General features: G+C 44.4%; 1 protein-coding gene and 1 pseudogene across 2 annotated transcripts; both read right to left on the bottom strand.

The window, feature by feature from the left end:
• Positions 1 to 5,797: 5,797 nt before the first annotated feature.
• LOC311138973 (RING1 and YY1-binding protein B-like) lies at positions 5,798 to 32,120 on the bottom strand. Its single transcript, XM_084173788.1, has 5 exons — positions 31,999 to 32,120; positions 31,230 to 31,355; positions 9,661 to 10,506; positions 9,450 to 9,545; positions 5,798 to 9,132 (listed from the first exon to the last, which is right to left on the bottom strand). The coding sequence occupies exons 1-5, from the start codon at positions 32,022 to 32,024 to the stop codon at positions 8,883 to 8,885; spliced, it is 1,344 nt and encodes a 447-aa protein (XP_084029914.1). The 5' UTR covers positions 32,025 to 32,120; the 3' UTR covers positions 5,798 to 8,882.
• A 22,400-nt stretch (positions 32,121 to 54,520) lies between these two features.
• On the bottom strand, positions 54,521 to 110,292 carry LOC311138344 (protein SHQ1 homolog; annotated as a pseudogene). Its single transcript has 12 exons — positions 110,150 to 110,292; positions 109,832 to 109,937; positions 96,391 to 96,487; positions 95,838 to 96,001; positions 90,634 to 90,744; positions 90,413 to 90,510; positions 79,999 to 80,156; positions 79,386 to 79,439; positions 71,212 to 71,362; positions 64,217 to 64,331; positions 54,912 to 55,030; positions 54,521 to 54,879 (listed from the first exon to the last, which is right to left on the bottom strand). The product of its transcript is annotated as a protein SHQ1 homolog (transcript).
• Positions 110,293 to 136,513: the final 26,221 nt, after the last annotated feature.

Genomic DNA, 136,513 nt, shown 5'->3' with positions numbered 1-136,513 from the left:
CAGTGATTAAGGCCTAAGACTAAATGGATGGTGCATCCACTGCAATTAAGTCCTATTAATGATTAAGTCGGCGATGTTGAGTATTATGCAGGTCACATATAAGTGGAGTTCATTGAGTAGGTCAACAATGATTATACACTGCATCAAACAGGCGGTGAGCAGCCATTTGTTCAGTAGTAATTAGCCCCAATGATAGAGCATTGCACTACATTAAGCGAGAGAGGATAGGACATGTTCAACCACTTTAACACTGGGAAATTAAGATGATATAATAGACAATAATGGTCAGACAATTTGTATGAAGACAACACAATCTCTTTCACCCTCTGATCACGGTAAGACATAAGCAGTTGTAAGAGAATTGCACTGGGTAATCATTAGTCCAGATTTGTGTTCGTAACTAATTCATTTCAGCATGACATCAATCAAAAAAGGATTCTGTAAAAAGAGACAGCGGTATAGTAAAGCCTTTAGGTGTAAGACTGCTTAGACAGAGACAGAGCCAGGTATCAGGTTGTCAGGCCGTGTAAACGCTCCCAGAGAGCAGGTTAGGCTGAAGCCATGATAGATGGAGACGTGACAACTATCAGAGGCTGGGTTTCTGACCTCCAGGTACGTCTGCTTTACAAGCCTCTCAAGGCGCCAGAGTTCATCAATAATTTACCGCACGGCCGCTCGTGTTAACACTATCCTTAAGCGCAGTCATTATGTATAAGAAACACACACAGACGCACACACGAGCATGGACGGACACGCGCGCACACACACACAGAGATAATGTGAATGTTATGAAACGATCCTCATTTTCTCATGTCATCATGAGAAGTCCAGGTTCCTAGAAAGTATGGATTGTCTGAAATAAACTATGTACTCCATTTCAGTTCAGTTCCTTGCACAAATATGAAGAAAACTTGTGGCAGCTGTAAAAACAAACGTGTCCTCTCATAGACATGGTGGAAAAAATAAGTCATAAGTCATGTTCTTTACAGTCCCAGTTTTGCTCAATACATTCTTTATCATTGGACTTTTAATGGATGATTTGATCTCAGCAGACAGATGGGAGACAGCGTTAAAATCGTTCTGACTTAACCAATCCATGTAGACGGGCACTATAAGACAATAGCAATAACTGCAATATAGTTAGTAGTTACGCATCTATCACAAATCATATCCGCTCTTAACGTGCTATTTGTGTTTTTGTCAACTCATGAGGAACGGGTTTCAATCCGTTTTTCTCACCAGTTCAGCTGTTGCTGCTGGCAAAATAAGGGAAAACTGTTGAAAAGATAATTGGCAACAGTTATTAGCATCGTTCATCATCATCAACATTCATAAGCCTAATATAAGCTGCAGAGATTTTCTGGCTGGAAATAAAGAGCACAGAAACAAACCACCATCTCTGCCAGTCATGATTAGGCTTAGTCATGAGAGGGGATTCCTGTCCTCAGACTGGAGATCAATGTCATATTGACTCTAACCCATCAAACTAAATGTCTATCCCCACTGATTGCGGTAGATGAGCGAGATGTGTGTGTGGTGTGTGTGACTTGTATTCATAATAAGAAATGCAAAGATTTTCAGCTGAATATCTCAGCAACTACATCAGGGCCAGCAGAATGTATCATGTTTGCTGGAGTTTCTTGTTGGAGTGAGAAAACCTAATAATGTTCAAGGAAGCAGTGGATCAAAATGTACTTTCTAAGCATGCGCTCAGTTCAATTGTCTTAAGTGAATTGTCTGTGCACCAAACAACAGCAGGTATCAAATGGACCATGTAATCTCTTCTGTCAGCTGTTATTGTTAGAGTTCGAAGGGCATGTCCCACTGGTTGAATCAACATTGTTTCCATGTCATTTCAACCAAAACATTCAATGTGACAACGTTGAATCAATGTGGAAAACTGATTGGATTAGAAAAAAAGTCATCAACGTCAGGGAATGTTGTCTTTTTTTCACCCAACTTTTAACCAAAATCCAATGACATGGTGACATGTTTTGTTGATTTCACATTGAATTCACGTTAGTTGATAACCCAACCAAATGTAAATCCAAACTAGACGTTGAACTGACATCTGTGCCCAGTGGGGTGGGGCTTGTAGAGCTTGGCAGAGTCCAGCAACAACCTCTAATGCACTCCAAGCCACTGCAGTTATGAAGGTGTTAACACTCAGCAGTAATGATTCTCCACCAGGAACTGAAAGAAATGCAGTAGAGATTGCACTCAAGAGATTCCAAGGCATGAAGAAACTGTTTATCTCAGTGGTGGCGCTTAGCAAGAAGAGTGCTTTGGTTTCAGCTCCTGGCTGGTATATGGAGAGGCTCTAAGAGGGGTCTGACTTGTGAGGAGGGAGGGAGTGTGTTGAGTGGGTTGAGAGCTGCAGCTCAATACAGGGCCTGGCTGTCTGAGGAGATGCAGGTGGCTGTCAGCCATACCCCCAGTCCCCCAGGTGGCCCCCTCTCCTGCTACATTACCTGCTTAATACACACTGGTAACCATACTTCCAACCTGCCATACATATAAATAGATAACACATGCATTCTGCTAAATGGTAACATCTAGTGGATGAGAATGCTAGAATCATGGGGCAATCTGGGAAACAAACATGAAGAAAAAAAAGAAGAAAAAAAGTATGCACTCACTAACTGTAAGTCGCTCTGGATAAGAGCGTCTGCTAAATGACTAAAATGTAAATGTAAAATTGCTTCACATTTTCGCTGAACTAATTGCTAGGAGACAAATGCAAACTTGAAGTAAGGTCTGCATAGAGAGTGACAAAGAGGATGGCCATGCTCAGGGGCAGACTGGGACAAAAATTCAGCCCTGGCATTTCAGCCGCACCAGCCCACATCACCGCGACTTACACACACAGGCAGTAATGCTACTGACAATGCCTTATAAATGGTTTATTATGGACCTTTAAAATAAAGTGTTACCCTGTTTTCTTCTATTGAATGATATGTAGCCTAATATTTAAACACGTATTTAAAGTGGGCAGGGGGGAACACTTGAATGCATTATTTGAAATATGTAGTTAGGCTGTTATAAGGTATTATATACAGTAAGCCAATGGTCATCTATAAGGCATTTATTCAGTGATTTTCTTCTTTGTCTAATATATGTTTATTCATTCAACACAGCTACATTAAGGAACTGGCAGTCTCTCTCTCTCTCTCTCTCTCTCTCTGTTTTCTTCTATTGAATTCAATATACAACATTCTATGTTGGTAAAAAAAACTGCGTTGTGCTTCATTTGACAGTGCCGCGCACATATGCATATCTTTCTGCCAAGAAGTGACAGGCTTTCAGTGAATGAAATAAGCGGGAGATAGGCGGGACTTTCCAGCCTTCAGTGTAACACCAGAGTCACTTGTTACTACAGCTCATAAGCTCACTTTTTGGGCTGAAGAGACTGAGATTCAGAAGCGAATAAACATTGATAAAACAATGAAAATACACTGTCCCCGAATTGACCTTTATTGTAATCAGTGGTGAGACAAGTACCCAATTGTCATACTTGAGCAAAAGTAAAGATACCTTAATAGAAAATGACTCAAGTAAAAATGAAAGTCACCCAGTAAAATACTACTTGAGTAAAAGTCTAAAAGTATTTGGTTTTAAATATACTTAAGTATCAAAAGTAAATGTAATTGCTCAAATATACTTAAGTATCAAAGGTTAAAGTATAAATCATTTCACATTCCTTATATTATGGAATTATTTTCTTGTCCTACTAAGCATTTGAAATGTAACAAGTACTTTTGGGTGTCAGGGAAAATTTATGGAGTAAAAAGTACATTCTTTTCTTTAGGAATGTAGTGGAGTAAAAGTAAAAGTAGTCAAAAATTGTAATAGTAAAGTAAAGTACAGATACTTAAGTAGTTCTTTAAAGTATTTGTACTTAAGTACTTTACATCACTGATTGTAATACATGATGACTTGAGTTTAGTAAAAAGCACTGTATAAATGTCTAGTAGATGGCTGTTGCCTTTCCTATGTGTTAGAAAAGCCAATCTAAGGACGTGTTAGACTATATTGCAATGTTCCCCCGAATGCCACTTCCCTAATTAGCATATACAGCCAAAATATTAGGACTAACTGGCAGTAGTACGCTACATGATCTGGGTCAGTGTGCGTGAGTGTGTCTTTCTCTGTTTTCTTCCTACCTTGACTGCACCCCAGTAGATTATCTATCATTTCTCACAGACAAAGCACTCGGACCAGCAAAACCAGAACTTCTAGCAAATAAGTTGGTTAACTTCACACATTTAGCAGCTTCGGCCTCAAGAGCCCATTTTTTTGGTAACTCTAAAACAGTCAATTTTTCTGTTTTGACTGACCGCCTGACAGTCATAGCAATTTGAAGATATTCATGCAGACTACAATTTTCGTCTTGAGAATCATTAAAAGCCAATATATTTTCTGCCTAATTTCTACATGATCAATTAGCCACTACTGTACCGTCAAAACATTTGGGATTGGAGAAATATCAGGCACATTTTCCTTCTGTTAAACAAATTGTTCAGCATTAGGTCTCTTGATTTCGTCTGCACATAAAAGCTGCCCTCTTATCTGCAGATGTTCTCCCCTTCCTCACCATATGGATTCATTCACAGTGCAGTGTAGGCCGGTGAAGTCATGGCTGGAGGAGAGGAGGGGGTCTCCAGAGGAAGAGAGCCATCTGTTGGGACCTGAGTGTAGCAGAAGCTATTCTGAAGAGTATCTCTCTCTAGGGGAGAGTCTGGAAGACAGGCAGAGTGGAGAAAGCAGCAGGGAAGGCCAAACCCTGTCACTGGAAAGCTCAAAGACATTGCAAGGACTGTACTGAACCCCAATAACTACTGTACAATCTGAGACTAGAGCCACAACAACAGGTGGAATAGGAGAAAGGGTAGCAAGGTTTTATGATTTATGTGTAAAATTCTACTTAGTTGGTCTTTACACTTATTTGAAAAGCCTGGTCTCATAGAGTAGACATAACATAGTAAACGTAAATCTGGGACACTCAAATTAGTATGATATGTTATGTTTGGTTAAATAAGACAGATGGTTCCTAAAGGCAAAAATGAAAGTCGCGTGGAGGGTTGGGTGTTTACCAAGAATGTCTAGCAACCCAAAAGGTTGTGAGTTCGAATCTCATCATTAGCAACTTTCAACTACTTACTACTTTTGAGCTACTTTGCAACTACTTAGCATGTAAGCTAAACCTAATCCTTCCCCTAACCTTAACCCTTTTAGCTAACCCTTCCCCTAACCCTTTAACCTAACTCCAAAACATAACCCTAACCACTAGCCTAGCTAACGTTAGCCAGCTAGCTAACTTTAGCCATCCAGCTAGAATTCGTAACACATCATATGTTTTGCAAATTCGTAACATATTGTCATCCAGGTTGTGACAGACAGCAGAGGGCTGCTGCTTCTGCTCTGAGCTCAACCTCATCCCACTGTCTGAAAGAGCTCTACTGGCCTTCAAAACATCCTCTAGGGAGAAAGGATCTCCCCAGCAGAGATGACTGGGGGGCGTCTAAGTGTAAGGATCCCCCGTCTCGTGTCACTGCACTGTCCCCCTCAAACACCCCCACTCTCACCTCCCTCCCTCCCTCCTCATACACTTAGACATCTCAATCAGTGACAGCGCAGGACATGGTCAAGCCGGCTGATCTGTGAATGCAGCCAGAGATGACTGATAAGACATGGAAGCCACAGCTCCGGTCACATTGCTCAATCTGAGGAAACATTTTATAAAAACACCCAAGGAATAGATAACTTTAATAATTTTATTTGTGAAAAACTACACTTAAAATGCATAAATAGACATTTCTATTTGAAGCAGAGGAAATTATAAGGTAGCCTATAAGCGTAAAGTCGTGCACATGCCAGGAAACATGTATTATTCAACATTTTATAAGCTAGTAGACAAGAAGCGGTGATCCTTTGAAATACGCTCCATACATTTCCACACTAGGGAAGTAATGGCACCATCTCACAGGGTGACCAATGACACATCAGCTAGTAGTAAGAAAGGAAACAGAAAGGAAATAAATGGATTAATATACTGACCCTACATACCTTTACTGAGCATTAACTTCAAAATCATTGTACATACATTGTAATAGAGGGAAATTAAAAGAGCTTGTATAATACATTTAAATTGGAAAATCACAAGATTCATGTTATATGGTCAGTAAACAAGCATTCTATATTTGGGTCTCTGACAAACAAAGCTAAAAAATGTAACCATCTTTACACAGTAAATTAAGGTTACTGGTCGCACACAAGAACATAACTGCTTGCGCGTAAAGAAACAAAGAAGAAAAAAAAACTGTTCAGCTCCAAGGACATTATTCTCATAATGTTGGCTCTTGCACAATTTTAAATTATACATACAAGCAAAGTTTGCAAATGCCAATTTTTCAATAATTTAACATACAATTAATCAATTATATAATGTCATAGAAGTCAGTCAAGTGAATATGGTTGCGGGTAAAGCATGTGAAAAGATAGCTTTTTAGGCCAATTTCTTCTAGATTGCATTACAAAGCAAAGAGTTAATATTCTCAGTAAAAATGATTGATAACATACTTTTCTTTATATCTCAGCAACTCATCATTAATTCTGTTCACATTGCATTTTGCATATCCCTCATTCAATGTACTCCTCTAGAGACTCCATATCGTTGCACAAAATGTAGTTTAAATATTATTACATATCATAATCATATGGCTGAACAGCAAAACGAAACTCATGGAGGAGTCAGCAGAAGTTACAACATATGCTTATTGGACAACAAACATTGCTTATTCACACGACACACATATGATTATAGTCTCTACAACTGAAAATAGACAGTAAAGCCTTCACTACAACACCTGCCCTGTAGATTCATGGTCATAGTAAATTAGAAGGGCATGCCCAACCTGCTTTAGAGGTCTGTAGGGAGAGATTAAACTGGCCTGCTCAGGCCAACTGGTTCTCTGCAGGGGCAGATACTATACTGAGGACAGTGGAGCGGAGCAGAGGCTCAGATCACAGAGCTTCTGGAAAGACTGCAGAGTTCAATACAGCTCACTGCTTATTGACTGGTTCTCATTGCCTCTAGTCTAGTGTTCACTGAGCGGAGCGACTGGCTTGTGTTCTCCAAGTAGACACTTCTGATTGAAAATGTTTACGTGTCCAATATAGCTCAGAAAATGTTTGTTCTGCTGATTTATGTAAAAAGGCGAGTTATTAATAAAGTGAAAAAGAACTACACCATTAAAATTGATTATATTAGTCTTTATTTAAAATGTATTTCATTTCACACATTTTATAATTGCATCTCAAATTGTTATTCATTTGTCTATGTATCATGTCATTATGAAATTCCTTTGGTCCTTCAATAAATAAAACTAAGATATCATATACACATTTATTCTTTATACAATTTAATACAGTTAAGAGGAAATTATGTTTGTCTATATTTGTCTAAGGAGAATGAGAATTAGAACCATTTAATTGGTTATTTAGGTAAGCTTTAACTGGTTTGAAAATGCAAAACAAAATGCAATAATATTCTATTATATCATCTACTTGCAATGTTTCTGCCTTCAATTAGCCTACATATTGGAGTCTTAAATATATCTTATTCTGATAAGTCACTCAAATCAATTCTCAATCTGTCCAGGCATTTGCACTAAATTAACCGGAAAATTACAACTTTGTAAACAGCATTCGAAAAGAAGATTAGTAGGAAAAAAACATTAGCTAGGAACTTTTAGAACCTGAAGTCCCTTAGCATCAGTTGGATATTATAAACAGTATAGGGAATCACTATATTACAGTTCAAACTCTGGTCTTAACAGGTGGATCTGAACTTTACCTTTCCTTCAGTCATTACAGAAATAAACCTGTCTCGAAGCGGAGGGTACCACTCCATCCCTCAACTGGCTAACCAATATTGAAGCGACGGAATGCAAAAAACATCAACAACTTTAGTGTTTTTCACAATAGCCTACACTATACAGTTAAGGACAGGAGACACTGACTGTATAAGATAAATTCTATATCAGACTAAATCATAGACAAAGAAAGCTAGAAGCAAAGGTTTGGGTGTGTGTTGAGTTGACATTGTAGGACCTTGAAATCAAACCAAGCAGGTGACCTTTTTATGCTCCACATTGACCTCTACATATCAACCTGAAAGACCAGCCTACACGGAGGTCCAAACCACACAGAGGTCCACACTCTCACTGTAGGAGAGTGAGAGTGTGAGAAAGAGAGAGAGGACGAGAGAAAAAGAGCGAGAGAATTTCTGGGTTATTTGCACTTTGTTGTATTGTGTGAACGACAGTCCCACGTTGGAAATTGTTTCACAGTGTGTCTCTATCTAGCACCATTGTGTGGGTGTCTCAAGCCTTGTCCTATCCTATCAGTACAACCATCAAAACTAGTGTCAAAGGGAGCGATAGGTAGAACTACAAAGCAAAGCCTCAACAAAATAAGTCTAAAAGTATACAGGTGCAACAAGTAATAAATAAGGGTAATAATATTTCAGAGTTGTTAAAATGGTGGAGGTTATTGTGCAGATAATTTCTTTATACAAAACCAAAATGTTGTTGAATCAGCCGCACGTCCACATACAAATATAAAACAATACATTATTCCTGTCAGCCCCTCTCCCCCGCACGGGCCATGCACAACGTGTGCCCATGATTAGACATGAACCATCAGGCGCACACCGGGGCGGCTCCAATCAGACTGCTCCAATCAGATAGCTCTCTCAGCATCCAGGGATGGTGATGGAATGGAGGTGGATGCAGGGGGCGGGGCAGCAGTAGGAAGGTGAAATATCTCCCCCTAAGGGATCCCATCCACAGAGTCCTCGCAGAGCACCTGGACTGGAGGGCTCAGAAGGACTCGTCGTGCCCCACAGAGAGCTCTCCTTTGGGGGTGGAGGTGCGAGTTGAGCTCTTGTCCATGCTCTCGGAGCCGGAGCTCTGATGCTGCTGCTCAGAGCCTGCGCTGGACGTCACGGTGGACGAGGATGTGGAGGAGGAGCGGGTCTTCTCCTTAAAGTCCGTTATGATGACCGTCACGTTCCCCACCGTTATGGCTAGCTGCTGGGCAGTGCTCCGGTCAATGTTCTTCAGTTTGGGCCTGGTCAGCAGGGGGAAACACAGGGTTAGGATTACATTGATAAAACTGCCTTACTAAGATACAACCCCAGAGGTGGCCAGCACAGTGTGGGTGATTAGACCCAACTGATAATGTATACACAATATCAACCACAAGTCAGAGGGAGAAAGTGAGAGTAGGTGTAGAACATAAAAATATCATTTATGAATCACTTGATTTTTCCCACAGAATTGGCCTTTAAGAATACCGTGTTCGAGTTTGAAATGCCATGACAGGTTTTCACAACGTCCATCTGCAAGATACTGTCAGTACTAGTAGTAGAGAGAAGAATGGCCCACCTGGAGATGTGAGAGTTGTTGGTCTTGGTTGTAGACTTCCCAGATTGTATGCTGTGTTTATCACTAGGTGGACTCTGGTGAATGTCTGTCTTGGGTCTGCACAGGCAAACACAGAGGAGTTATATTAGTAAAGACCATGTCTGGAGAGAGAAGATGCTTAAGCAAACACTGACTCTGTACAGACATGTTATTTCTTTAAAAACACACTGACCTGATCTTTTTGATGCTTGGTTTCTTGGTGATGGGCCTGGCTAGGCTGATCTCTTTTAGGCTGGGTTTCTTGGTGATGGGCCTGGCTAGGCTGATCTCTTTTAGGCTGGGTTTCTTGGTGATGGGCCTGGCTAGGCTGATCTCTTTTAGGCTGGGTTTCTTGGTGATGGGCCTGGCTAGGCTGGTCTCTTTGAGGCTGTGTTTCTTGATGACGGGCCTGGTTGGGCTGATCTCCTTGAGGCTGGGTTTCTTGGTGACGGGCCTGGTTGGGCTGATCTCCTTGAGGCTGAGATTCTTGGTGATGGGCCTGGTTGGGCTGATCTCCTTGAGGCTGAGATTCTTGGTGATGGGCCTGGTTGGGCTGATCTCCTTGAGGCTGAGATTCTTGGTGATGGGCCTGGTTGGGCTGACCTCCTTGAGGCTGAGATCCTTGGTGATGGGCCTGGTTGGGCTGATCTCCTTGAGGCTGAGATTCTTGGTGATGGGCCTGGTTGGGCTGCTCTCCTTGAGGCTGAGATTCTTGGTGATGGGCCTGGTTGGGCTGCTCTCTTCCTCCTCCTCCTCTTTTTCCTTCTCATTCTTCTCCTCTTTCTCCTTCTTCTCTGCTTTGTCATTGTCCAGTGTCTCCTTCCCGCTCTTATCCAGGGGAGGTTCTCCTTCGTCTTCTTCTGGCCTCACTCTCTCCGGACGCTCTCCCTCATGGTGCTCCCCCTCCCCATCCACCAGCTCCCCGTCTGTGTCGTGCTCCCTCTCAGGCCTCTCCTTCCTCTCCTTCTTGGGTGGGGGAGGCGTGGCGTACTGCTGAGCCACCTGCTGGGCCACCAGCTGGGAGTTGATCCTGGGTTTCCTGTAGAGGCCAGGGAACAAACAGGGATTAGCAGGCAGCAGCGTCTCTAGGCTTGGCATAGCTCACTCAGGGCCAGGGCTGACATGATGACCATGAACAGCCCCTGACTGACCACATAGCAACACACACACTCTCTGCATCATCTTATAAGCAGTTGGCTGGATTGAGCCACGGTGCTTCTGTGGAGTGAAAGGGTTAATGTACACACACGGCTGGCTGGGTGTAAATGACAGCTCTTGGTCGGCTGGTCTGTTTGAAGTGTAATCTCATTAGCTCAGTGCAGTAATAAAATGAATGTGGAGGATCACAAGGTGGGACATTTGCAGCCCGTCATTTACGTCCTCTAATCTGATTACTGCAGCGTTGGCCCCATTTGTCAGAGACTGAGATCCACAGGGACGTGCAGCCGCTCACTCACAAGCTGGCTAGCCCACCAGAGCAAGCAGAATGAAATCACTGTTGCTCTCTGTGGTCTCGCTCTCTCACACACACACCTAGCCTATTCTCTTTGAGCCCAACCATTCACATTCAGCAGGCAAATGCGTCGTAAATCAGAGAAGGAGACAAATTAGTGTCTCTGTGGATGAATACAAAGCTCTAGGATGAAAGGCTCAGTGGGAGCTCATCACTCTTCCACCTGAGAGGTTACAATGGGTGTTTCATGAAAAACAATGTATTCTCCTAAAACACTTGAGTCAACTGTAAGGACAGCATATTTTAAGTCCCTACTTAAAATCAGAGCAGGGTCTCAGGGGGCAGAGACAGAAGACCAGAGAGTGACAGACACAGGCTCAGCAAAGACCTGGCTCTCGCCAGGCCAGTGAATCACAGCTCAGTGACAAATACCAGAGTAAACGACACGTACACACACACAACCCAGAATGGTGCATGGTTTGCCAGCTACTCGGGTGGCACTTCAGCAGGCACAATCCACCCATGGCAAAGATGGCATTGCCTCCCCATCTCATCTAGTGCATTGGCAGGAGGTCCTCTTTATTGTCTAGCTGTTCAGAGTGTCATGATTAAAGGAACTCTCTGCAGGTCTGAGGGCAGATGGGGACTTCCATCATTTCTGATGCTCCTCTCTAAGCCTCAGACTGAACTGATAAACAAGCTCTGTCTGGCTCATAGAAAATGTAGCCTACCTGTTGACTGCAATACAGATGCGGTACTGACTGAGGATCTCTCTCAGTGAGTCTTATCTTTAAGTGGGTCAGAACATGAGCAGAAACTTGATAACTGAGTGGGGATGTTACAGCTGGCGCTGCCCAAGACATATTTTAGACAACATGGCCCTCATGTTTGAGATATGGTTCATTTTAATTTTCTGTCTAATTACATTGGTAATGATGCATGGCTGAAGAGGTCTGTCTGTGGAGAGGAGAGTGGTTTTTACAAGGCTGCTGGAGTGGTTTACCTCAGACAGAGAGCCCGCACATCCCAGATATCATCTCACTCACCTCTCTCTCCACCTCTAATTCCCTGTGCTCCCGTCATATCCCCACCAACTGTCTCCCTTTCTCTATCCCCGTTCTGCAGCAGAAAGAGAATCCACCCTCTATCCCTCAGGGGGGACCAGCCGATAAAAAGGCAATCAAATCGCTTATGGCGTCATGTCGTAGCGCTCGCAACACGCTCCAATCAACATGCAGACGGCTATGAATGCTGTTGAGCAGGGCCCAGTGGCTCCACCCACCACAGCTGCAATGGCTCTGGAACTACAACATGCTGCTAGCCTACTCACTCCCCCTGCAGAATCTATGCATGTCACACTCCAGAGAAGAGGAGCGGGATCCACATGCTCACGTTCAGCAGCATCTGGATGATGAGACACTCAAAGCAACCTAGTGACTTGATAAGGTTAGAGCAACTTCATATCAATTTAAATTCTCAATCCTTCCGAGGAGCCTCGCTTGTACTGTCAGACTAGCACAGGTCACTTTGCAACATGCACTTTGCAACCCAAACACACAAAACAATGTCTCTCTAACTGCAGTTCTAACCCCATGAAGTGTCACTGATCCATCACAGGATTTGGCAGGTTGCACGCAGCCCAAACACTTGTAAACAGGTTCTCAGGTTCCCAAGTCAGACGGGCTCAGAAATCATTCCTGTGGCAGGCTAAGCTGTTAGCAGAGAGCTGGAGTTAGAAAGTGAGTGTGATTGATAAGTTCACGCCTCCTCGGCCCGTCACCCCAGTCCCAGACCCAGAGATTTGTGTCAGAGGCAGCAGCAGCAGAGCTCAGCCCATAGAGAGAGAGAGCGAGGCAGTAGCAACAGCCCCAATAGTTAAGCTATGATTGAGTACCAACTGTAACTCAGCCATGGAGTTGTTGCTGGCATGATAGGAGCGTTGCTCTCGGTTGGCCTGCCCCCCTGCTGCTACTGTACAGTATATTATTTATTTACCAGCTACGTCACCGCTGCTCTGAACACCACCACTCTGTGACCCATTAACACGGCTTGCTGGCTCCAGACCATGGACCAGCCACACTCACCTTGCCAACAGATTTAAATACGCACTTCAGCTATTTTTGAAATATTCCTGTTGAAAAACAATATACAACGTATAAATAAATGTACACACACTTAAGGGTAAAAAAAATATGCATGCGCAAAATAGTGTTTTTTAAACAAGTTGAAACTTCATGGAGTAGGCCATTCAAGGATTTGGTCTGATGTTGCACTCTGATGTCATCGGCATCCCCCCTTGCATGCGGGAACAATAGAGGAGCAATAGAGCACAAAAGAGGATACCTTGACCACCTATTAAGATGTGCCTATGTTAAGTAAAACAGGTGATACATGAGGTGAAAAGGAGACTGGAGTGTGAATAATACATGTAAATATGCAGGACATCATAGCCAAGGCGTCTATACCAAGCCACTTCTCACTGAGAAACACCAGATAAGCCTAGGTTGAAAACCTTCCTCCTTTTCACACCTCCATATATAATGATTGACATAGTCTCCTCTCTGACCGCCACTTAAATTCTTCTTGATACAGGGGTGTGGATTCTGGGGTAGTCTAACTCAGCAAGAGCCTATGAAATGACTGTCATCAGCACCAAACACTCTAAATCCAGCCAGCCACACCCACTATATTGTCCCAATCATAAGAGTTCTGGACTTCCCAGGAACTAGTCCTGCATGTCAATATTAGCCTCCTGCCTAAAGAGCATGGAGAGAGTGGAGACAGAGAGATACAAATAATACATGGTTGAACAGTTTGTGACAGATTGACAGAAACACAGACGATCACAGGAAAGCCCTCATTAACGCAGCTCTTTATTTCGAGTGCTGTGTGGAGGACAGGCAATAACTATCAGCCAGGCACAGACCCGGAGCATGCAGCAGTGGCAGCTCAAAGAGGGAGGAGACACACAAAAAGGTTTCCTCTACCAAGGACAGCCAACTGCAGTAAGACATCAGCATCGAAAACGACTTGTTTTCTTTTTTTCTTTTTTAAGTCAGGCTGTGTAATAGCCTTTTTCTTAGTCAAGAGTGCTCCATCTGTGAGGTGAATTCTCTTTGTATAAAAAGTCGCATTTCCTTCCTCGTGTAGGTCTAATCATGACTGGATTTTCTACTGTCACAGCCATACAGTGTGTGCGGACTTCAGATTCAACATGGTGTGATCCATTGGGCTTCTGTTTGATCAGAACACTTCCCTACGCCATGGTAACAGAGCATCAACATCTTGTTCCGCACCAATGTTTACAAGCTGCTGCAGTCATCGGTGTCAAAAATGTGTAGCATGCCTTGATCACTATGAATAAACAAACCCCTCAGCACAGAGAGGGAACAGTGGAGTGGAGCGGAGAGGCAAAGCTGGCTGTTCTGTAATATGTTAAACAAGCTGAGGGACCCAGCTCCCATAAGCCAGTCTGCTAACTGCTTAGTGGGGTGGAGCCTATTGGTACAGTACTATACCGTGTACGAGCCTGCAGAGAGCACCTGGAGTGGAGAGAAGCTCCCGACTGCAACACTGCCTGCCTCACTGCTGGCTAGAGCCAAGGGCATTATTAAACATTTATCCATCCCCTCCAGACACAGGACCCTGCTCCCCCCAAGGGGGATGCCTCTGCGTGTCCCCCAGGTACTCAGTGAACAAAGTGGGCCACAGAAGACCCCCCCCCCTCCTCCTCCACCACAGCCCTCAGTCATGTTCCCTCACAGAGAAGAGTACAACAACACAAGGCAGCTGAGCGTGACATTTTAGTTCCCACGGTGATGTGGGAAGACAACACTATTCGGGACAGTTGATAAGAGGAAAAAAAATCCATGAAAATCATTATTTATTAATTTTTAAGAAGAAAAAAATAATCTGCCATTTTTCGATGAAGAACGCGTGCCTAACCTCCCACACTACAATCAGGGTGATTGACAGCCAGTTGTTTTGAAAGCACTAAGCATGTATGAGCTCCCATCAGAGGCTCCATGACGCATTCCTGTTTATCAAATCAAATCTAAATTTTATTGGCCACATGCGCCGAATACAACAGGTGCAGACATTACAGTGAAATGCTTACTTACAGCCCTTAACCAACAGTGCATTTATTTTTAATAAAAAAGTAGAATAAAACAACAAAAAAGTGTTGAGAAAAAAAGAGCAGAAGTTAAATAAAATAACAGTAGGGAGGCTATATATACAGGGGGATACCGGTGCAGAGTCAATGTGCGGGGGCACCGGCTAGTTGAGGTAGTTGAAGTAATATGTACATGTGGGTAGAGTTATAGTGACTATGCATAAATAATTAACAGAGTAGCAGCAGCGTAAAAAGATGGGGTGGGGGGGCAGTGCAAATAGTCCGGGTAGCCATGATTAGCTGTTCAGGAGTCTTATGGCTTGGGGGTAGAAGCTGTTGAGAAGTATTTTTTACCTAGACTTGGCACTCCGGTACCGATTGCCGTGCGGTAGCAGAGAGAACAGTCTATGACTAGGGTGGCTGGAGTCTTTTGACAATTTTGAGGGCCTTTCTCTGACACCGCCTGGTATAGAGGTCCTGGATGGCAGGACGCTTGGCCCCAGTGATGTACTGGGCCGTACGCACTACCCTCTGTAGTGCCTTGCGGTCGGAGGCCAAGCAGTTGCCATACCAGGCGGTGATGCAACCAGTCAGGATGCGCTCGATGGTGCAGCTGTAGAATTTTTCGAGGATCTGAGGACCCATGCCTAATCTTTTCAGTCTCCTGAAGGGGAATAGGCTTGTCGTGCCCTCTTCACGACTGTCTTGGTGTGTTTGGACCATGATAGTTTGTTGGTGATGTGGACACCAAGGAACTTGAAGCTCACAACCTGTTCCACTACAGCCCAGTCGATGAGAATGGGGGCGTGCTCAGTCCTCTTTTTTTTCCCTGTAGTCCACAATCATCTCCTTTGTCTTGGTCATGTTGAGGGAGAGGTTGTTATCCTGGCACCACACGGCCAGGTCTCTGACCTCCTCCCTATAGGCTGTCTCATCGTTGTCGGTGATCAGGCGTACTACCAATGTTGTGTCGTCGGCAAACTAAATGATGGTGTTGGAGTCATGCCTGGCCATTCAGTCATGGGTGAACAGGGAGTACAGGAGGGAACTGAGCACGCACCCCTGAGGGGCCCCCGTGTTGAGGATCAGTGTGGCAGATGTGTTGTTACCTACCCTTACCACCTGGGGGCGGCCCGTCAGGAAGTCCAGGATCCAGTTGCAGAGGGAGGTGTTTAGTCCCAGGATCCTTAGCTTAGTGATGAGCTTTGAGGGCACAATGGTGTTGAATGCTGAGCTGTAGTCAATGAATAGCATTCTCACGTAGACCGCGACCGGGAGACTCATGGGCGGCGCACAATTGGCCCAGCGTCGTCCAGGGTAGGGGAGGGAATGGCCGGCAGGGATGTAGCTCAGTTGATAGAGCATGGCGTTTGCAACGCCATGGTTGTGGGTTTGATTCCCACGGGTGGCCAGTATAAAAAAATATGTATTCACTAACTGTAAGTCGCTCTGGATAAGAGCGTCTGCTAAATGACTAAAATGTCAATGTAAATGTGTTCCTCTTGTCCAGGTGGGAAAGGGCAGTGTGGAGTGCAATAGAGATTGCATCATCTGTGGATCTGTTGGGGCGGTACGCAAATTGGAGTGGGTCTAGGGTTTCTGGGATAATGGTGTTGATGTGAGCCATGACCAGCCTTTCAAAGCACTTCATGGCTACAGACGTCAGTGCTACGGGTCGGTAGTCATTTAGGCAGGTTATCTTAGAGTCCTTGGGCACGGGGACTATGGTGGTCTGCTTGAAACATGTTGGTATTACAGACTCAGTCAGGGACATGGTGAAAATGTCAGTGAAGACACTTGGTCAGCACATGCTCGGAGTACACGTCCTGGTAATCCGTCTGGCCCTGCGGCTGACCTGCTTAAAAGTCTTACTCACATCGGCTACGGAGAGCGTGATCACATAGTCATCCGGAACAGCTGGTGCTCTCATGCATGCTTCAGTGTTGCTTGCCTCGAAGCGAGCATAGAGGTGGTTTAGCTTGTCTGGAAGTCTTGTGTCACTGGGCTGCTCGCGGCTGTGCTTCCCTTTGTAGTCTGTAATAGTTTTCAAGCCCTGCCACATCCGACGAGCGTCAGAGCCGGTGTAGTACGATTCAATCTTAGTCCTGTATTGACTCTTTGCCTGTTTGATGGTTCGTCGGAGGGCATAGCGTGATTTCTTATAAGCGTCCGGGTTAGAGTCCCGCTCCTTGAAAGCAGCAGCTCTACCCTTTAGCTCAGTGTGGATGTTTCCTGTAATCCATGGCTTCTGGTTGGGGTATGTACGTACGGTGACTGTGGGGATGACATCATCAATGCACTTATTGATGAAGCCAGTGACTGATGTGGTGTACTCCTCAATGCTATCTGAAGAATCCCGGAACATGTTCCAGTCTGTGCTAGCAAAACAGTCCTGTAGCTTAGCATCTGCGTCATCTGACCACTTTTTTTTTAACCAAGTCACTGGTGCTTCCTGCTTTAGTTTTTGCTTATAAGCAGGAATCAGGAGGATAGAGTTATGGTCAGATTTGCCAAATGGAGGGCGAGGGAGAGCTTTGTATGCATCTCTGTGTGTGGAGTAAAGGTGGTCTAGAGTTTTTTTTCCTCTGGTTGCACATTTAACATGCTGGTAGAAATTAGGTCGAACGGATTTAAGTTTCCCTGCATTAAAGTCCCCGGCCACTAGGAGCGCTGCCTCTGGATGAGCGTTTTCCTGTTGACTTATGGCCTTATACAGCTCATTCAGTGCAATCTTAATGCCAGCATTGGTTTGTGGTGGTAAATAGACAGCTATGAAAAATATAGATGAAAACTCTCTTGGTAAATAGTGTGGTCTACAGCTTATCATAAGATACTCTACCTCAGGCGAGCAAAACCTCGAGACTTCCTTAGTATTTGATTTTGTGCACCAGCTGTTGTTTACAAATATACACAGACCGCCACCCCTTGTCTTACCGGAGTCAGCCGTTCTATCCTGCAGATGTAGCGTATAGCCCGCTAGCTGTATGTTGTCCATGTCGTCGTTCAGCCACTCGGTGAAACATAAGATACAGTTTTTAATGTCCGGTTGGTAGGATAACCGTAATCTTAGGTCATCCAATTTATTCTCAAATGATTGAAGATTGGCTAATAGGATTGATGGGAGTGGCAGTTTACTCGCTCGCCGTTGGATCCTTACAAGGCACCCCGACCTACGTCCACGATATCTCCGTCTCTTCCTCATGCGAATGACGGGGATTTGGGCCTTGTCGGGTGTCTGTAGGATATCCTTCGAAAAAAATCTTCGTCCAATACGAGGTGAGTAATCGCTGTCCTGATATCCAGAAGCTCTTTTTGGTTATAAGAGACGATGGCAGAAACATTATGTACAAAATAAATTACAAATCACCCTCTCTCCCTCTGTGGTATCATTCACTCTCCTTCTCTTTACCTCTATTGTATCACCCACTTTCTCTTCAATCCCTTTTTTTCCGTATGTATCCATTTCTTCCCTGCTATACCTTTCTGTGCTGTCAGTCACTCAGTGCGTTTCACTCTTCCCTCCCTTGTTATTTCTCCTTCTGCTGCTCTCACCTCAAGCTCCTCTCTCTCCCTGCAGTATCTCTCCTCTGTGTTTGTCTCTGTCTGCCAGATTCTGCTGGACCCAGTAACCCTGCTGCTGCTGTCCTGGGTTGCCCAGTTTCAAATTAGTTCAACAAGTTATCAAGGAACACTGCTCAGGAAGCATGTTGTATCTTCTAGTGTTTCATGTCGTAGACTAAACGGGACCAAAACAAAAACAATGCATACAATAACAGAAACCTCCTGACAGTGCTTTATGCTAGTCAAACACAACATGATGAACTGCAATAGCTGTGCGACATCACAAATTTGCTTTCATAGAAATAACACCGCTCTAGTCTCCAAGTGACTAATTATTCTACACAGACTGACATGTGACATATTCAATAGCAATCTTACCTGAATAAACACAATCCAATATATTTCCTAGATGACACTACACCTGAGCTGTTCCTCTCCCTGTCTCGTGTTAAGTGACTGACGCACAGAGTTGTGATCCAGAGGAGGGAAAGTTCTGGTGGCAAGAAGTGTGTGTGAGGGCCAGCCCACTGCTTCCCTTCCCGGGTAATGTGCTCCATTCTGTCATCCCCCAGGAGACTCTTGGCTGAGTGAACACATCTCCCCACCCCGCCGCAGTCCATCACACCCAGCAGGCCTCACCCCCCCCCTCCTCACAGCACAGCCCGGACACACACACACTCACTCTCTTATGTATATAGCCAAGTTATCATTACTCATTGTGTATTTATTCCTTTTATGTCATGTCTTTTTTGTTCTATTCATTTCTTTATTTTCTCTCTGCATTGTTGAGAAGGGCCTGTAAGCATTTCACTGTTAGTCTACACCTGCTGCTTCCAAATTAAAGTTGATTTATCCCCTCTCTGCTCTCTGTTTCTCCCTCTGTACCATTTCCCCTGTCCTTCTCCCTGATACTTTGCCTTCCCTCTCAGTCACTCCAGAAATCTAATTATCTTAAATCGCTCTCCCTCACTGTTTCTTTGTCTCTCTCCAACAGCTCTTTCTCTCAAAGCTTCTCAATTTTTCTGATTGCCAAATGCGCCATTGTATTTATTAACTCACATTCTCTCAAATCCCATGAAGTAATTAATTACTTCTAAATCTGCCAATTAACACATTAAGACTAGGGCCTACCCACGCATTCTTAAGGTTTAGTGCAGTTGCCGATAATGCTGGATAAGCAAAAGCATTTCCTCTGAGCGAGTGGGGCTGGTGGTGTAGGGGGGATTGCTGATACAAATGGAGTCAGTGCCAGCATGTCCCACTCATGTAATTCCATTATCCCTGACAATTTGTGTTAATGTGACAGTGGTCCAGAGATTATGACATTATCCCATCATTTTAACATACAGGCAGGCAGACACATATGTACACACATCTACACTGAGTGTACAAAACATGAAGAACACCTTCCTAATATTGAGTTGCATACCCCTTACGCCCTTAGAACAGCCTCAATTCGTCAGGGAATGTTGGAAGCGTTCCACAGGGATGCTGGCCCATGTTGACTCCAATGCTTCCCACAGTTGTGTCAAGTTGGCTGGATGTCCTTTGGGTGGTGGACCATTCTTGATACACACAACTGTTGAGCGTGAAAAACCCAGCAGCTTTGCAGTTCTTGACACAAACCTGTGCGCCTGGCACCTACTACCATACCCTGTTCAAAGGCACTTAAATATTTTGTCTTGCCCATTCACCCTCTGAATGGCACACATACACAATCCATGTCTCAATTGTCTCAAGGCTTAAAAATCCTTCTTTAACCGGTCTCCTCCCCTTCATCGACACTGATTGAAGTGGATTTAACAGGTAACATCAATAAGGGATCATAGGATTCACCTGGTCAGTCGGTCATGGAAAGAGCAGGTGTTCTTAATGTTTATTGCTTTCAGGGTGACCCTATCAAAATGGTCAAAGAGGAAAAGGATATAAATATTGAAGTAGGCCTAACAGTCCTGTATTGAAATTAACATCAATTCCCTCTCCATTGTGCAGCTACACTATTGAGTAACACATGCATCCCATTCCCTCCACTTAGGTGAAGCCTAATCTTGCAGCGCATTTGTGAATGTGTAAGTTCAGTCTCAGTGCTACTGCAAACCTCACATTAACACCATCACACTAAACTGCCAAAGACTCACGTAAACATATGAACATCACAACGTCAAAGTGACGCATCAACAGATTGCACTCTGTACATATCTAACAGGCGAGTTAACACAATACCAATCATTTGGTTTGCAATACAAGAATCACCAGCTTGATGCACAGCAGTGAGACAAAATTCCTCCTCCTAAACATGTCTGGAACAAAGTGGCAAGCAACAATCCACAGGGAACGTCATATCCCCAAAACCACAGACTGAGGGATCACAACAGCCAAACAGCACGGGCCCCTGACACCAACAATTAATCAAATTAAAAAGGCCCTGATTGATTCTCCCTGGAGCAGCTCGATCTGCAGTATACCAACACACAGCACAGTCATCAGGAAAACTGATCCAGCAGCAAGGTGTCACATTCTAGCAGCAGAGTGATGGGTTTCAGGTGCGGTGCTGGCTACATTTGAATATGACAGCAGCAGAATAATAATACATTATTTAGTCTTTGCTTATATTTTTCCTATTTCACATGTATTAATACACACTTGTATATGTGTGAAATAGGAAAAATATAAGCAACCACCAAATTATTATACTGCAGTCATATTCAAATGTAGCCAACACTAATGTTTTCCTATTTCACACATATAGAAGTTAATTGGAAATGTGTATTGTCGCATATCCCAACTCCCCCTGAGACACCCTCGAAGAGTGGGGTCATGGCCAGGGTCTGCCATTATCAACAGCAACCCTGGAGCAATTAGGGTTAAGTGCCTTGCTCAAGGGCACCGACAGATTTTTCACCTTGTCGGCTAGGGGATTCGAACTAGCAACATTTCGGTTTCTGGCCCAACGCTCTAACAGCTACGCTACCTGACACCTCACAGCAGTGTTCGCCAACGTAAACCTTTCTCAAATTACACAAGATGTACCTCCTCTGGTATAAGAATGCTTGAAACACTTATTCCATCTTTATTAAAAGGCAGAACTCTGAGGTCAGGTCAAACACAGAGTGTCTTCTTGTTGGAGAATCAAAGTGAGTATGGTGGCAGTGCACAGCTAGATTTAGCCTACTTGGGCATTATGTTACATTACCATGTGGGATTGGGTCCAAAGGTTCAATAGGTTGCTTCCAGCTGTTCGGCTAGTGAGAGTTGGGCCTCTCCGTGCACGCGTTTTGCTGCGCTCGTTAACACACATACTAGTTTCTGTTAGAACACACAGCCACATGACCCAGGGTTACCTCCCTGGCGTCTGGACAAACCAAAGTTGAAAGGGGTCCGGGCTACAGGCTGCTGTAGGGCAATGTGACATGGCCTACATACACACACACACACACACACACACACACACACACACACACACACACACACACACACTGCAGTGCAACTCTTATCAATCACTCCTGACGTGATCAAAGTCTCACTGGGCTTTAACCCATTATCAGCTGCCATCAAATCAATTCACTGACCCTACATAATAGTATAGAGTACATTGAAATACAGATACATGGAATGAAGATCTGTCAATAGAGTGACAAGTAGGTAGGCAATAGTGTTGTGTTCGAGACCACCTAAAGCAAGACCGAGTCAAGACCAAGACCGAGTCAAGACCAGAAGGGGGACAAGGGGTCTGAGACAGAGTCAAGAAAAATGCAAGTCCAATTCAAGACCATGATTGTAATTTTGTCAAATCACCACCATAAGAGTTCAAAATGTCCAGTACTTTTGTGTTCATATTTCAAACATATGGATTCTTTAGACATTCAGAATAGTGATAAAATGCATGCTGAGGGAAAATAGAGCCAATCTACAAATTATTACTAACTGATAGAAGTATTTATGTTTAAAGTAAATGACTAAAGTATTCCACCCCAATACTGTATAACAGTGTAAACTGTGTTAGAGTTATAAGACAATAAACCACTAACAGAGAAGAGGGGTAGAAACTGCTGGAGACAAACATTCCATGGGAAAGGAGACCTAGAAACTGTTAAACATTCTATACTGTGGAAAGTCACAGGCCTCCTAAAGGTGGGCGGAGCAAGTTCCTTTGTGTGAACGCATATAAAAAGGCTGTATGTGTTTTTAGCTGGAGAGCTCTCATGAATAAAGAAACTGATTCATTGCAGAAATGAGAGTTTGTTTAATTCATTATTAACTAGAGTCTTACAACCTCTGGGAATTATTCAAAGCTTGAGTAACAGTTGAGTTTAACTATTAGAGATTGAAATTATCTTGACACTAACCCAAACACAGTGGAGAACAATAGGCCTTCTATGCCTTCAGAAATAATATTATTTTCAAAAGATGTTCTGATTTCATCTCTTCACTTTTTGTTGGAAAGGAAAGTGTTAACACTGAAGAGAAAAAAATATCCAATCAGGATTTTCTTTTGCCTTCTCTGGGGAGATAAATCTAGCTAGCCAAGACAGCCATTGGCTAGGCCATCAGAAGCTAGATAAAAGGCATCTGCCATTCAACTATATTAGGGCACAATTTTGGAGTGACAGTAGAATCAACCAATCACATTTTGACTTAATGGGTGAGACCGTTTTTACAAAAGCGTATGGAAACTTCTGCCTTCTTGAAGGCCAACAGGTCACTGCACAATAGCGAGCAGTAGTTTTCCTACGGTTTAGCTAGCTAGCTTTTGTTGTCGGCTAGTTTGCAGCGGCTGCAGCAGGTGTTATCAAGGAGGATGTTATTGCTAATTTGTTAGTGTCTCCCTTTTCAATAATTGCACGATGACAACGAACACCATGGCCCGGTCCTAAATGACTTTGTAGAGTGGTGTGATGAATCACACTTGGTCCTCAATACCAACAAAACCAAAGAGATGTGCATAGACTTCAGGAAGCGAACAACCCCTACCTCTGCAACATCTATCAAAGGTCAGAAGATTGCAGAGGAATACAAATATCTGGGTGTCCTCTTGGACAATAGGCTTCAGTAGAGTAAATGTACAGACCTGATCTATAAAAAGATTCAGCGGAGTGTACATTATCAAAAAGCTGGGATCTTTTATATGTTGACTGTACTATACTGACTGTTTTACAAATCTTTAATTGAGAGCATTTTAACTTTTGTATTGTTTGTTGGTTTGGCAATGCCACTGTCAGCCAGAAAAATATGCTGAGAAGGATTATCACCACAGTAAGTAAGGTAATTGGAGCCAAACAGAACTAGACAATCATTTGTGCCAGGTACAATATCCCTCATAAATAGCTCAGGCTAATATTGCTATCAACCCAGTAAGGCCAGCAGGCTAGTCTCTTTTTACTGGTATGTAACTGTTATGAATTTTGTATTGTCAATTTGTTTTCTACTGTATTTAAAACACCACTTTTAAACGTGTACATGACACTGCAACAAACAAAATGTCCCCATGGGGACAATAAAGTAAGAATAATTTTCAAATGATCATCATCATCAGGTGAGTGGAACTGTTTTTTTATTGCAGCATCCTTGCTGTTAGCCATCTCTTTGAAAATAACTTGTGTGTGAAACATTGTTGTATTTAAAGTGGAACTGACAGAATTTTAGCAACATTAAATCTTATTAAAATCTGTTCATATACACCCCCAGGAAGAATATATTCAGACAAGCAACCACATAGATATGGTCATTTAAAAAATTTCATAAATTCTTAGAATGTTTGGGAATTACGTATACTAAGGCATTTGTGAATATTCTATAGCAATATACAGTGGGAAAGCGGACGTGCGTTTGGACAATTAATAAACACTGCAGTAAATAAAACGGAATAAAAACATCTGTCTTGTCCAGTCCGGAGTCTACACAGACCGGTGCGCTATAGCCAATCAGAGCTACAGTAGGCCTTTATACAAACAAGCCATTTGCCACACGGGCCTACCATCATTCACTTTGAACCTTACTATGTGTTTACAGGCAGTTGCAACAGTGCAACTTTAGATCATTAGAACGCAATCGCCAAAAGCCACAAAATACACCGGAATGGATTTCTGCAAATACCTCTGATCAATAGGACTGTAAAGTTCCCAAATGTAAAACAACCATGAAAAAAAGGTAGACTGTATATCCCTCAGTTATGCACATCAACAACTAATGCTAGCCAGAGCAAGATGAGCTAAAATCTAACAAAGGAACATTAGATAAACCCACCTCACTTTTTCAGCTAGTTGGCCGTCAAAATTGCACTGATAAACGTTGGGGAATTGTAGCCTCCTCGTCCTTCTGCAACTTGCCTGCCAAGCATACTTGTCCCAACCAAGCACCCAAGCTAACTGGCTAAAGTTGGCTAGCTTGCTAGCTACTTCAAGAAACAAATGAGAACACACTGCACTCTGACGCTTTTACTCGCCGTAGCAGAGCTGGTTAGGCTGCGTACATGTTATCTAGAGCATTCTTGACTAACTATTACTTTTTTTGCCTACGTTTACTGACACGGTCATATTAAGCGGGTGTTGCGCGTTCGTAAATTCATCAGTTGTTCTGCGCTCTGGAACACTCAGACGAGAGTGCTCTGAAATCGGAGTAGATAGCCAGAGTGAATTTGCGAACGCAAGAGATATGCTAACTGGATAACAGTCGTTCAAGTTCTTGCTAGCTAACCAAATCACACCTGCATCTCTAGCTGTGTATAGCAACCAAAAAAACGATATGATGGTTAAAAGTCAGTCACTCACCCACTTCTCCAATGGCATGACATCCTCCTAGCAGCTAGCTATCTAACATTACGCTCTGTGGTTTTAGCTTGCTACATAAATAGATACGCTAGCCTATTTAGCCACGTTATTACTGACTTGTGATCATTGTCCTTGCTAGTTTGATTGTATTGACATTCCCAGCCTTAGTTACATTTGTCCGTTTTTGTCCAGAATATTGAGTAATTGAAACAATGCATCCCGAATAGAGGCAGCAAACAATGTACCAGGGCAGCTGTGATTTACAATCTGACAGCAATATTTTTTTGGACTAACAAGAAATGTATTGGTGAATTATATTAATCATGCATTGAACTGCATCCATCTATTCTGACAACAATGGCTTGGTGTAGGCCGTGGAACGTTGAGTCAAATAGAACCTATTTTTAAAACCTCTTATAAAGTTGGTTTTGTAGCATAAACTGGGAATTATATATTTTTGACTGATATGATTGTCTGTTTCATATCTGCAAAGTAGTTAAAACGCTGTCAGTTCCACTTTAAACTTTAGGTAACTGTGTGCTAAACATGAAATGCTTTTTGCAATGGGAAGTAATAGTTGTACATTTCGATTGGGAAATGCTTAATGGTTGTGCTTCTGCATTGTTTGCTGTTTGGGGTTTTAGGCTGGGTTTCTATATAAGCACTGACATCTGCTGATATAAAAAGGGCTTTATAAATAAAATGCATTGATTTTTTTTAATATTCTTATGATTGGGACCTACTGGCTTATTATGTCAGAGTTTATGGACTGCTTATCCTTTAACATCATGCTGTATGTGACTGTTGTCTTTCCATTGGCCCTATGCAGTGGTGTAGTGGTGCCTGAAGAAGTCGGTATACTCTAATTTTGCCCAAAAGCTCCCAAACGGCCCACCCAGTGAAGGAAAGGCACCCTGTGTGAAAAATCATTTTCCTATGGTTTATGAGTTTTCCTATAGATTTTCACTCTCAAATATCACTTGTTTTTATAGAAAAAATACAAATTGATGGTAAGTCCACAACAATGCTTAAACCACATCAATCTGATTGGGTGGGCCTGTCAGGGCCTGGCTCCCCAGTGGGTGGGCCTCTGTCCACCCCATCCATGCCTACGCCCCTGATGCAAACAGTGCATGATGCAATTGCGCATCACAAATAGCTTACTGACCAACACTTCGGACTACATTTTTTCAATACCTGGTTTGCATACCCATTGTTGCCTTTGTTAGCATTTACTGGTAGATATGAGATGAAATGTCTTTCCTACCCTCCTTCCGGCTACCGATGTCATTCTTCTGTGAGCCGCTCCATGCCAAACACCATTTGAGAGCTGCAACTCTTGCTGCTTGCAGATGATATTCCGCTGAAACTAGGCTGTGTGTGCTGCGTGCATGTGAATACATTTCACGTGCTTTGCATTTGTGTAGGCTACCTTGTGCATGATTTTTCTATTGTACTACATAATTGATAAGTCATATACCTCCACTACACTACTTAGATACTCCTTAATCCCTGCTGATGCGTATACGCAATGCCCACTGGAAAATAAAGTGGGTATACGGCTTATACCGGCGTATACCCTCCACTACTGTCCCTTTGTGTTTTACAAAAAGTGCCCTCTCCTACACGAGTGCGCTGGTATTACGTTTGTTGTCCTTTCAGAATCACGAACTTGTCACACACTGAAGGCCTATAGGTTGGCCACTGCGCAAACATGTCTATAATAGATAGAAAAGCTGTTAAGATAATGTTTCAAGAAAGTGGTGTATATATTTGGCCTGGCGAAGCAGTTTTATGGGCTGAGTGAATGGAAGCTGATAATTCTTAGTTTTTTACTGCGCTGCTCTCCAGAAGAAATTACGAGACCTCACTGGCCTAGACAAGACCAAGTACAAGTACAAATGTATCCGACACCGAGACACTCAATATGTGGTCTCGAGTACTACTACATTGGTAGGCAATGTAGATCTAAACCACATGCTGCTTTAGCAGAAGGAGCTGCTATCAGCCTATGAGTTTTCATTCGACCTGGTACCAGATTCATAAAGGCCTATTGTTAATAGTGATGGGGATTTTTTTTTTATATCTATACAGTTACATCGAGATATTATTTCACAATATATCGTATCATTGACAATACCGCAATATTATTTTTGCTAGTTGGCTGTACCTGCACCAACTCCAGTATTTTTCCTTCATAGCTTGTTCTCCATCTTATTAAATAGGGAGACAAGTTGTTTGGAATGTCGCAATACATATAGAATTGTGAGAATTACAATACATAACGTATCGGCACCTAAGTATCGTGATAATATCGTATCGTGAGGTCACTGGCGATTCCCAGTCCTAATTGTTAATGAATCAATGAAGAGAGAATATATTAGGTAAACGGGCTGGATGCAGTCAGTCAGAGGAGTTCTCATTAGAAACTCCATGTCTAGACGTTCAAGTGTCCTTACTGAGCCATCTTTTATTGCGGCTGAAAAAGATTGCTTATACTCCCAGTAACCGACTCTGTAAGAGATGGATGGTTGAAAAACATTTGCATCTCCATTAAAATGCATTCATGAATATCCTTTAGAGCCTCTTCAACTACCTAGAGGCAGCTTCACTTCAACCTCTCTGCTGAGTGTGCCAAGTCTGTATAACAAGATGCAGAAATCAATACACCTTTAAAGCTAGAATCCTAAATTAAAACTATAACAAAGCGTTCTCCCGCCCCCGTTTCAATAAAAAGGCTAAGGGATGGGGCTGGAGAAATGTAACCACTCAAATTCATAGAGCTATGGATTCAAAGACCAACCATCCACGATTTCAAATGTATAGTTTTAACCATGTTTTGAGACTATACATACAGTGCTTGTTTACATTTGTGTTGTTAACCAACACTGGAGTAAAACAAGCTTTCAGAAAGTATTCACACCCCTTGACTTTTTCCACATTTTGTTGTGTTACAGCATGAATTTAAAATAGATTGATTTTTTTTTCCTCCGCTGGCCTAGACACAATACCCCATCAATGTCAAAGTGGAAATATGTTTTTATAAATGTTTACAAAACAATTAAAAATGAAAAGCTGAAATGTCTTAAGTCAATACGTTTTCGACCCCTTTGTTATGGCAAGCCTAAATAAGTTCAGGAGTACAAATTTGCTTAACAGGTCACATAAGTTGCATGGACTGACTGTGTGCAATAATAGTATTTATCATGATTTTTGAATGGCTACCTCATCTCTGTACCCCACACTTACAATTATCTGTAAGGTCCTTCTGTCGAGCAATGAATTTCAACCACAAAGACCAGGGAGGTTTTCCAATAAATCGCAAAGAAGGGCACCGATTGGTAGATATCTATAAAAAAAAAAAAGTTATTAATTACACTTTGGATGGTGTATCAATACACCCAGTCACTACAAAGATACAGGCGTCCTTCCTACCTCAGTTGCCGGAGAGGAAGGAAACCGCTCAGGGATTTCACCATGAGGCCAATGGTGACTTTAAAACAGTTACAGAGTTGAATGGCTGTGATAGGAGAAAACTGAGGATGGATCAACAACATTGTAGTTACTCCACAATACTAACCTAATTGACAGAGTGAAAAGAAGTAAGCCTGTAAAGAATACAAATATTCTAAAAGATGTATCCTGTTTGCAACAAGGCACTAAAGTAATACTGCAAAGAATGTGGCAAAGCAATTCACTTTTTGCCCTGAATACAAAGTGTTTTGAATTTGCCCCAAACATTACAACATATGTACCACTCTCCATATTTTCAAGCATAGTGGTGGCTGCATAATGTTATGGGTATGCTTGACTCGGGGGTGTGAATACTTATATTAGATATTTATGTATCTCATTTTCAATACATTTACAAACATTTCTAAAAACATGTTTTCACTTTGTCATTATGGGGTATTGTGTGTAGATGGGTGAAGAAAAAAAATCATTTAAATCCATTTTGAATTCAGGCTGTAACAAAATGTGGAATAAGTCTAGCGGTATGAATACTTTCTGAAGGCACTGTATTTTGGGTTCTGATGGAATACGACAGTTGAACTATGCTCATAAGGCATTTATAAGTTATATTCTTCAAGAATCAATGGTTATTTATAAGTTAAAAGGACTCTAGCTTTAAAACAAACACAAAATAACTACAATCTGAATGTGTGCGCACCCAAGCAAATAAGTCTGCCTGCTCTCTTTGAACTCTCGACACCAGCAAAGAAATACTGTAATTAGTGAGCAGATTATTACATCATCTTCACACAAAGGCCCCTTCAGGCAGAAGAACTAGCTAGATAAAAGGAGTAAAGACAAACCACCACCACACCCACTCCTAAAGTGTGGATCATTTGGCTGAGAGCATGCTGCTCTCCCCATGCTCCACTGGATTACATCAAACTGAGAGAAAAGATGCCCAATTAGTGCTCATTATAATAAGAGACAGATTTACAAATAGCAAACAATTGCATCAAAGGTGAACAATTCAGATCAAATGGGGATGTGACAAACCACTTCAGTGATGTCATGCGATTCCATTTACCAAATAAGAGGCAATTGGGCTGCTGCCAAAAGCTCTACGGTAAGGGGTTTCGACATGCTTCGCATCATTTCCTGCCATTAACACAAAGCATGCTAACTCCCATTTTGACATACCACCAGTATCAGCTACAGGCAACAACAATAAAAATGAAAGGAGATACAAATCATAAACAAAATGTAATCCAGTACACACAACTTTCGATTAGCCGTAAACCAGTCACTGTTTTACCAGTGGCAGACTTAAGCTGCCAGCAGAGCACTAATTCTAAAAACACAGCTGGAAAGGTAGAGGGACTCTTCTGCAGGCTTACAAATGACTCATCCATCTCTAGATCTCATCAGGCAGCTGATTAGAAGTGACTGAACTCACACTCTGACAGACAACTTATCGGCAGTATCATTCCCCAGAACACAGGTGGGAGTGGTAAACACGAAATCGAAAGGGAATCATGTCAAAAATTCTGAATGCATATCTTGATGATGTCATCTCAGTTTCCCATAACAGAGGCACTTCTGATAGCCATGAAATAGGTTTCTAACTTTGGCTCCTCGGAGGGGCTCTTTTGACCTGTTACTCAAACAGACATAGGTAAACAATCAGAAGGCAAAACAAACAGTTGCATATGGGGGGGAACCTTCAGAGGTTTGTACAGCTGTGCTATGCGTATGACTGATCAGAAGTATGACAACTAAAGCAAAGGAAAGGAGAGGATTTCAAATAAGTAATTAACATGTTGTCAATCGTATACTCATAACACATTACACCAATATCCAGCCAGCAAAATACTAATCAAGACATTTACTGCAATGATGTGGCAGATCTATGATAGGTCTCAAGTAGGCAATGTAGGAGTTAGTAACACTAATTGGTTGGCAAGAGAGATGCATTGATTTCGCAGCTCAATCATTGAGTACCAACAACATAACAGTTATGGCATGATGTTTAATCGCTCTGGTAGGTGATACATTGTAACAGATATTTCAAGCAGCAAGATTCTTGTTTCAATCTGTTGATCCTAATGTCAAATTCAGAGCTTTACTTGGGAGATGCTCTATTGTAGCAGCTCTATAGCTATTATAAAGTAAGGTCCCTCATCTTCCCCCCACCCCCTCTCTGCTACCGAGGCAACCGGCAGCACACCTAGCCGTCTACGTTCACTTACTAGTATCCATACAATAATGAAATGCACGGCCACACTGGAACGTCTACAACAACATCAATCAAAAAGTCCAAACATTAATACTAAAATTGGTAGACGGTTAAAGTAGATTTCAATAAATTACGATGCTTTACAGCAGGAGTAAACAAAATACCATTTCAGACATACCTTGTCGATGTGCCCTTCCTCACATCGCAGATGCTGCATTTAAAAGCCTCTGCACTGTTCTTGAAGGTGCAGACGCTACAGTCCCAATATCCGTCGTCAGCACTTGGTTTAGCTTGTCTTTTCGGCCTTAGAAAGAGACATGTCAAGTGAGTTTATTACATATAATTTATATGATTAGTTATGACTGTTAGTGGTGATGACATGCAGTACCCCCACAATTAAATCAGCAAACTTAAACTAATACATAAAAACATTGGTTAGTTGTCAGATAATCCATTCGAATTCCGAATAATAGTTAACCAGCGCGAGTTTCTCGATTAAATCCCTCACTGGCTAAAATCAAGCGACCTAGATAATTTTGGTTAGCTAGCTAGCTAGCTACAACATTCGGTTGTATGGCTAGTCTGGCTAGCAAGCAGACTAGCTAAATCTTTTAGCTCGGGGCTAAGCATGTTAGCTAGCAAAACGAATGTCAAATCATGTCCATTCGACATTGAGCTTCGAACAAGTTCTGTTGACACTGAATATCATTTCCTAGAATGCCAGGCGTATCCACATCAATTTTCCCTTTGTCTGAGAGTGTCTGGTAGAGAGTAGGGAGCGAGAAGCCGCCATAGTGCCTGTGCACTATTCTAGCTCTGGCATACAAACTGAAAAAGGGAGAAACACTCCTTGAGAAAGCATCCGAATATCAACCCCAAACGCCACGGAATTCTCGCAAAACAAGTCTAAATCGACACAAAACGGACTGGGGTACACGGTTAAATACCTGGTAGGGCTCTTCTTGTCGCCCATGGTGAGAACGGTCTTCCAAAAGAAGAAAAGGTCTTCAGTAATTATCAGTAATTGTTGTAGGTTGTGCGCGGAGGATCCAGATAGAACCGCTGCTAAAGCTGGCAGACAAGATCGCATTCAGCGACTGCTCGAGGTAGGGCAGAGCGACTGAACACCGCGTGACTCCAAGACGCCCAATCACCGCATGCCTCGGTTTAAAAGTCTGGTTGGAAATAAGAGAAGTGTGTAGTTTGCTAGAATATCCCCATAATATCCTATATTGCAATTAGATTATGTGGTTTACATAGTCGAAATGTAGAATAGTGCCAGCCCAGTGCATTCGCAGGATTCATGAGTGTTATACATTGCTGTGCTACAGTATGAGCTGGGTCGTGTGTCATTGTATTTTATGCGGACTCGTACTGAAGATGGTGGTGGAGTTCATATTAGGACACAGTTAGCATAGAACGTTATTCCCCACAATCACCATCCCTTTCAATCTAACTGCTGTCTGTGTACTAACCAAATGCAAAAATAAATGTTGAGTGAAAGCTATCAGGTGTAACATACTGTGTAGTGCAGTCCAGTCAATGTAGGTGTGTAGGGCTGCATGGGACAAATACCTTTTCCTGTGATTAGCCTACTGTCATTGCATTTAGACGGAAATGTTTCAGTTGTTTCATTCTCTGTGATTGTAGTGTGTCCACACTTGACAACATTTGAAAGGACTCAAGGAACTGGTGATTGCCTAATATTTCAAGGAAGGAAGGAAGGAAGGAAGGAAGGATGGAAGGGAGGAAGGATGGAAGGGAGGAATGCTAAGAAATCTCAGATACTCAGTGCTTGACTTGGGCAGGAGCTCACCGGAGCTGAGTACTGGCACCTCAAATGTTCTACTGCTTGAGCTCATGTTCCTCTTATAGAATATTAGCTCAAAAGTATTGTGGAGCTCCTGCACCTAAATATAAACAGTACCGGCACCCAAAATGAGTACCGGAACCTATTTCAGTCCAAGTCAAGCACTGCAGATACTAAACATTGACCTTGAATGAACATTTGTATTCAGATACAAATGTTTGTCTTGCTCTTAATTTCCATCAAAATTCCAGACACCCCCTATATAATCTGCCCGTACTCCTGGCTTTAGTGGGCTACTTCATCACCGAATGTGTGGGGGCAAATGTTGCACCCTTTGGAGGCCTCCCTCCCTGCTGCCCAGGACAAGGCTCTCTCTGTGGGGGAGATGTAGCGTGAGTCATGTAGCCTCATTAGCCTCTCGCTATGGCTCCAGGTCCTATTGTGAACCCCTCCCTTCTTCTGTTCACCAAGAGGAGAGAAGATGAGAGGATATGTACTGCTGCTGCTTCAATGTCATTCCTGTCACACCGGCTTTGCCGTCTACCCAGTGATTGTGTCTGCTTAGCTCATAGCCTGCCGCTGTAATAGAGGGTCATCATGGTACTGATAACCTGAATTCAATCAAAACAGCATTAAGCGTTGCCTGACTGATTCTGTAACTAATTCAAGTGAAAAGTTGGCTTTTTTGACGTTATGGTAACAATAATATTGTGGGGGCTTATATTTGTACTATTTCAAATGTGTTTTTTGCATATCCCAACTCTCCCTGAGAGTAGAGTCACGGCCTGCCATTATCAACGGCGACCCTGAAGCAATTAGGGTTAAGTGCCTTGCTCAAGGGCACATCGACAGATTTTTCACCTTGTGAACTAGCAACCTTTCGGTTACCGACCCAACGCGCTAACCGCTAGGCTACCTGCCACCCCAATAAGGGAGACATTATAAGGAAACAGTAAAAAGAGAATTGGGAAGAGGGGGGGGGGGCGAGGAACCATACCAAACAGAGACGAGAAATAGTACCGTGCATTAGGCAACACAAGAGTGTGACTGAAACAGCTCTACCCACATAAGTGTTCCAATTCCCTTCACTGAATCTGGTTATTGTTCAGAAAAATCATCTGTTATTTGGCATGTTGCTAAACTGTCAACAACCAAAAATGCACCATAGCTCTGACATACATTTCCTCTGACTGAATCTCTTTGGACAAATACACATGGTGGTAAATATACATGGTGCTGAAATTCTGGTTTGATCAGTAAAATGTGTTTAACTCTGAGTGTAGTATGAAAAGAGACTATACGGATATGTAGGGACTACAGAGGGCTCAATTAAATAAAAAGCAGGTGTTCTGCCTTGACCACTCACTTATATATACAATTATACTCATTGAGAGTATAGCACTTCACTAAAACTGTTTATTTTGTTTCTTACATGGTAATTGAGAAAATGATTGGCCTATTGAAAATAAACTTCCCTTCTATGAAATCAGGCTTCACCACGTGGACCGGTCGGTTGTTCCAGAGAGATGGTTATCTAAAGGAAAAAGCCCTGCCACCAGTTTATTTTGGTCTATTCTTGGAAAATATGGAAAAAGACGGCATCTTGAAGCCGAAACGTGTTGCACTTCACACAGCTTCTCGGGTAACAAGTTCCTTCCCTGTGTACTTGTTTTTGGAAAACATTAATTGGACTGAAAAGGATAACTATAGTCACAACTGAATGCATTCAACCAGAATGTGACTTCCACATTTAACCCAACCCCTCTGAATCAGAGAGGTGCAGGAGGCTGCCTTAATTGATGTCATTGGCACCTGGGGAGCAGTTGTTGTTTAACTGCCTAGCTCAAGGGCAGAACAGTTGATTTTTCCACCTTGCCAGCTCAGGGATTTGAACCTGCAATCTTTCAGTTACTAGCCCAACACTCTTATCCACTAGGCTACCTGTGGAGTGGCTGCAATATTTATTTTATTTTATTTTTATTTCACCTTTATTTAACCAGGTAAGCCAGTTGAGAACAAGTTCTCATTTACACTGCGACCTGGCCAAGATAAAGCAAAGCAGTGCGATAAAAACAACAACACAGAGTTACATATGGGGTAAACAAAACATAAAGTCAAAAATACGACAGAAAATATAAATACAGTGTGTGCGAATATAGTAAGTTATGGAGGTAAGGCAATAAATAGGCCATAGTGCAAAATAGTTACAATTTCGTATTAACACTGGAATGATAGGTGTGCAAAAGATTATGTGCAAATAGAGATAATGGGGTGCAAATTAGCAAAATAAATAACAATATGGGAATGAGGTAGTTGGGTGGGATAATTCCAGAATGGCTGTGTACAGGTGCAGTGATCGGTAAGCTGCTCTGACAACTGACGCTTAAAGTTAGTGAGTGAGATAAGAGTCTCCAGCTTCAGAGATTTTTGCAGTTTGTTCCAGTCATTGGCAGCAGAGAACTGGAAGGAATGGCGGCCAAAGGAGGTGTTGGCTTTGGGGATGACCAGTGAGATATACCTGCTGGAGCGCAGACTATGGGTGGGTGTTGCTATGGTGACCAGTGAGCTAAAATAAGACAGAGGTTTGCCTAGCAATGATTTATAGATGACCTGGAGCCAGTGGGTTTGGCGACGAATATGTAGTGAGTGCCAGCCAAAAAGAGCGTACAGGTCACAATGGTGGGTAGTACAGTGGGGAGAACAAGTATTTGATACACTGCCGATTTTGCAGGTTTTCCTACTTACAAAGCATGTAGAGGTCTGTAATTTTTATCATAGGTACACTTCAACTGTGAGAGACTAAAACAAAAATCCAGAAATCACATTGTATGATTTTTAAGTAATTAATTTGCATTTTATTGCATGACATAAGTATTTGATACATCAGAAAAGCAGAACTTAATATTTGGTACAGAAACCTTTGTTTGCAATTACAGAGATCATACGTTTCCTGTAGGTCTTGACCAGGTTTGCACTCACTTCAGCAGGGATTTTGGCCCACTCCTCCATACAGACCTTCTCCAGATCCTTCAGGTTTCGGGGCTGTCGCTGGGCAATAAAGACTTTCAGCTCCCTCCAAAGATTTTCTATTGGGTTCAGGTCTGGAGACTGGCTAGGCCACTCCAGGACCTTGAGATGCTTCTTACGGAGCCACTCCTTAGTTGCCCTGGCTGTGTGTTTCGGGTCGTTGTCATGCTGGAAGACCCAGCCACGACCCATATTCAATGCTCTTACTGAGGGAAGGAGGTTGTTGGCCAAGATCTCGCGATACATGGCCCCATCCATCCTCCCCTCAATACGGTGCAGTCGTCCTGTCCCCTTTGCAGAAAAGCATCCCCAAAGAATGATGTTTCCACCTCCATGCTTCACGGTTGGGATGGTGTTCTTGGGGTTGTACTCATCCTTCTTCTTCCTCCAAACACGGCGAGTGGAGTTTAGACCAAAAAGCTCTATTTTTGTCTCATCAGACCACATGACCTTCTCCCATTCCTCCTCTGGATCATCCAGATGGTCATTGGCAAACTTCAGACGGGCCTGGACATGCGCTGGCTTGAGCAGGGGGACCTTGCGTGCGCTGCAGGATTTTAATCCATGACGGCATAGTGTGTTACTAATGGTTTTCTTTGAGACTGTGGTCCCAGCTCTCTTCAGGTCATTGACCAGGTCCTGCCGTGTAGTTCTGGGCTAATCCCTCACCTTCCTCAGGATCATTGATGCCCCACGAGGTGAGATCTTGCATGGAGCCCCAGACCGAGGGTGAGTGACCGTCATCTTGAACTTCTTCCATTTTCTAATAATTGCGCCAACAGTTGTTGCCTTCTCACCAAGCTGCTTGCCTATTGTCCTGTAGCCCATCCCAGCCTTGTGCAGGTCTACAATTTTATCCCTGATGTCCTTACACAGCTCTCTGGTCTTGGGCATTGTGGAGAGGTTGGAGTCTGTTTGATTGAGTGTGTGGACAGGTGTCTTTTATACAGGTAACAAGTTCAAACAGGTGCAGTTAATACAGGTAATGAGTGGAGAACAGGAAGGCTTCTTAAAGAAAAACTAACAGGTCTGTGAGAGCTGGAATTCTTACTGGTTGGTAGGTGATCAAATACTTATGTCATGCAATAAAATGCAAATTAATTACTTAAAAATCATACAATGTGATTTTCTGGATTTTTGTTTTAGATTCCGTCTCTCACAGTTGAATTGTACCTATGATAAAAATTACAGACCTCTACATGCTTTGTAAGTAGGAAAACCTGCAAAATCGGCAGTGTATCAAATACTTGTTCTCCCCACTGTATATGGGGCTTTGGTGACAAAACGGATGGCACTGTGATAGACTACATCCAATTTGCTGAGTAGAGTGTTGGAGGCTATTTTGTAAATGACATCGCCGAAGTCAAGGATCGGTAGGATAGTCAGTTTTATGAAGGCATGTTTGGCAGCATGAGTGAAGGAGGCTTTGTTGCGAAATAGGAAGCAGATTGTAGATCTAACTTTTGATTGGAGATGCTTAATGTGAGTCTGGAAGGAGAGTTTACAGTCTAACCAGACACCTAGGTATTTGTAGTTGTCCACATACTCTAGGTCAGACCCACCGAGAGTAGTGATTCTAGTCGGGTGGGCGGGTGCAAGCAGCGTTCGGTTGAAGAGCATGCATTTAGTTTTACTAGTGTTTAAGAGCAGTTGGAGGCTACGGAAGGAGTGTTGTATGGCGTTGAAGCTCGTTTGGAGGTTTGTTAACGCAGTGTTCAATGAAGGGCCAGATGTATACAAAATGGTGTCGTCCGCATAGAGGTGGAGCAGAGCGTCACCAGCAGCAAGAGCGACATCATTGACATACACAGAGAATAGAGTCGGCCCGAGAATTGAACCCTGTGGCACCCCCATAGAGACTGCCAGAGGTCCAGACAACAGGCCCTCCGATTTGACACATTGAACTCTATTTGAGAAACCAAGGCTATTTAGTCTGCCAATAAAGAATGCGATGGTTGACAGAGTCGAAAGCCTTGGCCAGGTTGATGAAGACGGCTGCGCAGTACTGTCTTTTATCGATCGCGGTTATAATATCGTTTAGGACCTTGAGCGTGGCTGAGGTGCACCCATGACCAGCTCGGAAACCGGATTGCATAGCGGAGAAGGTACGGTGGGATTCGAAATGGTCGGTGATCTGTTTGTTAACTTGGCTTTCAAATACTTTCGAAAGGCAGGGCAGGATGGATATAGGTCTGTAACAGTTTGGATCTAGAGTGTCACCCCCTTTGAAGAGGGGGATGACCGCGGCAGCTTTCCAATCTCTGGGGATCTCAGACGTTAACAAAGAGAGGTTGAACAGGCTAGTAATAGGGGTTGCGACAATTTCGGTGGCTAATTTTAGAAAGAAAGGGTCCAGATTGTCTAGCCCAGCTGATTTGTAGGGGTCCTGATTTTGCAGCTCTTTCAGAACATCAGCTGTCTGAATTAGTGTGAAGGAGAAGCGGGGGGGGGGGGGGGGGGTGCAGAGCTGGTGGCCGGGGTAGTGGTAGCCAGGTGAAAAGCATGGCCAGCCGTAGCATAATGCTTGTTGAAATTCTCGATTATTTTTTTGAATGGGGCATGGTTATTTAAGATTGAGAGGAAAGCACTTTTAAAGAACAACCAGGCATCCTCTACTGACGGAATGAGGTCAATATCCATCCAGGATACCCGGGCCAGGTCAATTAGAAAGGCCTGCTCGCTAAAGTGTTTTAGGGAGCATTTGACAGTGATGAGGGGTGGTCGTTTGACCGCGGACCCATTACAGACGCAGGCAATAAGGCAGTTTACAGATTTAGGGTTGTACCTGGTAGGTTCGTTGATCATTTGTGTGAGATTGAGGGCATCTAGTTTAGATTGTAGGTTGTCCGGGGTGTTAAGCATATCCCAGTTTAGGTCACCAAGCAGTACGAATTCTGAGGATAGATGGGGGGCAATCAGTTCACATATGGTGTCCAGGGCACAGCTCGGGGCTGAGGGGGGTCTGTAGCAAGCAGCAACAGTGAAAGACTTATTTCTGGAAAGGTGGATTTTTAGAAGTAGAAGCTCAAACTGTTTGGGCACAGACCTGGATAGTATGATAGATTGCAACCCCACCCCCTTTGGCAGTTCTATCGAGACGGAAAATGTTGTAGTTTGGTGGCCTTCTTAAGCCAGGATTCAGACACTGCTAGAACATCAGGGTTGGTGGAGTGTGCTAACGCAGTGAATAACTCAAAAATAGGGAGGAGGCTTCGGATGTTAATGTGCAAGAAACCAAGGCTTTTACGGTTACAGAAGTCAACAAATGATAACGCCTGGGGAGTAGGAGTGATACTGGGGGCTACAGGGCCTGGGTTAACCTCTACATCACCAGAGGAACAGAGGAGAAGTAGAATAAGGTTACGGCTAAAGGCTTTAAGAACTGGTCTTCTAGTGCGTTGTAGAATAGATTCAGGGCATTATGTACAGACAAGGATATTGAAGGATATGAGTACAGTGGAGGTAAACCTAAGCGTTTGGTAACGATGAAAGATATAGCATCACTGGAGGCACCGATTGAGTCGGTCTCCGCATGTATGGGGGGTGGGACAAAGGAGCTATCTAAGGCAGGTTGAGCTGGGCTGGGGGATCTACAGTGAAATAGTACAATAAGAAATAACCGAAACAGCAATAGGCAAGGCATATTGACATGGGAGAGAGGCATAAAGCAATCACAGGTGTTATTCGAGAGAGCTAAGACAACAGCTGGTCTTCGTGGTCGACGTCGTAACGGGAAGCCTGTTGAAACCACATCAGATGATTTTTGTCGGCAGACTAGTCGTGTTGGATCGGCGGGGCTCCGTGTCAACACTAGGAGGTCCCTTCCGGTTGACAGAGAGGTAGATAGCCGGGAGATGGGCCTGGCTCGAGGCTAGCTCAAGGCTAACTGGTGCTTGCCAAGGGGCAATGGTAATTAGCCAACGACAACAGCCATTCGGTTACAGAGAGGAAGGCAGGTTAAGGTTGAGCCAGGGTGAAAAGACGCAGTGGAGCGGATAGAGGAAAATAGGCTGTTAAGAGGCAGGTAGGATAGCAGACGAGGACACATCCTCCTGGAACGGAATCACACAGGAGGGGGAAAAAGCTCATGATTAGTTCCCTGATGACATTCCAGGATAAATAAAAGTCTCACACCAGAAAGAAACTAAACTAAAACAATTCTTTAAAGCTTCCTCTTTGCCACTGCTGCTTGCTTTGAAATACACCAGAGATGCTCTTTAAATGACTCTTGCCTCCAATTAGTCCATCATGTCATTTGTCCCTCATGCTACTGCCTAAATAATTACACAATTATTCATCCTCATCAAAATATCCTCCTCCTCATCATTATCATCTAATTATGAAGGACAAGTCAGGATGCATTTGGTCATAAAATGTAGGTTTCCCATGCAGGCGACCAGACTTGACTGTTCTGCAACTGGTAATGACTGAAAGTGATTTACTCTACTTGACCTTTCATCCTGTGATTACACCCAATGGTGTGTTTACCTCCAGTGTTGTTTACTGTTGGCTTGTCTCACCATGTGTTTGCCTGAGACAGATGTTTTTATCGATCACTGGAAATCTGTGGGCATCTTTGCAGGCAGTGAGAGGACAGGACCCCCCCCCCCCCCCCCCCCCCCCCCCGCCCGCCCGCCCGCCCCTGCCCCCGCCCCACACACACACAGACAAATTCCTTCTTCATTTACATCTCCATGCTTGCAATCAGTGTTGAATGGCAGTGGCCTCAGGCCGGACTGGGTGGGTGTGGGGGGATTGTAGAGTGGTCAGGTCCCTGAGGAGTTGAGGGTTGTGTGCGACGTGTTTAAGTGTCCAGGGAGGAGGTTAGGGGGTGGTGGCTGAGGACAGTTTCCTTCTCCAGCAGAGGAATGTCTCCATGCGTGTTCCTGTTTGGAGAGGCAGCTAACAGCCCAATATGTTGGCAGGAAACCACATGCTGCTCACACTACACCGATAAGGAGCAGGGGGAGGCTTTGCCAAACCTTCAGGAAGGTAGATTATCCCATGAAATGCTGGCAGCGCTTCAGTCTTTGTGCATCAGGGAGTGTGTGTGTGTGAGTGAGAGAGAGAGAGGGAGAGAGAGAGAGAGAGAGAGTATGTGAAAAAAGGCTTCTTCAGCTCACTCAGCAGTAGAGAGTTTCAGTGAATTCAGGGCAGACTCCACAAAAGGCAGCAGTACAAAAGGCCTGCAAGCTGAGAATGTGCAACGCAGAGGCACGGCCCAATCTCACGGTTTGTTAACCCAGAAACGGTGAATAAAGAATAAGATGATGATGCATCACTTGTCAACTACCTCCCTAATGATAAAGAATAAGACGATGATTTCATTTGTGGGTGGTTTGCGTTTCCCAAATTCCCTTATATCAGAGTGATTCAATATTATTTCTACTCCATTATCTCAAATTGACTTAAGTAACATACAATTTAGATGACACATTCAATTGAGGTGTTGACTAATTGTAATGAGGAGTCACGGGCCAGCACATATTGGTAATGTAGTGGTAATAACAGTTATGTGCAGGTTACATCCCCAATCGGATTCCATTAAATCATTTGAGACTAAATCATTATTTAGAAAAAGTAATTTGTCCCACAGAACTGCAATTGACCATCTGTGTAAAATACAAAGATGGAATCAAGTTCCCACTATATCATGCAATTTGCATTTTCACAAATATGTGAGAAATTAGCCTAGAGGGACACATATTTTAGACAGAATAGTCAACCATAGTCAAATGTCAAAACATGAAAATATGACCAATGCATCTGTCACGCCCTGACTCTGAGGACTTGTATTTGTTGAGTCAGGGTGTGTATTTTCCGTGTTGTGTGTTGCTATGTTTGATTTCTATGTTTTAGATCTAGCATGTGCAGATCTATGTTGGCCGGGGTGGTTCCCAATCAGAGGCAGCTGTAGCTCGTTGTCTCTGATTGGGGACCATACTTAGGCAGCCTTTTGACACCTGTTAGTTGTGGGATCTTGTTCCGTGTAAGGTATGTTGTTTGTATGCTACCTTGGACTTCACGTTTCGTTTGTTGTTTTGTCGTGTGTTTAGTCGTTAATAAATATGAATGCATATCACGCTGCGCCTTGGTCCTTCTCGTTCGTAAACGATTGTGACAGAAGATCCCACCAATCCTGGATCAAGCAGTGTGACGAGGAGAGAGGATGGACTTGGGAGGAGATGAGCGAGAGTCTGGCAAGAGGGATGGAGGCCATGATCACGGGGGAGAGACAATCCCCAAAACATTTTATGGGGGGGGCTCACGCCGTGGACGACGAGGCAGCAGGAGGCCGTGATAGAGCGGTTCAGCTGTTTAGCAGAGGAGGCCACCAGATTAGGGGGGTCATTGGTTCAGAGGGAGCAGAAGGAAAGTGTAGAGGCACGGCGAGAGGAGCTGGTTAGGCAGCAGAAGGAGCGGGGGTTAATGAAGGAACCCAGTCCCGCTCCTCGCACCAATCAAGTGGTGCGTGTCGCCAGTCCGGTCCGGCCCGTTCCTGATTCCCGCACTAAGCCAGTGGTGGGTGTTCCCAGTACGGTTCGGCCCGTTCCTGCTCCTCGCATCAAGCCAGTGGTGCGCATCGCCAGCCCGGTCCGGCCTGTTCCTGTCCCTCGCACCAAGTCAGTGGTGCGCGTCGCCAGCCCGGCCCGGCCTGTTCCTGCCCCGCGCACCAAGCCAGTGGTGCGCGTCGCCAGCCCGGTCCGACCTGTTCCTGTCCCTCGCACCAAGCCAGTGGTGCGCGTCGCCAGCCCGGCCCGGCCTGTTCCTGCTCCCCGCACCAGGCCAGTGGTGCGTGTGTCCAGTCCGGCACGGCCCGTGCCTGTTCCACTGTCAGCTGCTCCACTCCGGAGCCAGAGCAATCCGCTCCACCGGGGTCCAGTCCAGCTCCGGTCAGCGGCTCCACTCCGGAGCCAGAGCAGTCCGCTCCACCGGTGCCTGATCTAGCTCCGGTCAGCGGCTCCACCCCGGAGCCAGAGCAGTTCGATCCACCGTCGTCGGGTCCAGCTCCAGTCAGCGGTTCCAGTCCAGACCCAGACGTCAGCCCCTCTCCAGGTTCGGGGTCTCCCACACCAGGGTCCAGACAGGGCTTGGTACTTCGTGGGAGGAAGGAGAGGGGAAGCAGCGCGCCGAGGTCCAGACCAGACCAGGGGCGCAACGGGGAGGTGGAGAGTAAGTGGTGGTCACACCCGGAGCCGGATCCGCCTCCGAGGCGGAATGCCCACCCGGCCCCTACCCTGTTATGTTTATGTGGCGCGGTCGGAGTCCGCACCTTTGGGGGGGGGGGTACTGTCACGCCCTGACTCTGAGGACTTGTATTTGTTGAGTCAGGGTGTGTATTTTCCGTGTTGTGTGTTGCTATGTTTGATTTCTATGTTTTAGATCTAGCATGTGCAGATCTATGTTGGCCGGGGTGGTTCCCAATCAGAGGCAGCTGTAGCTCGTTGTCTCCGATTGGGAACCATACTTAGGCAGCCTTTTGACACCTGTTAGTTGTGGGATCTTGTTGTATGTGCGTCAGCTCGTCCCTGGCTAAGCAATGGGAGAGAGATTGGAAGGGTTTTCTGCAATGTTCTTATATAGTAATTCCCAGAAGTGCACACAATCCACTGGATTATAAATCACTGGCCCTAGGGAGAGGTTTCAGCCAAGTATGGATAGTGTTTAACGTATTTAGACTGGATCCAGCTGTTTGGTTACACACAATGCTGCAGAGATGCAATCAATTTGGCAGATTAGTGCATTGACAGACAGAGCAACATCCAACCAGTAATCAATACACACTTTATCATCCTGTTAAGTGTTTGCTTAAACCCTGATACAGTAACCCAGGAACGATTCCCTCCATGGACTCTCATGTGTTATATCTTTCTTCTACTCAATCCCCCCCCCCCTCTCTCTCTGTCCTTCTGGCTGGCTGTTCTCTGGGAATGGATATCTGGCCGTCCTCTGAAACTAAACACTCTCCCCTTCTCACCAAGTGCTAAGGGATGTGCCTCCCCCAAGTAGGACAGCCAAATCAAGCAATCAGACAAGACATCCATCACTATCTAGCAGGGTGGAGTAAACAACCTTGATGCAGTCTCCACACTCAATTTCAGGTACCCTTTGGCTCCAATATGGAGAGATTTAAGCAGGGGGAGAGTGGCCAGCCTTCACATTAGATTCCTATGATACTGGACACGATGCAGAGAGGCTTGAGAGTAAGAGAAGAGGCTAGGGAAACAGAAAGGGTAAGGAAGGAAGGGTGGTAGGAAAGGAAGATGGAGATGGAAAGTGGTTACGGGGGGAGATAGAGTTAGAGGTTGAGAGCTTGGCAGTAATAGGAGGTGTGTACAGGAGAAGGAATGGGGAGTTGAGAGGATGAGGTTCAGAGGATATACCTCTACCTCTCCATTAATAGGCTCTATGGATAGAGAGTGTGAGGAGATCTTTATTCAGCAAAAAAAGATTTGATGTGTATGGTTGACTTTGCATGTAGCTTTAACGGGTTGTGAGCTCTAATTGAAAATAATCTCAAGAGTGATTCACCACAAAAGCAGCACAGAGGAATTTGTGTTCTCCAGTCAGTGGCATCGAGTGAATGAAAAAGCGTTGTGACTTCTCTTAACTAAAAAAAAATCTGCGCACAGATGACTGTTCTCAAACAATAAGACAACAGCATGCCATAGGGTCAAGAATAATTGTGTAGATTCGGTACTTCTGTATGAATAAAAATGTTGGAAATCTGAAAATTTGAACACTTCACTTCACATGCAACCTGCTAGAAATAGTTTTAATTCAGATATAGCCCATCATGGACAATGTTTTCATTTTGAAAGATAGAATCCATGTTCCTGCGTTTTATTCTGCTTTACACAATGAAAGGTATGAGCCGCTGTAGCGTTGAGGTGTGTTGCAGTGCATTGTGGTCCCCTGGGACTTAATTTGGCAGTCAGTGAAACACCACCTGCAGCTTTGAGTGGCATCATTGACAAAGGTCACATGTGCTCACTGTGAAATTATCCACACATTAATTTCTCATTGACTTGTTAATACACCTGCATTTCCTTGCTTGAGGTGACAGCTTGCTCTTTCCTGTGTGCAAGGAAATGATGCTAGCCACTGTGTGTGTGCCTGATACAATTCCCCAGTTGTTGTTATTACCACTCACTCCTGAGTTTGGAGTCTAGGATTAGACAATGAATACACACTGAAAAAAGTAATTGTCAAATACACCAAACTAATGGTGAAGGATAGTGGATCTACAACAGTATATGGATACTGGACCTACCTATGCAATGTCAACCTTTCTTCTAAGGAAAAGAAAAGCTAGGGACACAATATCATTACAATGTGAACAGAGAATCTCATTTTGAACAGCGCATCATCACCACTTGGACAGGAGCCAGAAAAGCATTTTTTACACAGCCCAGTGGTCAGAGGAGAGGGGAGTCAGGGAGAGTTGTGGCATGTCCAATGGAGTGGGTGTTTTCACAGTAAAACATGTGCCTATAGGGCAGGTCATGTGTAATACATTGATCCATGTACTGTAAGTGCAGTAGGAAAATCGCATGCACTGATACCATGGCTGCTGCCAAGTGCCTAACCAGATTCATCCAATGAAATCTATGAGCATCAATCAGCTACATTGACAGAGCACGTCATTGACTTGATTCATGTTTAATAGATGTTTAATAGATATTCCCACCGCTTGGCAGATGACAACATGCCTCGTCTTCTCTCAATATAGTGATTTAAAAGCAGGTCTGTTTATGATTAGAGGCTGTCACGATGTACTCAGTGTTTCACATTCTTGTTCAGGCTGAACCTAACGCTGCCAAGCTGAGCATCTCCAAGAATGGGGCAGTCAGAGAGCCAGGCCAGCAGCAACGTCTGGCACCAAACTCTCTCACAGAGTATCTATCACAGACAAAGACAATCATCCTCTCATGGCTTGACTCACTGCAGCCTGCCAAGAGCTGGAATTGTATCTGTCAGTTGTATTTCAAATCTTGAACCCTTGACAAAAGTAGACCTACATAATGTCAATGCTCTGAACTAAGATCATCTGTTCAGCAGACACACAACAACTCAGCTACATTGTTGTCTGTGTAACAATCTCACAACAGCATGTGACATTTGAGGACCAGTCGAAATTCTTTATAGCTGTTTTGTATGCTGCACATTTCCACAAGCTCCATAATGTCTGTACTTCATACAGTCGAATTTGTCCCTGCGCTACCCCATGCAGCTGCTCTGGGGGGGAAGGGAAGGTGTGTCCGTGTTCGTTTGTGGTTCTAATAAATCTGGGAGCGCTGCTAACGCTGCACAGATGTGAGGAGGCTGGAGTTTTCCCTGGCTTTAAACTGGGAGACCACAGTCTACCACCACAGGAGATGAATGGTGTGTGAGTAGGCACCTCATTGATTTTGTGCCTTAGAGATTAGTGCACATTAAGGTTACACACTCAGGGATGGGATATATTAGAGTGGAATATACCCCTTTAGCCCCAGTGCAAATTCCTCCCGTTCCCAGCTCAGAGGTTGGTCTGGTCTGGTCCCATGCAGCCAGGACTTGTGTTTGTGTTAGCACTATGTTAAGCTGCAAGAATACAGAGAAGATTCCTCTGCAGAGCTCAAATGCCTGCCACCATCACAACCCTGCCTCTCCTCTCAGCTCTGCCTAGTGCTTACTGCTTAGTCATCACATCTACCTCTGCAATTGGATCTCTAGCACTGTGTACTCCTCTAACAACACAATCACACCACAATCAGCTGTGCTCAGCTGGACAATGCTGACCGGTGAGAACAGAACAGCTTTGACCCATATTTCACCCTGATAAAAACAGCTTAAAACATTCAATAGTCCAAGTGAGGAATGCAATCCTCAGACTACCCCCATAAACAAAAAAGAGAATCACACACAGGCCCATTTAATTATCAACAAGCACTATTGAGTGTCCGATCTAAAGGTCAGTCCCAGCAGGCAATTACCTTATCGCTGGATTATGTAAGAGCCTGTTGGCCAATAGCGCTCCTTCCCCCAGTGGAGCTCTTACAGCAAGCAGAGCAGTTTTATTACCCATTAGTACTCTTTATCTCATCTGACACACTTTCCAGGGCATGACACAATGTAGGCTCAAACACCATTAGCATACTACATGGGTATTCCATTGCTGTGATGTCAGGAACATTCCATGAACTGCCAATCACACCACAGTAGAGGAACAGCGGTCTGTGCTTTACCACCCAGACTACTTAGAGGTGTCGTCCCGATCTTTTTTGTCGTTCCTGTCTTTCTTCTAACATGCTTATTTAAGAGTTTCATTTTGCCTCAGGTCTAATCCTTTGATAAGCATCAGGAGGTCCCAGACAGCCATGTGACACGTTGTAATGACATGCCACGCTGATGGGAATCTGCTGCTCCCTCCCGCATTTCCTCCCACATCTCCTCCTCCCGTCTAAACCTATTCCCCCCCCCCCCCCCCCTCTCTCTCTCTCTCTCTCTCTCTCTCTCTCTCTCTCTCTCTCTCTCTCTCTCTCTCTCTCTCTATCTCTCTCTCTCTCTCCCTGTCTAAAACCTTTCCCCCTCTCCCCCTCTCCGCGGCTGCTGTGTGTCGGCTGGGAGGCTCTCTCTGCATGCCATGCAGATGTAATCTACACCTCTTAGTGCTGTGAGCAGCGATTGAATCGCAGAGGGTGGCCTCCTCGGTGACAGGCAGGCGTAGCGACACGTAAGGAGATCTGCTTTCATACATGGCGACCCAGGGGGCCGCGGCGATGGCGACTCTTGTGATGTGTACAGGGGTGAAACTGAGAGGCAGCAGAACACTGCAGGCATGTGACAGCCAGGCTCATGGCATGGTGCAGACAGACAGAGAGGGAATGAGAGACAGAGGTAGAGACAGAGTGAGATGTCGAGAAATAGTGTGAGAGAGGCCTGGAGACAGGGAATGAGAGAGAGAGAGAGGGAGTGAGAGAAAGTGAGAGACATTGAGAAAGAGCGAGCTTGAGAGAGAGGCAGACAGACAGACAGACAGACAGACAGACAGACAGACAGACAGACAGACAGACAGACAGACAGACAGACAGACAGACAGACAGACAGACAGACAGACAGACAGACAGACAGACAGACAGACAGACAGACAGACAGACAGACAGACAGACAGACAGACAGACAGACAGACTAATAAAAGGTAGAGAGATGGGAGAGAGAGAGACAGCCTGAGCTTAGAGAGTGAGGTACTAGAGACACAGCACTCGGGACCCATGTTATACTGAGTGTGGATTATTATTGGAGTGGAAGCCCATGCAGTTGTTTACTTAAAGCTCATGTCAGGAACAGGAGCCCCCTGGGGGCGGTTACTAAGCTAACATATATAATTGTTTTATGATGGTCATACCAAGGATCATTTAGCTATTTGATTTTGAATTTTAGGACCCCTTTAGGTATAAAATATTTGATGAAACATTGAATTTGGCCTTACTGTTATTAGCCAATAGAAACACATTGAATAACAGATTCACTTATGGAAAAACAGATAGTAAAAAAAAAAGATATCTAAAGGAAGTTTGTTTTGAAGTGTCTGTCCTATATCTGAGAAATATAAGAAAGATCAGGAAATTATTTATATAGTGCTGTCAGGAAGTATTCACACCCTTTCACTTTTTCCACATTTTGTTGTGTTACAGCATCCATTTAAAATGGATTCAATTGAGATTTTGTGTGGACCTGGCCTACACAGAATACCCCATAATGTCAAAGTGGAATCAAAGTGGTATTCAACCCCTTTGTTATGGCAAGCATAAATAAGTTCAAGAGTACAAATTTGCGTAACAAGTCACATAATAATTTGCCTGGACTCAAGCTATGTACAATGATAGTGTTTAACATGATTTTTGAATGACTACCTCATCTCTGTACCCCACACATACAATTATCTGTAAGGTCCCTCAGCCGAGCAGTGAATTTCAAACACAGATTCAACCACAAAGACCAGGGAGGTTTTCCAATGCCTCGCAAAAAAGGGCACCAATTGGTAGATGGGTAAAAATAAAAAAGCAGACATTGAATATCCCTTTGAGCATGGTGAAGTTATTAATTACACTTTGGATCAATACACCCAGTCACTACAAATATATAGGCGTCCTTCCTAACTCAGTTACAGATGCCGGAGAGGAAGGAAACCGCTCAGGGATTTCACCATAAGGCCAATGGTGACTTTAAAACAGTTACAGAGTTTAATGGCTGTGATAGGAGAAAACTGAGGATGGATCAACAACATTGTAGTTACTCCACAATACTAACCTAAATGACAGAGTGAAAAGAAGGTAGCCTGTACAGAATTAAAAATATTCCAAAACATGCATCCTGTTTGCAACAAGGCACCAAAGAAATTAACTTTATGTCCTGAATACAAAGCGCTATGTTTAGAGCAAATCCAACACATCACTGAGTACCACTCTTCATATTTTCAAGCATGGTGGCTGCGTCATGTTATGGGTATGCTTGTCATTGGCAAGGACTAGGGAGTTTTTTTTTGGGATAAAAATAAACGGAATAGAGCTAAGCACAGGCAAAGTCCCAGAGGAAAACCTGGTTCAGTCTGCTTTCCAACAGACACTGGGAGACCAATTCATCTTTCAGCAGGTCAATAACCTAAAACACAAGGCCAAATATACACTGGAGTTGCTTACCAAGACCACATTGAATGTTCCTGAGTGGCCTAGTTACAATATTGATTTAAATCGGCTTGAAAATCTATGGCAAGACTCTAGCAATGATCAACAACCAACTTTACAGAGCTTGAAGAATTTAAAAAAGAATAATGTGCAAATATTGTACAATCCAGGTGTGCAAAGCTCTTAGAGACTTACACAGACATACTCACAGCTGTACTCGCTGCCAAAGGTGATTCTAACATGTATTGACTCAGGGGTGTGAATAATTATGCAAATGAGATATTTATGTATTTCATTTTCAATAAATATGCAAAAATATCTAAAAACATGTTTTCACATTGTCATTATGGGGTATTGTGTGTAGATGGGTGAGAAAAATATAGATTTAATCCATTTTGAATTCAGGCTGTAACACTTTCTGAAGGCACCATCTATATATTTAACCCCTTTTTTAAGGTACTGAACCATATATACTTGCATTCATTGTGTAGGGCTTGTGGTCGTCCTAGAGCAAAACGGAGAACACCATCGTGTTCGTGAGAGTCTTATCAATCCACAGAGGGGTCATATTTTGTTTGGACGCTATAGACGTTCGGATGCTACAGACATTTTTGTGAGAAGACAGATTTTCGGGATGTCTCATGGTCTGACAAACACCTCAGTAGCTCTGCCACCTTCCACCTCAGATCCGGAAGGCCTACATCGGCGGATACGGTGGATTGAGACGCAGCCCATGCAAAAAAAACAGATATCTCTAGCTTGAACAGACTGATTTTTATGGGGATTTTTTATTATGCTAATTTGATTTCCGCGGGGGCGCAGACATTGACTCTAATGTAGAGCTGATTTACAGAGTGTGTGTGTGTAGAATCCTTTATCAATGCCAAAAGCCTGTGTTTAGAGTGTCAAGGGGTCTCGTTTGCAGAGCGCGTAGGGAGGCGTGTGTGCGGAGAGCATTTGTTCCTGGACTGTTAGCTACATGCTTACGTCCGTGAGGCATCATTAGAGTGCAGGCTGGTCTGTGCTGAGCGCAGAGCAGAGGGGAGAACAGACACGGGCACTTCAGAGAGAGGTCAGAGGTCAGTGGTCACACCAGCCACAGAACAAACACAGCCAGCTATGCTGGCTGCCTCTGAAGCTGACATGTGACATAACCGCCCGCTCTTGCTCAGTGCTACAGCGCAGAGCTTTTGCTTTGAGGGAGAAATATGTGTTGAAACATGTAAACACCTTTATGATGATTGTAAATCAGGCACTCGGCTTAAAATTAAGTGATACATCACAAGCTTTTTTTCTTTATATATACAGCGCTAGTTCATTTCAGGACTCAAATAAGAAGCACTCTGTTCAATGAAAAATCAGAGGAGAAGAGAAGACAGAGGGAGGAAGAGAGAGAACATCGGAACAGCTTTGGTTTGTTGTTTCCAACTCCCACAACACTTACTGGCTCCCCCCAGCAGTATATCATGCTAAAATATGACAGCTTTGACAGCTGTTTAAAACTATAAAAACAAATAAAGGATTGTAGTTTATCAGATAATACACACAGACTGTCATCACCATTTATGGACTGGCTAAGATAAGGACTGGGAATATCAAAAACAAGAGGGATATTATATTCAGCGGGGCAACATTCAAAACACTCCAGGTAGAATGTTAACTCAGCTTGCACCTCCACCTCATGTCTGTTTCTCTGGAACAGCCGGGCGAAGCATGGTGTTAAAGGAGACTGACAGTGTTTAACAAGATGAAGGGGTATAATGATGAGAGAGGAGTGAGATGCTGTGCATGTGCACACACACAGACACATACACACACCTGACGCAAGGCAGAGGTAATTTGCTGCATTAAGCAGCCTGATAAATCACTCCCCACTCTCAATAGACAAGTGCTAACGGACATTGCTCACAAAAATTAGGGTGACTCAGTGAGGCAGCGCTGCGGCAGACGAGTGTATGTAGGCCCTGTCAACACACACATATACACACACACACACACACACACACAATGGATGGGGGTATCCTGTTTCGCCTGAAACAGCCTCCAACATTCCATATTAATCAAAAGAAGTGCAATAAACATTGCTTTTAGAAAGCCAACAGTTCAGTGCTATATCATGGCCTATACTGTATATCAACACTGAAGTATAGCATTCTGGTATCACAGTGAAAACTGTGTGAAGAGGCTACAAAATGGCTGAGAGGGTTCACATATGCTCATGTCAGTCATGTCTTGTGGGAATACAAAAGCATGACAGAAGAGGTAGTGGACTGGACACCTGGCTCCTTTCCTGTGCTCTGAAGCTGGAGCTGCTCTTAGTTTCAGTGCCATGCAGCCTGGGGAAACATGATACAATAGGCCAGGGTCACAAAGGAAGAATTGCCTGCCTGCCTGCCCACTCCACATAGCACCACGTGAGCACAAAATAAATTATATTTGCACACCCATTGGAGGAGTCAAGCCCTGGAGACCACCTGATTCATTTCTTCTTGAGGGCTATTAATCTTTTCAAGTACCAGAATCACTTTGCCTCTCTGGAAGGGGAGACAAGATTGAGTTTTCCATTAGTATGAACCAAGAACCGCTGCTCTCTGTGTGTGGGAAAGAAGGACTGACTATACGGTCCTTGCCCCCCTGCCCTCCCATTGAAAACAGGAGAGGAAATGTGCTTTCCGTCAGGATAATACTCATATAAGGTCGATTTCATGTAGGAATTTCCACCTTTGCAGTGTGCTTAGTACAGAGGAGCAACAAGGTCTCAGCAAATAAGCTTTACCAGTGACAGTAAGCTGCTTCATCTGTAAGTATCCACTATTGGCAAAATGTGTCTTCAGAGACATTTGACCCAAGACATCCATGATACTGTAGATCTTCCATCTGTTCAAGCCCTGTTGACCACATACTCACACAAAGCCAACTCAGTGGCCTTGTGGTTAGAGTGTCCGCCCTGAGGTTGGGAGTTCAATCCTCGGCCGAGTCATACCCAAGACAAAAAATTGGACCCGATGCGTCTCTGCTTGGCACTTAGCATTAAGTAAATAGATTGGGGGTAAGGCCCTGTCCAGGGGATGTAGGCTACTTGTACATTAAGCTGCCTAACACTACAGAAACAGGAGATAGGCTCCTGCTCCTATGAGCCGTTCTGGTTCGGCCAAGGCTTGTGCAAGGCTACTTACTTACTAACTCACACAAAGCAGATATCACCAACAACACTCGGGTCTAATCCTATCTATCTTCAGCAGTGATGGATAAGTGGCAGGCAGCTACAGAGGGCAATCTCTGTCATTAGCCCAGAGCAGAGAGTAATTACTGTAGTGTGTTGACCTTTGGGTCAAAGGGCAAGCACACTGCCACAGAAGGGGAAAGGGGATACCTAGTCAGTTGCACAACTAAATGCATTCAACCAAAATGTGCATTTAACCCAACGGCTGGCTGCCTTAATCGATGTCCACGTCATCGGCGCCCGGGGACCAGTTGTTGTTGGGGGTTAACTGCCTTGCTCAAGGGCAGAACAGCAGACCTTGCCGGCTCAGGGATTCGAACCAGAGATCTTTTGGTTACTGAGAAGTGGGCCTAGTAATTAAATCTGTCAAAACACAGCATACACATTCAATTAATTAATGCCTTGTATAATTTATAAGGCACATGACTTAAACTGCCGGTGTAGTCCTTTGAAAAATTCCTGGGTGACCAGTATGAATTGCAGAATAACAAACTGAACTGCTGTGGTCCTCTCATCGAGCTCTGAGAAGGATGCGGTAATGGGGATACGCAAGCCAATTTAAGATGAAAAACAGCTATTGTCACTTAATCAATGTGTCACTTAATCAATGTGAGACCCCAGTGGGGAGAGGCAGCCGCAGCCCGCAGGGCCCCACAGTCCCCAGAATGGAGGAGGCTTTAAATGGGCCACAGTCTCATACCTCACCTCATCTCAGTCACACTGTGTATCGGTATGTATGGAGTGGTGGTTTGTCTCTGCCTGCTCTCTGGCCCTCTGCTTTTCCATCTGTGCACTGGCTCGGGGTGCTCTTTTCTCTCAAAGGAACAGCTCCCGTGCTCCGCTCCACACAGAGCCCTCATCCATCTGCCTGACATGTGCTTCCTTGTTTGTTTTCGCTCCTCGCCCCCGAGACGCTGGCAGCTGATGATATTGAGCTGTGTTGACGGTACTCCTCCATTCATGCCAGATGAATCAATCACTCCTCCTGCACGTTTAGCCACCAATCTCCTCTCCTCCAATCAATATGGAGCTTCTGCAGGGGCTTACTGTACTGCTGTCTCTCAGAGCAAAAATATAAAATCTCTTCCCTGCAAGGAACCCCAGCAGCTAAATGATACACTAGAATGAACAATGACAAGTACTCAGTAAGTGCCTTGAAAAGCAGTTTTCCCTCATATCCCCAAATAAGACCTAACTTTGAGTTGAACCCAAAGGTTGCTTAGTGTTGACAGGGTACTAACTTTGTTTTGGCAGGAAAGCCACTGCATACATGAGAACTCAATGTCTCAAGATACATTTTAAAGCAGCAGCTGACATTTCCTGTTGAGGTCTGTCCAGTTTTTTATCTCCCAACAACCACCCCTTTCTCTTTTCTTGACAGGAAATGGCTGTGCGTGAATTGCATGTGCTAATCTAACAGCCTGCAAACAAAGTGACCGCGTCACATGGAAGAGACTTGAGTGATCCGCATAATTAAACACATCCGTTGTATTATCAAAATGCTTAGCTTGGTATGAAAAGCCTTCATCAAAGAAACACCTGCACAGAGACACAAAGTACGGAAGCTTTTGAAACTCTTCAAGTGAGCTATGACACTTAACTAAAATAGCATGTATCCAATACAAAAAAATCTACATTTCCATGTTTGATGAAATGTATGTATGAAGCTAGAAAATAAAAAAAGCTATCATTCATGTAGAGTATATGGAGTTAATTAATGGCATATTCTCTGTGACGCCCATCTAATAATCATCCTCGTCGATATCGTCCTCATCAAGATCGTCACCAGTATCTGGTTTGACGATCGGCAGAGGGTTTCTGCAAGGACACTGCTCTAGGAATGTCCCTGCGCGGGCAGCGGCAGTAGCTGTGGCAGTAGCAGCAGCGGCAGTGACTGTCGCAGGCCTTGAACAGTCTCTCTCTGCCTCTCCCTGTGTTCTGCTCCTGGAATGCCTGCTGCCCCGAGGCTGTAAAGAGATCCACAGCCCGTCCTCCACTCTCTCTCCCAGCTCCTGGATCAGCTGGCTGGGGCCGTCCTCAGCAGAGGGGAGGGCACTGGGCTTCCTCTCGGCTGACATGAGAGTAGCACAGTCGTGCCCTTCTGTTCTGTCAGACTCCTCTCCGCTGTGTGACTGGGGAGTTCTTCCTCTACCAGCGCCGCAGTTTCCAGAACCTCCAACTCCAGCTCCAGGTCGCTTTTCCTTAGGGACACTTTCTGTAGGGGATCGGCCAGAGCGGTCACCTTCCTGGACCTGACAGAGAGAGAAAGAGAGAGAGAGAGAGAGAGAGAGAGACAGAGAGGACGGGATGAGACAGTCAGGCAAGTACAGCAAAGATGGATCAGTTCGTCTTACTCAACTTGGAAGCAAATATTTACAAATCCTAACTGAAACCATTTGAAGAGCTGCATTTCCAACACTGATGAGAAGTGGGTATTTTGACTATGTTGTTTGACTGCTATGCCTACTAAAAATACAGCAACGAGAACTCAATCTACAAATCTAATATCCATTACCCAAATCCCAGCCTCATCTGAATGCTAAGTAGACAGCAATTCACGGAGGCCTGAGCTCAATGAAATATGGAAATAATGTTTAATAATCATGTAGGAAGATGAGTGTGTCTGATATGCAGGTTCTGCCCCTCAAGTCTCCGACTGAAGCTCTCCCTGAAGGAGGTGATAAGAGAGCGAGGAGGATTACAGAGTTTACAGGACTCCATCTCCTTCCAACACCCCGACACAGACAAAAAGCTGCTGCTGCTGGTACTGCATGGAGCTACTGTCACGTTCGTTGAAGGACGGGTCAGACCAAGGCGCAGCGTGAAAGGCATACATATTTATTTACCGATAAACACACGAACAAAACAACAAACCAACGAAACGTGAAGTCCTAAGGCTAAACACAAAACAAGCCTCTACACGGAACAAGATCCCACAACCCATGATTGCCAAAAGGCTACTTAAGTATGATCCCCAATCAGCGACAACGAGCGACAGCTGCCTCTGATTGGGAATCACACCCGGCCAAACATAGAACTACAACACCTAGAACGTAAACATAGAAAAACTAACATAGAATATCCACACCCTGACTCAACATACAAGAGTCCCATGAGTCAGGGCGTGACAGTACCCCCCCCAAAGGTGCGGACTCCGACCGCACCAACCTGACATGACAGGGAAGGGTCCGGGTGGGCATTCCGCCTGGGAGGCGGATCCGGCTCCGGGTGTGACGACCACATTCTCTCAGCCTCCCCGTTGCGCCCCTGGTCTGGTCTGGACCTCAGCACGCTGCTTCCCCTCTCCTTCCTCCCACAATGTACCAAGCCCTGTCTGGACCCTGGTGTGGGAGACCCCGAACCTGGAGAGGGGCTGACGTCTGGGTCTGTACTGGAGCCGCTGACCGGAGCTGGACTGGGCACCGGTGGAGCGGACTGCTCTGGCTCCGGAGTAGAGCTGCTGACCGGAGCTGGACTGGGCACCGGTCGAGCGGACTGCTCTGGCTCCGGAGTGGAGCAGCTGACGGGCCGTGCCGGACTGAACACACGCACCACTGGTCTGGTGCGAGGAGCAGGCACCGGCCGGACCGGACTAGGAACACGCACCACTGGCTGGTGCGAGGAGAAGGAACGGGCCGGGCCGGACTGGCGACACGCACCACTGGCTTGATGCGGGGAGCAGGCAGGGGCCGTAACGGACTGGGAACACACACCACTGGTCTGGTGCGGGGAGCAGGCACGGGCCGTACCGGACTGGGAACACGCACCACTGGCTTGGTGCGAGGATTAGGTACGGGGCGTACCGGACTGGGAACACGCACCACTGGCTTGGTGCGAGGAGCAGGTAGAGGGCGTACCGGGCTGGCGACACGCACCACTGTCTTGGTGCGAGGAGCAGGCACGGGCCGTACCGGACTGGGAACACGCACCACTGGCTTGGTGCGAGGAACAGGAACGGGCCGGGCCGGACTGGGAACACGCACCACTAGTCTGGTGCGAGGAGCAGGAACGGGCCGGGCCGGACTGGAGACACGCACCACAAGTCTGGTGCGAGGAGCAGGAACGGGCCGTACAGGACTGGTGAGGTGCACTGGAGACCAGGAGCATTGAGCCGGCACAACCCGTCCTGGCTGGCTGCCCACTTTCGCACGACACGTGCGTGCTGCTAGCACAGGACGTACAGGACTGTGTCGGCGCACTGGCGACACAGTGCGTAGCTCCGCATAACACGGAGCCTGCACGGTCACACGCTTCCTAGCGTGAGTATGGGGAGTTGGCTCTGCTCTGAACCCAGGCTTCGCCAACCATCCCGTGAGCCCCCCAAAAAACTTTCTTGGGGCTGCTTCTCGGGCTTTCGTCATGACCGTATCCTCTTGGGTTGCCGTTTCTCCTCTCCTGCCTGGGCTTCCTCCTTCGCCCAGGGTCCGCTGTCGGCTACTCTCTCCTTCTCCAAGTCCATCCCTTTCAGGGCCTCCATCTGCTTGGCCAGATCCTCTCTTATCTCCCCCCAAGTCCATGATCTCTGCTCCACTACCTGTGTCCAGGGTGTCTGCTGCTCCTGGGCACGCTGCTTGGTCCGTGTTTGGTGGGATCTTCTGTCACGTTCGTTGAAGGATGGGTCAGACCAAGGCGCAGCGTGAAATGCGTACATGTTTATTACAACGATAAACACACGAACAAAACAACAAACCAACGAAACGTGAAGTCCTAAGGCTAAACACAAAACAAGCCTCTACACGGAACAAGATCCCACAACCCATGATTGCCAATAGGCTACTTAAGTATGATCCCCAATCAGAGACAACGAGCGACAGCTGCCTCTGATTGGGAATCACACCCGGCCCAACATAGAATTACAACACCTAGAACGTAAACATAGAAAAACTAACATAGAATATCCACACCCTGACTCAACATACAAGAGTCCCATGAGTCAGGGCTTGACAGCTACTGCACTCTAAAGGGACAAGAGTAAGGTATTCTGAAAAATCTCTTAAGACCCATTCTGTATGCCGACAGTGGATTTTACATCTAGACAGGAGCAGAATGTTTCTTTTTCCTGACACCAGAAAAACTGGTTACTGGTGAAGACATCTTGCTCTCATGTTTCAGTAATTCCCATTCTGGTTCATCAAAGAGAAATGTTGAATGTCTCAATGGCCAGCAGGGACTGTTTTTAGTGATGATGTTGGTATTCTGTAAAGAATGCTGCTTGTCATGAGGAGAGACTCCCATTAGCATCTATATTATATACAGGTAACTGCCAAAACAAAGGAAACGCCAACAAAGTGTCTTAATAGGGCGTTGGGCCACCACAAACCATAACAGCTTCAATGCACCATGGCATAGATTTTTCAATTGTCTGGAACTCTATTGGAGGGATGGGACACCATTATTCCACAAGAAATTACATCATTTGTTTTTTTGTTGATGGTGGTGGAAAACGCTGTCTCAGGCGCAACTCCAGAATCTCCCATAAGTGTTCAATTGGGTTGAGATCTGGTGACAGACGGCCATTGCATATGGTTAACATTGTTTTCATGCTCATCAAACCACTTATGCCCTGTGGATGGGGGAATTGTCATCCTATTGGGGCATAGCCATGGTAGCCAAAATAATGCCCTGCCCAGCATTTTGATACATGACCCTAAGCATCATGGGATGTTAATTGCTTAATTAAATCAGGAACCACACTTGTGCGGAAGCACCTGCTTTCAATATACTTTGTATTCCTGTGTTAGAATTATTTTGGCAGTTACCTGTATATTACAGGCAAGCCACTGGAGAGGTACTTCAAATAATAATACAATAAATCATTTATATTCTAAATGTTGTTTGCCATCTATATTTACATTCTGTACCAAATTCAACCTTCAGACTGCAGAAGAAAAAGGAGACCGACAAGCTACACGGTAAGAATAAATTCAAGGGTTGGATAGAGTAAACGTGTCAAGTAACCTTGAGAATGGCCAAATAGACTCCAGGCACACAACGAGAATTTACTGTGTCAATAAATGTTGGGTCAAAAAAGTCCAATTCAGACTCCTTTGAATAGAAAGATGCAAATGTCGAGAGAATGGACTCATCAACTAGTACATTGAAGCACGTTCCTATCATGCATATTCTGTCCCAAGGAGAGCTGCCACATAACATTGGATTTCTATAAAAGAGGAGTAGTTTTATCCCTAATAAAGGTCTCCTCCAACACCCATAATGTAAAGCCACTGGGGAATAGGTGGGGGGCCTTATACATTATTTATGAAGCTAAACCAGTGCAGGATGTTGCCAAAACTCAAGCGGCAGCTATTTTTCCACGGTGCAGCTGTGGTGATTAATAGCTGACCTTCTGCGGGTCAGCCTCCCGCGTGGCTCAGGCCGGGTCCATTCAGGGCGAGATAAAACACATGAGCCTGCAGTCCTCCACAGCCATTCAGCTCCTCACACCCCAGCCACACTGAGGCCCTTGCTGCCCTCCTCGGTCCAATTAACCCATCACTGAGAGCCAAGACGGCTCCTTATAACCGCAAAGCCTTAATGAGCTCCCACTCCGGGGAGGAAACCATTTACACAGCCAACATGGAGGGATGTGTACTCATTTAGGACCTCAGAAGAGACTGTGTTAACAGATCTTATAGCTAGTAGTCGTGCTATATCAAATAAAACATGTCTCCTTTATGCTGATAAAATGTCCATTCAGGAAATGAGAGTAAGAGTATGGGGAAAGAGAGGACAAGGAAAACACAACTGATCCATGACTCAAGCCCTATAAAAAAAACAAGGAATTAAAGGAGAACAATTACTCCGACAGTGAGTAACGGATGGTTAGGCATGCATATGACCCATAATAACACCCCCACCAGTGTGTGTGCAGAGAGTCAGACCCCACATGGAGACTGTAGACGCTGGGTCTATAAAAGCCCTTCCTGGAGTAGAGGAGGCTGGCTGACTGGTTCTGGCTGGAAAGCCTCCTATAGCACTGCCACTTCAAAGCAGCACCCCCCTCTTCCACCCCCCTCCTCCACCCCCTGTCTTCCACCCCCCTCTTTCCCCTGTGGGAAGTCATTATTGAGTTAGCATTGGAGGCTACGCGCTTGTTTTCTCCCCTCCCTCCCCTTCTCTCTGCGCTGCGTTGCGGTGGGAGAAGCCCGGCTTGCGGTGAATACAAAGGCTGCTTTTGGAGGGATGGAATAATGTTGTACAAAGTGCAGTCATTACTACACCACTGTTGTGGGTTGCCCTTATTAATTGAGGAGGGACGGCATTTTAAGGTTGGAAAACTTCTGTCGAGACAAAGACTCTTCCATTTGTCAGACACAAGAGTTCTTGGATGAGGACGGGAACAGGGTGGTGGGGAGAAGGACATCTAGACTGAGGCAATTACAGACTTGCATTTCTTTCATCAGCCTCATGTTCAATGACATCATAAAACATTCAACACATGTCCCTACTCAGTCTTCTTAGGAGGCTTGGATTTCCTGACTTCCTGAGTTTGATGGAGTGTGTGAGGGAGTGTGTGAGGGAGTGTGTGAGGGAGTGTGTCAGGGAGTGTGTCAGGGAGTGTGTCAGGGAGTGTGTGAGGGAGTGTGTGAGTAACACTGAAGAACTGTGACAGAGGCATTATGCTGTATAACGAGGTGTTTGGAGTCATATCATGTGGGTTATACAGTCAGTCACTTCCCTCCAGCCATGTGTTGGTACCCTGCTATGGTGCCCCTTTTACCTCCCCACTGATCTCATAACATCCCTCTCACAGGACCGTTGACAGTCACTGATCTCACAACATCCCTCTCATGGGACCGTTGACAGTCACTGGTCTCACAATATCTCTCTCATGGGACCGTTGACAGTCATCACATCCATAGTAGGGATTGTAATCTTAGGAGGTATGAAAGAGTGCTTCCTTACTGTATAGAGAGACCATTAGTTGATGTGCAACATGAAGAGAGCTGGTAGAAGCTAGTTGTAGAGCTTGTTGTTTACCTAACTCCTATTCAAAACGAGGACTCAAGGAGAGGAAGTTGCCTCATATATTATTAGTGTACCACTGATGCAGCAGCACCGTCAGTGTTTCTCTCTCTCTCTCTGTGTGTGTGTGTTGGGCTTCCTGTGTAAGTACACAAAAGCTGGACGTCATGCAGAGAGGAAATCTGTAGTACTTATCCCTGTTAGCTGTGAGACAGTCTTGGCTTTGTTGAGCCCAGCGGGACACAGAAAGGATCTCCTGTCTCTGTGGTAGGGAGGGCTCAAATCAGACAGACCAGATACAATATCTATCTACTACCTCACAGACAAGGCCCAGGACAGGACAAGCTCCTGACAGACATAGGTGTATGTAGTGTAGTTACAGTACATACCCTCCCAGAGAGTGCCTGTGTCACACTAGCTGCATGGAAGGAGTGCAACCAGAAATCTGTAAGGAGAAAATAAAGCTCACCTGTATTCCATTTCCATCATTCCTACAATTTCATTAAAATAATTGTAAATGCAGCCAAACCACTCTAATTAGCTAGCTTCCGAATTGAACAAAATACACATTTCTAGGAATTACTCAAGAGAAATTTAACATTTCTAAATTAGACTCCCACTGGGCACCACAGTGTAAATTGTTGCCACCGCTGCAAAAAGAAAGTAATATTATATGTTTCTGCAGAGACGCGCTGATAAAGATCCTAGAGAAACAACTGCTGACAACATACAAGTACATTCCCCAGGCGTCTGGCCGTGGCGACGAGGCTTGACGGGCCCACTGAACCCCCCTAAACCCAGTGGCCTGAGGTGGTCAGCCTGGTTCTAGCAGCAGCTGGTTGTCCCTGTGGGGAGCCTGTGTCCCCTGAGGGCCTCCTGGGGCTGTGGAGAAGAGAGCTCTCCTCTGGGCATTGTCATACACACAATGTGTGTAGAGGCTGAATGGATGGCAGCGAGAGATAGAGAGAGAGACAGAGAGAGAGAGAATGAAGGGAAAGAAAGATTAGCGAACCCTTGAGCTCGACACTCACAGGTTGCCATGGTTTTTGCTCTAGGATTTAATTGACCCAATTAATTGATTGTGCGGCAGACAGCGGTTAAAGAGGGGGGAGGAATGTGCGAGTGCTGAAAGAGCAAGGGTAAGTTAGAGCCCTGCTGATTCAACTGAGGTACAGTAACACAACACCGATCCTATGGGCTTCGTTAGACTGATGAGAGACGAGAGAGAGAGAAAATGAGGACCGGGTTTTCATTTCACAACACTGCATGGGTCATCAAAACCACCCAGTGAAACAAATGGTAAATAGGTGCTTTCATTTGCTAGTGGCAGATCATTGGAGGAAATGTTCAATGTATCTGACAATTCAAAGATATGTGAATGATACAATTTCCCTCGGTAATGTGGAGCCTGTTGTAAACAACATTCATTATCCACTTTAAACACCTTTTATCAGATCTTGTTGATCTGAGAGTGGACTGTCCACTTGTTTGTCTGTGTGTGTGAGTCTGTGGAGGGAGAGGGTTTCACTGGTCTAAATCACTGAAGTCTTTACAATGCTATAAATTTGAGGCCGATGTCTCAGCAGTCGGAGGGACTTTAAGAGCATGAACGCATGTGGGACAGCCCAGAGAGACAGACAGTATAAATCAACCCACTGAGCAACGCATTCATTAATCACTATGTCCATCATGAGCGGCTGATCGTGTCTGGGAGCTGACTGTGGGGAGGACTGACAAGACAGGGGATTACAGCTCAGCTCATCTTACCCCGGGAACCACAGAGAAAGATAGACAACTCACTTAGCAGGAATGACAAATCCTTCACGGGGGAATATCTAGCCGTGAGGAGTAGAACAATGCTTATACAATCTGTCATCAAACCTGTCACTGGCACAAAGGGCTGCCACAACTAACCATATGTGATAACAGAGCGCCGTCTATGGCTTGCAAACCACAGCTGGCTGCTGCTCGAGGTCTGCCTGCCTGCCTAAAGAACAGACAGCTCTCCTCTCGCTGCTGCTTTGCATGGCAAGTGGACTGCGCTATTTTATTCCACATTCAGAAAGGAAAGAAATGCAGTCTGTGAGGCACAACAATGTAGAACAGTTATGAAATGTCTACCTGGGAATAGATTCACGGCAAGACAATGAAATGGAATGGAATGCCTGGGCTCTGGAGGTTTTCCCAGCCAGGTGCCCTGAGGCAACCGCTACAACAGGAGGGTTAGTACCTCTGTCTGGACTCTGGACAGCCGCTTCCTGGCTGTCTCTACTCTCTCTGTGTCGGTCTCTGCTGACACCACAGCTGAAAAGAGCCAGGTCTCAGGGCAGAAAGATGAAAAGCTTTGCTTTGTTTATTGCCTGAAAAATGTAAATGGAAAAGGGAAATGTAACAATTCAATCACAGGTCAATGCGGCAAGCACGAGGACTAATCCATTTAATGATCGATGTGGCGTTGTAGCCAGTGGAAGGCAGTTTGTTGTTAGGTCAAGCTGACATTTAGCGCCGATGTAAAGTGGGGGAGGGGAGGAGAGGGAGGCAGATGGGAAAGCTCAACCTCAGATGCCTTTCTGCCGTTTCATCTCCTTGACTCTGACTGAGGTAAGACTGATTGAGTTTTCCAGTGGCTTGACAGTGCTGCTCTGCTGCTCCAAGCACACACTGAGAGAGAGAGAGAGAGAGAGAGAGAGAGAGAGAGAGAGAGAGAGAGAGAGAGAGAGAGAGAGAGAGAGAGAGAGAGAGAGAGAGAGAGAGAGAGAGAGAGAGAGAGAGGGGAGAGAAAGAGCAAGAGAGCTCAGGACCAAAACTCTCTCTGTACTCTCTTTTCCCTGTCTGCTGCAGCGTAACAAACAGATCGACAGGGACTCTAACTCCGATCTCCACCATTGATTTATTATTAATTGGCCATCGAGGCGTTTTCTTTTCCAGAGAGAATGGGACTTTGCTGGCAACATTTCAACCAGAGAAAGCTCCATCAAACTCCCAGCTGTCTGCATCTGGACGTGGGGCCTACAACATCAGGTGCAAAATGTTTTTCAGACGAGCACAACACTTTTCCAGACGAGCACATCATTAATTGGAAAATATGTACAAGGGTGAGGAAAGAGCTGTGCATGCTATATCAATTAAGGAAGAAACTACACAGATCCTTCTTGAGTTAACACACAAGCACACATCTTATACTGCACAGTGCACTATCTATCTGCTTCTTCTCAACTCAGTCTCAGTATGACCTACTGGGACTCCACTGCAGCACGGAGGGAGAACATACAGACCACACACTCTCCAACGGCACCTTTGACACAGGAAAATGGATACAGGTAGATTGCATCTCACAATGGCTCTGTCAGTCAAGTGGCCGTGCTGTGACAAATGAGTCGTCTAATCCTCTCATATGGTGCAGAGCAGTGAAGCATCATGGGAGCTGAGAGCCAATTTCCTTGGCCCTGGGAGGTCATATTCCCAGGACTTACTTGACCCTCTGGATCCAGACACAGTGGTCTGTGATGTAGAGGTTGTTCAGTAGGTAGGCCGGCTCATTTTCCTGGACGACTTTGTGAATATCCAACAGGCACTTCAGGACGCATGCTTTCCCAGGACAAGGAAGACAGAAGGAGTAGAAAAACAGCGTTAATCTATGGCCGTGTGAGGAATGGTAATATATACAGTACCAGTCACAAGTTAGGACACACCTATTCATTCAAGGGTTTTTCTTTATTTTTTACAATCTTCTACATTGTAGAGTAATAGTGAAGACATCAAAACTATGAAATAACACATATGGAATCATGTAGTAACCAAAAAAGTGTTAAACAAATCAAAATATATTTTATATTTGAGATTCTTCAAATAGCCACCCTTTGCCTTTATGACAAACATCCTTTCTTCAAAGTATAGGCTAAACAGGCTATGGGAGATCATGTGAGCATTGCAAGATCATACTATTGCAGACAACTCATGACAGAGAAGCAATTAATCAACTTTCAGGTCCCTTTTATCTAGTCCACTTAGTCCAGAAAGGCAACTCAAGTGGGCCTAGATAATCCAAACGGTTCATTTCATACCAGTTTAGGAACTCATTTATTTGTCCTGATTTCCCACAAAGGGAAAGCCAAAGTATACCATTACAAAAAGACATACACCTGGAGGGAGCCAAGTTAGATCCTTTACATTTGCTGCCACAAAATCCCTTTCTCAACCCAGGCATATAAATAGGTGGGGCGCAATTGGCCCGTTGCAGAGCACTGAGGTCTAGATACAATCCTCCTGTCCAGCATCCACCTCCAGGATTGGCTGACAGCAACCAGAGACATTGTGGTCCTTTCAAAACAAACAGAACACTCACTCTGAGGAAAACCTTACACAAACATTTAGTTCTCATTTAGAGCATGAGCTGTCTTACAGAGGGAGCAGAGAGAGAGAGAGCTCAGCTTCCAACTCCATGGCCAGGATGCAGAGCACAGAGACACAGCTCTCCTCTCCCTGCTCCAAAAATCACGGTTTTACTTTTCTCCCTCTTCCTCCCTGGGAGCGATGGCTGTTTCATCTCCAGCCTGAAGAGCTAGCCTGGGAGGGAGAGAGCCGTGCGGCGCAATAAATCCTGCACTCGTCTCTTTTACACTCTGATGACAAGTTGAGCCAGTTCATCATGTTGGTGGCGGGCCTAGTGGCTGAGCCCTGGAGAGGGTCAGACAGACAGGCAGGCAGGCAGGCCCAGGAGGGAGGTGCATGGGCATAGCAACACAGCTGCCAGAGGGGCACTGCCGCCTAACATCCATCATGGCAAAGTGACAAGACACATTAGGCAACACACAGCTGCACATACTGTATAAGATAACTGAAGACTTTGTTATGGTTTCAACTACTAGTAGGGCCATGTGCACTTCTACAACAGCATACGAGCTCATCATCCAGTGGAGACTCCAACATTTTCTAGAGCCATATTGAAGTAGAGTGACTGCTAAATTACAGCTAAATGTTAAAAAGCCAAGGGAAAATGGTCAATTAAAAATATGACAGAGAAACGTGAGTTGAGCTATACTGAGGAACAGCAATTACGGAACATTTCAAGGTCAGTATAGGCTAGTGCGGCAGTCTACACGACAGCAGTCGTGCTTAACCCTCCCTACGTCCTTACCCAGCTCTCCCTGCCTGGCGGCCCATTGGTTGCAGCCACTTAGCAGGCAGCTGGATGAGCTCCAGTAGCTCAGTTGGAAGAGCATGGCGCTTGCAATGTCAGGGTTGTGGGTTCGATTCCCACGGGGGGCCAGTATGAAAATGTATGCACTCACTAACTGTAAGTCGCTCTGGATATGAGCGTCTTCTAAATGACTAAAATGTAAAAAAAAAATGTAATAAGCGTCCGTGCTGCCCGTCTGGCAATTCTGGCAAATGCCAGAAGGACCATATTTTATTTGGGTGGGATGGTCGAAATGTAAAAAAATATATATATGTAAAAGAAATAATGGACACAACCGACGGCAAATGGCCCAGTTTTTTCTATGACTTTTGCACCTTTTCTCTGTTGTCATAATCATCTACACTGAGTGTACAAAACATTAAGAACACCTGCTCTTTCAATTACATAGACTGACCAGGTGAAACTTATGGTCCCTTATTGATGTCACTTGTTAAATCCACTTCAAATCAGTGTAGATGAAGGGGAGGAGACAGGTTAAAAAATGAATTTTAAGCCTTGAGACAATTGAGACCTGGATTGTGTACACTACCGTTAAAAAGTTTGGGGTCACTTAGAAATGTCCTTGTTTTCGAAAGAAAAGCAATTTTTCTGTCCATTAAAATAACATCAAATTGATCAGAAATACAGTGTAGACATTGTTAATGTTGTAAATGGCTATTGTAGCTGGAAACGGCAGATTTTTTATGGAATATCTACATAGAGGGGCCCATTTTCAGCAACCATCAGTCCTGTGTTCCAATGGCACGTTGTGTTTGCTAATCCAAGTTTATCATTTTAAAAGGCTAATTGATCATTAGAAAACCCTTTTGCAATTATGTTAGCACAGCTGAAAACTGTTGTGCTGATTAAAGAAGCAATAAAACTGGCCTTCTTGAGACTAGTTGAGTATCTGGAGCATCAGCAATTGTGGGTTCGATTACAGGCTCAAAATGTCCAGAAACAAATAACTTTCTTCTGAAACTCGTCAGTCTATTCTTGTTCGGAGAAATGAAGGCTATTCCATGTGAGAAATTGCCAAGAAACTGAAGATCTCGTACAACGCTGTGTACTACTCCCTTCACAGAACAGCGCAAACTGGCTCTAACCAGAATAGAAAGAGGAGTGGGTGGCCCCGGTGCACAACTGAGCAAGAGGACAAATACATTAGAGTGTCTAATTTGAGAAACAGCCATTTACAACATTAACAATGTCTACACTTTCTGATCAATTTGATGTTATTTTAATTGACAAAAAAATTGCTTTTCTTTCGAAAACAAGGACATTTCTAAGTGACCCCAAACTTTTGAATGGTAGTGTATGTGTGCCATTCAGAGGATAAATGGGCAAGACAAAATATTTAAGTGTCTTTGAATAGGGTATGGTAGTAGGTGCCAGGTGCACCGGTTTGTGTCAAGAACTGCAACATTGCTAGGTTTTTCACGCTCAACAATTTACCGTGTGTATCAAGAATGGTCCACCCCCCAAAGGACATCCAGCCAACTGGACACAACTGTGGGAAGCATTGGAGTCAACATGGGCTAGCATCCCTTTGGAATGATTTCGACACCTTGTAGAGTCCATGCCCCGACGAATTGAGGCTGTTCTGACGGCAAAAGGGTGTGTGCTTAATGTTTTGTACACTCAGTGTATATTGAGCATTTGGCTGGTCGGCCCAATTTTCTGATTGGCTGAGCTGAGGTGGCGCAACTTCACATTAAAATTCAAACGTGCATCATCAAAGAGTGTGAGAACCGCTCTGACTCTCTGCCAGTCAAAACGGAATGGTGGTGCCGAAAACCTTAGAGAGACCAAAAAAGGGCTCGAGGCCGACGCTGCTAAATGTGTGAAATTAACCTACTTATTTCCTAAAAGTTCTGGTTCTGCTGGTCCGAGTGCTTTGTCTGTGAGAAATGACATATCAGCTGCTGTGGTGCAATCGAGGTAGGAAGAAAACAGAAAGACACACTCATTAACGCACACTGACACAGATAGGCCTAATATTTTGGCTGTATATTGTATATAAATATATTTCATACCTACTATAGTAGGCTAATTAGGGAAGGGGGATTCGGGGGAACATTTAGACACTATGCTACTTGCAATATACCCTAACAAGTCGTTAGATTAGCTTTTATAACACATACAGTAGGTTAGGCAATAGCCATCTACTAGACATTTATACAATGCTTTTTACAAAACACAAGTATTTTTTACTTAACACATGTATTACAATAACGGTCAATTCGGGGACTGTCTGTGTATTTTAATTGTTTGATCAATGTTTCATCGCTTCTGAATCTCAGTCTCTTCAGGGTTTATGAGCTGTAGTAACAAGTGACTCTGGTGTCGGACTATATTATATAGCCACCACCACTGAAGGCTGGAAAGTCCCGCCTATCTCCATCTTATTTAATTTGCTGAAAGGCCCATCACTTCTTGGCAGAAAGATACACATACACGCGTGGCACTGTCAAACTAAGCAGACCGCTGGAACTCTGTCCACATAAACTAGTCCCGGCTTCATTCTTTGACAAACACAGAAGGTTGTATACTGAATTCAATAGAAGAAAACAGAGAGATCGAAGAAGAGAGAGACCGCCAGTTCCTTAATGTAGCCATTGGCTATATTATACAGCCAAACCATTAAGGAACTGGCAGTCTCTCTCTCTCCTTCTCTCTCTCTGTTTTCTTCTATTGAATTATATGTAGGGGGGGTTGTGATGGACACTTGACATGCACTAATTCAAATATATAATTAGGCTGTTATAAGATATTATATTGCCCCACTGGTCATCTATAAGGCATTTATTCAGTGATTATCTTCGTCTAATATATGCGTTTATTCATTCACAACCAGGATGGTTAACACTTTAAGGGTCTGTAACAAACCATTTCTAAGGCATTTAGAAATTGTGTGTTCACTATTTATTAATCATTACTCCCACATTAATAAACCATTTACTAATCATTCTTAAGGTCTTTTTGCAGTCCCTAATCTAAAATGAGTGGTATTTATATTTTATAAATACTTTATAAATGTTTTGCGTGACCAGTGTAATTTCTCACAGAAGCACACAACACAGGATGTTTAAGGAAAATATATATACACGTTTGAATAACTAGCTTACTAACATTTACAAATGTGGGAGTAATGATTAATAAATAGTGAGCAAACGGTTTGTAATATATAATGCTAAGCCAAAATATCAATAAACTGGCAGGTAGGGGGTTGCTGGGCCCAGCACAGGCAGTGTGGTCCCCTGGTCTTCTGGTCCCAGTGATGATAGGCTTAGCAGAACAGACAGCTCAGCTGCTGCTGCAGCCGTCAAGTGTAGTGGACGTAGGGAAAAAACAGAGACAGAGAGCGAGAGACACACACACACACACACACACTGACACATGTATGTAATAGTAATTAACCCTTAGGATAGGGGGGACTTGTATGATAGCCAGGTACTTATATTTGCTTTCATAAGGTATTATGAGCCAATGGTCATCTATTAGGCATTTATTCAGTCATCTTTCTTCTTCTAATAAATGTGTTTATTCATACACAACTAGCAGAGGCAGTGTGATCCCCTGGTCTTCTGGTACCAGTGCTGTGGGAATGGATGCTAGGCATAGCAGAGACAGCTCAGAGGTGAGTGTAGTGGAGGTAGGAAGAAAACAGAGAGACACAGATGTACTGCCAGTTCCTCAATATGTTGGCTCTATATGTAATAGCAATTAACACTTAGGAGTGACAGACAGAGTGACAACAGAGGATAACAAGGAAAAGCAGACAGACAGACACAGTGACAGACAGATACTGCGTGCAGTGTGGCTGTAATGCCAGGGCTGAATCTTTATCCCAGTCCGCCCCTGCAGAGGGCTGTTCAAATATTTACCCCTTCAAGGCCTTAACCTGCCACTCCCCCCAAGACATTAATGGGTTTGTTTTCCTAATATCTACCAAAGTTTGCTTTCACAGCCGTTTAAACTAAGTGCCTCAAATTAGAGCACACATTTTCATTTGCCTTATCCTGACAAATTAATTAGCTGTGCAGAGTAATGCTGGGAGGAAACGTGTGGTGCCCTCTCAGACGTACAGTACACCAGCCAAGCTGCATTACTGTAGCTTTACAGTTCATTAACGAGAGCCCTATTACCCACACATACACACTCACTTGCCTGATGCTGCTGCACGTAAATAAAGAAAATGACAGGCCTGAACAAAATGTCATTGAATTTGCAGAGGGAAACTCATTCAAATGAAGAGACACACGTGCTGTTGTTGGCCTGCTTAGACTAATATCATCAGTTAGGCTTGGTTGCATTTTCCAGCACAGAAACAACTGGGTATGTGACTGTTTATTAACTAAATGTCCAGCGTCAGGAGAGAGAGTGAAACAGTGCATTATAACAGGTGAAGTTGTGTGTTTGTTTCTAGAGAATGAAGGTAGATAGTGTAGTGTAGTACAATGAGGCTTCCTTCACAGTGACTAAGTGGGATTCTCTGATTCTCTCAGTCGTCTGATCAACTCATCTCCTTACTTAATGAGGCACGGAAATGCTAATCTGGAGCTTAAAATAACCTTTAATTTGCAGACATTGACGAGCGTTTAATTCATCACAAACTGGATAATCTCACCCCACACACATCCTAAATGTGTTTACACGGCAGAGCCTTCATCTAGCTACCCGCAGAGCTTTGATTTAAAGATGACTTTGTGCTGGGAGATAAAGTCAACAGTTTGAGTCCGTATGGAACAAATCCACACTTCCTGCTTGGAGAGGTTGAACCAGACAGACAACTCTGTTGGAGAGATATGCTATACTGCAGCATGAATGAGAGGCCTTCCTCTAGATACTTTATTCAGTGCATTGTTTTGAGCAGGAAATATTCTGCTTGTATGCGGGCTGCTCTGCTCTGCTTGTGGTGGTATGGTGATGTATGACTTTGGGTGCATGCTGGCTGTAAAGCCGTCTTTCTGTCAGTCTCCAAAGCATTGAACAGACAAGCTGCAACCCACAGCTACCAGGCATGCTTTGCCTTCCAACAGATATGCATTAAACCACATAATTTCCATCAAAACATTGGTCAGAGTCCAGAGAGTGGTACCAAATCAGTGCTTTCAAATTAAGCCTAACTATGCTGTCACATTCATTGGGTGGAAACGAAGCCATATTGAGGGCTTTATCATTTGGGCACAACACTGAGGCTGCCAATACTGCTCTAACCAGCGTGCACAAACTGGCCATTAAGGTGTGGAGGTGTCTGGCTGCCTCAGGGCAGGGGTCAGCGGTCACAGAGGGCATCGTCTAGTCTAGACTCACCTGACTGGAAGATCCGAGCTGCATCCTGCACGGCTGCAGAGACCAGGGCAAAGTGCCTGTAGAGCGGGTAACACAACACCCTCCTCCCAAAGGCCACCAGGACCTCCTGCAACGAGCTGTACACCTGAAAGAAAACAAACCAAAAAGACATACTGCATTTTCATCATGGCCAGACACATTAAAAAAGGGAAACCTTACAAAAGAAGAGTAAGGGACTTCATCTTTAAAAGTTTGGCTCAGCAGCCTCTTGCTTTTCTCTTTCCCTCCAGCACTAAGCAGGCTTGCCCACTCCTAATTGCAGTCCCTTTTATAGAGGGGGAAATAAGCGAGGAACTCTTAAACACCTTCTGCAACCGCAGCCTTTAAATTGTTGGTGGTCCTTAATCACTTTTTTAACGCAAGGCTTTTCTCTGCATCGGTGGACAATAGAGCTGAGAGAGAGCCCTCTGCTTCCCTTTTTATTCATCCTCTCTGGCTTGTTAAGACTGTGCTCAGAGAGAGTGTCTCGTTGCATGTCAGCAGGGCTCATCCCCTCTCCCCCGGGGCTGTTTAGCAGCATGGCTGTAAATAAGACAGCTGCACACCAACCACCAACCCTGTCTGAATGGTTAGGAGGCTGGTTAACAGCTACGCCAACCCTGTCTGAATGGTTAGGAGGCTGGTTAACAGCTACACCAACCCTGTCTGAATGGTTAGGAGGCTGGTTAACAGCTACACCAACCCTGTCTGAATGGTTAGGAGGCTGGTTAACAGCTACGCCAACCCTGTCCGAATGGTTAGGAGGCTGGTTAACAGCTACACCAACCCTGTCTGAATGGTTAGGAGGCTGGTTAACAGCTACACCAACCCTGTCTGAATGGTTAGGAGGCTGGTTAACAGCTACACCAACCCTGTCTGAATGGTTAGGAGGCTGGTTAACACTTTACGCTCGTAGGAATTGGCCTATATGGATAGGGCTAACCTGAAATGTTTCTTACAGAAGAAATATTAAAAGCATATGCATAACCATGGTAGCAATTGAAAGGGAACAGTTTGGAGATAATGTGGAAATTGTGAGTACACAACAGTTCACCTGCCACAAGATTGAATCCAAACATTACGCTTGATTTTATGTGCATTTTACATTTAATGTACTTTGCCGCATTTGTTGATAACGAAATCTGAAAATACTCTGGATCCATTCAGTAAGATAAGACTATTCCTGGAAAATGTGGGGTATGTGCAACATAAGACAAATAAATGACAACGTTTGAGTGAGAGGTCTAACTGGTGTCTCCAAGGGGCCACACACCTCTTCAAAGTGTGCACAGATCTTAAGCAATTTCAATGTACTTTTATAACTCAAAGAGCCTTCAACTATAAAAGTACTTTTTTGAACTCTCCTAGCTGTGCCGTTGAGGAACTAGAGCAAGCACACTTTTAGTTTAGTTTAGAACACAACCCTGCATCCCTGCCATCACACAATTACTGTTGTTGTTTACGCAATCCAAAAACGGTCCATTATAAATTGCAATCTGGGTCAGGTGGGCATGATTTGAAAGCTTGTTCTATTGCCAGCATGACTAGCTAAGTTATGAAATATGATCTTAGAGTGTTAGGCAATTCAGAGAAACAGATCGTAATTTTGTTGCTCATAGAAAGGAGTCATGAGTGCATTCAGGTGTGTGCGGCGCGTCAAATTTTCGGCACAATAAACAAACATAGGCTCATTCTGTTGAGAACAACCGAGGGTTTGACGCCATGTCATCTTGTAACAGTACACTCTATGACATGAGTTTTATGATTTGGAAATGCACATTTGGACTCACGGGTGTTTAGCTTGCTAGTATGACATCAAAGTCTCATCTTTCAAAATACATCGAGTCCTCTTCATTTACAGCTTTTACCTCACTCAGACAACAAAACATTTGCAAAAGTTGCCCAATTACCGGGAGCAGGGTTCATACACATTTTTCCCCATTACTTTTAACCAACACTGTAAGGCTGCTCTCTGATCCCATGTACCATTTCCTGTCATTGTACAAGGCACTTAACCCCCCACAAAGCAGAATAGCTGTTAGGCAACTGTAAAAAAAACACATGTGGTCAACCCTCAGTCTGAAGAGCTACTGGGTGTGCAGGCTTTTGATCAAGCCCTGCTCAAACACATCAGAGCCAGTTTATCAAGGTCCGGTTAAGCAGGTAATTTCGAAAATGTGGTTTGTTAGAGGGAAACTGGAATAAAAGCCTGCACACCCATTAGCTCTCCTGGAGGATGGTTGACCACCCTTGATGTATATATAACATTACAACCAAATAAGTTTGATTCCTTTTGAAATAATTCGCTCATTCAATATATCAAAAGATTAAATGGCTATGGTATGCTACAAATCTTTTTATTCAGCTGAAGCAACCCCACATATTTTCTCCAGGAAATGTACCGTTTTCAAGTTTAGTCATACTTATCTTAGCTACCGTAGCTACCTTAGAAGTGTTTACTTTGCAGGCTGACCAGCATCTATTGCGTTGCAATGTCCCATACATTGAATGCCCAAATCAACTGGAAGTATCTACAAAACAAGTTTTAAAGCCACATAATCGAAAAGAAAGGCTACATCAAATCTTTTTTTCCCAAAATTACTGTTCATGATTCACAAATTATTATTTTGATTCACATTATTCGATTCACTGCGATTGAACCGAATCCCAACTAATACAATAGCGAAGTGAATCGTTCATTTGCACATTTTCGTGGAACAGTTTAATTTCATTTAAAATAAAGTCTTCATATCTCAAAATCAATGTCACGTGGTTAATCTAAATTCTATCTAAATGACAATGCTACAAATCTAAAAGAAACTTCTACTGCCATTGGCAAAATGTAAAAATAGCCTACATCAAGCCAACAAATAAAAACATTGCAGCCAGCCGGTAGAAAATATATTGATAAAAATAAATATCCTATAAATCACATTGGCTACGCATGGCCTTTCTGCAAGGAACTTGAACCATTGTATCAACTATTAACTTGGTCCGGCTGAAGCTTGTTCTAGCAAACTTGCAATATTGTATAATATTCTGGGCCCTCAGAGTTTGCCAGTGAGCTCCGGACAGACAGACACAGCTGTAGGCTATTTGCGCAAAGGATAAGAAGTAATCAGGTAGACCTTTTTTATGACGTTTCCACCGGATCAGAGCATGACATTTTTTCCCCTTTCATGCTGAGTGGTTATCGAAAGGGAGAGAGTTGGAAAGATTTTTCAAATAGGCTACCTTGAGGAACTATTGTCATTCTCAATGGATGTAAAACCAGACTTTGTTTACTTGCTGTTTGAGGCAAACACAAAATTACTTTGAGAAGTTACACAGTGATGGTGAGTTAAGACAATCAGAAATAGTATCAGATCCCCAGATGGGCACATTTATAAGCCTACATTCGCGTGCAGGCCAGGTAGCCTAGGCCTACTTCTATGCGTAATCAGGTGCTTGTCCGTACACAAGATTGACAGGAGCGCTCCAAACAAAAGACAATGAACAAATTGACAACTCGTAAATGGAATGAAATAAACCAAAACTTACAACGGGTAAGACTGTAATAATAATATATTGAATGGATTAACAGAAATTACTGTAAACAAACAAACATTGTAGATGATAAATGATGGTAATTAATGGTAAATGTACTAGTGGTGATACTGCTGTGCCATCCCTGCAGCCTCCGCAATGGATTAGTCCACTCAGAAAGGCGGCTCGTGTGCCATAACATTTTTTTTACATATTTGCCACTGCTGGACAAAAAAAAATCTTGGTCAACCAAAAGCCTAACGACCAAACAATCGACCAGTCGACTAAATGGGGTCAGCCCTAAAACAGTTACTAGAGGATACAAGATACACTGAGTATTCAAAACATTAAGGACACCTGCTCTTTCCATGTGAAAGACTGACCAGGTGAGTCTTTCCATGTGATAGACTGACCAGGTGAATCCAGGTGGAAGCTATGATCCCTTATTGATGTCACTTTTTAAATCCACTTCAAGTCAGTGTAGGTGAAGGGGAAGAGACAGGTTAAATATTTTTTTTTAAGCCTTGAGACAATTGAGACATGGATTGTGTTTGTGTGCCATTCAGAGGGTGAATGGGCAAGACAAAACATGTAAGTGCCTTTGAACAAGGTATGGTAGTAGCTGCCAGGTACACCGGTTTGTGTCAAGAACTGCAGGGCTGCTGGGTTTTTCATGCTCAACAGTGCGCTACCAGTGCACCAGTAGATGACAATCAGTGGATATACAGTTGAAGTCGGAAGTTTATTCCGTCAAATTCCCAGTGGGTCAGAAGTTTACATACACTCAATTAGTATTTGGTAGCATTGCCTTTAAATTGTTTAACTTGGGTCAAACGTTTCGGGAAGCCTTCCACAAGCTTCCCACAATAAGTTGGGTGAATTTTGGCCCATTCCTCCTGACAGAGCTGGTGTAACTGAGTCAGGTATGTAGGCCTCCTTGCTCGCGCACACTTTTTCAGTTCTGCACACACTTTTTCTATAGGATTGAGGTCAGGGCTTTGTGATGGCCACTCCAATACCTTGACTTTGTTGTCCTTAAGCCATTTTGCCACAATTTTGGAAGTATGCTTGGGGTCATTGTCCATTTGGAATACCCATTTGCGACCCAGCTTTAACTTCCTGACTGATGTCTTGAGATGTTGCTTCAATATATCCACATAATTTTCCTTCTTCATGGTGCGATCTATTTTGTGAAGTGCACCAGTCCCTCCTGCAGCAAAGCACCCCCACAGCATGATGCTGCCACCCCCGTGCTTCACGGTTGGGATGGTGTTCTTTGGCTTGCAAGCATTCCCCCTTTTCCTCCAAACATAACGATGGTCATTATGGCCAAACAGTTCTATTTTTGTTTAATCAGACCAGAGGACATTTCTCCAAATAGTACAATCTTTGTCCCCATGTGCAGTTGCAAACCGTAGTCTGGCTTTTTTTATGGCGGTTTTGGATCAGTGGCTTCTTCCTTGCTGAGCGGCCTTTCAGGTTATGTCGATATAGGACTCGTTTTACTGTGGATATAGATACTTTTGTACCTGTTTCCTCCAGCATCTTCACAAGGTCCTTTGCTGTTGTGGGATTGATTTGCACAGAACGCATCTCCTTCCTGAGCGGTATGACGGCTGCATGGTCCCATGGTGTATATACTTGCGTACTATTGTTTGTACAGATGAACGTGGTACCTTCAGGCGTTTGGAAATTGCTCCCAAGGATGAACCAGACTTGTGGAGGTCTACAGTTTTTTTTCTGAGGTCTTGGCTGATTTCTTTTGATTTTCCCATGATGTCAAGCAAAGAGGCACTGAGTTTGAAGGTAGGCCTTGAAATACATCTACAGGTACATCTCCAATTGACTCAAATGATGTCAGTTAGCCTAACAGAAGCTTCTAAAGCCATGACATCATTTTCTGGAATTTTCCAAGCTGTTTAAGGCACAGTCAACTTAGTGTATGTAAACTTCTGACCCACTGGAATTGTGATACAGTGAATTATAAGTGAAATAATCTGTCTGTAAACAATTGTTGGAAAAATTACTTGTGTCATGCACAAAGTAGATGTCCTAACCGACTTGCCTAAACTATAGTTTGTTAACAAGAAATTTGTGGAGTGGTTGAAAAACGAGTTTCAATGACTCCAACCTAAGTGTATGTAAACTTCCGACTTCAACTGTATATATATATATATATATATGGCTCTTTACCCAGCTGCAGCAAACTCAATCAAATGGTAATGCACAGTGCTAAAAATAGGCCTGGTTGAGAGCTTTCCTCCTTCAGGGGCTGGAGCAGGCACATCTAGATCAATAAAAGCCTATAGATCAAGAAAGGGCCAGAAGCTCAGAATAGCCACCATAGGGAAGCAGTGCCAAAGCCCATACTAAGGGATGATTTATGTAAGGGATAAACGCTGACGTTCTGTACATTACCTTGGAAATAATGGACGATGCAGCGTGACGAGGCAGAGCAGAGTCCCTTTGCAGAGTTAATTTTTCCAAGGTAATGTACAGAAAGGAGGTGTTTATTCCGCTTATACCACAGTTGCCAAAGAAAACAATATGAAAACACAGATTTACCAGTAGAAATACATTTATTTCGTTGATATTTTCATTTTTATAGGCAAATTCATACTTTCTCATCTTGTCACGCCCTGGCTCTGGGGACTCTTTAATGTTGAGCCAGGGTGTTAGTTTCTAGGTTTAGTTTTCTAGGTTTATGTCCTAGATCGTGTGGATCTATGTTGGCCAGGGTGGTTCCCAATCAGAGGCAGCTGATTCTCGTTGTCTCTGATTGGGAACCATACTTAGGCAGCCTGTTTGGCACAGTTAATTGTGGGATCTTGTTCTGTATAGGTTTGTTTTGGTGTAGAACCTTTAGACTTCACGTATCATTTTATTGTTTTTGTTCGTGTCACTGTTCCTGCTCCCCGCACCAAGCCAGTGGTGCGCGTCGCCAGCCCGGTCCGGCCTGTTCCTGCTCCCCGCACCAAGCCAGTGGTGCGCATCGCCAGCCCGGTCTGGCCTGTTCCTGCTCCCCGCACCAAGCCTGTGGTGCGCGTCGCCAGCCCGGTTCGGCCTGTTCCTGCTCCCCGCACCAAGCCAGTGGTGCGCGTCGTCAGCCCGGTCCGGCCCGTTCCTGCTCCCCGCACCAAGCCAGTGGTGCGCGTCGTCAGCCCGGTCCGGCCCGTGCCCGCTCCCCGCACCAAGCCAGTGGTGCGCGTCGTCAGTCCGGCACGGTCCGTGCCTGTTCCACCTGTGCCTGGTCCGGCACCGGTCAGCTGCTCCACGCCGGAGCCAGAGCAATCCGCTCCACCGGTGTTCAGTCCAGCTCCGGCCAGCAGGGCCAGACCACGAGGGCGAGAGAGAGAGTGGTGGTCGCGCCCGGAGCCGGATCGCCTCTGAGGCGGAATGCCCACCCGGCCCCTCCCCTGTGGTGTTTAGTTGGGGGGGGGGGGTACTGTCACGCCCTGGCTCTGGGGACTCTTTAATGTTGAGCCAGGGTGGTAGTTTCTATGTTGTATTTTCTATGTTTCGTTCTAGTTCGTGTTTTCTATGTTGGCCAGGGTGGTTCCCAATCAGAGGCAGCTGATTCTCGTTGTCTCTGATTGGGAACCATACTTAGGCAGCCAGTTTGGCACAGTTAATTGTGGGATCTTGATCCGTAAGGTTTGTGTTTAACCCTAGGACTTCACGTATCGTTTATTGTTTTGTTTGTGTGTACTCATTAAAAGAATGTACGCTTATCACGCTGCGCCTTGGTCCGGTTCTTACGACGATCGTGACACATCTTTTGGTTGCTAGAGACACGACCCAGTCGTTCATTCGATTAGTTCGATATTTATGGCTGCGACCAAGTCGTTCGTTCTATATGTTCTGTTGCCATGCTCACTTGCAATGTTCTTATCCCTTGCTTGCTAGCTAGCCAGCTAGCTACGGCTAACAGACACGACCTCTGCAGCCAGAATAACAGCAAAGTAGCTGTTTTCTATTGACATTCATTTGGATACATCCATAACAATAAGCTGATAATGCCCGATTTTGCCTGGCATAGCTAGAAAAGTTTGCCTTCTCGTCAGGACACTCATCAACACTGACTGTTAATTACGAGGAGATCGCATTGCATATCAAACACTAGGCTAGAAGCTAGCTAAATTGTTTGTTGCCAAACCTGCCAATATGACAACTGAATTAATAAATATTAGTTGCTGAAAACAGCTGGTCAAACTAGAAACATGTGGGAGGATTTGACAGCTTTAGCGTCGGATGGGACAGGAAAAATTCCTGTTCTTCACTCCCAGAAAATATGTCTCTGCAAAAACAAATCAATGCAAGTTTTTCCTTGTTGGACCTGCTTTTACAATGTATCCAATTTCAGTGTGTGCGCTTGTTGGTTTAGCTTTCTGTAACTTTGTAGCAGGTACGGTCCGCATGTGTAGGCGCATATTGCTTCATGATTGCAAGGTGTCCCGATATCTTTTCCAACTGTCCCGTTATCTGGTTTTAATGTCCATTCTAGAATGTTTTCTAGCCAATCAGAAACGACATTCAACAATGCTGTGGAATAATCAATGATAATTAGAGTTTACTTAAATAGGGACTGCCCCCCTAATACTTACCTCAAGCCAGCAGAGAGTCCCACTGAGTTTTCCGATGGTCCATGGTGATTCAACCTGCAGTCTACAACACGCGAGAATGCTATGATATCAAGAACAGGCAGGTCCAGGTCACACACTCTTAAACACTCAGTTCCCAGTGTCCATTATAGATCCTTTACATTAGACGAACACAACTCCGGAAAAGCAGACTTTGTTCCAGAATGTCTATGGAGTATCTGGCCATAACACCCCAGATGTTAATATAACATTCACAGATGACTTCACAGGTAGCTGTCTAAAGTATGTCTTCAAGGCAGTAGTAAGAATTACAGCTCTGGGTCTGACCCAATGATGTATATAAACACATTAATATGTGAACATGACATCTATGGTCTCACCAGACAATCTCTCATAGTAGACCTTTACTCTCTTACTTCCACCTCCATTTGTGCTGCAAAGGACTGGGAGTTCCATGTAGTAGGGGTTAGTGACATTAAGACAACATTGAGCTCTCAAGATCCCTACAGGATATTGGTGTAAGCCCATGTTAAAGCTTTGACATGGTGGAGGATGTAGAGATCTGCCACTCAAGGCCAACTGCAATGTGACGATCTCTTGTCGGTCGTTGATTCACGTTGTGCTCTCCCTCTGTAGTGCACACTTTGTAGCAGTATGCTAGGATGATGTCCACCAGGCTGAGCCACACCATGACACAGGCCTTCTTGTCCAGGAAGTAGGAACGGTTGGTGAACTTCCTCAGTTGCTCCTTCTCATCATCAGTGAAGGACACTGCTGCAAAACAACAGTCCAAACTGGGTTTTACACAGGCCTAATCATCCTGACCTGTTTTACAAATGCATTCATTTGGAAGGTCTGTAGTGTGGGAGGAAAACACTACTATGTTGTCAGTTCATTTGGAGAGAATCAAGTCCCTAATGAGTGTCTTCCTCAGTAACTGATCAAGATACCCTTCGACCCAAATTACATTGGTAAAGTTTTATCTGCAACTTTCAGTGCTGAAAACCATGCTGAAAAGTCAGCACTTTCTCTGCAGCTTATGGAACAGCTGAAAACAATCCTTCCCTTTGCCTGTTGAGTGGGGTGCAAGTGGGGAGGGGGGACAGCCCCTATGCTGAGCTCCTGATGTGAGAGGGGCGCTGGTGTGTGGGCCAGCGCGCGCGCGCGCACACACACACAGACACACACACCGCAGCAGCAGTTTCAAATGATCCTCTTGGCTGCACTGGGCTCTTGGCTCTGCTGGCAACTGGATTCCTGCTGCATTACGTCAGGGCTTAGATCCCTGCAGACGGTACCGGAGTCCCTCGCCAGTGCATCTGCAGCATCCCAGCCTGGCCAAGCAGAGCACACGCACACACACCTCCCCCTCACCATCCATCCAAGAGACATCATATGTCCCATTAGATCTTCCATTCAATTGTATCCAATCTCCACGGCACTAACTAATCTCAACTTTGATCCTAGCCAATCAAGTGTGAGGGGGAGGGAGGGTGGGGTCAGATGAATGGAGATTAATTTGTGACATAGTTCCTCCAGTCTTCTGAGCAGTCTTCTGAGCAGTCTGCCCCGTAATGTGGCCCTAGCCCCAAGTCCAGATGGTGCCAGTGACATGGAGTAAATATGCCTCCATTAATTGTGCAGGAGGCTGGAAATGACCTCATATACAACTCTACATCACTGAGGAGCTTTTGACGTATGACTTTGGTGGTTCAGAACAATGTGGGGCACACAGGGTCCTCAGAAACTTTAATTCAGCTTATGTCGATTGCCTTATATTCAAACATCAGCGCTTGAAGTTTTATTGAAAATGCAATTGTTTGAGATTTAAATTTTCTGCAGTGAACCTGCTAGTCAATGCAATGAATATAGTGATGAATCACAGACTGCCACTGGCATGTCAAACCAGCCATAAGAAGTGCTGCAGGTCGAGACAGGGCTGTCATGTCCGATCAGCCCTGGCCACTCAGTTCATTTGGACACAGTGGACAGCTGTGGCCTGTCAGTGCTCTGGCCTCGACACAGGGGAGAGAGAGGGGGTACACAGGCCCAGGGTGGGGGGGTTCTACTTCATTAGCACTAGTGTCTACACCCATCTGTCAGCTGACATACAGGTAACTGTCTCATTACTCAAATGAGGCATACAAAGTATAATGAAAGCAGGTGCTTCCACACAGGTGTGGTTCCTGAGTTAATTAAGCAATTAATATCCCATCATGCTTAGGGTCATGTGTAAAAATGCTGGACAGGCCATTATTTTGGCCATTATTTTGGCTACCATGGCTATGCCCCAATAGGATGACAATGCCCCCATCCACAAGGCACGAGTGGTCACTGAATAGTTTGATGAGCATGAAAACAATGTAAACCATATGCCATGGCTGTCTCTGTCACCAGATCTCAACCCAACAGAACACTTTTGGGAGATTCTGGACCGGCACCTGAGACAGCGTTTTCCACCACAGTCAACAAAACAACACATTTCTCATGGAAGAATGGTGTCACATACCTCCAATACAGTTACAGACACTTGTAGAATATTTGCCAAGGTGCATCGAAGTTGTTCTGGCTCATTGCGGCCCAACGCCCTATTAAGACACTTTATGTTGGCGTTTCCTTTATTTTGGCAGTTACCTGTATATCTTTGTCTTAGGGGAGGTGAGGGAGGGAAAAAAGCTGAAGAAGGCCAAAATCCAATCAAATCAAATCAAATGTTATTTATCACATGTGCCGAATACAACAGGTGTAGACCTTACACTGAAATGCTTACTTACAAGCCCTTAACCAACAATACAGTTTTAAGAAAAATAAGTGTGGAGTAAAAAAATAGATAAGGAAAAAATAAGAAAGAAAAAGAAATAACAAATAATTAAAGAGCAGCAGTAAAATAACAGTAGCGAGGCTATATACATGATGTACCGGTACAGAGTCAATGTGCGGGGGCACAGGATAGTCAAGGTAATTGAGGTAATATGTACATGTAGGTAGAGTTAAAGTGACTATGCATAGATAATAGTATGAACCATTTTTTTTTTTTTTATGTATGCACTCACTAACTGTAAGTCGCTCTGGATAAGGGCGTCTGCTAAATGACTAAAGTGTAAAATGTGATAATAAACAGAGAGTGGCAGCAGCGTAAAAGAGGGGGTGGGTGGAGGGACAATGCAAATAGTCCGGGTAGCCATTTGATTAGCTGTTCAGGTGTCGTATGGCTTGGGGGTAGAAGCTGTTAAGAAGCCTTTTGGACCTAGACTTGGCACTCCGGTACCGCTTGCCGTGCAGTAGCAGAGAGAACAGTCTATGACTAGGGTGGCTGGAGTCTGACAAGTTTTAGGGCCTTCATCTGACACCGCCTGGTATAAAGGTCCTGGATGGCAGGAAACTTGGCAGCAGTGATGTACTGGGCCGTACGCACTACCCTCTGTAGTGCCTTGTGGTCGGAGGCAGAGCAGTTGCCATACCAGGCAGTGATGCAACTTGTCAGGATGCTCTCGATGGTGCAGCTGTAGAATCTTTTCAGGATCTGAGGACCCATGCCAAATAATTTCAGTCTCCTGAGGGGGAATAGGCTTTGTCGTGCACTCTTCACGACTGTCTTGGTGTGTTTGGACCATGATAGTTTGTTGGTGATGTGGACACCAAGGAACTTGAAGCTCTCAACCTGCTCCACTACAGCCCTGTCGATGAGAATGGGGGTGTGCTCGGTACTCATTTTCCTGTAGTCCACAATCATCTCCTTTGTCTTGATCACATTGAGGGAGAGGTTGTTATCCTGGCACCACACAGCCCTGTAAGCAGGAATTTCAGAGGATAGAATTATGGTCAGAGGGCGAGGGAGAGCTTTGTACGCGTCTCTGTGTGTGGAGTAAAGGTGGTCTAGAGTTTTTTCCCCCTCTGGTTGCACATTTAACATGCTGGTAGAAATTAGGTAAAATTGATTTAAGTTTCCCTGCATTAAAGTCCCCGGCCACTAGGAGTGCCGCCTCTGGATGAGCGTTTTCCTGTTTGCTTATGGCCTTATATAGCTCATTGAGTGCCGTCTTAGTGCCAGCATTGGTGGTAAATAGACAGCTACGAAAAATATAGATGAAAACTCTCTTGGTACATAGTGTGGTCTACAGCTTATCATGAAGTACCTCAGGCGAGCAAAACCTTGAGACTTTCTTAATATTAGATTTCGTGCACCAGCTGTTGTTTACAAATATACACAGACTGCCACCCCTTGTCTTACCGGAGGTGGATGTTCTGTCTTGCCGATGCAGCGTAAACCCGCCAACTGTATGTTATCCATGTCATCATTTAGCCACGACTCTGTGAAACATAAGATATTAGAGTTTTTAATGGCCCGTTGGTAGGATATTCGTGATCATTGCTCGTCTATTTTATTATCCAATGATTGTACGTTGGCTAATAGGAATGATGGTAGAGGCAGATTACCCACTTGCCGTCGGATCCTTACAAGGCACCCCGACCTACTTCCCCGATATCTCTGTCTCTTTCTCCTGCAATGACGGGATTTGTGCCTTGTCGGATGTCTGAAGTAAATCCTTCGTCCCGTACGAGGTGAGTAATCGCTGTCCTGATATCCAGAAGCTCTTTTCAGTCATAAGAGACGGTGGCAGAAATGTGAAAGCATAATAATTTAGCCTTCCCACATGATATATGATCAAATATTTAAAATCATAGGCATGGTATCAACATTTTACTGGAAACAGCAACATTTGCTGACCAACACTCTTCTCGACAGGCAAGGGAAGGCTGAAGCTCTTCCAGCTGTCAGTCAAGTCATTAAGTTTAATTTGGCCCATTTATCTGCACCAGGGCTCCGGCTGAGTGCTCTATCTCAGAATGCAGAATGAGAAGAGGGAGTCCACAGAGCTGCAGGGAAAAGTAATGTTCTTTAGAGGGCTGGATTCCTCCTGCCTGCCGCTAATGGGCTGTGTATCAGTGCTGCGTAGTATTGACTGATGGCTGTTGGTCAGTGTGTGATGTCTCCAGCACTAGGCAGAGACAGGGATCCTGGCACTCTCAACCCAACGCACCCTCCTGTCATAATGCTATCTGTTTTTATCTAAATCCTTTCCCGAGTGTACCGTACGACATCCTGCACTAACATAAACTGTGGCTACGGGCCATGTGTTTGAGGCGGTAGGAGCAGAGGAATTAGCAGGCTGTTAGGAGAGCTGGATGGCATAATTGAATTGTCTCACAGTGGAGCAGTGAGGCTCCATACACCCTTATCGCTCTCATCTGAGAGAGAAGAAAAAACAAACAAACCTGGGGGGCCCAGCCAGCCAGCCATCCAGCCAGCCGTGGATTACACCTTTTAAATGACTCATCGATTTCATATGTCACGGACTGACAGAGAAAGAATAAAGAGAAAGAGGATTTGTGGGAAAGTGAGGCAATGGTGATACAGTGGCTTGCGAAAGTATTCACCCCCCTTGGCATTTGTCCTATTTTTTGTTGCCTTACAACCTGGAATTAAAATTGATTTTTTGGGGTTTTGTATCATTTGATTTACACAACATGCCTACCACTTTGAAGATGCAAAATATTTTTTGGGGTGAAACAAACAAGAAATAAGACCAGAAAACAGAAAACTTGAAAGTGCAAACTATTCACCCCCCCCAACATCAATACTTTGTAGCAATTACAGCTGCAAGTCTCTTGGGGTATGTCTCTATAAGCTTGGCACATGTAGCCACTAGGATTTTTGCCCATTCTTCAAGGCAAAACTGCTCCAGCATCTTCAAGTTGGATGGGTTCCACTGGTGTACAGCAATATTTAAGTCATACCACAGATTCTCAATTGGATTGAGGTCTGGGCTTTGACTAGGCCATTCCAAGACATTTAAATGTTTCCCCTTAAACCACTTGAGTGTTGCTTTAGCAGTATGCTTAGGGTCATTGTCCTGCTGGAAGGTGAACCTCCGTCCCAGTCTCAAATCTCTGGAAGACTGAAACAGGTTTCCCTCAAGAATTTCCCTGTATTTAGCGCCATCCATCATTCCTTCAAGTCTGACCAGTTTCCCAGTCCCTGCCGATGAAATACATCCCACAGCATGCTGCCACCACCATGCTTCACTGTGGGGATGGTGTTCTCGGGGTAATGAGAGGTGTTGGGTTTGCGCCAGACATAGCGTTTTCCTTGATGGCCAAAAAGCTCACTTTTAGTCTCATCTGACCAGTGCCCCTTCTTCCATATGTTTGGGGAGTCTCCCACATGGCTTTTGAAGAACACCAAACATGTTTGCTTATTTTTTTCTTTAAGCAATGGCTTTTTTCTGGCCACTCTTCCGTAAAGCCCAGCTCTGTGGAGTGTACGGCTTCAAGTGGTCCTATTGACAGATACTCTAATCTCCGCTTTGGAGCTTTGCAGCTCCTTCAGGATTATCTTTGGTCTCTTTGTTGCCTCTCTGATTAATGCCCTCCTTGCCTGGTCCGTGAGCTTTGATGGGAGGCCCTCTCTTGGCAGGTTTGTTGTGGTGCCATATTATTTCCATTTTTTAATAATGGATTTAATTGTGCTCTTTGGGATGTTCAAAGTTTCAGATATTTTTTTATAACCCAACCCTGATCTGTACTTCTCCACAACTTTGTCCCTGACCTGTTTGGAGAGCTCCTTGGTCTTCATGGTGCCGCTTGCTTGGTGGTGTTGCAGACTCTAGGGCCTTTCTGAAGAGGTGTATATATACTGAGATCATGTGACACTTAGATTGCACACAGGTGGACTTTATTTAACTAATTATGTGACTTCTGAAGGTAATTGGTTGCATCGGATCTTATTTAGGGGCTTTTTAGCAAAGGGGGTGAATACATATGCACGCACCACTTTTCAGTTATTTTTTTCATTTCACTTCACCAATTTGGACTATTTTGTGTATGTCCATTACATGAAATCCAAATAAAAATCAAATTAAATTACAGGTTGTAATGCAACAAAATAGGAAAAAACGCCAAGGGGGATGAATAGTTTTGCAAGGCACTGTATATACTATTTGCCAGATTCCCACTCGACCTACAGTACCAGTCAAACGTTTAGACACACCTACTCATTAAAGGGTTTTTCAAATAGCCACCCTTTGCCTTGATGACAGCTTTGAACACTCTTGGCATTCTCTCAACCAGTTTCACCTGGAATGCTTTACCAGCAGTCTTGAAGGAGTTCCCACATACAGTGGGGAGAACAAGTATTTGATACACTGCCGATTTTGCAGGTTTTCCTACTTAAAAAGCATGTAGAGGTCTGTAATTTTTATCATAGGTACACTTCAACTGTGAGAGACTAAAACAAAAATCCAGAAATCACATTGTATGATTTTTAAGTAATTAATTTGCATTTTATTGCATGACATAAGTATTTGATCACCTACCAACCAGTAAGAATTCCGGCTCTCACAGACCTGTTAGTTTTTCTTTAAGAAGCCCTCCTGTTCTCCACTCATTACCTGTAGTAACTGCACCTGTTTGAACTCGTTACCTGTATAAAAGACACCTGTCCACACACTCAATCAAACAGACTCCAACCTCTCCACAATGGCCAAGACCAGAGAGCTGTGTAAGGACATCAGGGATACAATTGTAGACCTGCACAAGGCTGGGATGGGCTACAGGACAATAGGCAAGCAGCTTGGTGAGAAGGCAACAACTGTTGGCGCAATTATTAGAAAATGGAAGAAGTTCAAGATGACGGTCAATCACCCTCGGTCTGGTGCTCCATGCAAGATCTCACCTCGTGGGGCATCAATGATCATGAGGAAGGTGAGGGATCAGCCCAGAACTACACGGCAGGACCTGGTCAATGACCTGAAGAGAGCTGGGACCACAGTCTCAAAGATAACCATTAGTAACACACTACGCCTGTCACGGAATCAGCCGAGACTGCTCCTCCTCCTTGCTCGGGCAGGCTTCGGCGTTCGTCGTCCCCGGAGTACTAGCTGCTACCGATCTATGTTTCTGTGTTTGACCTGTTTTGTCTTGATTGTGTACACCTGTTTCCTATTATGTTGTATTGTATTCCCTATATAACCCTCTGTCGTTCATTGTGTGTTGTGTGTGATTGTTCTCGTCATTTTCGGCAGTTGCTATTGTGCGGGTATTCTCCTCCCTGTTTGGAGGTTGTTTTGTACTCTGGTTACTTTGTTAGTAAAAGTATGTTTCCAGTAGCTCGGTGTCCTGCGTTTGACTTCGCCTACCGCATTCACGTCGCACTTTGACAACGCCGTCATGGATTAAAATCCTGCAGCGCACGCAAGGTCCCCCTGCTCAAGCCAGCGCATGTCCAGGCCCGTCTGAAGTTTGCCAATGACCATCTGGATGATCCAGAGGAGGAATGGGAGAAGGTCATGTGGTCTGATGAGACAAAAATATAGTTTTTTGGTCTAAACTCCACTTGCCGTGTTTGGAGGAAGAAGAAGGATGAGTACATCCCCAAGAACACCATCCCAACCGTGAAGCATGGAGGTGGAAACATCATTCTTTGGGGATGCTTTTCTATAAAGGGAACAGGACGACTGCACCGTATTGAGGGGAGGATGGATGGGGCCATGTATCGCGAGATCTTGGCCAACAACCTCCTTTCGTCAGTAAGAGCATTGAAGATGGATCGTGGCTGGGTCTTCCAGCATGACAACGACCCGAAACACACAGCCAGGTCAACAAAGGAGTGGCTCCGTAAGAAGCATCTCAAGGTCCTGGAGTGGCCTAGCCAGTCTCCAGACCTGAACCCAATAGAAAATCTTTGGAGGGAGCTGAAAGTCCGTATTGCCCAGCGACAGCCCCGAAACCTGAAGGATCAGGAGCAGGTCTGTATGGAGGAGTGGGCCAAAATCCCTGCTGCAGTGTGTGCAAACCTGGTCAAGACCTACAGGAAACGTATGATCTCTGTAATTGCAAACAAAGGTTTCTGTACCAAATATTAAGTTCTGCTTTTCTGATGTATCAAATGCTTATGTCATGCAATACAATGCAAATTAATTACTTAAAAATCATACAATGTGATTTTCTGGATTTTTTTAGATTCCGCCTCTCACAGTTGAAGTGTACCTATGATCAAAATTACAGACCTCTACATGCTTTGTAAGTAGGGAAACCTGCAAAATCGGCAGTGTATCAAATACTTGTTCTCCCCACTGTATGCTGAGCACTTGTTGGCTTCTTTTCCTTCACTCTGCAGTCCGACTCATCCCAAACCATCTCAATTGGGTTGAGGTCGGGGGATTGTGGGGGCCAGGTCATCTGATGCAGCACTCCATCTTAGTAAAATAGCCCTTACACAGCCTGGAGGTGTGTTGGGTCATTGTCCTGTTGAAAAACAAATGATATTCCCACTAAGCCCAAACCAGACAGGATGGCGTATAGCTGAAGAATGCTGTGGTAGCCATGCTGGTTAAGTGTGCCTTGAATTCTAAACAAATCACAGACAGTGTCACCAGCAAAACACCCCCACACCATAACACCTCCTCTTCCATGCTTTACGGTGGGAAATACACATGCGGAGATCATCAGTTCACCCACACCACGTCTCACAAAGACACGGCGGTTGGAATAATACATCTCAAATTTGGACTCCAGACCAAAGGACACATTTCCACCGGTCTAATTTCCATTGCTCATGTTTCTTGGCCCAAGCAGGTCTCTTCTTATTATTGGTGTCCTTTAGTAGTGGTTTCTTTGCAGCAATTCGACCATGAAGGCCTGATTCACACAGTCCCCTCTGAACAGTTGATGTTGAGATGTGTCTGTGACTTGAACTCTGAAGCATTTATTTGGGCTGCAATTTCTGAAGCAGGTAGCTCCAATGAACTTATACTCTGCAGCAGAGGTAACTCTGGGTCTTCCATTCCTGTTGCGGTCCTCATGAGAGACAGTTTCATCATAGTGCTTGATGGTTTTTGCGACTGCACTTGAAGAAACTTTCAAAGTTCTTTAAATGTTCCGTATTGACTGACCTTCATGTCTTAAAGTAATGATGAACTGTCGTTTCTCTTTGCTTATTTGAGCTGTTCTTGCCATAACATGGACTTGTTCTTTTACCAAATAGGGCTATCTTCTGTATACTCACCCTACGTTGTCACAACACAACTGATTGGCTCAAACGCATTAAGAAGGAAAGAAATTCCACAAATTAACTTTTCAGAAGGCACACCTGTTAATTGAAATGCATTCCAGGTGACTACCTCATGAAACTGGTTGAGATAATGGCAAGAGTGTGCAAAGCTGTCATCAAGGCAAAGGGTGGCTATTTGAAGAATCTCAAATATAAAATATATTTTGATTTGTTTAACACTTTTTTGGTTACTACATGATTCTATATGTGTTATTTCATAGTTGTGATGTCTTCACTATTATTCTACAATGTAAAAAAATGTAAAAATAAAGAATAACCCTTGAATGAGTAGGTGTGTCCAAACTTTTGACTGGTACTGTATGTCACAACACTCCTTCCCTGGCAATAGATACAAGTCTGGATGGGGGGATGGCTGGAAAGAAAATGGTAATTGTGTTGAAATCTACATTTTAAGGAAAGCTCTAACAGTTGAGAAATGAAATTATGATCTGTTCTAGACAGACTACATTCTAGAAACAAAGGCATCCAAATGAACCAATACCACAGGGACACATTTCCAAATGACCTTTACAAAACCAACTCTGTAGTCTTAATGTCAATCTCATCATCAATCCAGTGAAATGTTATCACCTACTGTGAAACCACAACCTCACAACTGACAGTACCCAGAAAAACTATTTAGAATAATGAATATACAATGTTTAAATAGTACTAATTATGTATACATTAACGTACATTTATCATGTCAAGTTCCTTCTTTGTTGTCTGTATTTTTACACCACCTGCTGGTGGGAATCTGACTTTGTCCGAGCTGAGTTACAACTATAGGTTACTACATTAATTAAAGCATAATACTACAGATATAACAGCAAATTAATGTAAAGTGGTAGCACATGATTTGGGGATGAACTATCCCTTTACACAGTGCTTGTTGAGGAGAGTGGGAGGATGAGCTCACCTGCCTCTCCCTGCTGGGTGGAGTCTGGGCTCAGACCAGACCACCATCGGCAGAACTTCAGCTGACCCTGGATCTTCTCGTCTTCAAACAGGTCAGCACCACAGAGACAAAACGGTCGGTGTCATGACAGATTATAATGTAATAAAACTTATATCATCCGTGCAGTTGTTAAATGTCATACAATGACTAAATTATGGGGTAGTATTCTTTGGATGACTCACAGGTAATGGTCATGGCAGAATAACCCATCGGCGTCTAGCCTTAACCCGTCTCCTCTCTGACGCTGTGGTCCTATCTGGGTTTCGGACATTGATGACATCACTCAGCTCCTCCTGATTGGACAATCCTACATTAGATCTTCACATGCTGTACTTGATGTTATGTTTTCCTGCTCATATGATCAGGAAGAACTCCTGGCCTTTCTTATGTGAACTATACCAATCACATTCTAAACCTACTAGCAGTGATTTCAAAGGACACCATTCCATACTCATTTCTAGTCATTGTCTTCAAGAAGCACAGAGTGACTCAGTGCAGTATTGCCAAGCCAATTACCTTTAAAATGTATTATTAAAAAATATATCTAATAATTTTTGTCCCAAAGTAACTTTGTTTTACATTTTTGTTTTTTGTAAAACTATTTTTTATTTATCTATTATTATTTATTTTTCTGGGGGGATGGATCAGCTTAATATTGCAGATAGATTGTATCTTCTATCAATGTAATTGTCTGCATCACTTCCAATCCCCCATGTTTTTTATATATATACTCCCATTTATTACTTTTCAACCCTGCCATCCTTTCCCTACTTGGAGTAAATTAGTGAACAACAATGCCCAGGCCTCTACTTCCGGTCTATACTTACTATCTACACCTTATGGACACAGTTCATTTTACAATAATTATATATATATATATATATATATATATATATATATATATATATATATATATATATATATATATATATATATATATTTTTTTGCCCCTGAACTTCTTCTACTCTCAACCTCTCCGATCATTTTCATGATGTCCATCCGGTTTGCTTCTACATCATAGGTACACTTCAACTGTGAGAGACGGAATCTAAAACAAAAATCCAGAAAATCACATTGTATGATTTTTAAGTAATTAATTTGGATTTTATTGCATGACATAAGTATTTGATCACCTACCAACCAGTAAGAATTCCGTCTCTCACAGACCTGTTAGTTTTTCTTTAAGAAGCCCTCCTGTTCTCCACTCATTACCTGTATTAACTGCACCTGTTTGAACTCGTTACCTGTATAAAAGACACCTGTCCACACACTCAATCAAACAGACTCCAACCTCTCCACAATGGCCAAGACCAGAGAGCTGTGTAAGGACATCAGGTATAAAATTGTAGACCTGCACAAGGCTGGGATGGGCTACAGGACAATAGGCAAGCAGTTGGTGAGAAGGCAACAACTGTTGGCGCAATTATTAGAAAATGGAAGAAGTTCAAGATGACGGTCAATCACCCTCGGTCTAGGGCTCCATGCAAGATCTCACCTCGTGGGGCATCAATAATCATGAGGAAGGTGAGGGATCAGCCCAGAACTACATGGCAGGACCTGGTCAATGACCTGAAGAGAGCTGGGACCACAGTCTCAAAGATAACCATTAGTAACACACTACGCCGTCATGGATTAAAATCCTGCAGCGCACGCAAGGTCCCCCTGCTCAAGCCAGCGCATGTCCAGGCCCGTCTGAAGTTTGCCAATGACCATCTGGATGATCCAGAGGAGGAATGGGAGAAGGTCATGTGGTCTGATGAGACAAAAATATAGCTTTTTGGTCTAAACTCCACTCGCCGTGTTTGGAGGAAGAAGAAGGATGAGTACAACCCCAAGAACAAAGGTTTGGTATACCTCTACTGGTATGCCATCCAACCCTGGAGTTTTCCCAGACTTAAAGTCTTTAATTGCATCCAGAAGTTCCTCCTCTGTAATTTCACCTTCACATGAGTCTTTCTGTGTGGCTGTTGATTTGACATTATCAATAGAAAAAAAATCTCTACAATTAGCTTCAGTTAGAGGAGATGGAGGCAACTGAAATTTGGTGAATTATGGGTGACTCCGTCAATTGTAACCAGTTTCATTAAGTTCTTTTTGGTAGCATTCCTATGTTGAAGCTTAAAAAGGAATTTTGTGCATTTTTCCCCATATTCCATCCAGTTCGCTTTATTTTTGTAATATATTACACTTGATCTTTCTTGAATAAGTTTCTCCATTTCTTTTTGTTTTTCCTCTAATTTATTCTGAGCCTCTATGTTACAGTTGTTATTGCCATCTATCTGTTCTGTTAGACTTTCTATTTCCTTTCTTAGTATAAACTCTTTTGACCTAAATTGCTTTTGTTTTCAAGATGAGTACTGAATTGCATGGCCTCTAAAGGCACATTTAAAGGTGTCCCATACAATAAGGGGATTCGCTGTACCTATGTTATGTTGGAAAAAGTCAGTTATAAATTCATTTGTTCTAATTATAAATAAATTATCATCCAATAGGCTTTGATTACATTTCCAATATCCTCGCCCACGTGGAAATTCAGTAAGAGTAATGTATTTGCCTATTATATGATGGTCCGAACGCATTCTGTCCCTTATCAACACTTTAAAAAAAACTTTTGGTGCCAACGAGAATGAGATAAGAAAGAAGTCAAGACGACTAGCTTGATTCAGTCTCCGCCATGTATATCTCACTAGATCAGTATATTTAAGCCTCCATATGCAGTGGGGAGAACAAGTATTTGATACACTGCCGATTTTGCAGGTTTTCCTACTTACAAAGCATGTAGAGGTCTGTAATTTTTATCATAGGTACACTTCAACTGTGAGAGACGGAATCTAAAACAAAAATCCAGAAAATCACATTGTATGATTGTTTTGTAATTAATTTGCATTTTGGCCCACTCCTCCATACAGACCTTCTCCAGATCCTTCAGGTTTCGGGGCTGTTGCTGGGCAATACGGACTTTCAGCTCCCTCCAAAGATTTTCTATTGGGTTCAGGTCTGGAGACTGGCTAGGCCACTCCAGGACCTTGAGATGCTTCTTACGGAGCCACACCTTAGTTGCCCTGACTGTGTGTTTCGGGTCGTTGTCATGCTGGAAGACCCAGCCATGACCCATCTTCAACGCTCTTACTGAGGGAAGGAGGTTGTTGGCCAAGATCTTGCGATACATGGCCCCATCCATCCTCCCCTCAATACGGTGCAGTCGTCCTGTCCCCTTTGCAGAAAAGCATCCCCAAAGAATGATGTTTCCACCTCCATGCTTCACAGTTGGGATGGTGTTCTTGGGGTTGTACTCATCCTTCTTCTTCCTCCAAACACGGTGAGTGGAGTTTAGACCAAAAAGCTCTATTTTTGTCTCATCAGACCACATGACCTTCTCCCATTCCTCCTCTGGATCATCCAGATGGTCATTGGCAAACTTCAGACGGGGCTGGACATGCACTGGCTTGAGCAGGGGGACCTTGCGTGTGCTGCAGGATTTTAATCCATGATGGCGTAGTGTGTTACTAATAGTTTTCTTTGAGACTGTGGTCCCAGCTCTCTTCAGGTCATTGACCAGGTCCTGCCGTGTAGTTCTGGACTGATCCCTCACCTTCCTCATGATCATTGATGCCCCACAAGGTGAGATCTTGCATGGAGCCCCAGACCGAGGGTGATTGACCGTCATCTTGAACTTCTTCCATTTTCTAATAATTGCGCCAACAGTTGTTGCCTTCTCACCAAGCTGCTTGCCTATTGTCCTGTAGCCCATCCCAGCCTTGTGCAGGTCTACAATTTTATCCCTGATGTCCTTACACAGCTCTCTGGTCTTGTCCATTGTGGAGAGGTTGGAGTCTGTTTGATTGAGTGTGTGGACAGGTGTCTTTCATACAGGTAACAAGTTCAAACAGGTGAAGTTAATACAGGAAATGAGTGGAGAACAGGAGGGCTTCTTAAAGAAAAACTAACAGGTCTGTGAGAGCCGGAATTCTTACTGGTTGGTAGGTGATCAAATACTTATGTCATGCAATAAAATGCAAATTAAGTACTTAAAAATCATACAATGTGATTTTCTGGATGTTTGATTTAGATTCCGTCTCTCACAGTTGAAGTGTACCTATGATAAAAATTACAGACCTCTACATGCTTTGTAAGTAGGAAAACCTGCAAAATCGGCAGTGTATCAAATACTTGTTCTCCCCACTGTATCTACTAGTTCTAATGTATCCATGACATTCACAATTTCCTTAAGAGCATGTGGGTGATTGTTTGTGGTGTGATTTCCTTTACGGTCCATTGAGCTATTTAAAACAGTATTATAATCCCCCACCATAATAATATTGTCTTGAATTGCTTGCAGGGTTGATCATTTATTATATATATTGTCAAAGAATTGTGGATCATCATTATTTGGTCCGTAAAAGTTAATGAGCCATATCTGTTTATGGTCCAATAACATATTTAAAATAATCCATCTACCTTGCGTATCTATTTGGACAATTTGCACATTCGGATCGAAATTACTATTAATTAATATCATCACCCCTTTTGAATTTCTTTGCCCATGGGAGAAGTATATTTCCCCCCCCCATTCTTTTTTCCACGCTACTTCATCTCGAATTGTTGAATGAGTTTCCTGTATACAATAGATATTATATTCCTTCTCTTTGAGCCATGTAAATATTGTTCTTCTTTTGTTATTATCAGCTAAGCCATTACAATTATAACTGGCTATACTTATTTCACCATACACCATAATGAGATACAAGTTTCAAGTCTATTTATCATTATATATGTTTGTAAATGTACCAATAAAAAATACCGTAATGATTGAGTGTCCATATAGCTGTACCGTGATATTTGCATTGCTACGGAGTAACCCTTCAATTGTTTTCCACTAATTCCCCTGCTAAAGCCCCTCCCCATCCCAAGTTGAGCCGTTATCCCAGTGATCAGCATCCCACCCACGTCCCTCCGGATCCCTAAGGCCCCGAGAGGCCAGGACCAATCCATCGAAAACAGCACACAGTGCCACCCACAAAACAGAAGCAGATTAACCGCCAAAAGCATTTCCAATGCTTTCACCTCTCTATATATCTATATAACTATTTTTAAAAAATCATGCATATCCTATTTTCCATCATTATCAATTAATATGCGTAATAATGTCGGCAGTTCACGCGTAGGATTCTAACATATAACCCGGATTGCCATTGTATTACATTTAATTCATTGACAAGCAATTATTATCCTAGCAAATAATTCCCGTGGTCCATCCCATACCCCCCCCTCCCCCACAACATCCCCACCCCCCCACAACAGATGCCAGACAAGCACACACGCACATACTCACATACTCCAACTATTTTGTTACATATACATTATTCATACAAGCCAATGACCTTACCTGCAGTCTAGTGAACACTCCGGACCTCTGATTCCCAAAGCCATACTTCTGCAGTTCTTTCAGCTGCTCCTCAGAGGTCTCCATGTACACCTGCTGCTCAATCTGCCAGTCAAAATTGTCTTCATCATCATTTTCCTCACCTTTCATACTCCCACTGCACGCCTCTGTAATGTAAAGCATCAATGTCTTGATGAGAAACCAAACCATTCAGCCAAATCGTATTACTAAAATCACCAATGACAAAATCCAGTGGGGGTTTCTGTCCTCAGTCCTTACATCAATAAGGCTTCCAACCACATACTGCTACATTAATCTAATCTAACATCTCAGTCTCTTCAACCAGGGCCCAGTTTTTCTAAAGTTATCTATCTGGATTTCGCCTATTGGATAAGATTAAATGCATAGAATTAGAATGAATAGAACAGGAGTCCCCATTCAAGTCAATGATTTGTCTGTTCTGTTAATTCTATTTCTATGCATTTAATCCTATCCGATAGGAGAAATTCAGATAGATACTTTTGACAAACTGGGGCCAGGATACTCTTCAACATACCCAGGTCTACCACCAGAGGCTTGGGTGAGTGGGAGCCGTTGGGAGCCAGGAGACTGGTCAGCATCTGGAGCCCTTGAAAGTGCTCCCCTGCAGTCTCCTTGGAGACACATCACAGAGAGAGCAGGTGAAACAAGCGGCAGCAGAGATCTGCGATTTAAAAAATACAACAATAGAATGTTTAGCTGTACAAGATGTATAGATGTAGACAATGTGGAAGCAAATGGGATAGAATTGTCTTCCTCTAAACTGTCCTGAAGCATCAGATCATTTCTGTTAATCAATTAGATACGGCTCCTTACATGTACTGTAGTACAATAAATGTTAATGATAAATGCATAATTGAATCTCTGCAGAACAGACACCTATCCAGTCTAAAGCAGAAGTTTGGTTCTCTCAAAAGAGCAATTAAAAGAGAAAGACTACACAATCTATAAAATATGTGACCATTCCTTCACGTCTAGACAAGGAGATAATTTTAAACATTTTAAAGAACTCATAAAACTTTCAACACTTTGGAGTATTTATCTTTAAAATGCTTTATGCTAGTTGGCTAATTGCCTTGACTGTGGGCTCCAAAAGAGGCATCTTAATGATTACTAATTACGAGTGCAAACGGGGATACCCATTAGAGAAGCTTTATTAGCAGCAGTTAGTGGCTTATTTAGACAGTTTGTCAAACAGGACATCGCTGATCGAGGGCCAATGAGGTGTAAGTGTAGATAAGACTAACACTCCACCAACCCAACATAATTAAGAGATCATTTGAAATGAAACTCATTAAAGAGAGATAGGAGTGTTCCATTCCTAACTGATAAAATTGCTTTGCCGCTTACACTAGTGATAAACACTTTGAATCAAAGTAGCCTCACGAGAATGAGTTGGTAAATAAAATAAATGAATAAAACATAAAAGGCCATGTGTCACTAAGTAGGCCTGTAGGAGGCATTCATTATTACATCACAGACAGCTCAAATTGTCCTTCATATCTAATAGCATAGCCAGCGATTAAGCCTGGGTGACTGACTGACTTGAGTAAGTCTTAAAGAGCCCCAGGGATCAATCCCACTGACTGCTTGTGACACTCTGGCTCTATGGACTTTATAATTGAGCCAGGGTTGTTCATTTTCTTGTGTTTGGGTGTATTTCATTTGGTGGTGTTGGGGATGGGTGAGTTTCGTTTTGTTTGTGTCTATGGTGATTGGTCTATGACTCCCAATCGGAGGTAACGAGTGTCAGCTGTCGGCTCGTTATCTCTGATTGGGAGCCATATATATTCTGTGTGTTTTCTCCTTTGTTTTGTGGGTTATTGTTTCCGTGTTGCTGTTAGTCTGTATCAGTATTTGAACTTCACGTATCGTCATTTGTTGTTTTCTTCGTGGTTGCTTTAAATAATAAAGTCATCATGTTCACTCCACGCGCTGCGTATTGGTCCGCTCCTTCAGACGATTGTGACAGAATAACCCACCACAAAAGGACCAAGCAGCGTAACAAGCGGCAACAGGACCTACCTACACAGGAGTTATGGACGCCTCCTAAGGATTTTTGGACATGGGAGGAGATTCGGGCTGGAAAGGGTCCTTGGGCACAACCGGAGGAATATCACCGCCCTCGTGAAGAGCTGGAGGCAGCCAAAGCCGAGAGGAGGTGGTACGAGGAGGCAGCGCGAAGGCGAGGCTGGAAGCCCGTGGAAGAGAGGCAACCCCAATAAATTTTTTGGGGGGGGCACATGGCTTGGGCAGCTGGGCAGCAGGAGGCTGCCACAGGGAGAAAAGGAGAGAAGGCTAACGGAGTACGGGAGCCATTGGCGAGTAGAAGGAGGGAAGGTGTTGTGGCACGGCATGAGAGACTGAAGTGTGTTACCAGTCCGGTCCGGCCCGTTCCTGATCCCCAGTTAAGGCCAGTGGTGTGTGTTCCCGGTATGGACCGGCCTGTTCCTACTCCACGCACCAGGTCCACGATGTGCGTCGCCAGCCGGCCAGAGTCTGCCGTCTGCCCAACGGCGCCGGAACTGCCCGTCTGCCCTAGGGCGTCTGAACTGCCCGTCTGCCAAGCGCTGCATAAACCGCCCGTCGGTAATGAGCCTTCAGAGCCGTCCGCCAGATCGGAGCCGCTAGAGCCTTCCGCCAGACAGAATCATACACCTGCTATGGAATCAGCAGGAGCCGACGCAGCCCATACTAGACTGGAAGCTCAGGTTCGGGACCAGCAAGAGCAGCTCCTGCAGATGGGAGCCGCCCTGCTGGAGGTGATGACTGCAATCCGAGGCTGGGGTCCGCCTCCACCGCCAGCCGCCCAGCCAGCACCATCTGCCAGCCATGAGCAGCCAGATCCGTCAGCCAGCCATGAGCAGCCAGATCCGTCAGCCAGCCATGAGCAGCCAGATCCGTCAGCCAGCCATGAGCAGCCAGATCCGTCAGCCAGCCATGAGCAGCCAGATCCGTCCAGCCAGGATCCGCCAGAGCCGTCTAGCCAGGATCCGCCAGAGCCGTCCAGCAAGGATCCGCCAGAGCTGTCCAGCCAGGATCCGCCAGAGCTGTCCAGCCAGGATCCGCCAGAGCCGTCCAGCCAGGATCCGCCAGAGCCGTCCAGCCAGGATCCGCCAGAGCCGTCCAGCCAGGATCCGCCAGAGCCGTCTAGCCAGGATCCGCCAGAGCCGTCCAGCAAGGATCCGCCAGAGCTGTCCAGCCAGGATCCGCCAGAGCCGTCCAGCCAGGATCCGCCAGAGCCGTCCAGCCAGGATCCGCCAGGGCCGTCCAGCCAGGATCCGCCAGAGCCGTCCAGCCAGGATCCGCCAGAGCCGTCCAGCCAGGATCCGCCAGAGCCGTCCAGCCAGGATCCGCCAGAGCCGTCTAGCCAGGATCCGCCAGAGCCGTCCAGCAAGGATCCGCCAGAGCTGTCCAGCCAGGATCCGCCAGAGCCGTCCAGCCAGGATCCGCCAGAGCCGTCCAGCCAGGATCCGCCAGAGCCGTCCAGCCTGGATCCGCCAGAGCCGTCCCGCCAGGATCCGCCAGAGCCGTCCAGCCTGGATCCGCCAGAGCCGTCCCGCCGGGATCCGCCAGAGCCGTCCAGCCGGGATCCGCCAGAGCCGTCCAACCGGGATCCGCCAGAGCCGTCCAGCCGGGATCCGCCAGAGCCGTCCAGCCGGGATCCGCCAGAGCCGTCCAGCCTGGATCCGCCAGAGCCGTCCAACCGGGATCCGCCAGAGCCGTCCAGCCGGGATCCGCCAGAGCCGTCCAGCCGGGATCCGCCAGAGCCGTCCAGCCGGGATCCGCCAGAGCCGTCCAGCCGGGATCCGCCAGAGCCGACCAGCCGGGATCCGCCATTCAGCCTGGTACTGCCCCTTAGTCCGGTGCTGCCCCTTAGTCAGGTACTGTCCCTTAGCCCGGTGCTGCCCCGTAGTCCGGTGCTGCCCCTTAGTCCGGTGCTGCCCCTTAGCCCGGTGCTGCCCCTTGTCCCGGTGCTGCCCCTTATCCCGGTGCTGCCCCTTATCCCGGTGCTGCCCCTTAGGCCGATGCTGCCCCTTAGTCCGGTGTTGCCCCTTAGTCTAGGTGGGGTTAGTTGGAGGGTGGTCATTGGGAGGAGGCTACCGAAGCAGGTTGTGACTGTGGTGGGGTGGGGATCACGACCGGGGCCAGAGCCGCCACCGTGGACAGACGCCCACCCAGACCCTCCCCTAGTCCTGATGTTGGTGCGCCCGGAGTTCGCACCTTTAGGGGGGGGTACTGTGACACTCTGGCTCTATGGACTTTATAATTGAGCCAGGGTTGTTCATTTTCTTGTGTTTGGGTGTATTTCATTTGGTGGTGTTGGGGATGGGTGAGTTTCGTTTTGTTTGTGTCTATGGTGATTGGTCTATGACTCCCAATCGGAGGTAACGAGTGTCAGCTGTCGGCTCGTTATCTCTGATTGGGAGCCATATATATTCTGTGTGTTTTCTCCTTTGTTTTGTGGGTTATTGTTTCCGTGTTGCTGTTAGTCTGTATCAGTATTTGAACTTCACGTATCGTCATTTGTTGTTTTCTTCGTGGTTGCTTTAAATAATAAAGTCATCATGTTCACTCCACGCGCTGCGTATTGGTCCGCTCCTTCAGACGATCGTGACACTGCTATCAGCCCCACGACTCCGGGTCCTGCTAGAGTATCTCTGACTAGCTGTAGTACTAACCGCAGTCTAGTGAGAAAAGAGAACATCCTCCTAATCACATGTAAAGCAGATCTGATTACAAGGAGGTCAAACGCACTGACAATGATAGGGTCACATTGCTTTTTAATGAAAGGGTGAATACTGCATTATCCGTTTTTCCCCTATATTCATTTAGCAGCTAAATCGTTGCCGCCACTCCAAAAAATATTATTAAAAATATTATATATACACTATGCATTCGGAAGCATGGAGGTGGAAACATCATTCTTTGGGGATGCTTTTCTGCAAAGGGGACAGGACGACTGCACCGTATTGAGGGGAGGATGGATGGGGCCATGTATCGCGAGATCTTTGCCAACAACCTCCTTCCATCAGTAAGAGCATTGAAGATGGGTCGTGGCTGGCTCTTCCAGCATGACAACGACCCGAAACACACAGCCAGGGCAACTAAGGAGTGGCTCCGTAAGAAGCATATCAAGGTCCTGGAGTGGCCTAGCCAGTCTCCAGACATGAACCCAATAGAACATCTTTGGAGAGAGCTGAAAGTCTGTATTGCCCAGCGACAGCCCCGAAACCTGAAGGATCTGGAGAAGGTCTGTATGGAGGAGTGGGCCAAAATCCCTGCTGCAGTGTGTGCAAACCTGGTCAAGACCTACAGGAAATGTATGATCTCTGTAATTGCAAACAAAGGTTTCTGTACCAAATATTAAGTTCTGCTTTTCTGATGTATCAAATACTTATGTCATACAATAAAATGCAAATTAATTACTTAAAAATCATACAATGTGATTTTCTGGATTTTTGTTTTAGATTCCGTCTCTCACAGTTGAAGGGTACCTATGATAAAAATTACAGACCTCTACATGCTTTGTATGTAGGAAAACCTGCAAAATCGGCAGTGTATCAAATACTTGTTCTCCCCACTGTAGGGGAAAAAAGTATTTAGTCAGCCACCAATTGTGCAAGTTCTCCCACTTAAAAAGATGAGAGAGGCCTGTAATTTTCATCATAGGTACACGTCAACTATGACAGACAAAATTTTTAATGAATTTATTTGCAAATTATGGTGGAAAATAAGTATTTGGTCAATAACAAAAGTTTTTCAATACTTTGTTATATACCCTTTGTTGGCAATGACACAGGTCAAATGTTTTCTGTAAGTCTTCACAAGGTTTTCACACACTGTTGCTGGTATTTTGGTCCATTCCTCCATGCAGATCTCCTCTAGAGCAGTGATGTTTTGGGGCTGTCGCTGGGCAACACGGACTTTCAACTCCCTCCAAAGATTTTCTATGGGGTTGAGATCTGGAGACTGGCTAGGCCACTCCAGGACCTTGAAATGCTTCTTACGAAGCCACTCCTTCATTGCCCGGGCGGTGTGTTTGGGATCATTGTCATGCTGAAAGACCCAGCCACGTTTCATCTTCAATGCCCTTGCTGATGGAAGGAGGTTTTCACTCAAAATCTCACGATACATGGCCCCATTCATTCTTTCCTTTACACGGATCTGTCGTCCTGGTCCCTTTGCAGAAAAACAGCCCCAAAGCATGATGTTTCCACCCCCATGCTTCACAGTAGGTATGGTGTTCTTTGGATGCAACTCAGCATCCTTTGTCCTCCAAACACGACGAGTTGAGTTTTTACCAAAAAGTTCTATTTTGGTTTCATCTGACCATATGACATTCTCCCAATCCTCTTCTGGATCATCCAAATGCACTCTAGCAAACTTCAGACGGGCCTGGACATGTACTGGCTTAAGCAGGGGGACATGTCTGGCACTGCAGGATTTGAGTCCCTGGCGGCGTAGTGTGTTACTGATGCTAGGCTTTGTTACTTTGGTCCCAGCTCTCTGCAGGTCATTCACTAGGTCCCCCCGTGTGGTTCTGGGATTTTTGCTCACCGTTCTTGTGATCATTTTGACCCCACGGGGTGAGATCTTGCGTGGAGCCCCAGATCGAGGGAGATTATCAGTGGTCTTGTATGTCTTCCATTTCCTAATAATTGCTCCCACAGTTGATTTCTTCAAACCAAGCTGCTTACCTATTGCAGATTCAGTCTTCCCAGCCTGGTGCAGGTCTACAATTTTGTTTCTGGTGTCCTTTGACAGCTCTTTGGTCTTGGCCATAGTGGAGTTTGGAGTGAGACTGTTTGAGGTTGTGGACAGGTGTCTTTTATACTGATAACAAGTTCAAACAGGTGCCATTAATACAGGTAACGAGTGGAGGACAGAGAAGCCTCTTAAAGAAGAAGTTACAGGTCTGTGAGAGCCAGAAATCTTGCTTGTTTGTAGGTGACCAAATACTTATTTTCCACCATAATTTGCAAATAAATTCATTAAAAATCCTACAATGTAATTTTCTGGAGAAAGAATTCTCAATTTGTCTGTCATAGTTGACGTGTACCTATGATGAAAATTACAGGCCTCTCTCATCTTTTTAAGTGGGAGAACTTGCACAATTGGTGGCTGACTAAATACTTTTTTCCCCACTGTAGTATGAAAAAAGTATGAAGAATGTATGCACTCACTAAAACTATAAGTCGCTCTGGATAAGAGCGTCTGCTAAATGACTAAAATGTAATATATATATATACAGCTGCGGAAAAAATTAAGACACCACTGCAAAATTATCAGTTTCTCTGGTTTTACTATTTATAGGTATATGTTTGGGTAAAAATAACAAATTCCAAATAAAAATATTGTCATTTAGAGCATTTATTTGCAGAAAATTACAACTGGTCAAATAACAAAAAAGATGCAGTGTTGTCAGACCTCGAGTAATGCAAAGAAAATAAGTTCATGTTCATTTTAAACAACACAATACTAATGTTTTAACTTATGAAGAGTTCAGATATCAATATTTGGTGGAATAACCCGGATTTTCAATTACAGCTTTCATGCGTCTTGGCATGCTCTCCACCAGTCTTTCACATTGATGTTGGGTGACTTTATGCCACTCCTGGCACAAAAATTCAAGCAGCTTAGCTTTGTTTGATGGCTTGTGACCATCCATCTTCCTCTTGATTACATTCCAGAAGTTTTCAATGGGGTTCAGGTCTGGAGATTGGGCTGGCCATGACAGGGTCTTGATCTGGTGGTCCTCCATCCACACCTTGATTGACCTGGCTGTGTGGCATGGCGCATTGTCCTGCTGGAAAAACCAATCCTCAGAGTTGGGGAACAATGTCTGAGCAAAAGGAAGCAAGTTTTCTTCCAGGACAACCTTGTACGTGGCTTGATTCATGCGTCTTCACAAAGACAAATCTGCCCGATTCCAGCCTTGCTGAAGCACCTACAGATCATCACAGATCCTCCACCAAATTTCACAGTGGGTGCGAGACACTGTGGCTTGTAGGCCTCTCCAGGTCTCCATCTAACCACCTACGGTTGTTGAGTGACATTCGAATGAGTTGGCGGTCATCCCGGTCAGTAGAGAGTCGTTTTCGCCCTCTGCCGGTCTGTAGCTTTGTTGTCCCCAATGTCTGCTGCTTGACCTTGTTCTTATGAACCGCCATCTTTGAAATTTTAAGGATGGAAGCAACCTGACGCTCACTGTATCCCTCTGCCAGTAAAGCCAGAATTTAACCCTTCTTTTTCTCACTAAAAACTTTCCTTTTCAACTCTTTTGGCATGGTCAATAGTTATTTTTTGATTAATATTACTTTTGAGGTACTATTAGCACTGTTTTTGCCATCCAGCTGGTCCTATTGCAAGAGGATAGTGATGACCACAGCAGGGGTTTTTATACTTTTCCTCATTAAATAAGATTTGGTTCATGTGATCACCTAATCAGTACCTAATTCAGTAGAATGAGGTGTGCCTGTGTTGGAATTCAACAGACACTGGAATGGAATGGCTGTCATACATGTAGAGATGCTGATTTAAGAAAAATGTTCAGTGGTCTCTTAATTTTGTTCTGTTCTGTTCTGTCTCTTAATTTTTTCCACAGCTGTATATATATATACACACTACCGTTCAAAAGTTTGGGGTCACTTAGAAATGTCCTTGCTTTCGAAAGAAAAGCATTTTTTTGGTCCATTAAAATAACATCAAATTGATCAGAAATACAGTGTAGACATTGTTAATGTTGTAAATGGCTATTGTAGCTGGAAACTGCTGATTTTTAATGGAATATCTACATAGGCATACAGAGGCCCATTATCAGCAACCATCAGTTCTGTGTTCCAATGGCACGTTGTGTTTGCTAATCCAAGTTTATCATTTTAAAAGGCTAATTGATCATTAGAAAACCCTTTTGCAATTATGTAAGCACAGCTGAAAACTGTTGTGCTGATTAAAGAAGCAATAAAACTGGCCTTCTTGAGACTAGTTGAGTATCTGGAGCATAAGCAATTGTGGGTTCGATTACAGGCTCAAAATGGCCAGAAACAAATAACTTTCTTCTGAAACTCGTCAGTCTATTCTTGTTCTGAGAAATGAAGGATATTCCATGCGAGAAATTGCCAAGAAACTGAAGATCTCCTGAGGCAGCAAAGCATCCCCAAACCATCACACCACCACCACCATGCTTGACCTTTGGTATGATGTTCTTACTGTGGAATGCAGTGTTTGGTTTTCACCAGGCATAATGGGACCCATCTCGTCCAAAAAATTGACTCAAGTTTGCCAAAAAGCACCTGGATGATCATCAAGACTCTTGGAAGAACGTTCTATGGACAGATGATTCAAAAGTATAACTTTTTGGATGACATGGTTCCAGTAATGCCTGGCGAAAACCAAACTCTGCATTCCACAGTAAGAACATCATACCAAAGGTTAAGCATGGTGGTGGTGGTGTGATGGTTTAGGGATGCTTTGCTGCCTCAGGACCTGGACGACTTGCCTTAATAGAAGGAACCATGAATTCTGCTCTGTATCAGAGAATTCTACAGGAGAATGTCAGACCATCTGTCTGTGAGCTGAAGCTGAAGTGCAGCTGGGTCATGCAGCAAGACAATGATCCAAAACACACAATCAAGTCTACATGACAATTGCTAAAAAGCAACAAATTGGAAGTTTTGGAATGGCCTGGTCAAAGTCCAGACCTAATCCAAATTGAGATGTTGTGGCAGGACTTGAAACGAGCAGTTCATGCTTGAAAACCCACACGTCACTGAGTTAAAGCAGTACTGCATGGAAGAGTGGGCCAAAATTCCTCCACAGCGACGTGAGAGACTGATCAACAACTACAGGAAGCGTTTGGTTGCAGTCATTGCAGCTAACCAGTTATTGAGTGTAAGGGGGCAATTATTTTTCACACAGGGGAATTGGGTGTTGCATAACTGTGTTTATGAAATAAATATGTAATTCTTGTGTTATTTGTTCACTTATGTTCCCTTTATCTAATATTAGGTTTTGGTTGAAGATCTGATAACATTCAGTATCACAAATATGCAAAAGTAGAGAAAATTAGAAAGGGGGCAAATACTTTTTCATAGCACTGTATATGTACATACACAATTCTCGGCATGGTCAAACGTTTTCAGTGTAAACTTAGAAATATAAAGTATGTAGAAAAGATAATGGAGCTATATATTTTTATAAGATCATCTTTGAGAACTAACAATCACCAAAATAAAAACTAGACAGTTAGGGAGAATCTAAAATTCGAGAAATGTCATGACATGGGGCTCCCATTGATTTTGTTATAATGTTTTAGTCACTCAGATTCCATAAGATCACAGCTTAAGCGATGGCAAAATGTGTAACATTGCAGGAAATTAGCTTTAAAACTGCCTATTTTTTATCTCAGCCCCATGACAAAATGTGTAGAATTGCAGGAAACTAGCTTTTAAACATTAACATTTTCTCTGTGCCCCATGGCTATATGTGTAGAATTTAGGGATGTGCAGATTTCCCTTGCAAGAATGTTCTATATGTATCTAGCTAGATACATGGGCTCCGATAAGATACAGGAACGACACGTTTTAGTTTGAAACGATTCGGTGCGATACGATTTGATGCACTAACATTTGTTGAAATAAACACATTCATTTTCCATTCTAAATTAAAATCTGCTGCTGATGGAGCTCATAAATTGGGCCTCTCTGAGCTGGATCTGTCTGAGCTGACTTCTCTCTCTGTGTGTGTGTGTATTTCGAAAAACATAATTCCACTTTGACTTTATGGGGTATTGTGTGTAGGCCACTGACATAAAATCTTAATTTAATCCATTTTGAAATTAAGGCTGTAACACAACAAAATGGAAAAAGTCAAGGGGCGTGAATACTTTCTGAAGGCATGTACACTCACCAGCCAGTTTATTAGGTACACCCATCTAGTACCAGGTCGGACCCCCCTTTGCCTCCAGAACAGCCTGAATCCTTCGGGGCATGGATTCTACAAGGTGACGGAAATGTTCCACAGGGATGTTGGCATCACGCAGTTGCTGCGGATTGGACGGCGGTACACTAATGCTTTGAACAGCCCATTCCATCACATCGCAAAGATGCTCTATTGGCTTTGGTTACCAACAATGTAGCCTAGCTGCCTAGCGGTTAAGAGCATTGGGCCAGTAACCAAAAGGTCGCTGGTTTGAATCCCAGAGCAGACTAGCTGAAAAATTGTTTAATGTTCCCTTGAGCAAGGCAGTTAACCCTAATTGCTCCTATAAGTCACTCTGGATAAGAGCGTCTGCTAAATTACTAAAATGTCAATGTAAATTGATATGCTGTGGCATTCAATTGTTGCTCAATTGGTATCAAGGGACCTAACGTGTGCCAGGAAAACATTCCCCACACCACTGCCACAAGCCTGTACCATAAACAGCAGGCAGGATGGGTCCATGGACTCATGCTGCTTACACCAAATCAACAGGAACTTGGATTTGTCGGTCCAGGCAATGTTTTTCCACTCTTCAATTGTCCAGTGTTGGTGATCGCGTGCCCACTGGAGCCACTTCTTCTTGTTTTTAGCTGATAGGAGTAAAACCCGGTGTGGTGGTCTGCTGCAATAGCAAATCCGTGACAAGGATCGATGATTTATGCATTCCAAGATGCCGTTCTGCACACCACTGTTGTACTGCGCCGTTATTTGTCCATTTGTGGCCCACCTGCTAGCTTGCACGAATCTTGCCATTCTCCTTCAACCTCTCTCATCAACGAGCTGTTTTCACCCACAGGACTGGTTTGTCGCACCATTCTCGTTAAACTCTAGACACTGTTGTGTGTGAAAAGCCCAGGAGGGCGGCCGTTTCTGAGATACTGGATCCGTCATGCCTGGCACCAACGATCATACCACGCGCAAAGTCGCTTAGGTCACTCGTTTTGGCCATTCTAACGTTTAATCGAACAGTAACTGAATGCATCTATGCCTGTCTGCCTGCTTTATAAAGCAAGCCACATGACTCACTGTCTGTAGGAGCAATCAATTTTTGTGAACGGGGTGGTGTACCTAATAAACTGTCCGGTAAGTGTATGTGTCTCTGGTGTATGTAGGCACCTGAGTGGGCATCTACCACCCCACTAACAGATTAGGGGGGCAATGTTTACTTTTTGATCTGAAATCACCATCACACACTAATTAATTTGTCATTTTTGCAGATTTAAAGTGTTAGAGTTGCCATGGGGCAGAGAGAAAAATTAGCAGTTTAATTATTAATTTCATGCTATTCTACAAATTTTGCCATGAGGCTGAGAGAAAATGTTGCTGTTTTAGAGTTCAGGGATTCTTGAAAGATGGGACAATCTCAAATAAAAAAAATAAAAAAAATATTTGTCTTAATATTAATTATATATATATATATATATATATATATATATATATATATATATATTAGTTTTATATTTTTTACATTATTTATTTTTTCTTTATTTAAAAAAATATATATAATTTGATAGACCAAAATATCAAAGAATCAGCTATTACACCATGTAATAAATGGTCCTGTGTAGCTCAGTTGGTAGAGCATGGCGTTTGCAATGCCAGGGTTGTGGGTTCAATTCCTACGGGGAACCAGTGCAAAAATATATACACTCACTACTGTAAGTCGCTCTGGATAAGAGCGTCTGCTAAATGACTAAAATTAAAATTGTAAAGGATCAACCTCCCAATTGGTTAAATGTATTTATGTAAACTCCGTCAGACACAATAGAAGGCATTTCATTTTTACAATTATTGTCCAACAAGTGTTTAAAGGCCTTGATTGTTTAATTCTAACAGATTTTACAAAATATGTGATACAAATCTCAAAATGTATTTATGTTTTGTTTTAGGCTATAGCACTATTAAATGCTACAGAGCTAATTCCGTTAACATTTTGGCATGTTTTTCTACATTTAGAACATAAAACAACATTTATAAAGCAAACTTAGGTCTAGCACTGCAAATACTTCAATTGTTTAAGCATATGTTGCAGAACAGTGATTATCAAAAAAATTATCTGAATATTGACCCCCCAAAAATAAACATCTTAAGGGTGTTAGCCATAAGTGACATTTTTGCCTCTAAAAATAAAAGTTAAATACAAACATTTGTAAAATATGGAAAATTATTAATTTGAAAATACCCAATAAAAACTGTATTTTTCTTCTTCATCCAAGTGGTATACACAGTAGCCTTTTTCCTCAGTTGCTTTATGACTCTAAAATCTAATTAAATGTAACATATTTCAACCAAAATTCGTATTCTATTTTAATCTATCAGGCAGATGGATTTGACAGTTTATGGTTGTGACCATGGTGATTCCAGTATTGTTTGTTTAAATCAAAAGTAGAGAACTTTACAGACCATGAGTGGTCGTTGCACTACATGTAATGAGGACATGAATAAGGGGTCCTTATGGTATAGATGACCCTGCTCATTCCTGATTAAACAAATCTGACGGATTAAACCAAAACTCCGGACACATCTTTTAGGAATCAAAGTTTTGAGATAAATATTATTTAAAGTCACAGAGGGCTATTGCAAGAAACTACATAATGTACTTTTTTAGTTAATATTAATTTTATGGAGAGTTTGAAATTGGGATCCTTTGCTCCGGACAAGGGCATTTCCAGGCATAGAGCCGACATGGAAATGAATAATATTGAAAGTATTTAGAAAATCCTGTAAAATTCACCTAAATGTAAATTTTAAGCTCCAATAATGCAAAAAAAAGAAAAAGAAATGAAACTATAAAAATCTGTCCTGACTTTCAAGAATCCCTAAGCTAATTTCATGCTTTTCTAAACATTTTGCCTCAATTCTGAGAGAAAATGTTGCAATTTTAAAGCTAAATTCCTGTAATTCTAAACAGTTTTTTCATGGCTTATGATTTTTTTTTTTTATGGCTTTTGGGAAAGTTACTGGAATTTTGCAACCCTGTCCATGAACAAAACATATATATATTTTTTAACATTACCTTTATCAATGTCAAAGGAGGCTTTTTCCCTCCCATCCTCCACTATTTTTCCAGGTAAGGTCAGTCTTGATAAGAGATTAAAATGTTAGAAATCTGATATTAGAACTAAACATGAAGGTAGCCTATCAGCATTTTGACACAATTACAGCATATCATGGTGCAACTGTGTTCATTTAATTACTATATACAGTGGACCGAATACTTTTTTTAAGAATCCTTGAATTAAGTGACTTCAATACCGGCAGCACATAACTTTAACTGATGGTCAGTCACTCATCTGAGAAAGAAAGGCTTGGCGTAGAATTTGAAATTATCTCCATCAATGTAGAGATCGAACTCTGATGTTCTACTGCAGGGCACATGGACGGTCAGGATCAGGAAAAATGGGTCCTGGCTCAACTCAAACGCTGGAGTTATCATGATGAGCAGAACACAGCAGGAACATGGATCTACAGAAGTCTGCGAGAGCTGTAGAAATAGTGGGGGAGTTTGATTAGCACACAAGATATTATACACATTTCACAATGCTTAGCACTGCTTCACATCATACTACTCTTCTCCTGTGGCCACTTATTTCTTATTTTATCCTGGAATTGGGGACTGTCAAAGTGTCAATACTTTTGCACCAGCAACCAGTAACACACGCCAGGGACTGGTTATCCTTTTAATTTATTTACAAATGTTCACTGCTTAAGCCACAGCTTGCACACCTCTCTGTATTTGGTTCTCCCTCTTAATGGGTGTTGTCATTGTTTACTGGAAATGTTCATGTTTGTGTCATAGCCTATTGTGTAGTGTGTTAAGTATTGACCATTATGTGAAATGTGCATTAGTGCTATTGCTAAGGTGTGAATGGTTTATGCCAGGTTAAGGCAGGTATTTTTAGGATGCCCGTGCTCCTCATTCTAGGTCTTGGAGACTGACAGCTGCTTGTCAAAGTAACATACGAGTTACTAGCTATTTTGTATTCTATTGACACTGGCTGCTTTTACACAGGCAGCCCAATTCACATCTGGTTTTTGTTATGCCTTTTTTACTCTAGTTATTTTGGCTAATAGCTAAGAATATTATTTTGCAATCATCATCATCATCTGTATATTTTGTAAATAATCTTTGGCTCCAGTCATCACCTGCACTATCATACCTACTTTTGCACCTGATCTACTGACTAAACTGCTGCTCCAGAGCCTCCTAAATAGGCTGCCGGGTCCTCTTTAACAGTCACTACTGGGCTGGAACAAAACCTGCGCTGCACGCCTATGAATCCAGAAGACCACGTTTGAAAAGTGGCAAACAACTCCACCTTGTGGTTGGTTTTGTAGCAGAGTGTGATGTGTTGTTTACCCTCCACGTGATTACCTCCACGTGCCACTGACCCCATCAGTTGCCTACAATGACCAAAAACCAAGCCATGAGGTTGAAGGAATTGTCCATAGAGCTCCGAGACAGGATTGTGTCGAGGCACAGATCTGGGGAAGGTACCAAAAAATGTGCCTTCAGAATGTATTCAGACCCCTTGACTTTTTCCACATTTTGTTAGGTTACAGCCCTATTCGAAAAACGGATTAAATTGTTTTTCCCCCCTCATCAATCTACACACAATACCCCATAATGACAAAGCAAAAACTGTTTTTTAGACATTTTTGCAAATGTATAAAACATTTAACAACCAAAATACCTTATTTACTTAAGTATTCAGACCCTTTGCTATGAGACTCGAAATTGAGCTCAGGTGCATCCTGTTTCCATTGATCATCTATGAGATGTTTCTACAACTTGATTGGAGTCCACCTGTGGTAAATTCAATTGATTGGACATTATTTGGAAAGGCACACACCTGTCTATATAAGGTCCCACAATTGACAGTGCATGTCAGAGCAAAAACCAAGCCAAGAGGTTGAAGGAATTGTCCATAGTGTTATGTGGGCAGCTTGTCTCTCCCTTTTCTGTTTCCCTTCCTCCTTGTTTTGTCCCCTCTTTGTCTGTTGTATCTGTATGTGTGTTTGTCCCCATTATGTTGGTGCGTCTGCCGGTGTGTGTCTGGAGTGGATCGGGGGGCGTGCTCAGGATCTGCCTCTCCTCTGCAGCTGCGGGTTGTTTCCAGTGATTCCTGCCTACGCAGCTGCATCCTATTCTCTCATCAACCTGCACTACTAATTCCTGGGCATGGCTCTCCACCGGCGCCAGATCGTTGTTCTTACTAGAGCGTTCAGACATACCTCCCAATCTGCCTGCCTGCCTTCCTGCCTGCCTGCCTGCCTGCCTGCCTGCCTGCCTGCCTGCCTGCCTGCCTCAGCCTCTCCTTCCTCCGGAGCCGACTAGCCCACTCTGTTCCTTTTCTTCAGTTGTTTTTGGACTAAGACAAATTGAACTTTTATTAAATTAATTTTTGTTTCTTCCACTCCCTTAGTCGTGTTTTGTTTCTCTGAGTGCTGGGTTTAACCATAGCCTAATACATAGAGCTCCGAGACAGGATTGTGTCGAGGCACAGATCTGGGGAAGGTACCAAACAAATTCTGCAGCATTGAAGGTCCCCAAGAACACTGTGGACTCCATCATTCTTAAATGGAAGTAGTTTGGAACCACCAAGACTCTTCCTAGAGCTGGCCGCCTGGCCTGGCCAAACTGAGCAGTCGGGGGAGAAGGGCCTTGGTCAGGGAGTTGACCAAGAACCTGATGGTAACTCTGACAGAGCTCTAGAGTTCCTCTGTGGAGATTGGAGAACCTTCCAGACAACCATCTCTGCAGCACTCCACCAATCAGGTGTTTATGGTAGAGTGGCTGGACGGAAGCCTCTCCTCAGTAAAAGGCATATGACTACCGCTTGGAGTTTGCCAAAAGGCACGTAACGACTCTCAGACCATGAGAAACAAGATTCTCTGATCTGATGAAACGAAGATTGAACTCTTTGGCCTGAATGCCAAGCGTCACGTCTGGAGGAAACCTGGCAACATCCCTACGGTGAAGCATGGTGGTGGCAGCATCATGCTGTGGGGATGTTTTTCAGCGGCAGGGACTGGGAGACTAGTCAGGATCGAGGCAAAGATGAACGGAGCAAAGCACAGAGTGATGAAAACCTGCTCCAGAGCGCTCAGGACCTCAGACTGGGGCGAAGGTTCACCTTCCAACAAGACAACGACCCTAAGCACACAGCCAAGACAACGCAGGAGTGGCTTCAGGACAAGTCTCTGAATGTCCTTGAGTGGCCCAGCCAGTGCTCGGACTTGAACCCGATCGAACATCTCTGAAGAGACCTGAAAAGAGCTGTGCAGCAACGCTCCCCATCCAACCTGACAGAGCTTGAGAGGATTTGCAGACAAGAATCTGAGAAACTCCCCAAATACAGGTGTGCCAAATTTGTAGCATCATACCCAAGAAGACTTGAGGCTGTAATCGCTGCCAAAGGTGCTTCCTCAAAGAACTGAGTAAAGGGTCTGACTATTTATGTAAATGCGATATTTGCGGGGGTTTTCAAAATAAATTAGCTAAGATTTCTAAACCTGTTTTTGCTTTGTCATTTTGGGGTATTGTGTGTAGATTGATGATGGGGGAAAAAACAACTTAATCAATTTTAGAAAAAGGCTGTAACCTAACAAAATGTGGAAAAAGTCAAGGGGTCTGAATACTGTAAAGTGAACTTACCTAACATTACAAAGATCACGTTGAACGGTTACAGTAGCACCCTGCTAAATATTTCAAATGAATGGCCAAAGACTGATTTAAATTGTGTAGTGGTAAGATTACAAGTATATTTGTGGCTGAGTAAGCTAGCTACCTAGCCTAACGTTATGTTTATTCAAGCTGATGATAGCTAACGTTAGTAGCTAGAGTAGCTACAGTGAGGGAAAAAAGTATTTGATCCCCTGCTGATTTTGTATGTTTGCCCACTGACAAAGACATGATCAGTCTATAATTTTAATGGTAGGTTTATTTGAACAGTGAGAGACAGAATAACAACAATAAAAATCCAGAAAAACGCATGTCAAAAATGTTATAAATTGATTTGCATTTTAATGAGGGAAATAAGTATTTGACCCCTCTGCAAAACTTGACTTAGTACTTGGTGGCAAAACCCTTGTTGGCAATCACAGAGGTCAGACGTTTCTTGTAGTTGGCCATCAGGTTTGCACACATCTCAGGAGGGATTTGTCCCACTCCTCTTGCAGATCTTCTCCATGTCATTAAGGTTTCGAGGCTGACGTTTGGCAACTCGAACCTTCAGCCCTCTCCACAGATTTTCTATGGGATTAAGGTCTGGAGACTGGCTATGCCACTCCAGGACCTTAATGTGCTTCTTCTTGAGCCACTCCTTTGTTGCCTTGGCCGTGTGTTTTGGGTCATTGTCATGCTGGAATACCCATCCACGACCCATTTTCAATGCCCTGGCTGAGGGAAGGAGGTTCTCACCCAAGATTTGACGGTACATGGCCCTGTCCATCGTCCCTTTGATGCGGTGAAGTTGTCCTGTCCCCTTATATGTGCTTTCTTGAGCAGGGGGACCTTGCGGGCGCTGCAGGATTTCAGTCCTTCACGGCGTAGTGTGTTACCAGTTGTTTTCTTGGTGACTATGGTCCCAGCTGCCTTGAGATCATTGACAAGATCCTCCTGTGTAGTTCTGGGCTGATTCCTCACCGTTCTCATGATCATTGCAACTCCACGAGGTGAGATCTTCCATGGAGCCCCAGGCCGAGGGAGTTTGACAGTTATTTTGTGTTTCTTCCATTTGCGAATAATCGCACCAACTGTTGTCACCTTCTCACCAAGCTGCTTGGCGATGGTCTTGTAGCCCATTCCAGCCTTGTGTAGGTCTACAATCTTGTCCCTGACATCCTTGGAGAGCTCTTTGGTCTTGGCCATGGTGGAGAGTTTGGAATCTGATTGATTCATTGCTTCTGTGGACAGGTGTCTTTTATACAGGTAAGAAGCTGAGATTAGGAGCACTCCCTTTAAGAGTGTGCTCCTAATCTCAGCTCGTTACCTGTATAAAAGACACCTGGGAGCCAGAAATCTTTCTGACTGAAAGGGGGTCAAATACTTATTTCCCTCATTAAAATGTAAATCCATTTTAAACATTTTTGACATGCGTTTTTCAGGATTTTGTTGTTGTTATTCTGTCTCTCACCGTTCAAATAAACCTACCATTAAATTATAGACTGATAATTTCTTTGTCAGTGGGCAAACGTACAAAATCAGCAGGGAATCAAATAATTGTTTCCCTCACTGTAACTAAAAAAAAAATGTTCAGCAAACTTAACATGTGTAAATATTTGTATGAACATAACAAGATTCAACAACTGAGACATAAACTGAACAAGTTCCACACACATATGACTAACATAAATCGAATAATGTGTCCCTGAACAAAGGGGGGGTCAAAATCAAAAGTAACAGTCAGTATCTGGTGTGGCCACCAGCTGCATTAAGTACTGCAGTGCATCTCCTCCTCATGGACTGCACCAGATTTGCCAGTTCTTGCTGTGAGATGTAACCCCACTCTTCCACCAAGGCACCTGCAAGTTCCCAGACATTTCTGGGGGGAACGGCCCTAGCCCTCACCCTCCGATCCAACAGGTCCCAGATGTGCTCAATGGGATTGAGATACGGGCTCTTCGCTGGCCATGGCAGAACACTGACATTCCTGTCTTGCAGTAAATCATGCATAGAACGAGCAGTATGGCTGGTGGCATTGTCATGCTGGAGGGTCATGTCAGGATGAGCCTGCAGGAAGGGTACCACATGAGGGAGGAGGATGTCTTCCCTGTAACGCACAGCGTTGAGATTGCCTGCAATGACAACAAGCTCAGTCCGATGATGCTGTGACACACCGCCCCAGACCATGACGGACCCTCCACCTCCAAGTCGATCCCTCTCCAGAGTGCAGGACTCGGTGTAACGCTCATTCCTTCGACAATAAACGCGAATTCCGACCATCACCCCTGGTGAGACAAAACCGCGACTCGTCAGTGAAGAGCACTTTTTGCCAGTCCTGTCAGGTCCAGCGACGGTGGGTTTGTGCCCATAGGCGACGTTGTTGCCGGTGATGTCTGGTGAGGACCTGGCTTACAACAGGCCTACAAGCCCTCAGTCCAGCCTCTCTCAGCCTATTGCGGACAGTCTGAGCACTGATGGAGGGATTGTGCGTTCCTGGTGTAACTCAGCAGGTGTTGTTGCCATCCTGTACCTGTCCCGCAGGTGTGATGTTCGGAGGTACCGATCCTGTGCAGGTGTTGTTACACGTGGTCTGCCACTGCGAGGACGATCAGCTGTCCGTTCTGTCTCCCTGTAGCGCTGTCTTAGGCGTCTCACAGTACGGACATTGCAATTTATTTCCCTGGCCACATCTGCAGTCCTCATGCCTCCTTGCAGCATGCCTAATGCACATTCACACAGATGAGCAGGGACCCTGGGCATCTTTCTTTTGGTGTTTTTCAGTCAGTAGAAAGGCATCTTTAGTGTCCTAAGTTTTCTTAACTGTGACCTTAATTGCCTACCGTCTGTAAGCTGTTAGTGTCTTAACGACCATTCCACAGGTGCATGTTCATTAATTGTTCATGGTTCATTGAACAAGCATGGGAAACAGTGTTTAAACCCTTTACAATGAAGATCTGTGAAGTTATTTGGATTTTTAAGAATTATCTTTGAAAGACAGGGTTTCCTTTTTTTGCTAAGTTTAGCTAGCCAATTTAATGTCTGTCCAGATCAATTGAAAGCCTGTAGCTTTTAACAGTAATCAAAAGATAGCGATGTAGGCTGTTTACATGCATTAACAATTAACAATTCAGTCACTGAAGGTAATTTCGTGTTCTTTTTTTAATGAGTCTCATTAGAAATTTAGCCTATGTTAGAATCCGAGAGCGAAATACTACACTCTCGTCTCTACTTAACATGTAGGCTCAGCATTCCGGAACAGTCCCATTAGTACAAGTCAGAATGTCGAACAAACTTCATTTCAATTTAGGGTGTGTTCGTAAATTCAATCTGGAGTGCCAGAGTGCGCTCTGGGCGTTCGCAAATTCATAGCATTGTCAGATTGTCCGAGCATTCTGACCTCACAACGGCAGTCAAGCACCCAGGCCAGGTCGCAGTTGTAAATGAGAACTTGTTCTCAACTGGCTTACCTGGTTAAATAAAGGTTAAAAAAAAATAAATGTTGGCTAGCTTGCTAGCTACTTCCAGACACAAATGAGAGAACATGTCAGTCTGACCATTTTACTCGCCCTTGCAGAGCTGGTTAGGCTCTTTTCATGTTATCTAGAGCGTTGGTGACTGTAACTGTGCTGCTGGCAACAATTGAATACCGCTTTTTTGCCTACGTTTACCGACACGGCTATATTCAACGGGTGTTGAGTGTTCGTAAATTCATCAGTTATTCTGTGCTCTGGCACACTCAGACGAGAGTGCTCTGAAAGCGGAGTAGATGGCCAGAGTGAATTTATGAACGTACCCTTACTTTACCTGTTGCCTGCCGATTTTGTCCCTATGTAGGAGGTAATCTGATACAAAATATCAACAGGGAAGCCTTATCAACGCGACATTCGGTTTGTATTTCTGCCAAATTAGAAATAATCATGGCAAATTTGTGCGCGAACCACTGAGCTGAATAGCTCCACCCATACGGGTTACCATAACATGCTACATTTAATAGCACTAGGAAGATCTACAGAATATAAAATGTTTTTTTCTGTCTCACAAGTGACAACTGCTGAATCGGAGGTCATGTGAAAGAACCTGGGAATGCAGTTGTGCTAAACTGTGGTGCTTTTTTTTTTTTTACAGTTGGAAAAATATTTAGATTTGCAGTGACCTCAGTAAAAGGGAACATTTGGAATTTACATTTTACATTTAAAATTTTTGTCATTTAGCAGACGCTCTTATCCAGAGCGACTTACAGTTAGTGAGGTCAATTGGATTATTCAACAGCTGCCACCAATGTAGCATTGAGAGGGTGCAGCTAAATCTGGGCTTGAACCATTCATCTTCAATGACCCGACCAAATTCACATAGAAATTTGAGTTATAGATCTGTCATTCTCATTGAAAGCAAGTCTAAGAGGCGGTAGATCTGTTCTATGTGCGGTAATTATATGCTTCCCTTTCTTAAGTTTAGTTTTTGAGTCTTTGACTTTTGGTTTTGTACACCAGCTTCAAACAGCTGAAAATACAATATTTTTGGTTATAGAAAATATATTTCACAGTGGTTTAGATGCTACACTATACTTTTAGAATTTTAGCAACCAGGAGATTTCTGCATAGTGTACCTTTACATTTCAAAGCTACGTGTCTCATTATCTAAAACAAACATGGCATGTGCTCCACAAATCCCGTATTAATTTCATTCACATAAAAACATATGCTCCCCAAGATCAATGCACAATACGTTTGTCTGGTGTTGGTAGATTTTAATTATAATTTTGAAAAACTCAATACAAGTCCAGTCAGTTGGCAGGTTTCAATTGACCCAGCAATGTGTAATGGAAACGGCAGATATAGGAGAAATATAGGATACATTTTCTAAAGATCGACAACATTTGTATCTGTTCATCAGGGTCGGCACTAGTTACCACAGCAACAAAGTCATAACCCCTGCCTATTTCTTCCATTTCTCTTCTTAAAATGTGATTTTAAACCTACCCTAACCCCACTGCTAACCTTATGCCTAACCTTAAATTAAAACCAAAAAGCACATTTTTGTTTTCATGAATTTGTAGGACATAGACAATTTTGACTTTCTGGCTATAGTTACTAGTGGAAACTGTTCGGGTCGAAAGGGTGGATTTCTTTTGTCTAACTTTCTTTATTGTGACAAATGATGATAGAAACAGTGTTTTTCGAATAAATGATGATTGACGAATAATTTTCAAGGAATGCGGGGCACTAGTCTCTTCTATAATCCGAGAGTGAAATACTTACACTCTCTTCTCTAACATTTAGCGTTATCAACCCGACCTTCAGTACGCTGGTCTGTATATCGGTTTGTTTTACTATTTTCAGTACTGACAATTCCCATGTGACAAACACTTGCACAATATGGCGGAGCCTAACCCAATCACAGACCGAACATTGTCCCACACAATCAGATGCCAAATACATTTTAAAAAATTCAGCTGATTGAGAGGAAACGCGCTTCGGTCGACTACGTTTGGTTACATTTGGCTATTGTTTAAATATTGTGCTTCACGTGCAATGTGTCAGGAGATTGGAAATAGACAGGTGTCGCAAAAAGTCGCACCACAAAAAGTTGGGAAAACAACACTTCCCTGTGAGTACCCTATCTCCACCTCCTACCGTCAAAACACAACAGGTAAAGTAAGTGTAAATATCATTTTATTCAACATTCGGGCTTGTAGAGACTCTTGCGTCTTTTTTAGGCAGTTTTCTTTCAGAATGAATAGCCAGCCATGGGGTAACACCCTGATGTTTAGGCAAGTGGGGCATGTGATGTCAACACTTAACTATTAAGCTCCACTCCACATTTAATGCTACAGTGCCTTCAGAAAGTATTCACACCCCTTGACTTTTTCCACATTTTGTTGTGTTACAGCCTGAATTTAAAATGGATTAAATTGAGATGTTGTGTCAATGGCCTGTGTCATGTAAAAATCTTCCCAGCGTGAAATAGTTCCCAATCGTTCTGATTGTGACGTCATGTTGTAAAATTTCTCCCAGCGTGAAAATGTTCCCAGTTCAATAATTGCACGCGCATCTCTTTATGTGGATGGCTGAGCTCGTGCGGATGTTTCTCTCACACCCTCCCTCGACCTCGAAAAACGGTTCTGTGGGCAGGTGCATTTGCTTCACAGATCTGCCAATCAATGACGGCCAGGAGTATTGACACTGACCAATCAGAAGGTTGTTGAGGCTTGAGGTCAGCATATAAACACCCGGACTCGCGCGTCGAAGTGCTGAGGGTTGATGTGAGATTTTTGCGATTGCAAAGACTTGGGCGCTAAGAGAGGGTGTGAGAGAAACATCGCACGAGCTCAGCCATCCACATAAAGAAACGCATGTGCATTTATTGAATTGGGAACATTTTAACGCTGTGAGAAATTTTACAACATGACGTCACAATCAGAACGATTGGGAACTACTAAACGCTGGGAAGATTTTTACATGACAGCCTGCACACAATACGTTTAGAGAAATGTTTACAAATTAATAAAAAATGAAAAGCTGAAATGTCTTGAGTCAATAAGTATTCAACCCCTTTGTTATGGCAAGCCTAAATAAGTTCAGGGGTAAATATTTGCTTAACAAGTCACATAACTTGCATGGACTCACTCTGTGTGCTATAATAGTGTTTAACATGATTTTTGAATGCCTACGTCATCACACTACCTATATTTACCTACATATAATTATCTGTAAGGTCCCTCAGTCCAGCAGTGAATTTCAAACAGAGATTCAACCACAAAGACCAGGGAGGTTTTCCAATGCCTCGCAAAGAATGGCACCTATTGGTAGACTTTTAAAAAGTATAATAAAAAAAACAGACATTGAATATCCCTTTGAGCATGGTGAAGTTATTAATTACACTTTGGATGGTGTATCAATACACCCAGTCACTACAAAGATACAGGCATCCTTCCTAACTCAAATGCCGGAGAGGAAGGAAACCACTCAGGGATTTCACCATGAGGCCAAAGTTGACTTTAAAACAGTTACAGAGTTTATGGCAGAGTCATGCCATAAGTATAAAACTAATAATGACTCAATAATCCATGCTTTCTGTGAATGCTATAAAGTCCAAAAGTTATGGGCGGAGCTAGAAAGTTGGCTGTCAGAAGTATTACGATGTAAACTTACTTTGAATCTGTCTGTCTGCATATTTCAAGACATGGCATATTGGGGTGTAGTGGGCTGGACGATTCTCTTCTCATCACTCATCTTGAAAAAACGTATACTAAAAACGTGGAAATCAATCAATCCGCCATCATTAACGCAATGGAAAAATCTAATGATTTATTATTTAAATATTGAAAGAGCATGGGCGACCGAGAAAAACAAATTGGTACGATTTAAGGCCAAGTGGCAAACAATAATACAGACACTAGGGATGGAGGTGTAAGCTGGCGGGTCTGGGAAGATGAGATATAGTAATTGTTTGGGTGCGTCTGTAAGTAGTTGTTTGTATGTATAAGTTTGTATTTGGAGTAAAACATTTGTATTATAAAACATATATTTTTTTTTTTAAATAAACAGTTACAGAGTTGAATTGCTGTGATAGGAGAAAACTGAGGATGGATCAACAACATTGTAGTTATTCCACAATACTAACCTAAATGACAGTGCAAAGAAGAAAGCCTGTACAGAATACAAATATTCCAAAACATGCATCCTGTTTGCAATAAGGCACTAAAGTAAAACTGCAAAAAATGTGGCAAAGAAATGAACTTCATGTCCTGAATACAAAGCGTTATGTATGGGGAAAATCCAACACATCACTGAGTACCACTCTTCATATTTTCAAGCATGGTGGTGGCTGCATCATGTTATGGGTATGCTTGTCATCGGCAAGGGATTTTTGAAGGATAAAAATAAATGGAATAGAGCTAAGCAAAGGCCAAATCCTAGAGGAAAACCTGTTTCAGTCTGCTTTCCAACAGACATTGGGAGACAAATTCACCTTTCAGCAGGACAATTACCTAAAACACAAGGCCAAATATACACTGGAGTTGCTTACCAAGATGACATTGAATGTTCCTGAGTGGCCTAGTTACAGTATTGACTTAAATTGGCTTGAAAATCTATGGCAAGACTTGAAAATGGCTGTCTAGTTATGATCAAAAACCAACTTGACAGAGCTTGAATAATTTTTTAAAGAATAATGTGCAAATATTGTAAAATCCAGGTGTGCAAAGCTCTTAGAGACTTACCCAGAAAGACTCACAGCTGTACTTGTTGCCAAAGGTGATTCTAACATGTATTGACTCAGGGGTGTGAATACTTATGTAAATTATATATATTTTTTACTATGGCTTGGGCTTTTGGGTATCTAATACTTAAAACCACAGGAGGTTGGTGGCACCTTAATTGGGGAGGACAGGCTGATGGTAATAGCTGGAGGTCTACACCTGTTGTATTCGGCACATGTGACAAAAAACATTTGATTTGATTTGAATAGGTGGAATGGTATCAAATACATCAAACACATGGTTTCCTTGTGTTTGATGCCATTCAAGTCGCTCCGTTCCAGCCATTATTATGAGCCGTCCTCCCCTCAGCAGCCTCCACTGCTTAAAACATACAAATACCTACACAATTCCTACACTATTAAATTACTACACAATGCCTACACATTACTGCTGTATGCCTACTCAATCCCCATTGAATTACTACTGCCTGTGCCATCTGTGTGTATAGTGTTGTCACTACTAATCACTACTGAATTGCTCTTGATCCTTTTTCATATCCCATTTGAATTACTTTTGAAAACATTTACTACTGTTTGCCTATTCAAAATCACTACTGACATCTTCTTGTTTCAATGCTGTGCCACTACTAGTCTAGACTAGTGCACATGTTATTTCCTCAAGTTTCTAACTGTCACATCTGCTCCTGCAATGCCCTCTACTGCTCATCCTGTGTCTCCTTGACCTGCCGCCACTCCCCCAGTACTCTCTGTCTCTCTCTCTCTGTGTGTGTGTGATTGTGTGGGCGGAGACAGGTGTGCTGGAGTCAGAGCAGATTCCCACCAGCTGCAACCTGTTCCATAATCAAGACCTATACAAATACTCAGTCCTGCCACTTCCACACTGCCAGATTGTAATCTCTGCTCAGTCAGTCTACGGTTCTAGCCGTTTGTTACTATTCAGATGCTGTTATCCTGTTGTGCCTGTTTTCCTTGCCTGACGCTGTTTTCCTCTCCGCTACAGTTCTGCCCGCTCTGACTCTGGTCCTTGTCTCCAGTCCCACGTCTCGTCATCCTGCTACTCTGTCCTGGATTCCCCACTCTTGTCACGGATTCAGCCGAGGCTGCCCCTCCTCCTTGCTCGGGCAGGCTTCAGCGTTCGTCGTCACCGGAGTACTAGCTGCTACCGATCTATGTTTCTGTGTTCGACTTGGTCTGTCTTGATTGTGTACACCTGTTTCCCATTATGTTGTATTGTCTTCCCTATTTAACCCTCTGTCTTACACTGTGTGTTGTGTGTGATTGTATTTCGTGATCGGCAGTCATTAGTGTGCAAGTTATTTCCTCCCTGTGTGGAGACTGTGTATTCTCAGTTTACTTTCAAATAAAGTACGTTTTTGGATCAGCTCTGTGTCCTGTGTTTGACTTCGCCCACCGCATTTCACTGACGCCTTTGACAGAATCACACACCAACGACATGGAGTCAGCAGGATCAATGGAAGAACGCGTACAACAACAAGCGGCCATGATCCAGGCTCTCGGCACCGCCATGGAACGTGTGGTGAACACAATGGAGCGATGGGAGAGAGGAGGTCTTCCTATACCTCCTCCGATTACACCACCACCATCATCGATGCCCATCGCTTCACCTCCGGGGTCCAGTGGGATTCGGCTCTCGCTCCCGAGGGCTTATGATGGCACAGCTGCCGGGTGTCAGGGTTTTCTGCTCCAGGTAGAACTCTACCTGGCAACCATCCACCCGGCCCCCTCGGGATACGAGAGCGTGTCCGCCCTCATCTCCTGTCTGTCCGGTAAAGCGCTGGAGTGGGCCAACGCCGAGTGGGGGGGAATAGACGCCGCTACTGTCAGCTATGCGGAGTTCACCCGCCGCTTTAGGGCGGTATTCAATCATCCACCAGAGGGAAAAGCGGCGGGTGAGCATCTATTCCACCTCAGACAGGGGAAGAGGAGCGCGCAGGAATTCGCACTGGACTTTCGGACTCTGGCTGCCAACACGGGATGGAATGAGAGGGCCCTCATCGCCCACTACCGATGTAGCTTGAGGGAGGACATGCGTCGGGAATTGGCCTGCAGGGACACCAACCTAAGCCTGGACCAATTGGTGGACATGTCGATTCGACTGGATACCCTGTTGGCTACCCGCGACGTCCGGATCCGGAGCCGTCCATTCCATCCCCCAGCACTTCCGAGCCTACCCCTATGGAGCTCGGAGGTGCTGCTATGAGGGAGACCAGGAGAGGGGCCGTCCCCTGCACCAACTGTGGCCGCAGAGGACACACTGCTGGTTGGTGCTGGGGAGGGCCTCCTAGGAGTCGAGGCAGTAGGCGGCGCACTGATGAGCCATTCCAGGTGAGTAGGCACCCAACTCACCCAGAGCTCCCTGTTGCGCATATGTGTATGAATGTTGTGTTTCCCAAGTTTTCTCCTCAGTCCCAGCATAAGGCGCTAGTAGATTCAGGCGCAGCTGGGAACTTTATCGATCGTCAGTTTACCGATAAGTTAGGGATTCCTATTGTGCCAGTCGATGTGCCCTTCCCTATCCATGCCCTAGATAGCTGCCCCTTTGGTCAGGGTTGATTAGGGAGGTCACAGCGCCTCTCAGGTTGAAAACGCAGGAGGGGCATGAGGAGATAATTAGTTTGTATCTGATTGATTCTCCTGCGTTTCCTGTGGTGTTGGGGCTTCCCTGGTTAGCTTCTCATGACCCCACTATTTCATGGCAACAGAGGGCTCTCAAGGGATGGTCTGATCAGTGCTTGGGGAGGTGTGTAGGTGTTTCCGTAGGGGCAACGACGGTGGAAAGTCCGAACCAAGTTCCCACCATGCACATTCCGCCTGAATATGCCGATTTTGCTCTCGCCTTCTGTAAAAAGATAAACCTCTAGGTAGGCGCTGCGCTTCCCCGGAGTCACGTGTATCCTCTGTCTCAGGAGGAGACGGCGTCTATGGAGACATATGTCACAGAATCTCTGAGACAGGGATACATACGGCCGTCCACTTCCCCTGCGTCATCGAGTTTCTTTTTTGTGAAGAAGAAGGATGGTGGTTTACGCCCGTGCATTGACTACCATGGTCTAAATCAGATCACAATAAAATACAGCTATCCACTACCTCTGATTGCTAGTATGACGGAGTCATTGCACGGGGCGCGCTTCTTCACAAAATTGGATCTCAGGAGCGCGTACAACCTGGTGCGTATTCGGGAAGGAGATGAGTGGAAGACAGCATTTAGTACCACTTCTGGGCACTATGAGTAACTCGTCATGCCATACGGTCTGATGATTGCTCCTTCGGTCTTCCAAACGTTTGTGGATGAGATTTTCTGGAACCTGCATGGACAGGGTGTAGTGGTGTATATCGATGACATTCTAATATACTCCGCTACACGAGCCGAGCATGTGTCCCTCGTTCGTCGGGTGCTTGCTAGACTGTTGGAGCATGACCTGTATGTGAAGGCGGAGAAATGTCTGTTCTTCCAAGAGTTCATCTCCTTCCTGGGACACCGCTTGTCCGCGTCAGGTGTGGAGATGGAGATTGACCGCGTTCCGGCCCTGCGTAATTGGCATACTCCAACCACGGTGAAGGAGGTGCAGCGGTTCTTGGGTTTTGCCAATTACTACCGGAGGTTTATCCGGGGCTTTGGGCAGGTAGCGGCTCTCATTACCTCCTTGCTAAAGGGAGGGCCGGTGCATCTGCAGTGGTCGGCTGAGGCGGACAGGGCTTTTAGGCATCTGAAGGACCTGTTTACTTCGGCTCCGGTGCTGGCTCATCCGGATCCTTCCTTGGCATTCCAAGTTGAGGTGGATGCGTCCGAGGCTGGGATCGGTGCTGTACTGTCTCAGCGCTCGGGTACGCCACCAAAACTCCGCCCCTGTGCTTTCTTTTCTAAGAAGCTCAGTCCGGCGGAGCGCAATTATGATGTGGGGGACAGGGAGCTGTTAGCTGTGGTTCAAGCCCTGAAGGTGTGGAGGCATTGGCTTGAGGGGGCTAAACACCCTTTTCTCATTTTGACTGACCATCGTAACCTGGAGTACATCCGGGCGGCTAGGAGGTTGAACCCTCGTCAGGCAAGATGGGCTATGTTTTTCACTCGATTTGTGTTTACGCTCACTTACAGACCAGGTTCCCAGAACGCTAAGGCAGACGCCCTGTCCCGACTATATGACACAGAGGAGAGGTCCATTGAGCCCACTCCCATACTCCCGGCGTCGTGTCTGGTGGCACCGGTGGTGTGGGAGGTTGATGCGGACATCGAGCGGGCTTACGTACCAAGCCTACTCCCCCCCCAGTGTCCGGAGGGTCGGATGTACGTGCCGCTCGAGGTTTGTGATCGATTGATCTATTGGGCTCACACGTCACCCTTCTCTGGTCATCCTGGTATCGGTCGGACAGCGCACTGTCTTAGTGGGAAGTACTGGTGGCCCACTTTAGCCAAGGACGTGAGGGTTTATGTTTCCTCCTGCTCGGGGTGCGCCCAGTGTAAGGCACCTAGACATCTGCCCAGAGGGAAATTACAACCCCTACCCGTTCCACAACGGCCGTGGTCTCATCTATCGGTGGACTTTGTCACGGACCTTCCCCCCTCACAGGGGAACACTACGATCTTGGTCGTTGTGGATCGGTTTTCGAAGGCCTGCCGTCTCATTCCTATGCCAGGTTTCCCTACAGCCCTACAAACTGCTGACGCCCTGTTTACACACGTCTTCCGGCACTATGGGGTACCTGAGGATATAGTGTCAGATCGGGGTCCCCAGTTCACCTCTAGAGTCTGGAGGGCGTTCATGGATTGTCTGGGGGTCTCGATTAGCCTTACCTCAGGTTTTCACCCCGAGAGTAATGGGCAGGTGGAGAGAGTGAACCAGGATGTGGGTAGGTTTCTGAGGTCCTATTGCCAGGACCAGCAGGGGGAGTGGTCGGGATATATCCCCTGGGCAGAGATAGCCCAAAACTCACTTCGCCACTCCTCAACTAACCTTACGCCTTTTCATTGTGTGTTAGGTTATCAGCCGGTCCTGGCACCTTGGCATCAGAGCCAGATCGAAGCTCCTGCGGTGGACGAGTGGTTTCGGCACTCGGAAGAGACCTGGAACGCTGCGCATGTACACCTGCAGCGGGCTATCAGGCGACAAAAGGCGAGCGCCGATCGCCACCGCAGTGAGGCTCCGGTGTATGCACCGGGAGATTGGGTCTGGCTCTCGACCCGAAACCTGCCCCTTCGCCTGCCCTGCTGGAAGCTGGGTCGGCGGTTTGTGGGGCCATTTAAAGTCCTGAGGAGATTGAACGAGGTTTGTTATAGGTTACAACTTCCTATTAATTACCGTATTAACCCCTCGTTCCATGTGTCTCTCCTCAGGCCGGTAGTAGCTGGTCCACTCCAGGAGTCTGAGGTACGAGACGTTCCTCCGCCCCCACTGGACATCGAGGGGGCTCCGGCGTACTCAGTCCGTTCCATCTTGGATTCGAGGTGTCGGGTGGGGGGCCTGCAGTATCTCGTGGAGTGGGAGGGGTACGGTCCGGAGGAATGGTGCTAGGTCCCTAGGAGGGACATCCTAGATCCCTCCATGTTGAGGGATTTCCACCAGAGTCATCCGACTCGCCCTGCTCCGCGTCCTCCTGGCCGTCCCCGAGGCACGGCTGGAGCCGCGCGTCAAGGGGGCGGGGGGGGGGGGGGGGTACTGTCACGGATTCAGCCGAGGCTGCCCCTCCTCCTTGCTCGGGCAGGCTTCGGCGTTCGTCGTCACCGGAGTACTAGCTGCTACCAATCTATGTTTCTGTGTTCGACTTGGTCTGTCTTGATTGTGTACACCTGTTTCCCATTATGTTGTATTGTCTTCCCTATTTAACCCTCTGTCTTACACTGTGTGTTGTGTGTGATTATATTTTGTGATCGGCAGTCGTTAGTGTGCGGGTTATTTCCTCCCTGTGTGGAGATTGTGTATTCTCAGTTTACTTTCAAGTAAAGTACATTTTCGGATCAGCTCTGTGTCCTGCGTTTGACTTCGCCCACCGCATTTCACTGACGCCTTTGACAACTCTACTACTCCCTTGGATTACCCTCCAGACCTGCTCGCCCGGTCTCAACCCCCTCGCCTCGGCCTCCGCACCTGGTTTCCAGCAGTTTCTCCTGACCTGCATTCCATCTTCCCCCTGTGTTTCAATAAATACCTTGGTTACTTCATCCCAGTCTCCTCGTCTGAGTCTGCTCTTGGGTTCCCCTGTTCCACTCCATGTAACAGTACGATCTGGCAAAAGAGATTAACCCAGCAGACTCTGCTACTCTCCACCAAACCCTCGTCGGCCAAGGCGCCCTGCTTGAGCACTATGACCAAGCCCTGAATAACCTTCTGGAGCACATCAAGGAGTTTTCACAGAGCCTGTCTGACCTACAGGGCCGACCCTTCGCCCAGAGCTCACAACCAGTTCCTAGTCCTTCTCCTCCGCTCTGGGAGCCATTTGTTCCGACTCCCGAGCGTTACGATGGCAACCTCGGAGCTTGTAGAGCCTTTTTGGTACAATGTTCACTAGTATTTGAGCAACAGCCCTATGCTTATGCTAGCGAGTGGGCCAAGATTTCCTTTCTGATTGGCTGTCTCCATGGAGCAGCGCTTTCCTGCGCCACGGCGGTGTGGGAGAGACTGTCCCCCATCTGCTTCTCCTACTCCAGATTCACGGAGGAGATGAAGAAAGTCTTTGACCACCCGGTCTGCGGTAAGGGTGCCGCTAAACGACTCCTGTCCCTCCGTCAAGGCCCCCATAGTGTAGCTGAGATGGCATGTGAGTTCCGCAACCTCACCGCTGAGAGTGGCTGAAATGAGGAGGCCCTTCAGGGAGCATTCCGGAACGCGCTCACTGAGACCCTCAAGGATGAGTTGGTGTCCAGGGATGAGCCTGATGGACTTGATGAACTCATCTCTCTCGCTATCCGCATCGACAACAGTCTCCGTGAGCGTTGGAGGGAGAGGGTAGGTAGGGTTGCATGTCCGGTAACATCTGCTTCAGTGCCTTGTCCTCCTTTTCCGACTGCATCCCATCCACAGGATCGTCCAGATCCTGAACCCATGCAGCTCGGCCGAACCCGTCTCTCTCCAGAGGAGAGGCAACGACGAAACGGCGCTAGGAGCTGCCTATACAGTGGCCAGGTTGGTCACTTAGTCTACACCCCGGATCAAAAGGTATGGCTCTGATCGACGGACCTGCCATTGTCCTGTTTCAATTCATCATCCTTGAGATGTTTCTACAACTTGGAGTCCACCTGTGGTAAATTCAATTGATTGGACATGATTTGGAGCTGGCCGCCTGAGCAATCTGGGGAGAAGAGCCTTGGTCAGGGAGGTGACCAAGAACCCGATGGTCACTCTGACATGGCTCCAGAGTTCCTCTGTGGAGATAGGAGAACCTTCCAGAAGGACAACCATCTCTGCAGCACTCCACCAATCAGACCTTTATTGTAGAGTGGCCAGACAAGCCACTGCTCAGTAAAAGGCACATGACAGCCTGATTGGAGTTTGCCAAAGCACCTAAAGGACTCTCAGACCAGGAGAAACACAATTCTCTGGTCTGATGAAACCAAGATCGAACTCTTTGGCCTGAATGCCAAGCGTCACATCTGGTGGAAACCTGGCATCATCCCTACGGTGAAGCATGGTGGTGGCAGCATCAACCAAATAATTGCAGCATTACCGCAAAAATGGAAGAGGAAAGTGGAAGGAGGAAAAAGTAAGGAACTTGTCTGTCGGCCTTGCATTAAAGAACATAATTGGTTAAAGAAAATTGTGATAAATAAAAAAGTTTACCAGTTTCATTTAAGGACCAAAAGATTGACAGCCGTCCCATATAGATTGCAAAATAGTTGGGAAGAGATTTTTGACGTACCGATTCCATGGCATAGTGTTTATGAACTGATACGCAAAACGACGCCGGGTTCAAAACTTAGAATTGTTCAATATAAATTGTTATATAAAATTCTTGCTACAAATAGAATGTTATTTGTATGGGGGATACAATCTTCCCAGCTCTGCAGATTTGGCTGTGAAGAGACAGAATCATTAGATAATTTGTTTTGGTACTGTCCATTTGTAGCTTGTTTCTGGACACAGGTCCAGGAATGGCTGAAGGATTGCAATATTTGTATGGAGCTGACCCTGCAGATAGCACTACTGGGTGATCTGAAAAGTCATAGTCAATCGATCAATAATATAATAATACTTTTAGCAAAGATGTTTATTTTCAATTCACAAACTGTAGAAACAATGAGAAGAGAAAGGTTCAGAACTTTTGTAAAACATCACAGTACAGTTGAAAAATATATGGCAAATAGAAATGCAATATGGATGGTGTTAAGAGATAGATGGGAGGTGTTGAATGGAGCTGAAGGATGGGACTAATAACAGCAACTAATAACAACAAGATAACTAGTGTAAGAAATGCTGTGTCCATAATAAGTATATAGGTTATATATTGTGAGCTTTTGTGAATGAGCACAGTTAGAAAGATATGGCATACAGTGGGGAAAAAAAGTATTTAGTCAGCCACCAATTGTGCAAGTTCTCCCACTTAAAAAAAATGAGAGAGGCCTGTAATTTTCATCATAGGTACACGTCAACTATGACAGACAAATTGAGAAAAAAAAATCCAGAAAATCACATTGTAGGATTTTTAATGAATTTATTTGCAAATTATGGTGGAAAATAAGTATTTGGTCACCTACAAAGAAGCAAGATTTCTGGCTCTCACAGACCTGTAACTTCTTCTTTAAGAGGCTCCTCTGTCCTCCACTCGTTACCTGTATTAATGGCACCTGTTTGAACTTGTTATCAGTATAAAAGACACCTGTCCACAACCTCAAACAGTCACACTCCAAACTCCACTATGGCCAAGACCAAAGAGCTGTCAAAGGACACCAGAAACAAAATTGTAGACCTGCACCAGGCTGGGAAGACTGAATCTGCAATAGGTAAGCAGCTTGGTTTGAAGAAATCAACTGTGGGAGCAATTATTAGGAAATGGAAGACATACAAGACCACTGATAATCTCCCTCGATCTGGGGCTCCACGCAAGATCTCTCCCCGTGGGGTCAAAATGATCACAAGAACGGTGAGCAAAAATCCCAGAACCACACAGGGGGACCTAGTGAATGACCTGCAGAGAGCTGGGACCAAAGTAACAAAGCCTACCATCAGTAACACACTACGCCGCCAGGGACTCAAATCCTGCAGTGCCAGACGTGTCCCCCTGCTTAAGCCAGTACATGTCCAGGCCCGTCTGAAGTTTGCTAGAGTGCATTTGGATGATCCAGAAGAGGATTGTGAGAATGTCATATGGTCAGATGAAACCAAAATATAACTTTTTGGTAAAAACTCAACTCGTCATGTTTGGAGGACAAAGAATGCTGAGTTGCATCCAAAGAACACCATACCTACTGTGAAGCATGGGGGTGGAAACATCATGCTTTGGGGCTGTTTTTCAGCAAAGGGACCAGGACGACTGATCCGTGTAAAGGAAATAAAGAATGGGGCCATGTATCGTGAGATTTTGAGTGAAAACCTCCTTCCATCAGCAAGGGCATTGAAGATGAAACGTGGCTGGGTCTTTCAGCATGACAATGATCCCAAACACACCGCCCGGGCAACGAAGGAGTGGCTTCGTAAGAAGCATTTCAAGGTCCTGGAGTGGCCTAGCCAGTCTCCAGATCTCAACCCCATAGAAAATCTTTGGAGGGAGTTGAAAGTCTGTGTTGCCCAGCGACAGCCCCAAAACATCACTGCTCTAGAGGAGATCTGCATGGAGGAATGGGCCAAAATACCAGCAACAGTGTGTGAAAACCTTGTGAAGACTTACAGAAAACTTTGACCTGTGTCATTGCCAACAAGGGGTATATAACAAAGTATTGAGAAACTTTTGTTATTGACCAAATACTTATTTTCCACCATAATTTGCAAATAAATTCATAAAAAATCCTACAATGTGATTTTCTGGATTTTATTTTCTCATTTTGTCTCTCATAGTTGACATGTACCTATGATGAAAATTACAGGCCTCTCTCATCTTTTTAAGTGGGAGAACTTGCACAATTGGTGGCTGACTAAATACTTTTTTTCCCCACTGTATATATGTATGCACTCACTAACTGTAAGTCGCTCTGGATAAGAGCGTCTGCTAAATGACTAAAATGTAAATGTACATTTTTAATCTACACTAGGTATTTGCGATTTAAAATATTTCTTTAGGTGTGACGTCATTACGTTCAGCTGTTTTTATCAACACAAGATAGTTTAATGGAAACGCACCCTAGCAGGCAATCATCACTATTTTCTATGAATTTTTTTTTTTTTATGTTGACAAAAAAATCACTGGGCTAGTTAAAGCTGCAACATGTTACTTTTTGGGCAACCGGACCAAATTCACATAGAAATGTGAGTTATAGATCTGTCATTCTCATTGACAGCAAGTCTAATAAGTGGTAGATCTGTTCTACATTTTATTTTATTTATTTCACCTTTATTTAACCAGGTAAGCCAGTTGAGAACAAGTTCTCATTTACAACTGCGACCTGGTCAAGATAAAGCAAAGCAGTGTGATAAAAACAACAACACAGAGTTACATATGGGGTAAAAAAAACATAAAGTCAAAAAATACAACAGAAAATATATATACAGTGTGTGCAAATTTAGCAAGTTATGGAGGTAAGGCAATTAATAGGCTATAGTGCAAAATAATTACAATTAGTATTAATACTGGAATGCTAGATGTGCAAGAGATTATGTGCAAATAGAGATACTGGGGTGCAAAAGAGCAAAATAAATAATAATATAGGGATGAGGTAGTTGGGTGGGCTAATTTCAGATGGGCTGTGTACAGGTGCAGTGATCGGTAAGGTGCTCTGACAACTGATGCTTAAAGTTAGTGAGGGAGATAAGAGTCTCCAGCTTCAGAGATTTTTGCAATTCATTCCAGTCATTGGCAGCAGAGAACTGGAAGGAATGGCGGCCAAAGAAGGTGTTGGCTTTGGGGATGACCAGTGAGATATACCTGCTGGAGTGCAGACTACGGGTGGGTGCTGCTATGGTGACCAATGAGCTAAGATAAGGCGGGGATTTGCCTAGCAGTGATTTATAGATGGCCTGGAGCCAGTGGGTTTGACGACAAACATGTATTGAGGACCAGCCAACAAGAGCGTACAGGTAACAGTGGTGGGTAGTGTATGGGGCTTTGGAGACAAAACGGATGGCACTGTGATAGACTACATCCAATTTGCTGAGTAGAGTGTTGGAGGCTATTTTGTAAATGACATCGCCGAAGTCAAGGATCGGTAGGATAGTCAGTTTTACGAGGGCATGTTTGGCAGCATGAGTGAACGAGGCTTTGTTGCGAAATAGGAAGCCGATTCTAGATTTAACTATGGATTGGAGATTCTTAATGTGAGTCTGGAAGGAGAGTTTACAGTCTAACCAGACACCTAGGTATTTGTAGTTGTCCACATACTCTAGGTCAGACCCATCGAGAGTAGTGATTCTAGTCGGGTGGGCGGGTGCCAGCAGTGTTCGATTGAAGAGCATGCATTTAGTTTTACTAGTGTTTAAGAGCAGTTGGAGGCTACTGAAGGAGTGTTGTATGGCATTGAAGCTCGTTTGGAGGTTTGTTAACACAGTGTCCAATGAAGGGCCAGATGTATACAAAATGGTGTCGTCTGCGTAGAGGTGGATCTGAGAGTCACCAGCAGCAAGAGCGACATCATTGATATACACGGAGAAAAGAGTCGGCCCAAGAATTGAACCCTGTGGCACCCCCATAGAGACTGCCATAGGTCCAGACAACAGGCCCTCCAATTTGACACATTGAACTCTATCTGAGAAGTAGTTGGTGAACCAGGCGAGGCAGTCATTTGAGAAACCAAGGCTATTTAGTCTGCCAATAAGAATGCGGTGGTTGACAGAGTCGAAAGCCTTGGCCAGGTCGATGAAGACGGCTGCACAGTACTGTCTATTATCGATTGCGGTTATAATATAGGTTGCAGCGGAGGGTGCAGAGTTGGTGGCCGGGGTAGTGGTAGCCAGGTGGAAAGCATGGCCAGACGTAGCAAAATGCTTGTTGAAATTCTCGATTATTGTAGATTTATTGGTGGTGATAGTGTTTCCTAGCCTCAGTGCAGTGGGCAGCTGGGAGGAAGTGCTCTTATTCTCCATGGACTTTACAGTGTCCCAAAACTTTTTGAAGTTAGTGCTACAGGATGCAAATTTCTGTTTGAAAAAGTTAGCCTTTGCTTTCCTGACTGCTTGTGTATATTGGTTCCTAACTTCCCTGAAAAGTTGCATATCGCGGGGGCTATTTGATGCTAATGCAGTACGCCACAGGATGTTTTTGTGCTGGTCAAGGGCAGTCAAGTCTGAGGAGAACCAGGGACTATATCTGTTCTTAGTTCTGTATTTTTTGAATGGGGCATGTTTATTTAAGATTGAGAGGAAATTACTTTTAAAGAACAACCAGGCATCCTCTACTGACGGAATGAGATCTATATCCATCCAGGATACCTGGGCCAGGTCAATTAGGAAGGCCTGCTCGCTAAAGTGTTTTAGGGAGCGTTTGACAGTGATGAGGGGTGGTCGTTTGACCGCGGACCCGTTACGGACGCAGGCAATAAGGCAGTGATCGCTGAGATCCTGGTTGAAGACAGCGGAGGTGTATTTAGAGGGTAAATTAGTCAGGATGATATATATGAGGGTACCCATGTTTACGGATTTAGGGTTGTACCTGGTAGGTTCGTTGATAATTTGTGTGAGATTGAGGGCATCTAGTTTGGATTGTAGGATGGCCTGGGTGTTAAGCATATCCCAATTTAGGTCACCAAGCAGTACGAACTCTGAGGATAAATGGGGGGCAATCAATTCACATATGGTGTCCAGGGCACAGCTGGGGGCTGAGGGGGGTCTGTAGCAAGCGGCAACAGTGAGAGACTTATTTCTGGAAAGGTGGATTTTTAGAAGTAGAAGCTGAAACTGTTTGGGCACAGACCTGGATACTATGATAGAGCTCTGCAGGCTATCTCTACAGTAGATTGCAACTCCACCCCCTTTGGCAGTTCTATCTAGACGGAAAATGTTATAGTTGGGGATGGAAATGTCAGAATTTTTGGTGGCCTTCCTAAGCCAGGATTCAGACACTGCTAGAACATCAGGGTTGGAGGAGTGTGCTAACGCAGTGAATAACTCAAACTTAGGAAGTAGATTTCTGATATTAACATGCAAGAAACCAAGGCTTTTGCGATTACAGAAGTCAACAAATGATAGCGCCTGGGGAGTAGGAGTGATACTGAGGGCTGCAGGGCCTGGGTTAGCCTCTACATCACCAGAGGAACAGAGGAGGACTAGAATAAGGATACGGCTAAAGGCTTTAAGAACTGGTCTTCTAGTGCGTTGGGTACATAGAATAAAGGGGTCAGATTTCCGGGCATTGTAGAAAAGATTCAGGGCATTATGTACAGACAAGGATATGAGTAAAGTGGAGGTAAACCTAAGCGTTTGGTAACGATGAAAGATATAGCATCACTGGAGGCACCGATTGAGTCGGTCTCCGCATGTATGGGGGGTGGGACAAAGGAGCTATCTAAGGCAGGTTTAGCTGGGCTGGGGGATCTACAGTGAAATAGTACAATTAGAAATAACCGAAACAGCAATAAGCAAACCATATTGACATGGGAGAGGGGCATAAAGCAATCACAGGTGTAATTTGAGAGAGCTATGACAACAGCTGGTAATGACGACACAGTTTGGGCTGAGGCTAAACATAAACAGGATGCGGTACCGTAAAAAGGAACAGTCCAGCAGGCATCAGCTGTATAGCTGAGTTATCATAAGGTCCGGTAAACAGCAATAGAATAGTTCGGAGGTAGTTCGGGGGCTGCTAAAGCACTAGCGAGCAAGAGGCCACGGCTAGCGTGTGCTTGCGGGCCGGGGCTAGCAGATGGAATCTTCGTGGTCGACGTCGTAACGGGAAGCCTGTTGTAACCACATCAGACGATTTCGTCGGCAGACCAGTCGTGTAGGATCGGCGGGGCTCCGTGTCAACACTAGGTGGTCCCGTCCGGTTGACAGAGAGGTAGAGAGCCGGGAGATGGGCCTAGCTCAGGATGATTAGCCAAACCACAACGTCCATTTTGTTGCAGCTAGCTGGTAGCGATGAATCCGGAGTTAAATGTCCAGTGATTCAGTGATTCCGGCAGAAAAACTGATATGTTCTGGGTCGATAACGCGCTATGCAGACAGTGCAGACTGGCCGAATAATAGTCCAGGCTAGAGCTGGCTGGTAGGTGGTGCAGGCCACAGACAATAGTGAAAAACCGCTAACGGTAGCTAATAGCAAGTAGCTAGTTAGCTGGCTACTCCTGTCCGGTAGACCGAGAGGTAGATAGCCGGGATATGGGCCTGGCTCTAGGCTAGCTCAAGGCTAACTGGTGCTTGCATCGGGGACGGTGGTGATTAGCCAAACAGCAACATCCATTCGGTTGCGGCTAGCTAGTTGCGATCCGGTGATTAATGTCCAGTGATTAAATTATTCCGGCAGAAAAATCCAATGTTCTGGGTGAAATACCGCTAACTGTGGCTAATAGCAAGTAGCTAGTTAGCTGGCTAGCTAGTTTCAACTGGAGATTCTAGATAAAAGGTAAGTCAATAATAGAATCCGTTCCACATTGAGTGAGGCGGGTTGCAGGAAAGTATATTTTGTAGAAGGATGAAAAGTCTGATAGGGAAATATGTACGAAAAATACAAAAAAACTGGG

This window comes from Coregonus lavaretus, assembly GCF_964263955.1.
Source record: "Coregonus lavaretus genome assembly, chromosome: 12".
In the NCBI taxonomy this organism is placed as follows: Eukaryota; Metazoa; Chordata; class Actinopteri; order Salmoniformes; family Salmonidae; genus Coregonus; species Coregonus lavaretus.
Note: the sequence above shows the minus strand (reverse complement) of the source record. Positions and strands in the feature narration are given on the sequence as shown.

Bases quoted from the DNA above. Each gene is read 5' to 3' on its own strand.
- LOC311138973 (XM_084173788.1), bottom strand. From the start codon at position 32,024: ATGGGCGACAAGAAGAGCCCTACCAG. The intron at 10,507-31,229 runs GTATGTCTGAAA...TGGCCTCTACAG, and splicing joins AGGAAGGGCACATCGACAAG to GAAACCCAGGATCAACTCCC. The intron at 9,546-9,660 runs GTCAGTGTGTTT...TTGCCTGTGCAG, and splicing joins CCAAGCATCAAAAAGATCAG to ACCCAAGACAGACATTCACC.